Raw genomic sequence first — 144179 nt, forward strand, 5'->3', positions numbered from 1 at the left:
ACTAAAGGAGGCAGAGAAGAAGAAGCCCGCCGTGATCCAGGTTTGCGTGCATGACTTATGCTTGGTCTACCACATATGCAATGCCGACATTGAGTGCGAGGAATTTAAGAAGTTCCTCAAGGACGACCGAGTCAAATTCGTTACTGTAGACTTTAGGAATGACAAGGAAATCCTGGGTCGGATAGGCCTCGTTGTAGGCGACCCCTTCAACCTCCAGAAGGAAGGGCTGGTGCCCTCCCTTAATCAGCCTTCAATGCTGACCCTGGCAGGAGCCATGGTTCATCCTTCGTACGGTGAACTGAAGAAACCTCCGCACACGTTTCATCGTGCATGGCAGTGGACTGTACTAGATATAGACCACATCCACTACGCTGCAATGGATGGCTACCTTTGTTTCAATATCTACAAGGGTTGGATGAAGAGCAAGAGCCAAGTGTGCAGTTCAAGCAAAGAAGTATCGCCCAAGAGGAAGAGGGACAAGGATGAAGTCGAGGACGTGGATGAGGACTTCGAGTAAGGTGGCAATGTCGTTGCTCATGGTGGTGCTAATGCAGTGTCTACCGGATTAGTTGCTTAGTTTAATTTTTGGTGTGCTTAGTTTAATTTGAGGGGTGTGTTGTGATGAGCCCCCAACAGAACTATGTTATGTTTCTTCTCGTTATATTTCGTACATTTCATCTTTTAGTTGGTATAGTACTACCACTCGTTTCTTGACATTATATACGTACAATATATATGGCCAACATCATATAGCCAGCAGTTTAGTTGTCAAAGAATTTCAGGGTGCTTAGTTTTGTCAAAGAATTCCAGGGTGCTTAGTTTTATTTGAGGGGTGTGTTGTGATGGACACCATTAACTTATCATTGTGAGAATCGGCTTATTTTTGTCATGTAACATGGTCAACGGGTTTGACGTGAAAATAACAATGTCTAATGGCATTTCTGAGCAAACATCTAACTTAACGATGGCATTTTTTAGATATCTAATTGCATTTTTGAGCAGGCATCTCACGATCGATGGCATTTTTTGAGTAGTTGTAACTTCTAATGGCAAAACTGAGTAGTGATACACAACTAGTGGAATAAATAGGTATGCTAATTTCTTTATTTCTTTATACCTTTGTGTGCGAAACAATATACGCTGCCTCCCCCAGATTTTGTTTACAGAGGCAACATAGAACTGTATGAGTGCCCTGTTAAATCTTGGAATTATTCCGGGTTCGTTTGGCCTTTTTTATACATTAATTGAGTTTCTGGTCATTTAATGTGCATAATTCAAATTTGAACTACAAGCACATGCTCCCGTGCACCAAAGTTGATTGAAAATCACATGTGTGTCCTCGGGTGAACTTCTAGGTCCCATGCAAGAAATGGGAATGAAATTCAAACATCTGGGCATCGTGGTTCGGCCGAGAACATTGAGAAGCTTGGTTTTAAAATTCTTGTAAATCCAAAACACGCCTGAAAATCATGAAACTTGGCATCGTGTCATGTCATGGTACTACCATGATGTGGTAAAAAAAATGCAGAATAGGAACAAGTTTTGGTATAAGTTTCTTGCAAACCGGAGCTTCTCTCAAGAAGGCTCGTGGTTCTGAGAGGGAACTTGTCACCTTTGTGTGCATAATTCAAATTTTAAATACAAGCACATGCTCCAGTGCACCAAAGCTGGTTGAAAAATCACATGTGTGTCCTCGGGTAAATTTCTAGGTCCCATGCCATAAATGGGAATGAAATTCAAACATATGGGCGTCATGGCTCGGCTGGAAACATTGAGAAACTTGGTTTCTTAATTCCTGTAAATCCGAAACACGCATGAAAATCATGAAACTTGGCTTGGTGTCATGACATGGCACTAACATGCTGTGGTAATTTTGCTGTCCGATTTGCGAAGGCACACACATTAACAATCAACAAAGTCATTTTGGAACAAGTGTTGTCACGTTACAATCGGGAACACAAGTATTATTGAAATCGTGGGCGTTCTATTTACCATTTACATGCCGCCACACGTCCCCTTTTTTTATTAGCTAGGAGGCGTCGTGCAGGGTAGCTATTTGAGTACGGGAGGCGTGCGATCAGACCCCTGCGCGTGCTTATCGGGAGGAGAGCCCTTTGACCTCCATCTGCCGTCCACCTCTCTCCCAAGGTCTCCATTAATGGCGCCCGAGCCTCTGTTTAATGGCGTGTCAATGTCTCCCTCGACTGAGATTTAAGAGAGAAAAAAGAAAATCTGAAAAGAAAATTTTGCATGGATCTTGATGTAACATCCGACGGACCTATATAGCATCTACTGCGACTTATAGCAAGACTGATGAATATATATATAAGGACGGAGAGAGTGGATAATAATTGTCTTACATAATTAGGAAGATAATTAAAAAAGCCACATGCGGCTACGCCTGAAATACACAAGGGCAAAAGAAGAAGGAAGACGCATACAACTGTCGGCGTTCTGGGAACGGGGCTCCCCAGACATGCCTGCCTGCGGCCCACGGCGTGGCTGCGTTTGCAGGCCTGTACGGCCCATGTTCACCAACAAGGCATTCAAGACCCTCGCGAGGGGCCAAGCCTCGCGAGGCGGACGATGCAGGACCTCCTCAGAAGCGGCCTCACCAGGCTGCCTCGCGAGGAGTGGAGATATCAAGGCGGGGCAAACCTCGCGAGGCTCTCGTGATGTGAGCCATGACGATCGACACCAGGCGGGCGCCAGCGCGTGCAGCGTCCTTGTTTCCTCTTTGGTGCTAAGGAAGCAAGCGCAGGTGCGGAATACGGAGGCATCAGGCAAAGGTTTCCATATTAGTGCAACGAGACCAAGACCAGCAGGATGACAAGACAGAGGTCACCATGGAGCCCAAGACGGCGTCATCGCCAGAGCCTTTTGCAGGCGAAGACCACTTTTGTCAGGATAGCTTGTACTAGTTCTCCCCTTTCAAATTGGCCGCCGTTGTTGGCTCCCTTCCCGCTCAATATTTGGGGAGAGGACCAGGGCCTATAAAAGTAGAGCTAGCCACCACAGTAGGGGGCATCTGATAAAGCATCGAGCCCTCACCCTCACAAGTTGGACAAGCACAAGAACACCTCAACCCCAGGAGGCTGTTCTTCCCCTTGTACTGTTCTTCATCAGCCCAAGAGGCAATCCACCACCACCACACTGGAGTAGGGTATTCACCACAACGGTGGCCCGAACCAGTATACATCTCGTGTCTTTTTGTGTTACGAGTTCGTCGAGTTCATCCGCGAGATCTTAGCGAGCTAGGGCGTAGATCGGTAGGAGGGAAAGAACTTTGCACGCACCCTAGAGTTCGAACCTAAGGGTTTTGCCAGAACCCCACATCCGACATTTGGCGTGCCAGGTAGGGGTGCGTCGTAGCTTCCCTTCCGTCGATCGGCGCTCTGTCGCTCCGTCGCTCCATCGTCTCCATGGCGGACGCACGCCGCGCTCGAGCTGAGCGCCGGGCTGCCCTCACCGCCCGCGTTGCTCAGACGGCTCCCGTCGGCGGGCCACCTCGTCGTTCTCCGTCTCCAGCCGCCAACGCCGCCACCGGCCCGGCGGGGAACGAATAGCAAGTGTCCTCGCTGCACCCATCGGTGCGGCAGGACGGCCGCACTGCCACTCCATCGCTGACCCCGGCCGGTTCCTCGTCCCACGCACGTCGCGCTCCCATGGACGCGCAGGCCGTGCTCCTCATGGCGAACGAACTCCTGCGCTACCGCCCGGTCGACGACCTCTACGAGGATTGGCTCGACCGCATCGCCGAGCTTGTCCGCGCCGCAGGGGGCTCCCCGGCGCCGTCCCTTTCTCTGCCTCGCCCTCCGCCAGCCACGGGCGACGAGGCTCATGGAGCGCCTCCACCACCTCTGCCCCAAGACGGTGCCTTGGCGCCAAGGCGGCGTGGCCCCACGGCGCGATCCACCACGCCCGGTGCCCGCGTGCGAAGAAAGAAGCTGCCAAGAAATTCCTCGGCCGCGAGAAGATGCACCTGCGCTCCCCGCGCCACCTCGCCAAGACCGCGCGCCACCCGCTCTGGCGGCACGCGGGCCTCGTCAAGGCCAAGCTCCACCTCCGAGACGGCCCCCGGCAACCACGGCGGGCTGCCGCGCCTTCACCCCCGAGCTGCGTAGCGTCGCCTGGCCGGGCAAGTTCAAGCCGGATCTGCCTCCTCGCTAAGACGGCACCCTCGACCCCTTGGAGTTCCTGCAGCTCTACGAGCTGAGCATCGAAGCGGCCAACGGCGACGAGAAAGTCATGGTTAACTGGTTCCCTATGGCTCTCAAGGATGGTGCCCGCTCCTGGCTCCTGAACTTACTGCATGGCTCGATCTCCTCCTGGGACGAGATGCGCTACCGCTTCGTCGCCAACTTCCAGGGCACTCGCGACCGCCCGCCGGCCGCGGGTGACCTGCGCCGCATCAAGAAACAACCAGGAGAGACCCTCCAGAAGTACATCCAACGCTTCAACAACACCCGCCTCAAGATCCCCAAGGTGACGGATGAGGTCATCATCTCTGCGTTCTCCAACGGCGTCCGCGACGTCAAGATAAAGGAAGAGCTCGCTATCCACTAGGAGCTGTGCACATCTCAGGAACTGTTCAACCTGGCAACCAAGTGCGCAAGAGCTGAGGAGGGGTGCCTTTCCCTCCTCGAGCTGCCAGCTGCGGGTGCAGAGGAGAAGAAGGCCAAGGCCAAGGACGTGAAGCGCAAGGAAGCAGCAGGGCTCGCAGTGGAGCCGGACACCAAGCGAGGCAGGGACTAGCCCGAGTCATCCAAGAACAGCTGACCGTTCTATGCCTTCCACAACCTGAACACCCACAACACCAGCGACTGTCAAGAGCTCATAGCCATTCGCGAAGGACGCTTCGGTCGACACCCTGAGCGCAGCGACCGGGGCTACGGCCGAGGAGGAGGACGTGGCAGCGGACGCTGGGACGACCGTAGCTCATGCCAGGAGTGGCGCGACCGGCCTCGTGAGGACCGATGTTAGTATCATCCTCGCGAGGGCGCCTGGAGAGACCAGCCTCGCGAGGAACGTCCTCAGGGCAACGCCAGTCTTCCCCCACTGCCGCCACCGCCAAGAAGGAACGACGACCACCATGAGGACGAGGGGGCTGGGGGCTTCCAGGAGCCACGTGCTATCGCCTGCATCTTGGGCGGAGCCCAGGCCCCAGCCTCGCAGCGCATCTTCAAACAGTTTGCTCGTGAAGTGAATGCAGTCCTCCCCAAGCTCGAGGCCACGCGCCCGCTCAGGTGGTCCCAGTGCGCCATCACCTTCAACTCGGCAGACCAGCTCAAGTGCGCAGCCACCGCTGGCGCCCTCCCGATGCTTTGCTCACCAGTCATCAGCAATGTACAAGTCACCAAGACCCTCATCGATGGTGGCGCAGGGCTCAACGTCCTGTTCGTCGACATGTTCGACAACCTTCAAGTGCCCTATGACCAGCTTCAGCCTACCAAGCCTTTCTCAGGAGTGACCGATGGTTCTACCACGCCGATAGGGCAGGTCCGCCTCCCTGTCACCTTCGGGGAACGCAAGAACTACCGCACCGAGCTCATCGACTTCGACGTCGCGCACATCCGCCTGCCATACAACGCCATCCTCGGGTATCCGGCCCTTGCCAAGTTCATGGCGGTGACCCACCACGGCTACAACGTCCTCAAGATGTCGGGAAGCGGCGGAATCATCATGGTCCCATGCGAAGAGAGGGATGCGGTGTGCTCTCTCGAGCGCGCCTTCCAAGCTGCAGCAATCAACGACCCCAACAGCAAAAGTGAGGGCCCTCCCGAGGCCCACCCCAAGAAGAAGAAGCAGCTACACCGTGCCGGACCTCAGGAGGGTGGCGACACAGCTGGAGCCTCGTCAGGATCAGCGCCCGCTCCAGGAGCGCCTCCCTCCATCGCATAGGAAAGCGCGCCCGGCGCCCTCCTCGGGCAGGGCTCGGGGGCTCTCTTCTGGAGGGACTCAGACCTTGCCAACATCACAAGGGAGGCGCTTGGGCACCACTTGGAGGCGTGCTTCGCGGCACGCTTCCCTCAGGAGAACACAGGGCGAGGAGCGCCCACCACTCAGGAGTTCATCGCCAAGACCACTCAGGAACTGCAAGACGCAAGGGCCATGCGCGGCGACAGCCGCTCACGAGGCGCAGCTCCCCATCCAGGCGAGGATGCCGGGCTGCGCGTCTGCATCGACGTCCCAGGGCTCAATAGGGCCGCGTCTCAGGAGCTTTTCTGGCCTTCGCGCGTGGGCCGTTGCGAGGGTCCACCACACAGCTACCTTCGCATGCCCTTCGGCTTGCCGAGCGTGTCATCAGCCTATCAGCGCAACATGCGGCGTGTCCTGGTGGCTCAGGAGGCCAGGCACCACGCCGTCCTGGCAGAGATGGAGACGGTCCTCAGGGAACGACCTGAGCCCCCAGAGCCTCCCGAGGCTCAGGGCCCCGGTGGCTCGTGAGGAGCCATTCCTTCGCCGCGTACCTTCAGCTGCCCCAACTCTCCTTCGTCAACAGAACCAGGTGACATTTTCCAAGTTCGTTTAGCTGGGAGCGCCCCTCGGGCTGCATTATTCCCAGGCCGCGTGGGTCCGTCCCTGTGGCGTGTATCCTTTTCTTATGTCTTTAGCTTACCTTGCTAGGGGCGCCCCTCGGGCTGCATCATCCCCAAGCCACTTGGGCCCGACCCAGTGACATGTATCTTTCTGCATTTACCTAAGCTGATTTGCCTTCCATGCTTAATCTGCCCATGATTAACACATGCTCGATTGCCACCCGCCACGGGTACATCCCTTCATCATGCAATTCGCTAGCGCGTTAAAAGGGGGCCTCCTGAGCATCGCGACTCAGGAGCTCTTACTGGCTCTCCAGCCCTCACCCCTGGCCTTGACTACGGCATCGCGACCTGGCATACCTGAAGGAAATATGCCCTAGAGGCAATAATAAAGTTATTATTTATTTCCTTATATCATGATAAATGTTTATTATTCATGCTAGAATTGTATTAACCGGAAACATGATACATGTGTGAATACATAGACAAACAGAGTGTCACTAGTATGCCTCTACTTGAGTAGCTCGTTGGTCAAAGATGGTTATGTTTCCTAGCCATAGACATGAGTTGTCATTTGATTAACGGGATCACATCATTAGGAGAATGATGTGATTGACTTGACCCATTCCGTTAGCTTAGCACTCGATCGTTTAGTATGTTGCTATTGCTTTCTTCATGACTTATACATGTTCCTATGACTATGAGATTATGCAACTCCCGTTTACCAGAGGAACACTTTGTGTGCTACCAAATGTCACAACGTAACTGGGTGATTATAAAGGTGCTCTACAGGTGTCTCCAAAGGTACTTGTTGGGTTGGCGTATTTCGAGATTAGGATTTGTCACTCCGATTGTCGGAGAGGTATCTCTGGGCCCACTCAGTAATACACATCACTATAAGCCTTGCAAGCATTGTGACTAATGAGTTAGTTGCGGGATGATGTATTATGGAACGAGTAAAGAGACTTGCCGGTAACGAGATTGAACTAGGTATCGAGATACCGACGATCGAATCTCGGGCAAGTAACATACCGATGACAAAGGGAACAACGTATGTTGTTATGCGGTCTGACCGATAAAGATCTTCGTAGAATATGTGGGAACCAATATGAGCATCCAGGTTCCGCTATTGGTTATTGACCAGAAAGGTTATTCGGAGTCCCGGATGTGATCACGGACATGACGAGGAGTCTCGAAATGGTCGAGACATAAAGATTGATATATTGGAAGCCTATGTTTGGACATCGGAAGTGTTCCGGGTGAAATCGGGATTTTTCCGGAGTACCGGGAGGTTACCGGAACCCCCCGGTAACTTAATGGGCCTTAGTGGTCCTAGGTGGAAGAGAGGAGAGGAGGCCAGGCCAGGGCCGCGCGCCCCTTCCCCCCCAGTCCGAATAGGACAAGGAGAGGGGGGCGGCGCCCCCCTTCCTTCCTCCCCTCCACCTCTTCCCCCTCTCTCCTAGTCCAACATGGAAAAGAGGGGGGAGTCCTACTACCGGTAGGAGTAGGACTCCTCCTAGGCGCGCCTCTCCTCCTTGGCCAGCGGCCTCCCCCTTGCTCCTTTATATACGACGGCAGGGGGCACCTCTATACACACTATTGATCTACGATCTTTTCGCCGTGTGCGGTGCCCCCCTCCACCATATTACACCTCGATAATATCGTAGCGGTGCTTAGGCGAAGCCCTGCGTCGGTAGAACATCATCATCGTCACCACGCCGTCGTGCTGACGAAACTCTCCCTCAACACTCGGCTGGATCGGAGTTCGAGGGACGTCATCGAGCTGAACGTGTGCTGAACTCGGAGGTGCCGTACGTTCGGTACTTGATCGGTCGGATCGTGAAGACGTACGACTACATCAACCGCGTTGTGTTAACGCTTCCACTATCGGTCTACGAGGGTACGTGGACAACACTCTCCCCTCTCGTTGCTATGCATCACCATGATCTTGCGTGTGCGTAGGAAATTTTTTGAAATTACTACGTTCCCCAACAGTGGTATCAGAGCCTGGTTTTATGCGTTGATGTTATGCAGGAGTAGAACACAAGTGAGTTGTGGCGGGCGATATAAGTCATACTGCTTACCAGCAGGTCATACTTTGGTTCAACGGTATTGTGAGATGAAGCGGCCTGGACCGACATTACGCGTACGCTTACGCGAGACTGGTTTCACCGTTGCGAGCACTCGTTGCTTAAAGGTGACTGGCGGGTGTCTGTCTCTCTCACTTTAGTTGAACCGAGTGTGGCTACGCCCGGTCCTTGCGAAGGTTAAAACAGCACCAACTTGACAAACTATCGTTGTGGTTTTGATGCGTAGGTAAGAACGGTTCTTGCTAATCCCGTAGCAGCCACGTAAAACTTGCAACAACAAAGTAGAGGACGTCTAACTTGTTTTTGCAGGGCATGTTGTGATGTGATATGGTCAAGACATGATGCTATTTTTTATTGTATGAGATGATCATGTTTTGTAACTGAGTTATCGGCAACTGGCAGGAGCCATATGGTTGTCGCTTTATTGTATGCAATGCAATCGCCATGTAATTGTTTTACTTTATCACTAAGCGGTAGCGATAGTCGTAAAAGCAATAGTTGGCGAGACGACAACGACGCTACGGTGGAGATCAAGGTGTCACGCCGGTGACGATGGTGATCATGACGATGCTTCGGAGATGGAGATCACAAGCACAAGATGATGATGGCCATATCATATCACTTATATTGATTGCATGTGATGTTTATCTTTTATGCATCTTATCTTGCTTTGATTGACGGTAGCATTATAAGATGATCTCTCACTAAAATTTCAAGATAAAAGTGTTCTCCCTGAGTATGCACCGTTGCGAAAGTTCTTCGTGCTGAGACACCACGTGATGATCGGGTGTGATAGGCTCTACGTTCAAATACAACGGGTGCAAAACAGTTGCACACGCGGAATACTCAGGTTAAACTTGACGAGCCTAGCATATGCAGATATGGCCTCGGAACACGGAGACCGAAAGGTCGAGTGTGAATCATATAGTAGATATGATCAACATAGTGATGTTCACCATTGAAACTACTCCATCTCACGTGATGATCGGACATGGTTTAGTTGATATGGATCACGTGATCACTTAGAGGATTAGAGGGATGTCTATCTAAGTGGGAGTTCTTAAGTAATATGATTAATTGAACTTAAATTTATCATGAACTTAGTCCTGATAGTATTTTGCGAATTATGTTGTAGATCAATAGCTCGCGTTGTTGCTTCCCTATGTTTATTTTGATATGTTCCTAGAGAAAAATTATGTTGAAAGATGTTAGTAGCAAAGATGCGGATTGGATCCGTGATCTGAGGATTATCCTCATTGCTGCACAGAAGAATTATGTCCTTGATGCACCGCTAGGTGACAGACCTATTGCAGGAGCAGATGCAGACGTTATGAACGTTTGGCTAGCTCAATATGATGACTACTTGATAGTTTAGTGCACCATGCTTAACGGCTTAGAATCGGGACTTCAAAGACGTTTTGAACGTCATGGACCATATGAGATGTTCCAGGAGTTGAAGTTAATATTTCAAGCAAATACCCGAGTTGAGAAATATGAAGTCTCCAACAAGTTCTATAGCTAAAAGATGGAGGAGAATAGCTCAAGAAGTGAGCATGTGCTCAGATTGTCTGGGTACTACAATCGCTTGAATCAAGTGGGAGTTAATCTTCCAGATAAAATAGTGATTGACAGAATTCTCTAGTCACCATCACCAAGTTAGTAGAACTTCGTGATGAACTATAGTATGCAAGGGATGACGAAAGTAATTCCCGATCTCTTCGTGATGCTGAAATCGACGAAGGTAGAAATCAAGAAAAATATCAAGTGTTGATGGTTGACGAGACCACTAGTTTCAAGAAAAGGGCAAAGGGATAGAAGGGGAACTTCAAAAAGAACGGCAAGCAAGTTGCTACTCAAGTGAAGAAGCCCAAGTCTGTACCTAAGCCTGAGACTAAGTGCTTCTATTGCAAAGGGACTAGTCACTGGAAGCGGAACTACCCCAAGTATTTGGTGGATAAGAAGGATGGCAAAGTGAACAAAGGTATATTGGATATACATGTTATTGATGTGTGCTTTACTAGTGTTTATAGCAACCCCTCGGCATTTGATACTGGTTCAGTTGCTAAGAGTAGTAACTCGAAACGGGAGTTGCAGAATAAACAGAGACTAGTAAAAGGTGAGGTGACGATGTGTGTTGGAAGTAGTTCCAAGATTGATATGATCATCATCGCACACTCCCTATACTTTCGGGATTAGTGTTGAAACTAAATAAGTGTTATTTGGTGTTTGCGTTGAGCATGAATATGATTTGATCATGTTTGTTGCAACACGGTTATTCATTTAAATTAGAGAATAATTGTTGTTCTGTTCACATGAATAAAACCTTCTATGGTCATACACCCAATAAAATGGTTTGTTGGATCTCGATCGTAGTGATACACATATTCATAATAATGAAGCCAAAAGATGCAAAGTTAATAATGATAGTGCAACTTATTTGTGGCACTGCCGTTTAGGTCATATTTGTGTAAAGCGCATGAAGAAACTCCATACTGATGGGATTTTCGAATCACTTGATTATGAATCAATTGATGCTTGCGAACCATGCCTCATGGGCAAGATGACTAAAACGCCGTTCTCCGGAACTATGGAGAGAGCAGCAGATTTGTTGGAAGTCATACATACAGATGTATGTGGTCCAATGAATGTTGAGGCTCGCGGCGGGTATCGTTATTTTCTGACCTTCACAGATGATTTGAGCAGATATGGGTATATCTACTTGATGAAACATAAGTCTGAAGCATTTGAAAAGTTCAAAGAATTTCAGAGTGAAGTGGAAAATCATCGTGACAAGAAAATAAGGTTTCTATGATCTGATCGCGGAGACAAATATTTGAGTTACGAGTTTGGTCTTCAATTAAAACAATGTGGAATAGTTTCACAAATTCGTGCCACCTGGAACACCACAGCATAATGGTGTGTCCGAACATCATAACCGTACTTTATTGGATATAGTGCAATCTATGATGTTTCTTACCGATTTACCATTATAGTTTTGGGGTTATGCATTAGAGACAGCTGCATTCACATAAAAAAAAGGGCACCATCTAAATCCGTTTGAGACGACACCGTATGAACTATGGTTTGGCAAGAAACCAAAGTTGTCGTTTCTTAAAGTTTGGGGTTGCGATGCTTATGTGTAGAAACTTCAACCTGATAAGCTCGAACCTAAATCGGAGAAATGTGTCTTCATAGGATACCCAAAGGAGACAGTTGGGTACACCTTCTATCACAGATCCGAAGGCAAGACATTCGTTGCTAAGAATGGATCCTTTCTAGAGAAGGAGTTTCTCTCGAAAGAAGTGAGTGGGAGGAAAGTAGAACTTGATGAGGTAACTGTACCTGCTCCCTTATTGGAAAGTAGTTCATCACAGAAATCTGTTCCTGTGACTCCTACACCAATCAGTGAGGAAGTTAATGATGATGATCATGTAACTTCAGATCAAGTTACTACCAAACCTTGTAGGTAAACCAGAGTGAGATCCACACCAGAGTGGTATGGTAATCCTGTTCTGGAGGTCATGTTATTTGACCATGACGAACCTGCGAACTATAAGGAAGTGATGATGAGCCCAGATTCTGCAAAATGGCTTGAGGCCATGAAATCCGAGATGGGATCCATGTATGAGAACAAAGTATGGACTTTGATTGACTTGCCCAATGATCGGCGAGCCATTGAGATTAAATGGATCTTCAAGAGGAAGACGGACGCTGATAGTAATGTTACTATCTACAAAGCTAGAATTGTCGCAAAAGGTTTTCGACAAGTTCAAGGTGTTGACTACGATGAGAGTTTCTCACTCGTATCTATGCTTAAGTCTGTCCGAATCATGTTAGCAATTGCCGCATTTTATGAAATCTGGCAAATGGATAAACAAAACTGCATTCCTTAATGGATTTATTAAAGAAGAGTTGTATATGATGCAACCAGAAGGTTTTGTCAATCCTAAAGGTGCTAACAAAATATGCAAGCTCCAGCGATCCATCTATGGACTGGTGCAAGTATCCCGGAGTTGGAATATACGCTCTGATAAGTTGATCAAAGGATATAGTTTTATACAGACTTGCGGTGAAGCCTGTATTTACAAGAAAGTGAGTGGGAGCACTACAACATTTCTGATAAGTATATGTGAATGACATATTGTTGATCGGAAATAATGTAGAATTATTCTGCAAAGCATAAAGGAGTGTTTGAAAGGAGTTTTTCAAAGAAAGACCTCGGTGAAGCTGCTTACATATTGAGCATCAAGATCTATAGAGATAGATCAAGACGCTTGATAAGTTTTTTCAATGAGTACGTACCTTAACAAGATTTTGAAGTGGTTCAAAATGGAACAGTCAAAGAAAGAGTTTCTTGCCTGTGTTACAAGGTGTGAAATTGAGTAAGACTCAAAGCCCGACCACGGCAGAAGATAGAAAAAGAATGAAAGTCATTCCCTATGCCTCCGCCATAAGTTCTATAAAGTATGCCATGCTGTGTACCAGATCTATTGTATACCCTACACTGTTGGCAAGGGAGTACAATAGTGATCTAGGAGTAGATCACTGGACAGCGGTCAAAATTATCCTTACGAGAATAAGGATATGTTTCTCGATTATGGAAGTGACAAAAGGTTCGTCGTAGAGGGTTATGTCGATGCAAGTTTTGACACTAATCTAGATGACTCTAAGTCTCGGTCTAGATACATATTGAAAGAGGGAGCAATTAGCTAGAGTAGCTCCGGGCAGAGCATTGTAGACATAGAAATTTGCAAAATACTTACGGATCTGAATGTGACAGACCCGTTGACTAAAATTATCTCACAAGCAAAACATGATTACACCTTAGTACTCTTTGGGTGTTAATCACATAAGCGATGTGAACTAGATTACTGACTCTAGTGAACCCTTTGGGTGTTGGTCACATGACGATGTGAACTATGGGTGTTAATCACATGGTGATGTGAACTATTGCTGTTAAAACACATGGCGATGTGAACTAGATTATTGACTCTAGTGCAAGTGGGAGACTGAAGGAAATATGCCCTAGAGGCAATAATAAAGTTATTATTTATTTCCTTATGTCATGATAAATGTTTATTATTCATGCTAGAATTGTATTAACCGGAACATGATACATGTGTGAATACATAGACAAACAGAGTGTCACTAGTATGCCTCTACTTGAGTAGCTCGTTGATCAAAGATGGTTATGTTTCCTAGCCATAGACATGAGTTGTCATTTGATTAACGGGATCACATCATTAGGAGAATGATGTGATTGACTTGACCCATTCTGTTAGCTTAGCACTCGATCGTTTAGTATGTTGCTATTGCTTTCTTCATGACTTATACATGTTCCTATGACTATGAGATTATGCAACTCCCGTTTACCGGAGGAACACTTTGTGTGCTACCAAACGTCACAACGTAAATGGGTGATTATAAAGGTGCTCTACAGGTGTCTCCAAAGGTACTTGTTGGGTTGGCGTATTTCGAGATTAGGATTTGTCACTCCGATTGTCGGAGAGGTATCTCTGGGCCCACTCGGTAATGCACATCACTATAAGCCTTGCAAGCATTGTAACTAATGAGTTAGTTGTGGGATGATGTATTACAGAACGAGTAAAGAGACTTGCCGGTAACGAGATTGAACTAGGTATCGAGATACCGACGATCGAATCTCGGGCAAGTAACATACCGATGACAAAGGGAACAACGTATGTTGTTATGCGGTCTGACCGATAAAGATCTTCGTAGAATATGTGGGAACCAATATGAGCATCCAGGTTCCGCTATTGGTTATTGACCGGAGAGGTGTCTCGGTCATGTCTACATAGTTCTCGAACCCGTTGGGTCCGCACGCTTAACGTTACGATGACAGTTATATTATGAGTTTATATGTTTTGATGTACTGAAGGTTGTTCGGAGTCCCGGATGTGGTCACGGACATGACGAGGAGTCTCGAAATGGTCGAGACATAAAGATTGATATATTGGAAGCCTATATTTGGACATCGGAAGTGTTCCCGGTGAAATCGGGATTTTTCCGGAGTACCGGGAGGTTACCGGAATCCCCCGGTAACTTAATGGGCCTTAGTGGGCCTAGGTGGAAGAGAGGAGAGGAGGCCAGGGTGCCCCCCCTTCCTTCCTCCCCTCCACCTCTTCCCCCTCTCTCCTAGTCCAACATGGAAAAGAGGGGGGAGTCCTACTCCCGGTAGGAGTAGGACTCCTCCTAGGCGCGCCTCTCCTCCTTGGCCGGCGGCCTCCCCCTTGCTCCTTTATATACGGGGGCAGGGGGCACCTCTATACACACAATTGATCTACGATCTTTTAGCCGTGTGCGGTGCCCCCCTCCACCATATTACACCTTGATAATATCGTAGCGGTGCTTAGGCGAACCCTGCGTCGGTAGAACATCATCATCGTCACCACGCCGTCGTGCTGACGAAACTCTCCCTCAACACTCGGCTGGATTGGAGTTCAAGGGACATCATCGAGCTGAACGTGTGCTGAACTCGGAGGTGCCGTACGTTCGGTACTTGATCCGTCGGATCGTGAAGACGTACGACGACATCAACCGCGTTGTGTTAACGCTTCCGCTATCGGTCTACGAGGGTACGTGGACAACACTCTCCCCTCTCGTTGCTATGCATCACCATAATCTTGCGTGTGCATAGGAATTTTTTTGAAATTACTACGTTCCCCAACAATACCAGCGGCGGCTGAGCTTGCTCGAGGGCCGGGACCTGAGGACGTAGAGCGCTTGCACCTAACCGTCTCGCAGGAACGCACAGCTATCAAAGACTCAAGACCAGGCGCAACCCGCCTTGAGGTAGGACCTCGTGAGTCCCGCTCTGGCTCACGAGTGCCCAGATACACCTCGCAGCCCTGCCGTGCAAGCCACGTGTCAGGGCGGGGCTGTACACGCCCCGGGGGCTCCTCCCGGAGGGGCCCCCTCCCACGCACAAGTGGAAGCACCATGCTCCGCGCTGGCCGTCGACACTGCCGAGGAGCGGCTATGCCCGTGCACAAGCGGAAGCACTATGCTCTGCGCTGGTGATAAACAACTGAGGGCAGCCCCACGATCGTACCAACCTCAGAGAGCCCCAGAGCTCAGCGTCCGGCCTCACCGCAAACGCCTCCCCTCGGGAGAGCCGCGCGAGGGGGCTGGACACGGGGGCTGCGCTTGGGTCACACCCAAGCGTACGCCACCCAGCCAGGTCTCCCGGGCCTGGGGGCTGCGCTCGGGTCACGCCCAAGCGCACGCCGCTCAAACAGGTCTCCTGGACCTGGTCGTCGCACGCCCCTCCCGAGGCCTCAGCGAGGGCAGGTACGGAAATTGTTTGTGCGTCAAGGGGGACTCCTGAGCATCGCGACTCAGGAGCCTAACTGGGCACGTAGCCCCTCACTCCTTGGTCCGTCCTGGTCTCCGGTCGGCCCAACGGCGGTTGAGGTATGCGCGGGGCCGGGCTCTGCCGACATAGAACATCATTCTATCCTCGCACACTCTTCCTATAAGCTGTTTGCACGTCAAGGGGGACTCCTGAGCATCGCGACTCAGGAGCCTAACTGGTCACGTAGCCCCTCACTCCTTGGTCCGTCCTGGTCACCGGTCGGCCCAACGGCGGTTGAGGTATGCGCAGGGCCGGGCTCTGCCGACGCAGAACACAAAGTGGATAGGAAGAAAATCACAAAATCTGAAAGCAAATATTACAAAACTTATTGTCCTCACAATATTGAATGAAAGTTTAACACCTCCACGAGGCCTGATGCATATTACAGGAACGAAACAGGAAAGTCGCCGCAGGTCACCCCTGGACACCGCCATCGCCTACAGAAGGTGCTCCTCCTTGGGTAACGACGTCTTCACCTGCAGCACCAGCCGCAGGATCGGCGGCATCACCGGACAAGGGTGCGGAGGCAAAGCCGCGGAACTTCTTCAACAGGGCCTCCACCTGACCTTGCACGGCTGCGGAGGCGGCTACGTAGTGATCATCAGCCACAGGCTCCAGCAGCTCGTCAAGACAAGCGCTGGGGTCGCGAAGGTGCAGATGGCTGAAGACACGAGTCAATGCAGCTGAAGACAGGACGCGAGCTTCTGCCTCTGCCATGTGACCGATACCATCCACGACTTCCTCAAGCGCCTTCACCAAGAGAGGAAGCAGCAGGGCGGGGCCGTCCTCATCGGTGGTCAGCGGCATCTCCAAGCCGTGCTCGTAGAGCGTCTTTAGTGCTGCGCAAGACCTCTTCTCGAGATCGGCAAAGGCCACGCGGTCTTCGGCCAGGACCCGCGCCTTGGCGTCAAGATCGGCCTCCCTCGCCTTCACCTTCCACTCCAGTTCTTCCAACCGGCTGCGCTCGGCAGCTTGAGTCTTCCCCAACTCCTCCAGCTCAGCATCACGGTTCTTGACGGCATCCTCCCGGGCCTTCATCTCCTCCTCCTTCACCAGGAGGCCGCGTGCCTCTTCGGCGTGCTTGTCGCGCAGGCTCTTCAGCTCGTCCTCCAGCTCTTGGCAGCGGTCGCGGGCGGCCTTGGCGTCTTTCAGTGTCGTCTCGCGATCGGCTGCAGCATTGGCGGTGCTCTGCTTCTCCTTCTCGAAAGACGCTGCGGCCTAGCTCAGCGACGCGCGAACCGCCAAGTCGGAGTGAAGCCAGTCGGAGGCCAACTCCAGGCGCCCAGCCACCAGACGCGGGTCCGCGCTCAGGAGATCTGCCTGCAGCTGGGTCATCTCCAAAAGAGCACGTTCCAGAACGGCAGCAGATGTAGAAGAACCTGGGAGTGGAGGTGCAGCAGTGGGAGGAGGTGACGCCGTCACCAGGGCCTGGAAGACTGCGGGTTCCGGAGCAGTCGGGACCTCTTCAGCCGAGCTAGGCGCCGGCACTTCAGGAGCCAGAGGGGCCATGGGGGCTCACTCCTCCCGGCGATGCTCCCCTTGGCCTCGCGAAGGCGACCGGGCTGGGGAGGTGCGAGTGCTGCTGCCTCCTTTCTCTGCGGAGGGAGGCGCGGCCGCCGTATCCCCCTTTCTTTTCTTCGCCGAAGGCGTCGGCCTGATCAATCAAGGGTGAACGTCAGGAAATAACAAGTACAGGCAGGGACAAGACGAAGCTCAAGGCACTTACCGATCCACGGCGATGTATTCCACCGTCCGCCTGGGGAGCTTGAAGCCCGAAAGTTTCGGAACCTGGGGAGTAGGCGCGTGGGTTCCGGGGGCAGAAGACGGTGCAGCAGGAGAGCTGGAGACAGCCCCAGGCGGCGTCAAGGCGGAGGCAGTATCTCGAGGGATCAGTGACGACCTACTCCTCGTCGGGACGACGGGCAGTTCTCCCTCCTCTTGGCGGGCCTCGACTTCGGCGTCGTCAGGAAGGGCGCGGAGGATTTCAGGTTTGCTCAAGGGGGAGTTTCCCCCATCTCTTCGAGGGTCGCCTCCGAGTCTCCCTCCTCTTCTTTCCCCCTGTGGGACTCGTCAGAAGATAGCTCCACCGGCTTCGGCGCCGCCGGGGCTCCGGAGAGCGCAGGCGGCACCAGCCCGCGTGCGTTGAAGGTCGGCCTGGAAAGCACAAGTGGCTCCCAGTCCTTGCGGAGGAACAAAGGAGTGAAGGTGCTCGGCGGGTACTCCTGGTTATCCCCAACCAAGAGGCGCATGACAGTAGCCAGTTCGTCGTCAGGCAGGGCCCCCGGCCTCAGGCGGATCTTGTCTTCTCCATCTCCAAGCTTCCATAAGGGGCGCGATCGCGCCTGGAGCGGGGCGACGCGCAGCATCAAGGATTCCCTCAGGTCGGTCTACATCTGCCCCAACACAGACGACGCCTGCTCGTCAGCGAGCTTCGCGCAGGGCCACCCTTTGTTGAACTGGGGCGCCTCCATTTGGCAAGGCGAAACGCGGATGGCCGCGCTTGGCGTCCATCATGACTCATTTGGCTCGGATATTGTCGGCCCTCTTCCCGGTGCTCGAGATTGAGTTGGCCTTGCCAGATGCGATGAACTTGGCGCACCCGGAGATGTGTCCATCGCTGATGCGAAGGAAGAAGAAGTGGCGTAGAAGCGCCACGGATGGCATCACACCCAGGTACGCCTCACAGTAGTAGGCGAAGATGGACAGGAGGAGGATAGAGTTGGGGTGGAGGTGCAATGCCTGCAGCCCGTAGTGGTCGAGGACCGCATAAAAGAAATCGGAGAAGGGGGGAACCAACCCGATGGTGATGCTGCTCGAGAAGAAGGGGAAGAAGGTGCTTCCCTCAGGCTCCGGCACGTCGGAGGCAAGCCGGAGCTTCGTCTTGCCCCTTCATTGCTCTCCCCCGCCGTCAGCGGGTGCGCGGAGGCAAGGCTCTTTTCTATGACGGTGGGTGCTTCTAGAGCTGGCTCCTACCAAGCCGGCGCCGAGGAGGGCTTGACCTTGAGCGGCGCCATAGGTCGCAGATGCGGAGCAAGGTTGGAGTGGATCTGGAGATTTTGGCGGCAAGGAGCGAGAAAGGGGATCTGGAGCAAGGCGAGGAAGAAGCAATGAAGGCAAGCACTGTCTGCGTCGGCCTTTTGTCAAGTCGAGCAGTTGCCGAGGCAGCGTGGGGAAGTGGGGGCGCCCACGTCCAATCAACCCACGCGTCGACCAAGGCTGCAGGCTTTTGGGGCCCGCGGCGCACCATACTTGACCCTTGGCTTCACTGCAAAGCCAAGCCCTAGCGCACCTTGGGCCCGGGGGCTACTGTCGGCGTTCTGGGAACGGGGGTCCCCAAACTTGCCTGCCTGCAGCCCACGGCGTGGCTGCGTTTGCAGGCCTGTACGACCGATCTTCACAAACAAGGCATTCAAGACCCTCGCGAGGGGCCAAGCCTCGCGAGGCGGATGGCGCAGGACCTCCTCACAAGCGGCCTCACCAGGCTGCCTCGCGAGGAGCGGAGATATCAAGGCGGGGCAAACCTCGCGAGGCTCTCGTGACGTGAGCCATGACGATCGACACTAGGCGGGCGCCAGGGCGCGCAGCGTCCTTGTTTCCTCTTTGGTGCTAAGGAAGCAAGCGTAGGCGCGGAATACCGAGGCATTAGGCAAAGGTTTCCATATTAGTGCAACAAGACCAAGACCAGCATGACGGCAAGACGGAGGTCACCATGGAGCCCAAGATGGCGTCACCGCCAGAGCCTTTTGCAGGCGAAGACCACTTTTGTCAGGATAGCTTGTACTAGCTGTCCCCTTTCAAATTGGCCGCCGTTGTTGGCTCCCTTCCCGCTAAATATTTGGGGAGAGGACCAGCGCCTATAAAAGTAGAGCTAGCCACCACAGTAGGGGGCATCTGATAACGCATCGAGCCCTCACCCTCACAAGTTGGACAAGCACAAGAACACCTCAACCTCAGGAGGTTGTTCTTCCCCTTGTACTGTTCTTCATCAGCCCAAGAGGCAATCCACCACCACCACACTGGAGTAGGGTATTACACCACAACGGTGGCCCGAACCAGTATAAATCTCGTGTATTTCTGTGTTGCGAGTTCCTCGAGTTCATCCGCGAGATCTTAGCGAGCTAGGGCGTAGATCGGTAGGAGGGAAAGAACTTCGCGCGCACCCCAGAGTTCGAACCTAAGGGTTTTGCCGGAACCCCACATCCGACAACAACGATCTGGCTCGCTGATCTCTACTTCTTTATGCACTGCAGGTCGCGGAGACTAGTTCTCGCGGCGGTCGATGATCTCTTTCATCAGTTTCATGTCCTTAATACGTTGCTTGGCAGCATCCACGGATTCCCCCACCAGCATGTTGCGCTCGATGCGGAGCATGTCTCGTCCATAAGTTTCTTGATGATGACGCCCGTCCTCTGCAACAAGGCAGCGGTCTCCTCCTCCTGCTTCGCCCTTCTGGCGATCTTCGCCCTCAGCAGGTCGCGCTCGCCCCGGAGCTTCGCAATGCCCTCCCCTAGTTGCCGGAAGATGCCGGTAGCCTCGTCCTGCAGCCTCGCCCAGCCAGAGATCTGATCCATCTGGCTATGGACTATCGCATGCATGCGTTTGTAAGAATCCTCGCCTGCCCACGAGAAATTTTCCCAAGCCACCGCGGTGCGGCGGGACCTCCCTGCTGCTTCGGCGGCATGGCGGGACATCTCTGCTGCTTCCGCAGCGTGACCGGACCAGTCTGCTACATTGACGGCACGGCGGGACCTCTGTGATGCTACTGCTGCGCGGCTGGACATGTCGGCTGCTTTCGCGGCGAGGCGGGACATCTCTTGTGCTTCCTCTTCCATGCTCACCTCTCCCTGGTGGAAATCTCTCGACCCAGAACTCACGCTGGCTATGCCTTGATTGACTTGATTGTCTTTTGCGGATGAGGAGTTGAGGAGGAATGTGCAGTCATCTTAGCATAGTAGTATTTATAACCGAGTACTACTAATACGCTCCTAAGTGGGAAACCGTTTAGGTTGTGATCGGTGTGAACAGGTTTGCAATTAAATATAGCGTGGTAGTAGTAGTAATTTGGAATGTAACAAGACACGCTCAAAATTTATTGACGGTTCTAGTTTCGAAGTGCGGCACTATTCCTGGGTGGCGTAACGTCGGCATGTTTTCTCGGACGTGGTGTAGCATATGCCATGGTACTAGTTCTTTTTCTATTGCTGTGTACGTGCAAAAGCTGGCAGCGTCGGATACTTACGCTTGGCGTTCGACAGGAATAGCCTCGTGGCGAGCTATAGACTAGTCTTTTTTTCAGACGCATTACACCTATCTCTTGGGACTTCTCGCACGCACCATCACTGCTCCCTAGGTCGATTCCACCCACATACAGTTGTACTCTGAGAAGAGGTGCACCCACGCACTCGTCCTCTCTCACACACGCATCTGTAGCTACGAATTGTAGTGTTCTCAACCATCCGATTGGCTCTATCATAGGTTTCACGTTGCTCCTTGGCCTTGAGATTGAGAAGTTTAAAACGCGGAGGCTAAGATGGAGGCGCGAGGTTTTGGTTAATGTGCGGGCCGCACACGGCACCAACACGACATGAGCTTCGTCTGCCTGGTGCGCATGCAGTCGGGTGAGTTGTCCAAGTATAGACACAACCAGTCCCTCATTGGTATCCGCGCCTCGACTTTGGCTGGTCATAGTGGAGAGTAACATAGACTAGTTACTAGTCTATGTTACTAGTACCTTCATAGTGGGTAGTGTCATATAGTATATGCATAATTTGGCGACGAGCGCTCTCTATATGTACCACCTTTTTTCTTTAATTACATCTTGTTAGTTTTGCTCCATGGTGCAATCCATCGATACTACTACTGTACAAATGTATACATTTTTTAAAAGGCTAGAGGGCGGGGCAGTCTAGCTTGGTCCTTTTCATGAGAGGCCAGGGTCTTTCTGATTTGATGGCTCATTACTGTTGGAAGGCGGGGCCTTGTGATTTGACTGCTCGTATAAATGTGCCGACGACCTGAGGAGGAGCAAAGAACCGTGCGGTATACTCAAGTTTTCCACTAGAGTACGACGGAGGAGCATGAAACACGGCAGCCCATTGCCATATCCTCTACTCTCTACTCTTATTATATATTACTAGCAAGAGGCATTGTTCTATTCGCGATAAAGAATGATCTAATTTGCTAGTCATCTCATTTTTAGCAATGTTCTATTAATGCCTCGCAAAGAAGGTGACACGTGCGGCGAAACACCCGAAGCAAAATAATAAACACAGGAGCAAAAGAAGAAGGAGGTATCACCCCCAAAAAAGAAGGAAGACGCACACACAAGTCTGGGGTGCTGCTCTCACTACATGAAGGGTTGCTGGCCGCGGAGTCGTAACTGCTTCTTCTTTGCCTCCACGACCTCCATCTCCTTGCGCGTCTCCTCCGCCATCTTCTTCAGTGTGTCCATGACGCGGGATATCTCGACGCGAGCCTTCATCATCTGTTCCATGGCCGCATTACGTACCTTGACAGCAGTCGGGTGCTCGATGCGGAGCTTCGCCAACTCCTCCTTCTGTTCCATGACAAGGGCCTGCAACATCTTCATCGAGGAACTACTATTCTCATGCAGCTTCTTCCAGCCGGTGTTCTCCTCCTTCAGCAGGTCGAGCTCATGGCAGAGCTTCACCTTGTCCTCCTGAAGTTGCAAGGTTTCGCCGGTCGCCTTCTTCTCCGAGGCAATGCTCTTCTTCAGCAGCACCACCAAGCCGGCGGTCAACTCCCTCTGCTCATTGAGCTCAGCGGGCATGTCGTCGAGGCTCTCCTTCAGCAGCTCTACCAAGCCGTGGATGAACTCCTTCTGTTTATTGAGGTGCTTATTGAGCTGAACGGGCATGCCGTCGAGGGAAAACGACTCCAGCGCCGCCAGCTCGGCATGTTCGCCTCCGCGTCTAGGGCGCTCATGGGAGCCATCGCCTGCCCATGAGAGATCTTTCAAGGTCTCTGCGTGGCGGCGAGCCCTCTTTTTTCCGCAGCCTTGGTTGCCGCTTCGTTTTTACGAGTAGTTCTCGACCTAGAGCTCTGCACACCAGCCATGGCAAGGACGAACGAAGAAGGAGGACTTATGAGGAGGAAGGTAGAGTAATTTTCGGTTAGGTAGTTCCCCTTTTTATAACCTAAGTACTAGCACTAGTACTAAAACCTGCATAGTGGGAACATGTTCAGGTTTGGTACGTACTGGTAGATGTGAGCAGGCTTGCACTTAATTGTAGCACTAGTAGTTTCGAATGTGATGGGAACAAGGTAAAGATTAATCGATGGTTTTTGGTTTCGAGGCCCGAAACGGCTCCCGATGAGTTTAGTGGAACATAAATTTCAAGTAGACTACACTGCTCAGATGCGTAAATATTATGTTACTGTCAAAAATTGGCACAAAATACGAAGGAGACCAATGGAAGTACTACTAGCAACCCATGATTTAACTACTCGCATGCCCGCAGTGGAGTAGTAATGTCTTTCTTTCGCTCTCACGTCCACTCAATTTGCATGCGCTGTATTAATTGACCATCAATGAAGTGAAGGACTTTACACACGTCAAATTATCACATGGGATGGATCTTGGTACAAAATTGCGTCCGCCCGTGTACCCGCTTGTGCGTGCGAGGGAATGAGTGCGTGCGTGCACATCTTTGCTTCGTGCATGTACCGCCAATGCGGCTCAGGGAGGACGAGTACATTCTTCTAGAACCAGCAGCACGTCACTGTGATCAATCCACACAAGGATGTCGCGACAACGCCTCCACATGTGCCACGTGGCTTCATGAACTGTAAGAGAGACACTGTGTAGCGTGCCATTGTGTTTTGCACATACTCGAAGTACCAGTAAGGTACACGTGCATTGCACGCGTCAGATTTTGCAACCAAATTATGAATAAATACCACACTGTAGCATGTAAGCTCTGAGTCATATATGCCTGATGTAGACCTTCGTTTAATTCTTATAGTTCATCTCATTCAAAATCAATTAGTTTTTATAAAAAACCTAGGGCCTCTTTGATTCCTAAGATTTCCAAAACGCGGGAATAGGAAGAACATGGGATTAGAGTGGAATGTCGTCTTGAATCCTACAGGATGGTACGAGTGTCTGATTGTGCATAGAAAAAACGCAAAATTCTTTCAAAGAGGTTTGAGTGGATGGGATGTTTCCTATGAAATCTAGTGCAAATGAATCATATGGAAAAATTCTTATGGTTTACAATCCTACGAATCAAACAACCAAGATAGGAAAAATTCCTAAGGATTAGAATCCTCCAAAATTCCTTCGAGAATCCTTTGAATCAAAGAAGCCCTTAATCTATTTTATGATTCATGGAATTGTGCGTTGTAAAGCATAAAGTAAAAACAAATAATGGCAATTCAACTAGAAAAAAAGTTTGGGCAGTTATGATACAGAAGATTCTAGAACAAAGGAGAACCACTGTTGTTTTGAGATTTGTGCATTATGCTTAAGTTCAACCATGGAGTCTGCTAGATTGTACATGTGGCAAAATCCCGGTGGGGGCTAGAAGATGGTGTGAGGGGCCGAGTGGAGGGAGACAATGAAGGAGTGCACAACTGCGAGATCGATATTTAGAGAGAGGGGGCGAGAACGTGCGCTGTTGCGCGCAGTGGCGGAGCCATGAAAAATGTCCCATGAGCTAGGGGGCCAAGCATTGCTAGTCCTTTATGAGGAGGGCCAATTCATCAACTTAAACCATTTTTACCAGCAATTGTCTAATGATCACATTCATCTTAGCCTCGATATATAGTGATGTTAGGGGGGCAGGGCCCTTGCCGCCCCCTGTCTTCGCCATTGTGCGCGCGTCTGAGAGATGAAGCGGAAGGCATGGATGATGAGAGGGGGGCGTTGGATATATAATTAATGTGGGTGTATTAGCTATATATGTAATACTATATAGAGAGGTATAGATTGATCGATGTGGACGTGGGAAAGAGGGTGAGACCTCACTAGATATATAGATTGATCGGTTTATGTGGAAAACTATGAAAGACCTAGCTATATACACACACACACATAGAGGAACATCGACCGTTGTGCATGCACGTGAGAGATAAAGAATAACCGATATGATGGAGAGGGGTGTGTGTGTGCGCGCGCCTTCATGGGAGACCAACCTCAAGAAAAAGATTGCATGTGTGCGATCGATAATGCCGACTGGTAGTGTGTGTGCATGCATGCACGAGAGAAAGTTAGTGGTACAATTATAAAGAGAAGACTAATGTGTGGGTGTAAAAGACTAGGTGAGATCATAATCAATGTAAAGTTGAATTCAAATATTTGAGTAAGAGATCATGATGTTTGAAACCCATGCATGCATGAATATAACGGAGATCTGCACGATGTGGTTTGGAAACGAGCATGTTGTAATGTATACGCATTGAACAAGGTCAGACTAGTTTGAATTTGAGATACCGATGGCAGACATCGTTTGGCCACATTGCATCCGTGCATGGACACACTATTCTAATTGGAGATGATGGGTGGCTTTCGCATCACATATCTATATCTATACCCCTATATATATATATATATATTTTTTATTTTTTTATATAGTGTGCGGATAACTTTAACTTTGAAAGATGGTCGTTGGATGAGGACAATCCGATGGTGCAGAGCCGGCAAATTTGAGCACTACTGGCCGTTGGATATCATCTAGATTCCACCAGATTTTGCCACATGTACAATCTAGAAGACTCTATGGTTGAACTTAAGCATAATGCACAAACCTCAAAACACAAGCACTTCTTCTTTGTTCTAGAATCTTCCATATCAGAATTGCCCAAATGTTTTTCCACATGATTTGTTTTTCCTTTATGCCTTACAACACACAATTCCATGAATCTTAAAATAGATTAGCTTTCTTATAAAAACTAGATGATTTTGAATGAAATGAACTATAAGAATTAAACAAACATCTACATCATGCATATATGACTCAAAGCTTACATGCTATAATGTGGTATTTATTCATAATTTGGTTGCCAAATCTCATGCGTGCAATGCACGTGTACCTTACTAGTCTAAATGGTGTTTGTGTGTGTGTTGTGCGTGTTAAACACATTGTACGTAGTATATCATACTAGTCTAAATTGTCTTTTTTTGGGTACACGTTAAGCTTGTTCTCCTGAAATTTCAAGCCGCGCCTTGTTATGCCGAAATTTCAAGCTAGCATCTCTGTCTATCGTGCTGCGAAACTCCCGCCTCTTCAACCCGCGCCTTGTTACCCAGAAATATTTAAGATAAATCTTTCTCTCGTTGTGCTCCGACAACTCCCTCTATCTCAACCTGCGCCTTGCTATTCCAAAATTACAACGCGCACGAAAACTCCCACCTCCTGTGAAATCCCGACACACAAAATGCCTGTGATACCCCTGAACCGAAAGAACCGCCTCAGATCGGTGGGGGTACTTTCGTAACTCACCCCACATTTCGGAGAAGCGTGTCCCTAAGCCATGGTTCCCCACTCCCATCCCATCCGCCCACCCATTCCTACACCGAGGCCGTGAAAACCCGCGAAGCCCCACACCCTCCTCCGTCCGCCACCCAGCCGGAGCTTCTTCCCCGACGACGTCGTCCACAGCAACACCTCGACGTCCCTCATCCACCGTACCGGATGAGGATCCGTCGTCGATCTGGTCATCCCACCGGTTCAGCCACCCCGTCCTCCACCTCCAAGGAGCTGCCCCGACATTCCCCTCGTCTTTCGCGCCACCTCCATTCCCACACCGCCGTCTTCACCTGCACCACTGGAAGAGCATCATCATCACCGTTTCCTCGGATAAAGCTGCGGCCTAATCGGCGCCACCAAAGAGGTTGTACACTAATCGCTGCATTTTCTTCTTGATTCGATCTCACGGTGCTGCCGGCGCTCGGTCCCGAGCCGACACGGCACGGCTCCATCCACGGTGGCATCGCCGACCACTTCCTCCACGGCATCGCTCCCTCGGCGGCGACGTCCACATCAGTAGGAGCTGCTGCTGCTTTAGCTCTCGCTCGCGCTGCTGCTCTGCTCTTGCTCTCGGTTCCCTGCCTGGTCTGCTCTTGCTCTTGCTCTTGCTCGCGCTGCTGCTCTCGCTCTTGCTCTTGCTTGCGATGCTGCTCTGATTTAGCTACACTTCAGTTGACTGAATCGACTTTTGGGGCAGTCAATTTTCAGGGGGTGCGGGGGGGGGGGGGGGGGGCTCGCCGGAGTTAAGGAAGAACCAGCCGCAGCGGGGAGGGGGGCTCGACGGAGAGGTACCCCACTATCTATCTTAGGGTTCAGGGTGAAGGCGGTGGTTGCCGGTGGTGGTGGGGCGGTGGCGTGGGGATCGCTGGAGATAAAGCTCGGCACAGGGGGGGCTAGAGGGATGGCCGGGGCGGCGGCCGACCAGCGGTGGGGAGTGCTTTTGGGGCGGGTGGGGTGGCGCACCGCCGGCCGCGGGCGGCGGGGGCGGCTGTTTGGCCGGTGGTGGCTGGCGGCTCAGGGGGGTGGAGGTTGAAGATGAACTGCAGGCCCTTGATTTCGTATCCGACGGCTGCAAAATCGGCTGAACAAAGATGAAAAAGTTAGTCGACTGACGTGTAGCCTCACCTCTAGCGCGTTCAGTTTCGACAGCAAAATTCAGTTTCGACAGTTAAGTTCAGTTTCGAAAGTTAAATTCTGTTTCGACAGTTAAGTTCAGAGATGAGCGGCTGATGTATTTTACATCTAGCACTTTGTGGTTATGTATTTTACATCATCTATTGGAGATGCTATTAGAATTCCACTCAGGTTAACGTTGTCTCTCTTGTCCTGCTTCAGCCTCGGCGTCGTACAACTCACCGGAGCTGCTCCAACAACAAAACCCTCCATCACAGCGGAGCAGTACCCCGGGCTCCATCTCCAGATGCCTAATATCTTCTTCCCATCCTCCGACAGCCAAGTCAGCCGGAGCATCCTCACCGGCCAACCCAATCATGCTGAGATCGACATGGCTTCGCCAAAGAGGTTGTACACTTCTTGTGGTTTGACTTAATCTCACCATGCTTCTTTGCATCCTGTGATCTTCCAATTTTTGTGAACCAAACACCCAGATTGGCAGAAATCATGTGTTTTTAAATTCTCTGTTTTGCACGTGCATTCCTATCCTATTCCTGTCTATTTCCTATCCCTGCATTGTTAGAATCCTCAAATTCAAACAAGCCCTTACACAATTACTTCTGTTACAGATATGTGTCAAAGAAAACCTTGTGTGGTTTGTCCTGCACCTGCGGTGCTGTGTTCCACCCCAGCTCAGCTGCTCCAACAACAGAAGGGTTCACCACAGCAGGGATCCGCTCTCCAGACTGTCTTTCGCCGCCTCAGATCTTCTTCCCCGCCGCCGGCAGCCACGACAACTACATTACCATCATCAACTGAGCAGATGACCTTGAGGACTACACGGGTCCGCAAGAGAGGTCGCACTCTTCCGTGTCTGCTTACGTTATGCATCGCTTAATATGATGACATGCTACTTTATCATCGTGTTCACCTATTATACTCCGAGTCAGGTCCAAACTTATGCTGAAACTTGAGTTTTTAAATGGTTGTGGGGTACATATTGGGGCAGCAATCAGTACTATCTGTCTACTATCTGGTTAATCTCGGGTGTCTACTATGAGTTTCATGTTGGGTGCAAACAAACATTAAAGGAGCCATTATCCATATTTTTTAACTAAAGCTATTATCTGCATGCTATCATTTGTTTTGGGTCTATCCACAGTTTGCTACCATCACTCTGGATTTGTGCATGCACTCCTTACATAATCTCACTATGTTTTATTCCTATGCATGTCAGTTATTGTACACAATGGAACTGAACATGTAGAGCAAAAGAGACGAGCCTTGCGTGGCCATAAAATTTCATGCAGACATCGCTCCATGGTGGGCGCAAAGGCAGCCCCCCTCGACCCATTTCGGATCGTAATCCAGAGGAAGATAACTGTTCTGAGGGGGATTCAGAAGCAGAAGACCACTCCTTTTTACCCCATGAGGTCTTCGCTCTAACTTGGCATGCTCATGTTGGTAATATCATGCATATGGTGCCTTGCATTGCTTACTGTATACATCAAAGATGTCATCTGCTTAGTTTAGACATGCTTTGTGTCAATGCCATCTGTTTAGTTTCTTTATCGTATATGTGAATCATGCAATGCCATCTTGTTTAGCGAGGCATCATATATGTGAATTTTGCAATGCCACCCTGGTTAGCCAGTCATCTTATATGTGAATTATATCATGACATCATTTTTTATTACGTGTAAAATTTGTCAACAATTTTAGTACATTCAATTACTCTTCCTGTGCATCAGCCATTCGGCACGGTCATGGAAAAATCTGGAGTGGAAACAAGGTCTTCAGAGCAGACAATGCTATCTGACGAAGCGGATGTCTTGCTGGTTACAGATAGCTCTTCAGAGGAGGATTCAGAGACAGATGACCAGTCCTATTTCCCCCCCGAGGTGCATGCTCTAACTTGGCAGGGTTATGTTGCTCATATCATGTGTATGGTATCTTGCATTGCTATGTCATTTGCTTAATTTAGACATGCTTTGTGTGAATGCCACCTGTTTAGTGTCTAATTACCATATATGTGAAGTATGCAATGCCATCTTGTTGCAAGACATTATATATGTGAATTATGCAATGTTATCTTGTTGCAAGGCATTATATATGTGAATTATGCAATGCCATGTTGTTTAGCCAAGCGTCATATATGTGAATTATATCATGTCATCCTTTTTTTGTATTTCTCATTGCTTTTGTCGACTATGTTTGTATATTCAACTGCTCTTCCTGTGCATCAGCCATTTGAATTGGTGATGGAGAAATCTGGAGTGAAAACAAGGTCTTCAGATCAGACAATGCTACCTGGTGAAGCAGATATCTTGCTGGTTACAGATAGCTCTTCAGAGGAGGATTCAGAGGCAGATGACCAGTCCTATTATCCCCCTAAGGTGTATGCTCAAACTTGCAGGGCTATATTACTCATATCATGCATATGTTGTATTGAAATGCTTAGTTTTTACATCATATAGATGATATTGAATGCCATCTCCTTAGTTGACACATCATATATGTGATTGCCCTCTGCTCACTTCCTTAGTATATAAATCATATATTTGAATTATATCATGCCATGATGTTTACATAGACAACATGTATCTAAATTATGGCATGCCAACCCATTTTCTAAAGACATAATATAGTTATATCATCTCATCTTGTTCACATAGTCATCATATTTTGAATTATGTCATTCTATCTGTGAATTATATCATGCCATCATGTTTCCATCGACGGCATGTTTGTGATTTATTGCATGCTAACCACTTTAATAGACACATCGTATAGTTATATCATGTCATCCTGTTTACATAGTCATCATATTTTGAAGTATGTCATTCTATCCTGTTTAGTTAGCCATCATACATGTGAAATTGTGTCATGCTATCCTGTTTAATTAGCCATCATATATGTGAAATTATGTCCTGCTATTCTGTTTGGTTAGACAACATAAATGTGAATTATTTCATGCCCTGTTTTCTTCCCTACTATCCATTGCACATGTCTATCTTACAATGTCTGTACATTCAATTACTTTTCTTGTTTATCAGCCATTTCAATTGGAGGGGGTGATGGCGGTATCTGTGGGAGTAAAAACACGGTCTTCAGAAAAGATCGTGCTACCTATCGATGGATATAGAACCACGGTTGTACTTGGCCAAGAACCAGCCCCACCACACATAACCCAGACTCACGCAGATTGTACCCCTACCCAGTTGGACAAAGAACCAGCTACACCCCTTCTAACCCCAACCCCGGCAGATAGTAACCCAGTTCCCATTGACACAGCACCGTCTCCACCATAGAGCACCCAAACACGAGCAGTTAGTAAGGCAACTGCAGTACCCAAAGCACGAGGACCACCACTCTGAACCCCAAGTGAACGCTTAAAGCAGAAGAAGAATTGTTCTCAGGTCAGGTTCCGTAGCTATGGTTCATACTACTTTGCTCTTGCATCACTATATTTACTCATACCAACTAATTTCAAATTTGAAGGATGCAATTGAAACTCCAATGGCGCAATAGGTATGTTTTAAACTTGTTTCTTTAACGTGTTTGCCGTTGTAACTTGCTCTATGTTGATTTCAGTTTCAATGTAATAAACAGTTATATTCTCATGCCATGCACCTTACAAGTGTTGTTATTGCTGTGTAGTGTCCCACACTTATATTCTGTCTAAGCTGCTTTGTCTTAAATAGATATGATTCAAACTATATCTATCTTGATTTGGCAACATAAACTAGAATGATATAGACCATACAGTGACCATACTACATAGATATATGTTTGTTTCATGCTGTTATCATGTCCACCTTACTACTGAACTGGTTTACCAAAATGAGTTTCATATACTACATTGTAAACATGTGATGTGTTTGTTTGTTTCTCTTTTAGAATGCGGATAAAATATTGGAGAAGAGTACCCCATTATGCAATGGTACAGGAAGTAATGCAGATAAGGTACAAGATAGTGAGATATCCCTGTTGGTCTCCAAGAAAGCTGATAAAAACTATATTGAAGACACTCAGACAACCCCAAATTCCTTTCTTGATGTAGTGTTCGAGTTACTGGCTACTACTGCTGGCACCAGCTCTTCGAACTCGCTGCCTGAATCAGTTCAGCTTCTTGATTCTCAACTTCAAGTTGAAAGACATCGATCAGATGTTATGCGACAGGAAGCCGAAGGACTGAGGAAGTCCCTGCATAATTCGGATGCATACTTTCTGGTGCAACAGCAAGTGCTGGAGGATTTATGCGCCAAACAAGAGAAAGTTAATAAGCTTGCTAAGCATCTTGCCAGCATTATGGGTACCCAGGATATTGTTTCTTGAGCTCTTCTGAAGTGGTTTCAGTTCTGGACTTGTTTTGCTGCGGCGTTTATATGCTGCTTTGTTCCCTATATTTGCACTGGTGGCGAACTTTGATGCCCAGTGGATGTAATATATGTAATAGCCGTGATAGCCTAGCGTAAGTTGCTTGCCTATTTATTTCCTTATTGTCTTGTTTATTTGTTTTCTTGTAGTCAGTGCAGTTCTTTTTCCGCGGTTTGCTAGTAGCCGCAATAACCTATTTTTTAAAACTAGGCCACATTAACCATGGGCTACATATTTACTGTAGTTAACATGGGCCTCCTACGGGCCGTAGAAACAATGGGCCTTCTAAGGGCCGTAGAAACAATGGGCCTTCTACGGGGTGTAGAAACAATGGGCCTTATACGGGCCGTAGACACAATGGGCCTTCTACGGGTCGTATCATCAATGGGCCTTCTACGGGCCCTATGATCGGTTGGCCAAACATGGGCCAATAACATACCACATTATGGTCGTAACTGGGCTAGAGTTGAAATCGTCCATTCATGGGCCGACCATAACGGGCCATCGTTAATCGACCGCATTTGATGACGCTATGAAAACGGCCCAACGTATTAACGGGCCACAAACTGGCCGACTGTAACCACGGGCTGAATTTGGCCCACAAGCGGAAAATGACAGTAACGGGCCGAAAGTAAATGAATGCTGGAAATGAGCCCAAGAATAAATGGGCCCTGAGAAGGTCGAAAGATAACATGGGCTGGAAATGGCCCAACGGAATAATGGGCCATTAATGGGTATAAAGTGATACACTGTTCATTACGGGCCAGTTTTACCACGGGCCGTTAATGGGCCGAGGGTTACTAAGGGCCTCATATGGGCCGAAAGACGTCATGGGCCATACATGGGCCAGAAGTTAAAACAGGCTGGAATTATATTGGACGACCCAGATGACGCTACTGGGCCTAATTCGTATTGGCCGTAAATGGGCCCTGGGTTAGCGGGCTGTAAATGGGCTATATGCGAACAAGCCGTTAACAGGCTTGCCGTGGGCCGGCCCGCCACCTTTTGACCAAGTCAAACATGCCGGCCTTTTCACAGGAATGGGCCTCTGTTGGGCCGTGCCACGTGTCGACGTATCATAGGCGCTTTGGGTCCAACACTACTAGAATCAGCTACTTTGCCATCTGCCAGCTCTTTGCCGTCAGCTAGCAGACGACAAAGAAGCTCTTTGCCATCAGCTACCCAAAAGCTGACGGCAAAGAACTGGCTGATGGCAAAGACTTTCTTTGCCATCAGCCAGTTCTTTGCCGTCCGCTAGCTGACGGCAAAGATTCTTTGCCGTCGGCTAGCTAACGGCAAAGAGGGAGGGGGCCCCACTGACGAGCTGCTTAAAAAAACTTAACGGCCCCCTCTTTGCGGCCGCGCCCCACCCCGCCCTGTTTCTCTCCCTGCTCTTCACACGCGCGCCGCCGCCCCCACCACTCGTCGCCGCCCGGTCGCCCCACCACCCCGCCGCCCCACCGGCCCCCCGCCCCGTCGCCACTACCGCCCGGCGCCGTCGCCCCACCACCCGGCGCCCCACCGCCCCCCCGCCCCGTCGCCCCCGCCGCCCTACCGTCTCGGCGCCGCCGCGCCCCGGCCCCCCCGCGCCCCACCGCCCCGGGCCCGGCCCGCCGCCCCAGGCCGCCCCGCCCCCTCCTCCACCGGCCACCTCCCCCACCGGCCCTCCGCCCCGTCGCCCCCGCCGCCCTACCGTCTCGGCGCCGCCGCGCCCCGGCCCCCCCGCGCCCCACCGCCCCGGGCCCGGCGCCGCCGCCCCAGGCCGCCCCGCCCCCCTCCTCCACCGGCCCTGCCCCAGGTGAGCTCTACCTCCTCTTTTTTTCCTTTTTTCTGTTTTTTTAGTTTTAGATTTATGTTTAGTTTAGATTTAGTTTTAGTTTTAGTTTTAGGTTTAGTTTTAGTTTAGTTTTAGATTTAGTTTTTTCCTTTTTTCTGTTTTTTTAGTTTTAGGTTTATGTTTAGTTTAGATTTAGTTTTAGTTTTAGTTTTAGTTTTAGATTTAGGTTTAGTTTTAGGTTTACTTTTAGGTTTAGTTTAGTTTGAGGAAAGAAGAAGAAGAAAAAAAAAGAGGAGAGGAGGAGAAGAAGAAGAGGAAAAAGGAAAGGAAGAAGAAGAAGAGGGGGAGGAGAAGAAAAAAGAAGAAGAGGAAGAAGAAGAAGAAAAAGGAGGAGAGGAGGAGAAGAAGCAGAGGAAAAAGGAAAGGAGGAAGAAGAAGAAGAAGAAGAAGAAGAAGAAGGAAAAAAGGAAGAAAAGTAAGAAAAGGAAGAAGAGGAAGAAGAAGAAAAGGAAAAAAGAGGGAAAAAAACCCGACCCGACACGGCACCCCGACCCCGACCCGGCACCCCGACACGACACCCCGACCCCTAGACCCCGACCCCGACACCCCGACCCTGACCCCGACCCCGACCCCGACACCCCGACCCCGAGCCTGACCCGACACCCCGACCCCGACACCGACACGGCACCCCGACCCCGACCCGGCACCCCGACCCCGAGACCCCAACCCCGACCCCGACACGGCACCCCGACACCGACACAACACCCCGACCCCCGACACCTCCCGAAAAGGTGTTCTTTGGCCTTCCAGAGGCCGACGGGGTCATATATTTGTGAATTATTAGTTAGGTCATATATTTTTCGATTTTTTTATGAAAAACATCATATATAATTGTGTTGATCGGGTAGTTTTAAATGTGCAGTTGTTTCATCGCTGCGAGGTTTGGTGTTCGACGACCTCGCCGTGCGTTTGACGAGCTCTGCCCCTTCGTTCGTGGGTGAGCACAAATGACATGTCCTCTTCCCCCATTAATTATTTGATCTATTCCGATGAAACTTGATAGCTAGCTATATATGTGTCTTGAATCATCAGTATGCGTAACCAATGTGTCTCCCGTTTGAAAGCGTCATAGTTATAAATATGCATGCATTTGCATATTTATAACCTTGATTCTTTTGAATTGTCCAACGCTATCCATGGACAGCCCGAGTATGTTTAGATTGGGTTCATTTTCCCATATGCTTTGCTCCGGATCCGACGCATAAATTTCGTCAGTGCCTCCCCTGTTGTTCTTCGGGTACACATCCTCTCTGTTTATTGCAGAGACGTGTATCAGGAGAACAGCGGGGAGGTGCTGCCGAAATTTTGCGTAGGATCCGGAGCATAGCATGGGAAAATGAACCCAATCTAAACATACTCGGGTGGGATTAGGACCTATCATTACCTATTAGAGTGTAGGTTGCATGGACGTAATAAAATTGACAAAGTAGATCAACTGATGAATATATACATGGTGAATTATATATATATATATATATATATTTGTTGTGTGTCTAGTAGCTCTGAAAGTCAAGATGAGTGATCGTGCGTGGATGTACACCGGTCACACTGGTCAGAACAAATGGAGCACTGAATGGTTCACAAAAACCAAGGGGTTTGTGCGAGCCGCATTTGCAAATGGCCAGAGGAAAACCTGGTGCCCCTGTTTACGGTGCGGCAATTGGGAAAAGAGGACAGAGGCTGAAATGGGCAAACACCTGCAGAAGAGTGGTTTTACGCCCGATTATACGGTGTGGACATTTCATGGTGAGTCTGCCCAACGTGACCGAGCTGAGGTGGATCGTCGTCGCACCGACGAGCATGGTACCGGGATGGAAAACATGGTGCAAGACTTTGATGATGCTCGGGATTCGGACGAGGAGATGGAGGAATCTACAAAGGCCTTTAATGAAATGTTGGAGTCTTCAAAACGTCCGCTCCATGAGCACGCTGAGCTTTGTCAGTTGGATGCCATCTCACAAGTAATGGCTCTGAAGGCTCAGTTCAACTTGGGCAGAGAATGCTACGATGCAATGATGACAGTATTTGGACGCTTTCTACCCAAAGGCCATGTAATGCCTGCAAACCTGTACCAGTCGGACAAAATCCTCCGTGCACTGAAGATGCCCTATGATAAGATACATGCCTGTGAGAAAGGATGTGTCTTGTTTAGGCTTGACTATGCGGACTTGAACTATTGTCCCATTTGCAAGTCTTCCAGGTATGTTGTGGTAGACAACGATATGGGTGAGAAGACACAGACCAAAATCCCCGTTAGTGTTCTTCGGTATATGCCAATCGTACCAAGACTTCAACGTCTTTTCATGGTCGAAGAGACGGCCAGACAGATGACATGGCACAAAACGGGCAAAAGAACCGAACTAGATGCAGATGGGAATCTGATGATTGTACACACATCGGATGGTGTTGCGTGGAAAAAGTTTGATGAATTACATGGTGACAAAGCGGCAGATCCGAGGCATCCTCGAGTCGGCATCAGCACGGATGGGTTCAGTGTGTTTGGTATGACGGTAGCCCAATACAGTTGTTGGCCCGTATTTGTCTTTCCACTCAATCTCCCCCCCCGGACAGATTATGCAAAGAAAGAACATTTTCCTGACGTTGATAATTCCAGGGCCCAACTATCCGGGGAAAAATATGAATGTGTACATGCAGCCGCTTAAGGACGAATTGCAAGAAGCCTGGGATAATGGGTTCAAGACATACGACGCCTATAGCAAACGGAACTTCATAATGCGTGTCTGGTACATGTACTCGACGCATGACTTGCCGGCGTATGCGCTATTCGTTGGCTGGTGTGTGCATGGAAGGTTCCCGTGCCCCACATGCAAGGGAGCTCTTGAGTTTCGTTGGCTTCAGGCCGGTCGCAAGTTTTCTTGCTTCGACATGCATAGACAGTTCCTGAATCCTCGCCATAAGTTCAGGAAAGACAAGAAGAACTTCATCAGAGGTAGAGTTGTCAAAAACTCTGCACCACCTGCATTGACAAGCCAACAGACCCTGGATCAGTTAAACGCTCTCGAGCCAGATCCAGAGCGTCCAGGGTACTTCAAGGGGTATAATTCTAAGCACGCCTGGACTCACAAAACATGCTTATGGGATCTGCCTTACTTCAAAGACCTCCTTTGCCCACACAACATCGACGTGATGCACACTGAGAAGAATATCGCCGAGGCACTTTTTGGTACATTGTTCAGCATAGATGGGAAGTCAAAGGATAATACTAAGGCTAGAGTCGATTTGGAGGCGCTATGTGATAGGCCGTTACAAAACATGAAAGAACCGAAAGGAAAGCAGAACTGGACGAAGCCAAAGGCATGGTTCAATCTTGGAAGGCCAGCTATGAGGGAAATTATCTTGTGGGTGAAAATGCAGTTGATGTTCCCCGATGGGTATGCAGTGAATCTAAAGAGGGGAGCTAGTCTTGATAAATTGAAGATATTTGGTCTCAAGAGTCATGATTGGCACATATGGATTGAGCGGGTAATGCCGGTGATGTTGCGTGGCTTCATCCCTGAGGATGAATGGCTAGTACTGGCAGAACTCAGCTATTTCTTCCGTTTTCTTTGTGCGAAAGAACTATCGCCTGGCGTGCTAGAAGAAATGGAAGAGTTGGCGCCGGAGTTGATCTGCAAGTTAGAGAAGATCTTTCCACCGGGCTTCTTTAATCCAATGCAACATTTGATTTTGCATCTCCCGACCGAGGCAAGATTGGGGGGGCCCGTGCAAAATCGTTGGTGCTTCCCAACTGAGAGGATGCAGAAGACGCTTCGACAAAAATGTAAAAATAAACGTAGAATTGAAGCATCGATGGCTGAGGCATTCATCACTGAGGAGGCGGCAAACTTCGTGACAGCACACTACGAAGCCAAAAATTGTCATTTGCATAATCCGAAGCCTTGGTACAATGCTGACGACCCTAAAAAGGGTGGATCCAACCTCAGCCTATTCAAAGGGAATCTCGCACCAGCCAGTGTTTCAAATCCAGTTTCTTTGGATAACGAACAATGGCGGACCATTTCGTTGTATATCTTCAACAACCTGATAGAAGTGCGGCCGTACATCGAGTAAGTTCTCGGTACATAGTTTCGCAACTTCTATTTCCTTTGAACTGCTCTTATTCCTGGATATTTCATACAGTCGATACGTCGCCTTATTCTCGTATGGAGCGGTGATCCAAAAGGATTCTGTCGAAGAGTATGAGCTTCTCGCAAAGCAAGGAGGCGGCTATCCTGGTTTCATCTCTTGGTTCAAACAAACGGTAATTTCTATTAGACAATTTCATTTCATTCGCTAATTTGTGCGTAATGCAACAATCCTTTCATATTAAACTTGTAGGCTAATTCAGAGTCTATGGACGCCGAATTGAGACAAGTCGCTAATGGTTTTGACTATAAGGTCCGTTCATTTGACAAATACGACATCAACGGGTATCGCTTCGTACCTATGGCAAAGAGCTATCTATGGCCGACCGAAAGTCTACAAATTGTTGTGTATCTGCTATCGGCGAAGGAGGTACCGAGTATTATGGGAGAGTTGAAGCAATTTATGAACTTCTATTCTATGGTGAAAACCCACCGAATGTCGTAGTCTTCAAATGTTATTGGTTTCAGCCGAAGGAGACTAGAAGGACTCATGAACATATAGGGCTAGTTGAAATCAACCAAAGCACCCATTTAGATGTTCCTGATGTCTATATTACGGCTCAACAGGCGACCCAAGTATTCTATCTACCGTGGGCCTGCCAAACTAATCCAAATCTGAAAGGTTGGGATGTCGTTTATGAAGTGCCGCCACGTGCTAGACTATCTGCCCCAAAGGAAGAGGATTATGAACCTCACATTAACCCAGACACATATGAAGGAGAATTCTTCCAAGAGACACGTCTTTCCAAAAAGCGTTTCAAGAACCACTATACTTCACCCCAAAACATTGAAGTAGACAGCGACAGTGAATCTGACGTCACCCCAGAGGAGGAACAAGAAGAGCCGGAACAAGAAGAGGTTACTGCTGCGAATGACCTGTCATTGCTTGACCGATTACGTCAAGGTGGACTTCCACATGTTGATGCCACTGAACCCTATGAGCCCGTCATTGATTATAGTGATGATGATGATTATGCATTTATTGATGATACTGATCGAGATTATTAGTAGTGTCAGGTATTAAATTTTTCTATGTTGTACTTGATGATGATACACTTAAGTGATACACATATTATTATTCATGTCGGTCTTTTTTTATGTTGTACTAATTTTGTTTACTGTTTGTCATGGCAGGTGTTGAAAGATGGTGGGCGCTGGTCGGGAGCGCGCCAAGGCCCCTTCTTCGTCGGCACGTGGTCTGAGGTCTTCCATTCCAGACGCACCTCTCCGCCGAGCATTGCTGGACAGTATGGCGACACCGCCAGGCCCTTCTTCGTCGACCGCGGTGCCCAGCAGGGGACGAGGTAGGAAGAGAGGAGGTGGGGAACGTGGTCGCGGGAGAGGAGGTAGGGTGACTGCTACGGTGCCTTCCTCGCCGCCACCCCCAGCTGTTTCACCCGAGCACGTGACTGCTAGGGTGGACTCGTCCAAGGAGGAGGCTACATGGACTCCGGTCCACGAGCCTCCGATCCATGGGTCTTGGGCCCACGAGCCTCGGGTCGACTGGCCTTCGGCCCACGAGAGTTCGACCCACGAGACCCTGAAGGAGCACACGTCCGGATGGGGTACCTGGCTGGATCAGCCCGAGGAGCCGAGTGGCCATGCTGATGATGGCGGGGAGCCGACTGATATTGAGGAGGAGGGGGCCACCGTCTACCAGCGTGGTGCTACACGGCTCCCGTCCGTGCCGGCGACCCGCGAGCAGAGGTGGTTGATTTTCCCTGATGGGGAGAGGTACATAAGTGCATTTAATATTTTTGTACCTTCTGCATTCACGTTTCTTCAAATAACTAATGCGTTGGCCTTGTCATGCTGCAGGGGTTGGGACCACCATCATAGTGTCCGCCGGCCCAACTCCGTCCTTGGAGTTCTTTGCCGGCAAAACTTCCCGGGGTTTGTCACGTTGCCTAGTGAGGGTCGGCTTCCAGAGCTTGGATTGAGCTGGGAGCACTACTTGGCTGCCCCGGCCCCGCCGGATGAGATTATCGACGGTGTCTTGTGCGACACGAGGGCAGACATGGTGATCAGAAAGTTCTGGGTAATTTCTCCTTTACACATTTAAAAATCTTCAACTAGCTAGTTATTAATTGTACTAATCAATATTGTCTCATTTGATTGCAGACATTCTACAGGTGTGAGGAGCGATACGAGGAGGACGCGGCACATGTTATCGAGAACGTCTGCAAGCGCCTACTACAGGACTTACGGCACGAGGCTCGGGTGCAGGCTGTTCGAGACTACTACGCCTTGCGTGGTATCAAGAAGACCAAGCCGGCGTGCCGCGATAAGTTCCTGAGTAAGGAGCAGTACATGAAGGTAATTCTTAAGGCCTTCTACTTAAGTTCCTTCATTTAGTAATTCTTAGCCGTAGCGCTCAAGTTTCTATTTGCTAACTTAGGCGCCTCCGAGATGGTGTGCGGATCGGATGGATTGTTGGGAGGTGTTGGTCAATGAGTGGTGCTCAAAAGAATGGCTAGCCCTCCACAACGAGGCCAAGGACAAACGTGTCCAAATGGAAGGTGTGCCACACCATCAAGGCAGCTCCAACTTATATCAGTTCGGGCGGAACTGGGTATGTGGTTTGCTTCATGATTCATGCAATTCATTCATCATGCTAGCTTGAGCCCTTTAATTACTAATTTACATTGTTTCTCTCTTTCAGGCATGCCACAATAAGGTGGATAAGGTGCCAGAGGTGTACGACCTGTATGCCATGGCCCACACTGCCTCTTTCAAGAAAGTCAAGGCTTTCTCTCAGTCTGACCTAGATGATGCAAACAACTTCACCAACATCTCCTCCCACAACAAGCTCGTGAGATATAGAGATGAGGGGAAGGCGAGGAAAGGGGAGGACTTTAACCCGAGCCAGGGTCCCATTGATCCAGAGCTGATGATGATATCTGGTGGCGGGAGGTCCCATGGCTCCATAGCCATTGGAGATGGACTTATCCGTTGTCCTAGCACTCTCCCGGAGATCAAGGCGCGCCAGTCGAGCTCCGCTCCTGAGATAAGGCCTCGTGAACGGCCAGTGCAACTCGCCATCAAGGTTAGTGATACGTACTCAGCTATCTTTCTCCATTACATTGTGTGCGCTTCCATCAATGATTACAAATGGTCATGTGAGTGGTGTTGCAGGCTGCTATACAGAGTGAGAGAGATAGAACGGAGAAACTTCTGGCGGAGGCGGCGGAGAGGCAGCGGGAGTTGGAGGAGAGGACGACAAAGATGATGGAGGAGGAGAGGGCACGGAATGACATGCAGGCAAGGGCCATGTACGAGCTCCTTGTGGTAAGTTTCTTCTGCAGATTAGCCAAAACATTCATGTAGTGTTTGTCTCATTACTAACTACTATGACTGAGTCGTCAAAACCAAATGTGCAGTCTGTGTGCGAGAAGACCGGTCAGACCGCTCCGCCGATGCCAGTGATTGCTCCTGGGACCACGGTGAGTTTAATTTGAATGGACATTACTTGCTAGTCTTAACATTTGAGTGTCATATGCTAACAAGACATTGGAAATGATCTTTGGTGCAGCGTAACTCCAGACAAGCATCGCACGATCCTTCTCCAGCTACCGACACGAGCCAGCCCGCTCCTACACCTCCTGGATCATGGTAAGTTTATCTAGTGTTTTGCTTAACACATGCATAAAGACCTAGACTTAGCTTTATTTCCTCCAATGCTTACCATAATGACCTAGACTTAGCTTCTTCTCCTCCAAAATGACTTAATAAGCTTACTGACCTCCAAAACCATCCATTTTACCTAAGTTAGCTCTAAAACGATCTATACTTAGCTTACTTATGTCAAAAATTGCATAATTAGCTTAGTTATCTCATAAACGATCCATTTTACCTAAGTTAGCTCTAAAATGACCCATTTTACCTTGGTTAGCTTATAAATGATCCAGTTCATCCAAGTTAGCTAAAAAATGACCCATTTTACCTAGATTAGCTCCTAAATGATCCATTTTACCTACGTTAGCTTTAAAATGACCCATTTCACCTAGGTTAACTCCAAAATGACCCATCTTACCTAGGTTATCTCATAAACGATCCATTTCAACTAATTTAGCTCATAAACGATCCATTTCACCAAGTTAGCTAAAAAAGATCCATTTCACCTAAATTAGCTCTTAAATGATCCATTTCACCTAAGTTAGCTCAAAAAGATCCATTTCAACTAAATTAGCTCATAAATGATCCATTTCACCTAAGTTAGCTAAAAAACGATCCATTTCAACTAAGTTAGCTCATAAATGATCCATTTCACCTAAGTTAGCTAAAAAACGATCCATTTCACCTTAGTTACCTCAAAAACGATCCATTTGACCTTAGTTAGCTCATAAACGACCCATTTCAACTAAGTTAGCTCATAAATGATCCATTTCACCTTAGCTAGCTCATAAACGACCCATTTCAACTTAGTTAGCTCATATATGATCCATTTCACGTAAGTTAGCTCATAAATGACATACTCTTCTTGTTCTAGTCTTCTTCTTGTTCTACTCTTCTTGTTCTAGTCTTCTTATTCTAGTCACCTATTTCTAACTTTCTTATTTTGCCATTTTGCAGATTTCATTAACTTCATGGAAGCTACTCTTCTTGTTCTAGTCTTCTTGTTTATGTATGGATGGAACTTGTTTATGTATGAATTGATGGATGGAACTTGCTTATGTAATATGTATGGATGGAAGTTGCTTATGTATGAATGGATTGAACTTGCTTATGTATGAATGTATGGAACTTATGTGCTGGATATATGTGATATGATGCTTGTGAAATATATCTATATATGTCATATATATTTGCTGTGAAAATTGTTGGATTTAATAAAAAACAGAAAAAAGAGCCAATATGCAGGCTCTTTGCCGTCTGCCACTGACGGCAACGGGCTCTTTGCCGTCTGCCGCGGACGGCAAAGAAGCCACGTGGCAGCCAACTGTGCTTCCTGGGAGCTGACCCATTTGGTCAGTTTGCCTACAGTGGCAGACGGCAAAGAGTAAACAATTTTGCCATCAGCGGCGGACGGCAAAGGCCTGCCATGTAGTGACGTGTAGATGACATCATAAGGCGGACGGCAAAGACACTAGAAAGTTTGCCGTCTGCCGCGGACGGCAAAGGCCTGCCGTTAGCCACTTAACGGACTGACAGCGCAATTATTGCCGTCCGCTCTCTTTGCCATCCGCGGCAGACGGCAAAGGGCCTTTGCCGTCAGCCGCCCGGAAGCAGACGGCAAAGTAGCTGTTTACCGTAGCCTACTTTGCCGGAGCCTTTTGTCGTCTGCGGCTGACGGCAAAGGCCTTTGCCGTCCGCCGTTCATGCCTTTGCCGTCCGCCATGGCAGACGGCAAAATAGCTGATTCCTGTAGTGCAATGAGTGGATGACATCTGTCCCAACGGCGAGCCGACATGTGTTCCCTCCAGCCAATGATGATTTTACACGTGGAAAATCCCCATTGGTCGGGGCTGTTAACGGGTTATCGGATCCAAAACCGAACCCGATAGCTTAATGGTGTTCCGTTACGGTGGATGCCACGTGTCGGTCACCCTTGACGAAAGCACTTCTGTGACGCGCGATTTATCGTCATGGAAGTGGACACTTTTGTGATGATAATTTTGGTAATGTCATGGAACACTTCTACGACAGCACAGGTATGACTATCTTGATTCTGTCATAAAATTGTCATGGATGTACATGCATGACAGAAAACGTGACCTACTGTGACAAACACGTATCATCACGGAAGTGTATTTTTTGTAGTGTATATTCTAACTTTATGATAACAGCACCTACTTTTATATTTTAGCTCTCCGATACCATGCAAAGTTATCCTCTTCATACCCACAACGTAGTTTTATTTCTCGTTTCTAGTTGGAAGCAAACGTTCAGTGTACGTAGAGTCGTATCAGTGGCAGATAGGACTTGAGAGAATATTGATCTTACCTTTAGCTCCTTGTGGGTTCTACACTCCATACTTATCACTTCCACCTTTGGGAATTGCTACGATGATTCCCTGCACTTGGGGATTATCAAGCTCTTTTCTGGCGCCGTTGCCGGGGAGCAATAGCGTGGGGTTGATATTTCGTGTATGCTTGTTTGCTTTCTTCACTAAGTAGTTTTTGTTGTCCCTTTTTAGTTGCTTAGTTGTGGGTGAAACATACAAAAAAACTAAAAGAATGAAAATACAAAAAAAATTACTTGCCACTCATGCCTAAAAAGTTTTTCAATAAGAGAAGTGATTGGAAGGTTATGCATTGGAGAAGTGAGGGTCGACCTTGAACACTTGTGTTCATGCTCATGGAAACAATGTAAAAAAATTCATGGAAGTTTCTCTGAAAATAATTATCCCCTTGTATATATCCATTGTATTATAAAAATAACGTGTCAAGCTTTGGTTTTAGGATGATTAGATTGCTTGTTTACTATGTGCAGTAAAAAAACATAAACTTCGGCTGTAGCGCGTGAATACATTTTTTACTGGAAAGTCAAATGGGTCTGAAACATTTAGCACATTACTTCTGTACAATTTTTTTAAATTTTCATATTTTATTTAGAATTTTTGGAGTCACCGAAGTATACTAAACTTCCAGATTACTACAGACTGTCCTGTTTTTGACTGATTCTGTTTTCTATGTGTTGTTCACTTATTTTGATGAATATATGGGTAGTATCGGGGGGGTATGAACCATGGTGAAGTTGGAATACAGTAGATATAGTTCTAATATGAAATTGGAATAAGTTTGCAATAGTACCTAAAGGTAGTGATTTGCTTTATTATACTAACGGATCTCACAAAGTTTTTGTTAAAGTTTTGTGTGGATGAAGTGTTCGAAGATCGAGGAGCTATCATTATGAGAAGAATAAAGAGAGGCAAGAGTTCAAGCATGGGGATGCCCAAGGCACCCCAAGTAAATATTTCAAGGATACTCAAGCATCTAAGCTTGGGGATGCCCCGGTTGGCATCCCATCTTTCTTCTTCAACAATTATCGGTATACCTCGGTTTTTATTTTGTTCACATGAATTGTGTCCTTTGTGTTTTGTTTTTCCTTTAAGAACCATGCTAGTATGAGATAGCCCTTCATTGATTTATAGAATACTTCATGTGCTTCGCTTATAACTTTTAAGTATGATTTTATAGAATTGCTCTTTGTGCTTCACTTAAATCTTTTGAGTATGGTTTTATAGAATGCTTCATGTGCTTCACTTATATATTTTGAGCTTGGATATTGGTTAGTCTATATTAATTGTAGAATGCTCTGTGAACTTCACTTATATCTTTTGGAGTATGAATAATACTATAATCTAAAGTGGGGTTGGAAGAGTGTCAACTTTAGGAATTAGTGAACCCACTATTTTGGAGGGTGTTGAATCTTAGTGTGATATTTATGAAAGTGGATTTGGAAGAGTGTCAACTTTAGTTAGTAATGATTCCACTATTTCGGAAGAGGTTCCAATTGATTATGAGAATAAAGCTGCTATCTATGATGATTATTGTGATGACATGTATGCTATAAAGAATAATGTTAACCAGGTAACTTGTCATCATGATTTTAATTTTCAATTGGATTATGCCTCACATGACCATTATTCTGTTGAGTTTGCTCCCATTATTTCGAATGAGAAGAATTTTTCTTATGTGGAGAGTAGAAAAAATTCTATGCTTGTAGATCATGAAAAGAATGCTTTATGTGATGGTTATATTGTTGAATTCATTCATGATGCTACTGAAAATTATTATGAGGAAGGAATATATGCTTGTAGAAGTTGCAATAATATCAACTTTCCTCTCTATGTGCTTAAAGTTTTGAAGTTATACTTGTTTTGCCTTCCTATGCTAGTTGATCCTTGTTCCTATAAATTATGTGCTCACAAAATCCCTAGGCATAGGAAGTGGGCTAGATTTAAATTTGCTATTCATATTCTTCATGATGCTCTCTTTATGTTTCAATTCTTATCTTTTATGTGAGCATCATTGAAATCATCAAGCCTAGCTAAAAGGCATTAAAGAAAAGCGCTTGTTGGGAGACAACCCAATATTTACCCTTAATGTTTTTGTGTGTTTACATGATTAAGCTACTGTATTAATCATGTTTTATAGCTTTTGTTCAATAAAGTGCCAAGTAAGACCTTTGGGAAGACTTGGGTGAAAGTTAATGTGATCTTGCTGTAAAAAGCAGAAACTTTGCGCTCACGAGATTAGCTGTCATGTTTTACAGAAGAGTGATTTTGAGTTGATTCTTTTTGCAGAAGATTAATAGACAAATCCCCCACGTCCACCAATTTATTTCATAATTTTTGGAGTAGCAGAAGTATGGTTTCTGTTCAGATCATTACAGACTGTTCTGTTTCTAATAGATTCTGTTTACATTGCATAGTTTGCTTGTTTTCTAGTTTGTATGGCTTATATTTCTCAATATAAATTGTAGAAATGATATGGTATAGTAGGCATTGTGTGAGAACAATTATTAACCTTGTCTTTGACAGTACCAAAGTGAATGGTTTACTCTTTATCATACTAACCTATCTCACGAAGTTCCGTTAAGTTTTGTGTGACTGAAGTTTTCAAGCTTTGGGTTAGATACCGATATGAGGAGAATAAGGAGTGGAAATACCCTAATCTTGGGGATGCCCAAGGCACCCCAAGGTAATATTCAAAGAAGACTCAAGTGCCTAAGCTTGGGGATGCCCCGGAAGGCATCCCCTCTTTCGTCTTCAAAACCATCGGTATACCTTACTCGGAGCTATATTTTTATTCATCGCATGATATGTGTTTTGCTTGGAGCGTGTTTTCAATTTTAATTGCTGTTTGAATAGAATCATTGGATCTGAAATCTTGAATGGAAAAGAATCCTCCCATGTCTAGTTAATACTCAGTGTTCTTCACTTATATCTTTTTGAAGTAGTTTGTTGTTTACTCACGTGCTTCACATATATCCTATGAGTAGATGGTTGAATGAATTGAATATCACAAATCTGAATTTATATATGTTTCATATGCTTATACCATGGGGATTAATGACTTCACACATAATAAGTATAGGTGGTAAATTTATTGAAAGTTAGCAAACATAGAATTGGTCACTTGAACAATTCATGAAAGAATATTAAAGGAAGAGAGATTTCACATATAAATACACTATCTTGGACATCTTTTGTAATTGTGAGCACTCATTAAAATATGACATGCTAAAAGGTTGATGTTGGACAAGGAAGACCACTTAATGGGTTATGTTTTCCTATATCTAAAACGTTATATTGTCTTGGATCATCCAACATGTTGAGCTTGCCTTTCCCTCTCATGCTAGCCAAATTCTTTGCACCAAGTAGAAATACTACTTGTGCTTCCAAACATCCCTTAAACCAGTTTTGCCATGAGAGTCCACCATACCTACCTGTGGATTGAATAAGATCCTTCAAGTAAGTTGTCATCGGTGCATGCAATAAAAATTGCTCTCTAAATATGTATGATCTATTAGCGCGAAGAAAATAAGCTTTATACGAACTTGTGATAGGGAAGAAATAAAAGCGACGGACTGCATAATAAAGGTCTTTATCATAAGTGGCAATATAAAGTGACGTTCTTTTGCATTAAGATTTTGTGCATCCAACCATAAAAGCGCATGACAACCTTTGCTTCCCTCTGCGAAGGGCCTATCTTTTACTTTTATCTTCTACCCTTATACAAGAGTCATGGTGATCATCACCTTTCCTTTTTACACTTTTTCCTTTGGCAAGCACTTTGTGTTGGAGCGATCCGGATATATATATCCACTTGGATGTAGGTTTTCATAAATTATTATTGTTGACATTACCCTTGAGGTAAAAGGTTGGGAGGCGAAACTATAAGCCCCTATCTTTCTCTGTGTCTGATTAAAACTTTGAACCCATAAATATCACATGAGTGTTAGCAATTGTGAAAGATTAAATGATAGTTGATTATGTGGAGTTTGCTGAACCAAAGCTCTTACATAGACCCTTCCCGAAAATAAGATGAATTGCAATTATTTGATGACTAAGAGCACGGTTTGTTAGTTTTCAAGAAAGTTTATGATCTATACTTTAACATGTGAATAGCTTGTTACTTGATCATGAGAAGTTTCATGAGTTGAGCTACTGTTACGATATATAATGATGCTAGAAAGGTGATTGGAACTATCATTGATCAAACTTAAGCACTTGCTAGCATTCACACTTCATAAATTATTTCTTTTATCATTTACCTACTCGAGGACGAGCAGGAATTAAGATTGGGGATGATGATACGTCTCCAATGTATCTATAATTTATGAAGTATTCATGCCATGTTTACAATTGTTTTATATGATTTTGGTATGATTTGATTAGAACTAACTCGGACTGACGTTGTTTTCAGCAGAACTACCGTGGTTTTGTTTTTGTGCAGAAATAAAAGTTCTCGGAATGCGCTGAAAATCAACGGAGAATTTTTCTGGAAAATATAAAAAATAATGGAACAAAGAGTTACTAGAGGGGAGTCCCGTGGGCCCCGCGAGGGTGGAGGGCGTGCTCCTGTGCCTCATGGATTCCCGTGGGGCCCCCTGACTTGTTCTCGACGCCAACCTCTCCTATAAATGCCCAAACCTCCAGAAAATAACCTAGATCGGAAGTTCCACCGCCGCAAGCCTCTGTAGCCATGAGAAATCAATCTAGGCCCTCTCTGGCACCCTGCCGGAGCGGGCCATCATCACCGGAGGCCATGGAGGAGGATCTCGGAGGGGCCATCATCGCCATGAAGGCCAAGATCCAGAGGGAGAACCTCTCCCCGTCCAGTGGGGAGGCCATGGAGGAGGAAGCACAAGGGGGAGAATCTCTCCTCCTCTCTCTCGGTGGCGCCGGAGTGCCATCGGGAGGGGAATCATCCCCGCGGTGATCGTCTTCATCAACATCACCATCATCATCACCATCCTCACCTATTTTACGTGGTCCACTCTCCCGCACCCCGCTGTAATGCCTACTTGAACATGGTGCTTTATGCCACATATTATGATACAATGAGTGTTGCCATCCTATGATGTTTTGAGTAGATATCCTTTGTCTTTGGGTTGATTGATGATCTATATTAGTATGAGTTGTATGTTTTATTTTAGTGCTATCCTATTGTGCCCTCTGTGTCGCGCAAGCGTGAGGGATTCCCGCTGTAGGGTGTTGCAATACGTTCATGATTCGCTTATAGTGGGTTGCTTGAGTGACAGAAGCATAAACCCGAGTAAGGGGGTTGTTGCGTATGGGATAAGGGGGACTTGATATGTTAATGCTATGGGTTTTACCTTAATGATCTTTAGTAGTTGCGGATGCTTGCTAGAGTGCCAATCATAAGTGCATATGATCCAAGAAGAGAAAGTATGTTAGCTTATGCCTCTCCCTCATATGAAATTGCAATGACGACTACCGGTCTTGTTAACAATTTCCTAGGATAATTCCGCACACCGACCCATCATTATTCCACACTCGCTATTTATAATATTTAGTAATATATTCTAACTTTATGATAATAGCACCTACTTTTATATTTTAGCTCTCCGATACCATCCAAAGTTGTCCTCTTCATACCCACAATGTAGTTTTATTTCTCGTTTCTAGTTGGAAGCAAACGTTCAGTGTACGTAGAGTCATATCAGTGACAGATAGGACTTGAGAGAATATTGATCTTGCCTTTAGCTCCTTGTGGGTTCGGCACTCCATACTTATCACTTCCACCTTTGGGAATTGCTACGATGATTCCCTGCACTTGGGGATTATCACTACTTCATGGACTCGATCTTCTTCCTAGCGGGATTTCAGGCAAGATGACCGTCACCTTGGATCTCACTACTATCTTCGCTATGCTAGTTGTCTTGATGCTATCGCTATGTCGCGCTACCCACCACTTGTTTATCAAGCCTCCCATTATGCCATGAAACAACCTCTAACCTTTAAACCATCGCAGCAAACCATTGTTTGGCTATGTTACCGCTTTGCTCAGCCCCTCTTATAGTGTTGCTAGTTGCAGGTGCAGTTGCAGGTTGTTCCATGTTGGGACATGGATATCATGGATATCATGGGATATCACAATATCTCTTATTTAATTAATGCACATATATACTTGGTAAAGGGTGGAAGGCTCGGCCTTTTGCCTGGTGTTTTGTTCCACTCTTGCCGCCTTAGTTTCTGTCATGCCGGTGTTATGTTCCTTGATTTTGCGTCCCTAACAAGATGAGGGTTTATGGGCCCCTCTTGACAGTTCACTTTGAATAAAACTCTTCCAGCAAGGCCAAACTTTGGTTTTACCATTTGCCTAATAACAACTAAAACTTGCATAGGGACCGGCTAGCACCCAAGGTTTCTTAATCAACAACCCGGGCCAGTGCTCCTCATGAGTGCTGGTCCAAAATAGAGCATCTTGCGGCACCCCCTTGGCAACTTGGGTCTCAGCCAACCGTAAGCTTCACTCATCCGTCGTGGCCTAAGGCGAGATACGCGCGACTACTATCAGGGTGTCGGCACGTCGGGAGGTCTTGCTGGTTTTGTTTTACCATTGTCGAAATGTCTTGTGCACCGGGATCCCGAGTTCGATCGGGTAGTTCCGCGATGGAGAATTGTCTCCGCGGATCGTGAGCTTGTCATGGGCTAAGTTGGGACACCGCTGTAGGGTTTAAACTTTCGAAAGCCGTGCCCGTGGTTATGTGGCAGATGGGAATTTTTAATGTCCGGTTGTAGAGAACTTGACACCAGACTCGAAATAAAATACACCAACCGCGTGCGTAACCGTGACCGTCTCTTTTCGAGTGAGTTCGAGAAGATAAGATGGTGGGGTTATGTTTGAACGTAGGTAGTTCAGGATCACTTATTGATCACTACTAGTTCACGACCGTTTGCGTAGTTTCTCATCTTATTCTTGTATTCATAAGTTAGCCACCATACAATGCTTAGTGATTGCTGCAACCTGACCACTTATCCATTCCATACCCATTAAGCTTTGCTAGTCTTGATACCCATGGTAATGGGATTGTTGAGTCCTCTTGGCTCATAGATAACTACAACCATAGTTGCAGGTACAGGTAATGCGATGATCATGACGTGAGAGCGATGATTACTTGTTTTGGAGTTCTTCTTCTGCTTCTTCTTCGTTCAGGGGATAGGTTCCTGGTCGGCAGCCTGGGCTAGCAGGGTGGATATCGTTTGAATTTCTGTTTGTGTTTCATCCATAGTCGGATGTTGTTCTCATGTATGATGTTTGATGTATTCATGTGGCATTTGTATGCCTTTGTATGTATCCCCGGCTATTATGTAATGGTACGATATAATGATATCCACCTTGCAAAAGCGTTTCAATATGCGGCTCTATCTTTGGTGGGACCTTTGAGTTCCTCTCGGATAGGATCGCATATTGGGCGTGACAGGCATCCCCAAGCTTAGGCTCTTTCCACTCCCTATCCCTGAGTCCATCCAATCTTTACCCAAAACTTGAAAACTTCACAACACAAAACTCAACAGAAAACTCATGAGATCCGTTAGTATAAGAAAAATAAATCACCACTTTTTGGTACTGTTGTGAACTCACTCTTTATTTATATTGGTGTAATATCTACTGTATTCCAACTTCTCCATGGTTCATACCCCCCCCCATACTACCCGTAGATTCATAAAAATAAGCAAACAACACATAGAAAACAGAATCTGTCAAAAACAGAACAGTCTGTAGAAATCTGTAAACTTCGTATACTTATGTAACTCCAAAAATTCTGAAAAATTAGGAAAACAGAGGCAATTAATATATCAATCTTTTTGTAAAAAACTTCAGGATTTTATCACGCTTATGTGATTTTTAACAATTCTGACAATGGGCGCAAAAGTTTCTGTTTTTCAGCAAGATCAAATCAACGATATACCAAAGTATCCCAAAGGCTTTACTTGGCTCAAACACTAACTAAAAACACCAAAACACAATTACTACAGAGGTAATAATGTGTATTCTCATAAAAACATAAAATAAAAATATTGGGTTGTCTCCCAACAAGCGCTTTTCTTTAAAGCCTTTTAGCTAGGCATTGATAATTTTAATGACGCTCACATGAAAGATAGCACTTGAAACACGAAGAGAGCAGCATGTAACATGTGATAAACATATTTAAGTCTATCATACTTCCTATTCATAGGCATTTTGTAAGAAAACAAATTATCAAGTAAAGCAAAAACTAGCATATGCAAGGATGAAGAAAGAAACAATAGCAATCTCAACATAACGAGAGGTAATTTAGTAACACGAAAATTTCTACAACCATATTTTCCTCTCTCATAATAATTACATGTAGGATCATAATCAAATTCAACAATATAGCTATGACATAAAATTTTCTCTAGATGATCCACATGCATGCAAAGTTGATACTCTTCCAAAATAGTGGGATTATCATAAAATAAAGTCATGACCTCTCCAAGCCCCTTTTTATCAAAAGTTTCATAAGATTGATCATTCTCCAAAGTAGTGGCATAATTATCAAACCCAATTTCAATATTATTTCAAACATATTCATCATGAGGCTTAAATAAATTTTCAAGATCATAAGAAGCATTATCACCCCAATCATGATCATTGCAATAAGTAGCGGACATAGCAAAACTAGCATCCCCAAGCTTGGGGTTTGCATATCATTAGCACAAGTGACATTAATATAATTTATAATAACATCATTGCAATCATGCTTTTGATTCAAGGAACTATCAAGTATGGGTGCAATAGCAATAATCTCATGTTTAACATATGGAACTATAGCAAATTCATCTCCATAAACATTATTAATATTGTCATCATGGCCACATGAACAGCAAGCATCACATTCATCAAGGGGGGATATTTCAATCAAATCAACGGAATCATAATTATCTATAGATTCATGCATATCATTATTTTCTTCCAAAGCAACGGACATTCTCTCAATAAATTCTTTAACATAGGCATTAGAAGCATTGTTTTCATAGCAATATTTAAGTATGTCAAAATTTTCAGATTTGTAGAGAGTAATATCATACTTTTCAATCAAAGAAGCAACTTCATAAGCACCCTTAAAAGCAACAAATTCTTCAATTTGTTCCATATCATAGTAACTATAAACACCCTTGGCATAAGAAGATAGGATTTCATTATCATTAAACTCACATAGGTAGGGAAGGTGTTTTTTAGGGTTCTTTGAGCAACAAGTAAAATCATAAATTTCACATAGATTCCAAGCATAGCATAGCAAACAATTTATTTGATTCCATAAGAGTCCCCCCTTTTGAGACAAACAGTGACACACAAAATGAGCATGCTCATCTAATGATTTTCCCTCAACTAAACTAATTGGGCTTTCGGCACGAGCACATATGGATCGAAGATGATCCAAGTAGAAAACTTTAAGTGGATCCATAAACCTTTTGCTTTCTGATTTTGAATGAACACACAATTATACCAAGCAAACGAGCAAATAAACCAAGTAAGACATAAGGGCAAACGAAAAGATGAACGATAAAATGGGCGAATAAAAAGGAAAATCTTTTTGTATTTTTCTGAAATCGTTTTAGTAGTTGGGGAGAATAAAATGAGAGGCAAATGGCAAATAATGTAATGCAAGAGATGAGAGTTTATGATGGGTACTTGGTAGGCTTGATGTAGAACCTCCCCGGCAACGGTGCCAGAAATTCTTCCTACTACTTCTTGAGCTTGCGTTGGTTTTTCCCTTGAAGAGGAAAGGGTGATGCAGCAAAGTGGAGATAAGTATTTCACTCAGTTTTGTGAACCAAGGTATCAATCCAGTAGGAGGTACAGGCAAGTCTCCAATCTATGCACCTGCACAAACAATCAAACACTTGCACCCAACGCGATAAAGGGGTTGTCAATCCTTTCGCTGTCACTTGCAAGGATGAGATCTGATAGAGTTAGATATAAAAGATTACTAAAACGTAAAACAAAGTAAAAACAAATAAATCACAACAAGGTATTTTTGGGTTTTTTGTTTATAGATCTAAAAATAAATGATGGAAAATAGACCCGGGGGCCATAGGTTTCACTAGAGGCTTATCTCTTGAAAGAAAATAATACGGTGGGTGAAAAAATTACTGTCGAGCAATTGATAGAAAAGCGCAAAGTTATGATGATATCCAAGGCAGTGATTATGAATATAGGCATCACCTCCGTGCCAAGTAGACCAAGACGATTCTGCATCTACCACTATCACTCCACGCATCGACCACTATCCAGCTTGCATCTAGAGTATTAAGTTCACAAGAACGGAGTAACGCCTTAAGTAAGATGACATGAGGTAGAGGGATAAACTCAAGCAGTATGATGAAAACCCCATCTTTTTACCCTTGATGGTAACAATACAAATACGTGCCTCGCTACCCCTACTTTTTCACTGGGTGAGGACACCGCAAGATTGAACCCAAAACTAAGCACCTCTCCCATTGCAAGAAGAACCAATCTAGTTGGCCAAACCAAACCGATAATTTGAAGAGAAATACAAAGATATCAAATCATGCATATAAGAATTCTGAGAAGATTCAAATAATATTCATAGATAAACTGATCATAAATCCACAATTCATCGGTCTTGACAAATACACCGCAAAGGAATATTACATCGGATAGATCTCCAAGAACATCGAGGAGGACATGGTATTGAGAATCATAGATAGAGAGAAGAAGCCATCTAGCTACTAGCTATGGACCCTTAGGTCAGTGGTAAACTACTCATGCTTCATCTGAAGGGCAATAGATTTGATGTAGAAGCCCTCGCTGATCGAATCCCCCTCTGGCAGGGTGCCGGAAAAGGCCCCAAGATGGGGATCTCACGGGAACAGAAGGTTGCGGTAGTGGAAAAGTATTTTTTTATGCTTCTGATGTTGGGGGAATATTTGGGAATTTATAGGCTAAAGATTAAGGTTAGAGGACCTCCGAGGGGCCCATAGGCCTAGGGGCGCCCCCCCCCTAGGGTGCGCCCCTAGGGCTTGTGGCCTCCTCCGGACTCCTCTGACTTCATCTCCAAGTCCTACGTGTGTCTTCTGGTCCAAGAAAAATCATCGTGAAATTTTTATTACGTTTGGACTCCGTTTGATATTCCTTTTCTGTAGAACTCAAAAACGAGGAAAAAAACATAAACTGGCACTGGGCTCTAGGTTAATAGGTTAGTCCCAAAAATAATACTTCCTCCGTTCCAAAATAAGTGACTCAACTTTGTACTAACTTGTACTAAAGCAAGTACAAAGTTGAGTCACTTATTTTGGGACGGAGGGAGTATAAAATAGCATATTAATGCATATAAAACATCCAAAACAGATAATATAATAGCATGGAACAATCAAAAATTATAGATACGTTGGAGACGTATCAGGTGTCCTCCGTAGGCTTCGGAGTGACACTTGCGTAGGATCTATTCATGTTCATGCTCAGGTACACAACATTTAATAACACCCTCTACTCCTTTATAAAGGTGTGGGTCATCCCAGAAGTAATGTCTTAAATCATAGAAAAACTTTTTCTTCTGTTGGTATGTGAAACTAGGTGGTATAAATTTAGCAACAATGTAATTGGCATAATCAGAGTACCATGGGGCACTACGAGAAGCATTTATGACAGCTAATTGTTCATCAAGAAAGCTATCATCAATAGGTAGTGGGTCATCAAGAACATTTTCTAACCTAGACAAGTTGTCTGCTACGGGGTTCTCAGCTCCCTTTCTGTCAATAATATGTAATTCAAATTCTTGTAGCAACAGAACCCATCTAATAAGTCTAGGTTTAGCATCTTTATTTTCCATAAGATATATTTAATATCAGCATGATCAGTGTGAACAGTTACTTTGGAATCAACAATATAGGATCTGAACTTATCACAAGCAAACACAACTGCTAAAAATTCTTTTTCAGTAGTAGCATAATTTCTATGAGCATTGTCTAGAGTTTTACTAACATAACATGTCGTGGAATCATCACGACAGATGTCCTAGTGTGAGGACTTAGTCATGAGGCCAACGCATCTATGTGGTAGCTTGAGAGGGGTTGTGTGGAATCGAGAGACGCAACACAAGACAAGGGTTTAGACAGCTTCGGGCCCCGGGAAACATCATCCGGTAACAACCCTACATGCTGTTTGTGGCTAGGTCTCATTATGCTCATGAGGGAGTCACCGTAAATCGGCTCTCCTAGTTATGTCTAGCCCTAAGCTTATTTTTCTCTCCCTCTTGGGGTGCCCTGCCCCTCCTTATATAAGTTGAAGGGGCGGGTTACATGTAGAGTCCATCTCAGACTAAGACTTAAACTATTCTAACTTCCCTTCATGGGCTTCTTAACATCTTGGGCTTCTTAACGTCTCGGGCTTATTAACCCTAGGCGACTCTATCTACCGGGTTATGATCTGACTTAACATCTGCCGGGTTATGATCTGACTTAACATCTGCCGGGTTATGATCTGCCGGTTTACCATCTGGTTTAACTGTCTGCCGGCTTACCACCTGCCGGTTTACCATCTGTCGGAACCATCTGTCTTAACCATCTGTATTAACTCTCTGTCGATTTACCAAGTCCCAGACGGGTTATAATTCTGGCCGGGTTATACCGCGGGGTATATCCCCGACATTAGCCCCCAGTTTAATTTGGATTTATCCATGTTAAACTGATCCTACAAAATAACTCAAGAACAAATTTGACAGGTTGTGCTCCGGGTTAAATATTCTTGTAAGCCGACACCTGATCATCCTAAATTCCTTATCATTTCCTTCTTCTAGAAAATCCGGGTTAACAGGCCAGCTTCATAATCAATTTGCTGACGTTGGTTTCTCACAGAGAAAAATTGTGAAGAATAATTCATTTGACTCAACTTCCAATGCTTAAAAAATATTGGTCCTTGAAATATTCATCTGATTCTTCAGCCGGCTTGAAGATGTAAAACTTGTCGGTTTATCATTGCCAAAATTGCCGGGTTATAAACAGATGATGCCGAGTCATAATTGTTGCCGACACCGGGTTAAAACTGAGAATTTTGAAGATTTCTCTCCCTCGTATCCATATTACCTGTAGCCCCCAAGTCTTGAGTAGAGCAAAGTGATGACTTAAGACTTGCTTCAATATAAATATTACCACTTTGAAGAAATCCATGTTGTTCATCTCAATCACTAGTCAGAACTGAGTATTCCACATATGTAGCCCCCAAGTGTCGGGTTGTCATGCTTGCAGCAACCTGGGACTTGTAATTGCCTTATGCTCATAAAAACTTCAACCAGTGTAGCCCCCAAGGGTCGGGTCATTATGCAATAATGAGCAGGGACTTTATAGATATGATCATGTAGATTTGAACAGCAACGTGTAGCCCCCAAGGGCCGGCTCAGTAAGATAATATTGAGCCGGGACTTTATATATACTTCATTGAAAATAACATCATTTTATGTAACCCCCATCATGGGGCTTGAACCCACGTCCATAAGGTTGAGAGCTTTGTGCTTTACCAACTGAATAGTGGATCCTTCAATATAATGAATTAAGACTTGTGTACCTTAAATTTTTGACAGGAGCAATTAGTAGCCCCCAAGGGCCGGCTTATTATGATCTGATGAGTCGGGTCTTCAATAATGCCAGTAAAAATGACTTTGCATTAGCCCTCAAGTGTCATGGTGCATGCTTGCAGCGACATGAGACTTGCATATTTGATGTAATCTCAACTTGAATAATGTAACCCCCATGTACCGGGTCGTAAGCCTGCAGCGACTCGGGACTATTCCTTCCATTGTAGAATAAATCATATCCATTGATAAAGTAATAGCCATTGCGCTAAAGCGACTTTGAAAACCTCAATCATAATACCGGTTATTGATAACCATAATAAAAATTCAGCCATGTTGGCTATTAAAGATTTGAATAATATAACCCGGTTTGAAAACCAGTTCCTGTGATATTTGATCACACTGTTAGTTTACCAAGCCAGTGTAGTAAGGGTGATAACCCAAAATTTGAGCACTGATAATTATCATATATTGCCGGCTTGAGAACAAAGCCAGGCCGGGTTAATAAACACCGGATATTATCTTATCTCACACTGGCGACTTATAGTCGAAAGCCAGGCCGAGTTAATAAACACCGGTGAATTGTAATCATAAAGCATTATAAGCCTCATCAAATAATCCTCAAAAGATCAAGAGGGTTTAAGCTATGGTTCGGATATGACCAGAGCCCCCAAGTAGTCATAATTGTGGCATTGCACCGATCAAGAGGGTTTAAGCTATGGTTCGGATATGACCAGAGCCCCCAAGTGATCATCCTGGTGGCCTTACGCCGATCAAGAGGGTATAAGCTTTGGTTCGGATACGACCAAAGCCCCCAAGTGATCATCCTGGTGGCCTTACGCCAATCAAGAGGGTATAAGCTATGATTCGGATACGACCAGAGCCCCCAAGTGATTATCCTGGTGGCCTTACGCCAATCAAGAGGGTATAAGCTATGGTTCGGATACGACCAGAGCCCCCAAGTGATCATCCTGGTGGCCTTACACCAATCAAGAGGGTATAACCTATGGTTCGGATACGACCAGAGCCCCAAAGTGATTATCCTAGTGGCCTTACGCCGATCAAGAGGGTACCGACAGCTATGTTCTCTTTGGTGAATACACCTATGTTTGAACAGGAAGCCCCCAAGTGACCATAGAAGCAGGGTACCTATGTTTAAGTTGTGCTTTGCAACAGACTCTCTTTGGTCCCTTTAATTTTTTCTGAGAACTCGAACTTTGCGAGAGATAAATTCTTCTTGAGCCGGATATTGAGAGCATCAAAGCTTTTGCGAGAAAACAGATTTCCCTTGAACTAGATTTTAAACCGAAATTGCTTCATTTTGAGCAGGAAATTTTCTAACGGCCTTTAAATTTTCATCAATATAACAGTAGCCTATGGGACCGGGTTATCTTTCCCTTTAACGTCCTGGGGCACTTGAATTTGCTGAAACTGACAAGACTTGCTGAGTCATATCATTATAGCCCCCGAGTCTTAAGACGACTCGAGGAGTTGGCTCGAGATTCTCCATATTTGACCGTGATGTATACCGGCATATAGTTGAACAGCGAAACGCTGTAATATGTTAAAGCTGGAGGCAAGGTAGTGAGTTGATGATCTTCGCAGAACTCATTGTATACCTTTAGCGTTAATAACGCGATATGAATCCACGGAAACTTGAGGTCAACTGTGGCAGGTTGTAAATAACCCCGTATGATTTGCGTCAATAATTCAGCCAGTGGTTCATCCCACCTGGTTGTTGAAGATAAACCGCAGTGGCGGCGATTTGTGTGCCCTATCCATTGAATCATCCGGTGCAGGCAGAGGCTAAATTGTCATGCCTTGCTTCAGAGTTGTTGGAATAACCCGGACCGCGGTGCGGCGGCTTGTACATATCCATTGGGCAACGACATAGGCGCGCTCCAGGTGAATCGATGTAGACCGGACCACTGCATAACTAGTGGCGTGTTTGCCTGCGATGTAGGTCAGCCCCCGGCATGTTGATAGTTGAATACCCATCTGTTAAGAACCGCAGTGCAGATGTATGAAGGAAATATGCCCTAGAGGCAATAATAAAGTATTATATATTTCCTTATATCATGATAAATGTTTATTATTCATGCTAGAATTGTATTAACCGGAAAAATAATACATGTGTGAATACATAGACAAACAGAGTGTCACTAGTATGCCTCTACTTGACTAGCTCGTTAATCAAAGATGGTTATGTTTCCTAGCCATAGACATGAGTTGTCATTTGATTAACGGGATCACCTCATTAGGAGAATGACGTGATTGACATGACCCATTACGTTAGCTTAGCACCCGATCGTTTAGTATGTTGCTATTGCTTTCTTCATGACTTATACATGTTCCTATGACTATGAGATTATGCAACTCCCGTTTACCGGAGGAACACTTTGTGTGCTACCAAACGTCACAACGTAACTGGGTGATTATAAAGGTGCTCTACAGGTGTCTCCAAAGGTACTTGTTGGGTTGGCGTATTTCGAGATTAGGATTTGTCACTCCGATTGTCGGAGAGGTATCTCTGGGCCCACTCGGTAATGCACATCACTATAAGCCTTGCAAGCATTGTGACTAATGAGTTAGTTACGGGATGATGTATTACGGAACGAGTAAAGAGACTTGCCGGTAACGAGATTGAACTAGGTATCGAGATACCGACGATCGAATCTCGGGCAAGTAACATACCGATGACAAAGGGAACAACGTATGTTGTTATGCGGTTTGACCGATAAAGATCTTCGTAGAATATGTGGGAGCCAATATGGGCATCCAGGTCCCGCTATTGGTTATTGACCGGAGAGGTGTCTCGGTCATGTCTACATAGTTCTCGAACCCGAAGGGTCCGCACGCTTAAAGTTACGATGACAGTTTTATTATGAGTTTATGTATGTTGATGTACCGAAGGAGTTCGGAGTCCCGGATGAGATCGGGGACATGACGAGGAGTCTCGAAATGGTCGAGACGTAAAGATCGATATATTGGATGACTATATTCGGACTTCGGAAAGGTTCCGAGTGATTCGGGTATTTTTCGGAGTACCGGAGAGTTACGGGAATTCGTATTGGGCCTTAATGGGCCATACGGGAAATGAGAGAAAGACCCCAAAGGGTGGCCGCACCCCTCCCCATGGGCTAGTCCGAATTGGACTAGGGAGGGGGGGCGCCCCCTTCCTTCTTTCTCCTTCCCCCTTCCCTTCTCCTACTCCCACAAGGAAAGGAGGAGTCCTACTCCCGGTGGGAGTAGGACTCCCCCCTTTGGCGCGCCTCTCCCTTGGCCGGCTGCCTCCTCCTTGCTCCTTTATATACGGGGGCAGGGGGCACCCCATAGACACAACAATTGATCCTTGAGATCTCTTAGCCGTGTGCGGTGCCCCCCTCCACCAAATTACACCTTGATAATACCGTTGCGGAGCTTAGGCGAAGCCCTGCGTCGGTGGAACATCATCATCGTCACCACGCCGTCGTGCTGACGAAACTCTCCCTCAACACTCGGCTGGATCGGAGTTCGAGGGACGTCATCGAGCTGAACGTGTGTAGAACTCGGAGGTGCCGTACGTTCGGTACTTGATCGGTCGGATCGTGAAGACGTACGACTACATCAACCGCGTTGTGATAACGCTTCCGCTGTCAGTCTACGAGGGTACGTGGACAACACTCTCCCCTCTCGTTGCTATGCATCACCATGATCTTGCGTGTGCGTAGGAAATTGTTTGAAATTACTACGTTCCCCAGCAATGTATGCCAGTACGGCCTCCATATATCATTGTATACTGAACCACTGGATGATGCACACGGGATCTCTATACCCATAGCTTAATGGTCTCTTCTATATTGAAGAATTTTTCTGCATAAAAGACATGGCAGTGCGAGAGTAATTGTCTTCAAAGAATAAAAAATATACACTGGAAAGTAGATAAGGCAGATAGCACATGATATTTTTATCATATGAACAGAGACGCCGGTGCTGGATAATGCACCATAGTGCTTTTGGCTTTTTCACAAAAGAATTGATCTGATGTGTACTTGTTGAGAATGAGTAGTAGTACTAGCTCTCTTGTCTTTGAGCGCCCAGCATGATTGAGGTCTTCACGTGGGGAGACAATCCCTTTTTTGGGTCGGGTACTAAGGCCTTTTGACTTTTCCTTCTTACCACGATCCGCTCCCACTTTTCCAATGCAGCGGCCAGCTCAAAGTGCGGCGGTGGCGGCTCAGAATGAGGCCAAGGCAGGGACGCACCGGCGACTTCGAGGTAATGGGGGCGGCTTTTCCGGCCGGCTCAAGGCACAGCGGCAGTATCCGCAGGGCGGCTCAAGGTCGTAGTATCTCAGCGGCTCATCGCAAGGATGAGACAATGACGACTCGGTGCCCGGCGGGTTAAAGGTCGGGTCGGTGAAGCAGCTGAGATGGGTCAACGGCGATGGCAGGTCAGCCAAGACAATGATAGCTCAAATGCAGCCCGCGGTGAACATAAACCGGAAGTGGAGCGAGGCGGCTCGGTCTCGGCAGCCAGTTGAAGCGGACCGGGGCATGGCGACGGGTTGACGGGGCGCGTCCGCGGCAGTGGCAGGTTGGAGAGGCGCGGCCATGGCCGGTCAGCACGAGCACGCAGAGCAGGAGGGTTGTGAGGGCGGTTTAAGGCGGAGGCGGTTCCACAGCGAGGGGAGGAGCAGCACGGCGCGACCGAGCAAAACCAGTGAGCGGGCGGCTCTAGTAGTAGATGCAGCAACCGGTGGCGGATCAGAATCCCACAGGGCGGTACGGGAAACCAGGCACGAGCTCGCGAGGCGGGTTGACAAAGAACGGCGACCCGGGGTAAAGGACGCGGAAGTGTAACTCGGCGGTGGTTCAACAGAAATAAGCCGGAGGCGCAGAGGTCATCCAGACTGTATGCGTGGATCTTCGAGAGAGCTTGATTCATAGCAGAGGGGAGCTGAGTTTTCATAGCCACAACAGAGGCGAGACCTCCTTTGGACAAGGGGCGGCTCTGCAATGGCGCGGGATGGCCGGTTCGGCAACTGACGGCCGCTTTAGCGGGTTAGAGCCAGCCCGGAACCTGACCGTGGCGGATTGAGTGAAGGGGGTCGGCGACTCAAGGAGCGAGGCCAATCTTGGCCGTAACCGCGGCTCGGCGCGCCAGCCAGGGCATCGCCGGTTTTGACGAAGCCAAGTAGCATGGTGACCCAGCGATGCGGTAGCACTACAAAAAAAGACACATCCGTGACATTTTGGGCCGAACGAAAAAAAAATTGTCATACTTATGACACTTCTATGACAATAATTGTGACAAAACACGGTATCATCATAAATGTGGTGGGGTCCTACTTCTATGACAAAAAATCATGACAGAAAATGGGCTTTTCGTCCTGGGCGGGCCGGAGACACAGCTGCATGACATTCTTTGGGCCGTCCATGACGGAAAAAACCGTGGTAGAAGCGAGGGCGAGGAAAATATTGGGGTGTTCCCGGTTATGGTGGGTGGTCGAGGCCGAGCGATGCGCGTTTCTCTCTTACACGCACGTGCGTGGGTGCGAGGCGTTGGGCTCTAACTGAACCCGACCGAGGCGTTGGGCTCTAACTAAACCCGAGCGATTGCACTGCAGGCTACGCGTTACTGAACCCGAGCGATCGATCGCTGTTAACTGAACCCGATCGAGCAATTCCTTCGCTACTGCTGCTAACTGAAGCCGATCGATGCTGCCTCTGGATGAACACTGAGCGTTGTTGGGGGGTTTGGATGAACAGTTCCCGGTGGGGGTGGATGAACAGGACCCCGTGGTGTTGCCTCTGGATGAACAGGACCCCGATCGATCGAGCCGGTTGGGGCTGGATGAACTGGACCCCGTGGAGGGCAGGATGAACAGGACCACCCCGTGGAGGGCAGGATGAACAGTAGACGGTGGAGGGCTAGATGAACAGTAACCCGTGGAGGGGTGGTTGAACAGGAGCCCGTGGAGAGGGCTGGTTGAACAGTAGCCGGTGGAGTACCGCGTGGTGGAGGCTGGATGAACAGGAGCCCGTGGATGAACAGTCGCAGGTGGAGCCTGCAGGAGGTCGACGGTGGATGAACAGTAGCCCGTGGAGGCTAGAGGGGGTCGACGGTGGAGATGAACAGTATCCCATGGAGTCCCTTTTGCGGTACTGTAAGTGCATCTAGTGCCACCCCTAGTTGGTTTTGGAGTATTGGCGACAAACCTGGTTGAGGGACTAATGTGTTTCTGAGAATTGCAGGATAACACAGGTAGTAGTCCCTCATTGATTCGGTTTACCTACCGGAGATGACCCCTAAAAATGTATGAAGACATTGAAGACAATGGTGGTATGTGAAGATATTCACATTGAAGACTATGACAAGAGAAGACAACTTGTGAAGACTATGGAGCGCGAAGACTTAGTTGTTTCGTTTTTTCCTTTTCTTCTTTGTTGAGTCATAGGAACCACCGTACTATTAATTGGGGTCCCAGTGAACAAAGTCAGAGTGACTGAACTGATGCTCAACCAAATCCTATGTCTTCGAGCGAAGACAATGAGAGCAAATCTTATCCAGAGTTGGATGAGTCAGCTTTACTTGTAGCCCAAGTCAAGCTGTCGCGTGTGTTTGAAATCTGACCATTGGAACACGTGTCAGTTCCTTAGTGACCCAGGGTCATTTCGGACAAATCAGGTCAGGTTGCCTAGTGGCTATAAATATCCCACCCCCAACACCATAAATTGGTGGCTGCTCAGAGTTAGTGCACGGCTTTTGTCGTTTGAGAGCAACCCACCTCCGAAGCTTTTGAAAGAGAGAAATCCTTGCGAGGACAAAGCCCAAACACCCAGAGCCAAAGAGTGTTAGGCATGACTGAAGTCTTTCTGTCCGCGTGACCTGAAGACTTGTTACACTTGAGGACTGTGAATCCTCCAGCCGGTTAGGCGTCGCGTTCTGAGCATCCAAGAGTCATTGTGGATCACCGGTGAACGAAGTCTGTGAAGGTTTGGAAGTCTACCTTGAAGACTTACCCGAGTGGTTGGGCGAGGACTGGGTGTCCTTAGCTCAAGGGGAATAAGGTGAAGACACGGTCTTCTGACTTGAATCTCAGCGTCCCTAACCAAACGTACAGTTGTCAAAGCAACTGGAACTGGTCCAACAAATCCTTGTCTTCGCCAAGCGACTGGTTCTATCGTCTCCCTCTCTTTATTTACAGTTTGTCTTAGTGAAGTCATTGCCTGCTTGTGTTACCTATTTGACTTCACTGTGTGACTTCCATTGTTGTTTGGCTTCATACTATCTTCCATCCTGATCTCTACTACCTAGCTGCTATTAATCTTCGTGCTTTCACTTCATTGAATACTTGACTATGGCTTGTCTGGTGTAGTCTACCTTCCGCTGCATGTCAATAGGTTCATTTCTATTGTTTGTCTTTGAAACTCCCATCTTTTGAAGACTTCCATAAAAATCGCCTATTCGCCCCCCCTCTAGTCGATAACTAGCACTTTCAATTGGTATCAGAGCAAGGTACTCCCTTGTTCTGTGTGATGCGGTTTAACCACCTCGAGTTTTACCTATGTCGACTACAAGGATAATCAAAGTCTCTGCTGCGTGCCCCGTCTTTGATGGAACTGAATATCCCTACTAGAAGAATAAGATGTGCATGCATCTTGAAGCCATTGATGTCGACCTCTGGTATGTCATCAAGAATGGTGTTCCCAAGACCGGTGAAGGTGTCACCCCTGCTGATGTCAAGAAGTTCGTTCAACTGGATTCCACTACCAAGAACATCATCTGTGGTCATCTGACCAAAGGACAGTATGGCCGTGTGAGTGCTCTGGAAACGTCGAAGCTAGTCTGGGACTGGCTCTCCAAGGTCAACGAAGGCGTCTCAACCCAGAGAGATCAAAGGAACAGTGTTCTTCGCAACCTCTTCAACCGCTTCAAGAGAAACGACAATGAGAATGTCCAGCTCACGTTTGATCACCTCACTGACATCACAAATGAGCTTCGTACTCTCGGCGCCACTGAGATCACCAAGCATGAAATCGTCAAGACACTCCTGAGATCACTTGACAGCTCGTTCGACACCCTTGCCCTGATGACACAAGAACGCCCTGACTTCAAGACACTTGATCCGTCTGACATACTTGAGAGGCTCAACACACATGAGTTCCAGCTATCTAAGAAAAGAGATATCTATGGTCCAAACTATGGCCGAACTCGCGCTTTGAAGGCAATAGCTGTTTCCTCATCTGAAGAAGAATCTGACTGCAGTTCTGGTGATCCTGAAGACATTGGAAAGGAGCTTGCTATGCTTGTGAAGAAGTTCCAGAAGTTCACTAAGAAGAAGGGCTTCAGAAAGTCTTCACGATCCAGCTCAAGAAATGATGAAGCTTCCACTCATGACTACAAGAAGAGAACATGTCACAAGTGCAAGAAACCTGGACACTACATCTCTGAGTGTCCACAGTGGGACAATGAGAACAAGAAGAAGAAGAAGAAGAGCAAGGAATATGATTCTGATGACAACAAGAAGAAGAGATCCTCAAAGTCTTCTTCCAAGTCTTCGTCCAAGTCTTCATCACATAAGAAGAGCTCATCTGGCAAGGCTCGTGCTTTTGTTGGCAAGGAGATGGATTCAGAGGAGGAGTCTGCTTCCGAGGAGGCGGAGGTGGAGTCTGAGGAGGAGTCCGACCCTGGCGTTGCAAGTCTGGCTCTAGCTACAGCCTACGTTGCCAAGTCCATCTTCAACACTGAAGACAATAGCCCCATCACCAACGCCAATGCTAATGACAAGGACGACTCTGCTCCCACCTACTGCTTCATGGCACGTGGTGCCAAGGTAAAATCACGCGATGCTTACTTTCAAACATCAAGTGAAGATGACTCTGATTGTGAATCCAAACCCAGCTACAAAACACTTGCTAAAATTGCAACTGAACAACAGAAAGCTATGGAACATACTCAAAAACTGTTAGACAAAAGCGATGACCTGTTGGACGCGGAAATGACCCGATCTCAGTCCTTAATTGAAGACATAAAAAATCTTCATGTTAAGTACCAGGAACTTGAAAGTCGTCATGAAACGCTCTCAACCACTCATGAAAAGCTTTCCTATGATTATCTTCAAAGGAAGCAAGAGCTTGAGAAATTGAGAGCGGCTCATGAAGATCTTCAAAAAGAGAATGAGTCACTTCGCGCTCAACAGATCAGTCCCACTCAGGAAGGATTTGAACCACCATGTCTAAAATGCCTTGAGCATGATAACGCTACTTCTATTGCTGAATGTTCTACTGCTGCTACTGTTGCAATATCTTCAACTGTTGATGTGGTAACTAACCCCTTTGCTGAGGATGCCACTACTATGGCTGATGAAAATGCTAGGTTGAAGACATTGCTTGAAACAGGGATGTACAAAAGTCTCAAAGGGCATTAGACACTATGCGATGTCCTCAAAAAGCAGATTCTGAACCGAAACCCTAGGAAAGAGGGTGTTGGGTTCGAGAGGAAAATGAATGTTGTTGGCTCCTACTGGAAGCCTGAGCAGTACCCCAAAACCACATGGGTTGCTACAAAGGGACCTTCAGTGGATCCATCCGCCTTATCTGGCTTCACTTGTGCTAACCCTATTATCATTGATGAATCCTTTGATGCAAACTATAAACTATTTAAGAATTAGAATGGTGAAGTGTTTGCCAGGTACATTGGTACTAACTGCAAGAATGGACCACCTATGAAGAAGATCTGGGTTCCCAAAAGTTTTCTTGAGAATCTTCCAGTGAATGTAATCATGACACCACCTGGGAAGAAGACAAACCCCGGACCAAAGGCTTCATATGGTCCAAAGGCTTCATACAGACAGAGGACTCACCTGAGTCACCCCAACGCCAATGTTTTGCAGGGAAATCATACTCAAACTTATGAATATGAGCGTGTTTCTTCAAACCGCTATGTTCATAAAACTAAGAACTTTTCTGCTTATTGAGTATCATCCATCTCCTGCAAGGCTATTTCTAGGGCTCCAAAGCCGAAGTTCTCAGATGCTGCACTTAGACTCATTGCTTCTAAGCCACCCCTGAAGATGTGGGTGGTTAAGAAGAATTAACTTTCTTTTGTCGGGAAAGGTCTCCAGCCGGAAATCAAAGGCGTCTGATGCTAATGCTGGGGACCTAAAACATCTTGTAGGGTGCAAGATCAAATGCCAAAATGGTCTCACTATGTATTTTGTCCCTGAATCGCTTGCCAATCATCCTATCTGTCCTAATCTTGATCTGAGCTTTGATAATCCTCTTGTGCATCAAATGTTTATGCTTCACAATACTCTTGGTGAAGCCTATCCCCCTAACTGTACTGTAGGGTATGACACCTCATGCTTCAGAATGGATTATGGACAGCGGATGCACTAATCATATGACTAGTGATCGAAGTCTTCTCATGGACTCAACCTTACGTCCATCTGACAAGAGTCACATCACATTTGCTGACACTGGTGAAAGCAAGGTATTGGGTCTAGGTAGAGTTGCAATCTCAAAGGATCAGCACATGGATAAAGTGATGCTTGTTGAATCCATTGGTTTCAACTTAATGTCTGTCTCAGTGCTTTGTGACTTGAACATGATTGTGGTATTTGGAAAATATCGTTGCCTTGTACTAATGGAATCTGACAAGTCTCTAGTCTTTGAAGGGTACCGAAAAGATGATCTGTGCATGGTAGATTTCTCAGCAGGACCACAGCTTGCTGTATGTCTTCTAGCAAAAGCTTCAGAGTGCTGGCTCTGGCATCAAAGGCTAGGGCATGCCGGCATGAGGAACTTGCACACTCTCACAAAGAAGAAGCACGTCATAGGCATCGAGGGCCTCAAGTTCAAGAAAGATCATCTGTGCGGTGCCTGCGAAGCTGGAAAGATGACAAGGGCCAAGCATCCCTCAAAGACAATCATGACTACATCTCAACCCTTCAAGCTACTACACATGGACTTAGTTGGCCCTACTCACTACTCTACTCTCACTACTACTGCTTGTCTCTATGGTTCGTCATTGTTGATGATTATTCAAGATATACATGGGTGCATATAATTCTCTACAAGACTGAAGTGCAGGATGTCTTCAGACGCTTAGCCAACCGTGCCATGAACAACTATGGTGTCAAGATCAAGCATATCAGAAGTGACAACGGCACAGAGTTCAAGAACACCGGCCTCGACCTTTACCTGGATACATTGGGCATCACTCATGAGTTCTCAGCTCCGTATACACCTCAGCAGAATGGCATCATGGAGCGCAAGAACAGAACACTCATTGAGATGGCACGAACGATGCTCGATGAATGCAAGACTCCAAGAAAGTTCGGGCCTAAAGCTATTGATACTGCATGCCATGTCATCAACCGTGTTTATCTTCACAAGCTTCTGAAGAAGACATCCTATGAACTCCTCACTGGTAAGAAGCCAAATGTCAGTTACTTCAGAGTATTTGGTGCTAGGTGCTGGATCAAGGATCCACATCACACTTCAAAATTTGCACCGAAAGCACATGAAGGTTTTATGCTTGGTTACGGAAAGGATTCGCACTCCTACAAAGTCTTCAACCTCTTTCACTATAAAGTGGTTGAAACTGTGGATGTGCGGTTCGATGAGACTAGCGGCTCGCAAAGAGAGCACTTGCCAAATGTGCTAGATGAAGTTCCACCTAGTGAATCCATCAAGCTTATGGGAACTGGAGAAATCATACCGTCTGAAGCACAGCCTGAAGAGGAACTTATCATTTCTGCACCTAACCAACCTGAAGACAATGCTCAGCCTGAAGACAATCCTCCTAACGATAACAATGATCAGCATGAACAAAATTTTCATCCGGTTCATCCAGGTGTTGCAAATGAAGTACAGATTGAGAAGATAATTGATAGCATCAATGCGCCTGGTCCACTCACTCGTTCAAGAGCAACACAGCTAGCAAATTTCTGTGGTCACTTTGCATTTGTCTCAATATCTGAACCCAAGAAAGTTGCTGAAGCCTTCATGGAACCTGAATGGATTCAAGCTATGTAAGAAGAGCTTCAACAGTTCAAGCTGAACAATGTGTAGGAATTAGTCAAGCGACCTGATCCTGGCAAGCACAACATAATAGGCACAAAATGGATATATCACAACAAGCAAGATGAGCATGGTCAAGTCGTCGGAAACAAGGCTCGTCTCGTTGCTCAAGGATACACTCAAGTTGAAGGGATCGACTTCGATGAAACATTTGCTCCCGTGGCTAGGCTAGAAGCCATTCGCATACTGCAAGCCTATCCAAATCATCATAACATCCTTCTGTATCAAATGGATGTGAAGAGTGCCTTTCTCAATGGCAAGATTGAAGAAGAAGTGTATGTTGCACAACCTCCTGGCTTTGAAGATCCAAAACATCATGACATGCTATACAAGCTTAACAAGGCACTGTATGGCCTCAAACAAGCCCCTCGCGCTTGGTATGACACACTCAAAGACTTCCTGAAGAGCAAAGGCTTCAAACCTGGTTCCCTAGATCCTAGACTCTTCACGAAGACATATGATGGCGAACTATTTGTGTGCCAAATATATGTGGATGACATTATCTTCGGCTGCACTAACCAGAAATACAGTGATGAGTTTGGACAAATGATGCAAGAGCAATATCAGATGTCCATGATGGGTGAGCTAAAGTTCTTCCTTGGTCTTCAAATACGTCAGCAAAGCAATGGCATCTTCATATCTCAAGAGAAATATCTCAAAGATTGCCTGAAGAAGTTTGGAATGCAAGACTGCAAAGGTTACACGACGCCAATGCCAACCAAGAGTCATCTGGGTCCTGACGCCAATGGTAAAGAGTTTGATCAAAAGGTATACCGCTCCATGATTGGTTCTTTACTTTATTTATGTGCATCTAGGCTAGATATCATGCTTAGTGTTTGCATGTGTGCTCGATTCCAAGCGGCACCAAAGGAATCACATCACTTAGCTGTGAAGCGAATTCTTCGATATTTGGCTTACACTCCAACATTAGGATTATGGTATCCAAAGGGCTCAGAGTTTGATCTAGTTGGATACTCGGATGCTGATTATGCTGGTGACAAGGTGGATCGCAAGTCTACATCAGACACATGTCACTTTTTGGGATGATCACTTGTCTGTTGGTCTTCAAAGAAGCAGAACTGTGTATCACTCTCCACTGCTGAATCTGAATACATTGCTGTTGGATCTTGCTGCGCTCAGCTTCTATGGATGAAGCAAACACTCAAGGACTATGGCATCCATCTGAAACAAGTACCACTCTATTGTGACAATGAAAGCGCCATCAAGATTGCCAACAACCCAGTTCAACACTCGAAGACAAAGCACATTGAAATTCGTCATCACTTTCTCAGAGATCATGTCATGAAGGAAGATATTGATATCATACACGTCAACAGTGAAGAGCAATTGGCAGATATCTTCACAAAGCCCTTGGATGAGAAAAGGTTCTGCAAGTTGCGGTGTGAGCTAAATATCTTGGAATCCTCGAATGTCCTGTGATCAGGCACACATCCTAACATTTATGCATGTTGATGACTTAGATGTGCAACACACGAAGTAATGTATGTCTTCAATCAATGAAGACTTACACTCTGAGTGTGAATACATTAATGCGGAATTTGACTTCGGAGCGCCACGATAATTGTGCACCGTGTCTGGGTCTAATACTTCCTATACGGTGGGTAACGCCACCACCAAACCTTTATTTGAAGTGTTTCTCCTGGAATTACATTTGCTAAGTCTTCGCTTTTGGTTTATCTTCAATATTAACATGACTTCATGTTTATCTTCACAACGTTGATTTGATATTATTCTAATATATACATATATTAGTGTTTTGTCCTCTACAGCATTCACTTATTGCTATGTCTTCTCGTTTGAATCTTTTGGACTAAGTGAATGTGATCGGACCCTAACCTCTTTATGCTTTCTTCTCAAATCTATCTATCCAAATCATATGCATTCTATTGGAACCGTCGAATATCTTCTCTGCGTCCTTGTCAGCAGAAGATACAGAGACAAGCATTAAATCTATTTTAAATGCTCAATTCTTAGCCTGAAACCCGGCGAAGCCGGAACGACCACCCGACAGTCCAGGCGTGCGTGGGAACATTGAACAACTTCCAAGGTGTTGCATGTTCGCCACGTGTCCCTCAGATGTGAACCGCCAGGGGCACCTGCGTAATTACGCTGTGCCGTCCCTCTCCTTATAAATGCACATCACATCACGGTCAAAAATCCTTCTTCCACCTCTCCACCTCGACAAACCCTAGCGCCACCGCTAGCTCTCGACGACGCCGGCGACAAAGCGCTTAGCTGCCGCGACGTCACCGACGCCGTCCTCACGCCGGCCGCGGACATCGTGTTCTCCGCCGCCGCCGTAGGTGTCCTCCGTCGCCAAGTTAGGGCACGGAAGATCAAACTGCTCGGCCTCATCTTCTACTCCGTCTAGCAGTTCATCGTGTGGTAAATTAAAACTCTCTTTTTACTGTCTTTTTGATCCGATAGATTCATCCTTCCTACCAAAAGTGGTTTCTGCCTCCACAAATTTGGATCTATCCTGTTCTGCATCTCATAATTTGCCTAGTATATTCACTTATGCTTCACACGTAGTTAGATTCCTCACTTGTACCTATTCTTGGATTCGTACAAATCTGGAACCAACTCTCAACATATAAGTGAATGTCTTCGCGCTATCAGGTCAATGTCTTCTAAACTGATTTATCTTCAAAATCTTCTGAGAATGCATATGACCTCTTCCCCTTCCCTCGCATTTCTAATGATGTCAGAGGTACATGTCCGTGGGAGAATCCCTTGGTTCTCATAGTCTGCATTCATTTGCAGAATTCTTGCAGCATCATATCAACTCTCCCAAAGCCAGTTCCTGTCTGACCAGCAGACGGAAGCCTTTGACAGTGTTGAAGCCATTCAGTCTGAACTACATGGCCACAGATAAGTCAGCAAGGAAGGGAGGCAGACAGCACCGTGGGGGAACATCAAGAGATTTGCCACCTGATCTCTATGAGCTATACAAGACAGATCCAGAGGAGGATTACAATCAGCGCAAAACTCGAATCCAATGGATTCGAAGATATTGGGCAGAACAATGGTACAAGTATAGGTTCGTGACCCAGGAATATGCTGAAAAGAATGCCATCAAGCGACCCTGGGGAGACATCTTGTACAAAAATCTTCCACCCAGGTCCAGAGCTGAAGCCATTGATCAAGGCTTCTACCCTTGCATGGTCCGTGGACCACAGCCTGCTGATGCCGACCCATCTTCGTTGCTCTGGTGTCGTGACGACAATCTGTTCAAGCGCAACTTTCAGTTCGCCAAGAACTCGGCCAAAGAGAACAAGAAGTCGCGGGGATTAGACTTCAACCCAGGTCCCTCTGCTCCTCGTGTCGATGGCACACGCGAAGCTGAACCCAATCTTGTTGGGCCCTTCTACAACCTAGAAGGCCTCATCACTCACATTATGGTTCAAGGGACAGTCGTGGATCACTCCGCAGATGACGCTGATTCTGACAAAGCGCCTGCACCACCGAAGCCCAAGAAACTGAAGAAACCCAAGGCTTCGAAGCCTTCCACTGCACCAAGTGCTTCGCAAGCGAAGCCTCTGGCCACTGCTCCTCCTGCACCAAGTGTGCATTCTGAAGATCTCTCACGCATCTCCAAGTCTAAGAAGAAGAAGCCCATGCAATCTGCTGGTCAAGCACTGACCCCTGCTGCTGTTCTCGGGAATGAGAACGAAGCCGTTGATCTATCGAGTGACGATGATCTTGCCGATGATGCTCTTGAGCTGCTGATAAAGAGCAAGCAAGAGGCGGAAATCTTCAATGATCTTCCCCTCTTTGATGTAGACATTCTGAACAAGTTCATTGACGAGTGGTTTGATAGCCCAATCTCAGCTTTGATGATCTTCAACTTCCGATTGGCCTCAGCGTCTCCTTCCATGGAGCCATTGCTCCTGAGCTGGCACTTGCTTAGAAAATCGTTGAACTGAAGCACAAGATTGACTATGAAAAGGCTTCGTTCAAGAAGCATGTGGCCAAGCTCAGTGTGACAGACGTCCAAAACTTCAAGACCATGATGCATGAGCTCAAGGAGGCGTTTCATAAGAAACGTGATGAAGCCAAAGGTTCTCGAGAGCGCATGAAGCTCTTGGCTGCCAAATGTGTTCAAGCCTACAATGAAGCTGAGAAGCGCAAGGCACTTGGGCGTCCTGGCATCGACCCCAAGATGGCTGCCAAAAAGAAGCCTACTGTGGCCCCAGCTGAAACATCCAGGCGGGAAGAACCTCGCATTGTCTTCCCTGCCAGTATGACAGGCGTGAAGCCTAAGGTCCCCACCGTGGCTTCAGAGCTTCAGAAAACAAGGGCAGCTGAAGCCAAAGCCAGAAAGCGCAAGACCAAGAACAACACTGACGAGGCTCCACCTGCCAAGAAGCGAAAAACCAAGAAGAAAGATCAAGCTGCTCGCACAGAGCCCCTTGTCGTCGAGCCAATTTCTGTTGCTCGTCCTGCATTTGCACAACAAGAGCGTCATTTGATAGTTCATGAGCCTGCTTCCACAGAGGCTCCTGAAGCTGAAGATATACCAGCTGTTGACCCCACCGCAGCTGAAGACATTGGTCACCATGACAATGTAGAAGATGAGGAAGTCCTTCCTCAGATCGAGCACAATGTGGTATCATCACCTGTTCTCCCGAACAGCGAACTCATCAGCATTGGTCGTCCTTTAACGCCAATCGCTCAGGATGATTCATGGGCTGATCACCCTCAAGACTCCCCCCGTCAAGAAGAAAACACACAACTACTCCCCCAACTCAAGTCACTCAGGTGCTTGAAGATGATGACTTTGAGGCCCAACCTACTCCATCTCCACAAGCGTCGCCAGTGTTCCGCAGGCTTCGCAAAGGACCAAGGCCACAAGTTACTCTGTCGAGTGTTCCAGAAGGAGAAGAGCACCAATCAGTATCACGCCAAGTATTTCCTGAAGCCTCTCCTACTACGAACATCCCCGAGTCTGAAGCCAAAGCGGCTGAAGATATTCCGCTGCATCAGCCGATGAACAAGAAGAGCCAAGAAATGAAGAAGAACGTGTTGCTACACCCCCAACCAACCCTGAAGTTGTTCTCAAGGAGAACGTGTCCGACCCTCCAGCTACTCGAGTGGAGGTTAATAACATTGAGGCGACCACCAACACCCATACTGAAGCCAATGACGTTGTCATGGCTGAAGCTACTATGGCGCCTGAAGTTAATGTGGTGCCAGAAGTGATTGCACCTGAAGCCAATGCTGCTCCTGACGCAAATCTGCAGCCAGAAGTCAATACCACTGCCACTGCCACTGCTCCTGTACCGCCTCCACGGCCACACACCATCGAGCAAGCATATGATCATGGTCAGCTGGTCACTGTCAGATGGCCCATTCTGGTTCCTCCACCTGCTGCTGGTCCGCAATTTGACTATCATATCGAGCACAGGCCTCAGGTCCAGAAGCCGAAGCCAAGGTTGCCCAGGTTTCCAGGTACAGCAACTTCACCAGGGTCGTTCAATGCAAATGGCTTCATTGTGCACAACACTTTCTTTGATAGTGCCAAGAACCCCTATTCCAAGCCAAGGATTTCTTCTGATCGGTTCTGGAGCTATCAGCAGCGCAGCTACTATTTATGTGTTCTCTATGACCAAGGGCGCATCTTCCCACATATGCGTCTAGACTGTGAAGCCATTGCTGGACTGCCCTGCCTTGAAGAAGCCCTTGACTGCTTCCGTGATGCTGGACTTCAGAACTTTGTGACTGATAAGGAGCATTGGAATGAAGAGCTTCTGCTACAATTTTATGCTACCCTCCACATTCGCGGCTACAACAGGGATCCGAAGACTTGGGTCCTTGAGTGGATGACAGGCAATGTCCATCATGAAGCCAAAGCTCTTGATATCATTGAGCTAACTGGCCTACCCACTCCAGGTGAATTCTTCGAGCCTGGTTGTCAGCTTCACCGCAATGCATTGGAGAGCATCTTTCAGAAGCCAGAGCCCAACATGAGCCAAATGCTAAGCATGATGAAGCCTCTGCCACGCGATGCTGAATACCCAAGAGAGTTCTTTGTTGAAGACCTAGAGTATCTGCCCCACACGATCTATCATATCATAAGGCGAACTCTATGGCCCATCAAGGGACATTCTTCTGCAGCGAAGCTTGAAGGAGCAATGAAGACATTGGTCTTTTATATCTTCAATGGCATCAGCTTCAATGCTCAAGACTTTTTCATCAGGCAATTGGCTGCATCTGGCTCTGATCTCTTTGGTCTGAAGTTCTACGCTCCATGGGTTATGCGCCTTATCAAGCTTCATTCAGCTGTCAACTATCAGCCTTCTGCTCGCAACCATCTGATCTTTTTGCCAGAGGTTGATATGTCAATTGAAGCCATATACCCAGAGTCTACCAAGGAGCCCATTTATCTTCACAATGCTGATCACCAAAGCTTCACCCAGCCCATTGAAGGAGTTTAGGCCGTCACTCATGTTTATCCTTTGGCTGGCAATACTCATGGTCCTCACCGTGCCCATACTGAAGCCACTGAAAGCACTATTTCTCAAAGGCCTCGGAAGCGATCTCGTGTTCTCAATGACCGAGAGCTTCTTGTTGCCCTACATAGAAACAGGATAAGCATCACTACTGGCTGAAGCGGCAGATGCAAAGCCTCTTGGTGGACGTCAATCGCATTCGCAATCTTGCCACCAAGAATGTATTTTGTCACTCATGAAACCTGTCGGAGGTCATGGAAGAGTTTGACATTGTTGAGTGCTGAAGCAGATCTTCAAGACGATGGCTTCACTGAACGATTCAAGTTTGACTCCACTCCTCCAAGGAATGTTGTCTTGCGTCAGACTCCCTCTCTTGAAGACTCTGACTATTCCTCCTCAGCTGCAACGGTGAATGCCAGAGTCATAGATGACCAAGATGATGCTACTTCACCACCTCCAACTTCAGCGCGTGTCGACACTGCACCAAGTTCTTCTGCACCGCCAAACCCCGACGCTGACCTGGCAGCTTCACCTACTCCTTCTGGGAATGAGTAGAGGCTCTATGTCTTCAAACCTTTTTGGTCCTTACTGGCAAAAGGGGTAGAAGCATATGAGTTGATAGTCTTCAAGCGGGTCCATATGGGCGGTTGCTTTATATTTTGCCTAGTGTTTACAACTCTCGCTTTTGAAACATTTGGTTCTTTGAGTTGTAACACTAAAACATGATGGTCGTCTGCTACTTGTTTGCTATTCTGTGATGCGATGATAAATTCCGCATGTGCGATGATAAATCCCGCACGAAGTCATATTGCAGACGACCATTTTTCATTATGCATTTCATTATCTTTGTTATATCAAATCATGCATGATGAATTGTCTTCATAAGTTGAAGAGGATCTCCACAGGTACAACCTGCCATGTGCATTTGCATTCCAAAAGCAAATTACTTATATGCACATCTCCAGGGGGAGCCTGTTGCTACGTATGAAGACAATACCTTAATCCTTTACAATTTCACATACTTTTATCCCCATTGAAAACTTCAACCAGTTTGTCATCAATCACCAAAAGGGGGAGATTGTAAGTGCATCTAGTGCCACCCCTAGTTGGTTTTGGAGTATTGACGACAAACCTGGTTGAGGGACTAATGTGTTTGTGAGAATTGCAGGATAACACAGGTAGTAGTCCCTCATTGATTCGGTTTACCTACCGGAGATGACCCCTAAAAATGTATGAAGACATTGAAGACAATGGTGGTATGTGAAGATATTCACATTGAAGACAATGACAAGAGAAGACAACTTGTGAAGACTATGGAGCGCGAAGACTTAGTTGTTTCGTTGTTTCCTTTTCTTCTTTGTTGAGTCATAGGAACCACCGTACTGTTAAGTGGGGTCCCAGTGAACAAAGTCAGAGTGACTGAAGTGATGCTCAACCAAATCCTATGTCTTCGAGCGAAGACAATGAGAGCAAATCTTATCCAGAGTTGGATGAGTCAGCTTTACTTGTAGCCCAAGTCAAGCTGCCGTGTGTGTTTGAAATCTGACCATTGGAACACGTGTCAGTTCCTTAGTGACCCAGGGTCATTTCGGACAAATCAGGTCGGGTTGCCTAGTGGCTATAAATAGCCCACCCCCTACACCATAAATTGGTGGCTGCTCAGAGTTAGTGCACGGCTTTTGTCGGTTGAGAGCAACCCACCTCCGAAGCTTCTGAAAGAGAGAAATCCTTTCAAGGACAAAGCCCAAACACCCAGAGCCAAAGAGTGTTAGGCATCACTGAAGTCTTTCTGTCCGCGTGACCTGAAGACTTGTTACACTTGAGGACTGTGAATCCGCCAGCCGGTTAGGCGTCATGTTCTAAGCATCCAAGAGTCATTGTGGATCGCCGGTGAACGAAGTCTGTGAAGGTTTGGAAGTTTACCTTGAAGACTTACCTGAGTGATTGGCCGAGGACTGGGTGTCCTTAGATCAAGGGGAATAAGGTGAAGACACGGTCTTCCAAGTTGAATCTCAGCCTCCCTAACCAAACGTATAGTTGTCACAGCAACTGGAACTGGTCCATCAAATCCTTGTCTTCGCCAAGCGACTGGTTCTATTATCTCCCTCTCTTTATTTACAGTTAGTCTTGGTGAAGTCATTGCCTGCTTGTGTTACCTGTTTGACTTCACTGTGTGACTTCCATTGTTGTTTGGCTTCATACTATCTTCCATCCTTATCCCTACTACCTAGCTACCATTAGTCTTTATGCTTTCACTTCATTGAATACTTGACTATGGCTTGTCTAGTGTAGTCTACCTTCCGCTGCATGTCAATAGGTTCATTTCTATTGTTTGTCTTCGAAACTCCCATGTTTTGAAGACTTTCATAAAAATCACCTATTCACCCCCCTCTAGTCGATAACTAGCACTTTCAGGTACGCCACACCCCTCCCGATGAACAGGACCCCCCTTTCCACCGTAGCGCTCCAACACAAGTCCGTTTCCTCCGTTTTGCGGTACGCCACACCCCTCCCGATCAACAGGACCCCCGTTTCCACCGTAGGAGGTCTGTTTCCTCCGTTTTGCGGTACACCAGACCCCTCCTGATGAACAGGATCCCGTTTCGAACGTGGCCGGTCGAACACAAGGCCGTTTCCCCCGTTTTGCAATACGCCAGGCCTCGTTTCCATCGGCTGTTCCATCCAAGCCCTCCCGATGAACACGACGACACATTCCGTTCCGACCCAGCCGGTTGGCTCCCCATGAACACGACGACGACGTTGTTTCTCCGTTCTGTCCCAGCCATGTACACGAGCCCTGGCCGTACGTATGCGCGAGTAGGCATTCGAGACCTTGCCCGTATGTACGTACGTGGCCGTATTTTCTTTCTTGCACACTGGCCGCTGTACGTACGTGTACATGCTACGTGCGCGCCTCTACTACGACACGTGCGCGCCTCTACATCAACCAGTATGTACGTACACGTTCGCGACCAGAATGACAACGCTATGTACGCTTCGACCAGGTGGGTCCCGACTGTCAGGCACTTCCTTGCCTGCGAAGATGTAGCTGGTGGGTCCCAGCAGTCAGGGGGGCAAATCGTTTTTTGTTTGCCCGGACGCACTTCCTTGCGTGTGAAGATGTAGCTGGTGGGTCCTAGCAGTCAGGGCGAAATGTTTTTTCACGAAATACGGTGGCCCGTCCGGTGGGTCCCCACTGTCAGGTGGAGGAATAATTATTTTGCGCATAATAAGGAGGCACTTCCTTGCTGCGGCCGTGGACCCAGCTGTCAGCCGCTCCACGTACAGTCCACGTCCGATGGAAGTCGTTCCTTGACCACGTTGACCACGCCGCGCCGAGAGCACCAGGGCGGTGGACGACGGCGAGGCCTAGGAAGGGGACGACGCGGAGCCGGGGAAGACGTGGCAGCGGATGCCCACGTGTAGAGGAGTATGAGGGTTCACTGGTTCGCTACGGTGTGAGGGATGGCCTGGCCAGCGGTGGGGGTAGTAGGGGGCGGTGAGGCCTCCACCGCATCGCAGCCGGCCACGGGAGGCAGGAGCACGAGGCATGACCGGCGCTGGTTTGTGCGGCTGGAGCAAGAAGACCAGAGGTTGAAGAAGCACTACGGCCGTTGGATGGACATCGTACGGTCACTGGAGCTAGAATCGTGCATATTGACTAAGTTGACAAAGCCCTCCGTCCCCGTCAACTTAGTAGGTCCACAAGTCAGCCTGCCACTATACTGGGTCCTAGCTAGCAGGGGGAGCATTCATTTTTTTGTGCGTAATAAGGAGGCACTTCCTTGCGTGCGAAGATATAGCTGGTGGGTCCAAGCTGTCAGCGGCGGTAACGTTTTTTCACGAAATACAGAGGCCCTTTCGGTGGGTCCCAGATGTCAGGTGGAGGAATCATTATTTTGCGTGTAATAAGGAGGCATTTCCTTGCGTGCGGCCGTGGACCCAGCTGTCAGCCTCTCCACGTACAGTCCACTTCATATGCATGTCGGTCGTTGACCATGTTGACCAGGCCGCGTCGAGAGCACCAGGGCGGTGGACGACGGCGAGGCCTAGGAAGGGAACTACACGGAGGCAGGGAAGACTCGGCAGTTGTTTCCCACGTGGAGGGGAGTATGACTGTACGAGGGTTTACTGGTTCGTCTGCCGTCGCCGGAGAATAACAGCAGGTGTGGGTGAGTAGAGGAATGGCTAGGCCAGCGATGGGAGTACGGTGGGGCGGTGAGGCATGCGCGGCAGCACAGCCCGCCGCGGGGAGGAGGGAGCAGGCAGTCCTGCCGGCGCTTGTTTGAGCGGCTGGAGCAGGAAGAGCAGAGATTGAAGAAGCACGATGGCCGTTGGATGGAAATCCAACAGTCACTGCTTGTGCGTCAACCTTTTTTTAGGAAAGCCTCAAATCTGTGGAAAACAGCATACAACCCATCTGTCATTATTTCTAATAATTTACAGCCCATTTGCTAATTCTTAAGGTTTTTTGGAGCCCATATTCTTTTTGTTAGCATTACAGCCCATATTGTGGCCACGGTTAAAAAATTATATGAAATTTTGCATATTTCGGAGCGGTCCGAACTGTTTTTAATCCCGAAATTTCGAGTCACATTCAAACTGATTTTAAAAATAAATGTATATCAATATAAAATTCAACAAATTTTCCACGCATAAAAATCAATGCAATTTAAAATCTCAAAATGAAAAAAAAGAAATTTGAAACTAATTGCCGGTATGATGTGTTTTAAAAATGTACAGCCCATTTCTCATTACTGATAGGCCATTTTCTCGGCCAGCCGAATGAAGCTCTCCTCGTCTTGAAAGATTTACAGCCCAACAGGCCTGACAAAGCGACTTACTTGGCAAATCACAAAAAAACTGGGCTGTGGCCATGGACCCAGCTGTGGCCGTGGACCCAGCTGTCAGCCTCTCCACATATAGTACTCTTCCGATGGAAGTCGGTCGTTGATCACATTGACCACGCCGCGCCGAGAGCACCAAGGCGGTGGACGACGGCGAGGCCTAGGAAGGGGACGACGCGGAGCCGGGGAAGACACGGCAGTGGATGCCCGCGCAGAGAGGAGTGCGAGGGTTCACTGGTTCGGCTGCAGCGTGAGGCTGCCGTCGCCGCAGAATAACAGGGGGTGTGGGTGAGTAGAGGGATGCCGTGGTCAGCGGTGGGAGTAGTACGGGGCGGTGAGGCCTCTGCGGCATCACAACCGGCCATGGGTGGCAGGAGCACGCGGCACGACCGGCGCTGCTTTGGGAGGCTGGAGCAAGAAGACCAGAGGTTGAAGAAGCACTATGGCCATTGGATGGACATCGTACGGTCACTGGAGCTAGAATCGTTCATATTGACTAAGTTGACAAAGCCCTCCGTCCCCGTCAACTTAGTATATGGTCACTGGCTCCGTATTTGTCTGGTTGACCAGTCAAACAGTCAGCATGTGCCTCATCAGCTCGTGTTCTTTATCTATCTATCTATGTGGGCCTACCTGTCAGTGGAGAAATAAATAAAAACCAAAATTATGCATATGTGATATTACTGTTTAGACGTTTGCTGGAGGCCTCCGCGAACACCGAGCATGTATTCACCTGGCTCAACACCAACGGTCATACTCGTGACTCGGCGCCTTGCTCATGTATATCGTCCATCACAACGACAATCTATAAAACAGCCTAGGTAGAGAGGGTACTATGGTGCGGAGTATGTACTATCGTGAGCAACCGATCATAGTGCCACTGCACACTAGTGTGTGTCTGATCGATTCGTCCATTATTCATAAGTTATGTATGGTTGTGTGGTGTCTAATGGTGGTCGTCGAATGCTAGCTGGCGACAAGAGCGGTTGCATGGACGCCTGGTTGTCAATACATGCCGCATATGCTTCAAAGGCTCGTCATCCATGAGTTCACATTTTACCACCACGCCAGCGTCTGACGCCCTGGCCTACCAAAACCCCTTCCATCGCTAGCGCGCGCTTCCCGCCTGAAACGATCACCGTCTCTCCATAACGTCAATGTCGCATTCACCGGCCTTAACTGCAGGTGCAGTTGGTGTGTCACTGACATGCGGGCCTGATGCCCGTTGGGCCCACATGTCAGTGAGACAAAGCACCTGCGGTTAAGTCACTGAAGCAGCGTCCGCATTCATGCCCGACGCAACCTCTCACTGGCGCCGGCATTGCAGCAGCGCGACGGCCGAGAGAGCGCCACCCGCACGGCATCCAGGTGCAAGCGACTGCTCCGCATTAATGACACCACGGCTACCGATGAACCTACTCCGGTGCCTGCCGTCCATCCGTCTGCCAGGGCTCATTGCCATTCGCCCGCTATATTAACTTGAGCCCCAGCTCCCAGCCATAGCCAAAGACCCACACTCATTCTCCTCCGGTCCTTTCCTTTTGTTGGCACCACTCCAACCATGGCCTCCGGGCACTCCAAAGCTCTCTTGGACGTACTGTCGCAGGAGCATACAAAGGACATCGGTTGCTCCGCTCCGGGCGCGCTCCAAAGCTCTCTTGGACGTACTCTCGCAGGAGCAGACAAAGGAGATCGCCGGCTCCCCCCCCCCCCCGGTCCGCCCTCCGCCGCCACGACCACGAAGCCGGCGCGCGTGCGCGGGCGCAGCCGGCAGTGAGGCAGAGTATTACACGGTAGGTCGCCACCGCTCTAGTCCCAGGAAGGCCACCGCTCCTCCACTCAGTCGACGCCAAGCTTGGTGGGATAAAAATCGGCGGCCGATTAGCCGCTACGGCGACGTGGAGACGGAAATCTACATAACCTTGTGGTCCGGAGGAGGAGGTTATCGAGGCGGATAAGGAGGAGGCAAAGGCAATGGACGGCTTTCTCGGGTTCATGGCCGGACATGGTGGTCGGGGCCCGGCGATCGTTTAGATTAGGTTTACAGTAGGTTTTAGTACGGTTTGTGCAAAATATGTAATGAATTTCGTCCAGTTTGTAGGAAAAGTTCTCGAAATGTAATGAATTTCATCCGGTCAATTTGAAATTTGCTTTGTTTGCACGAATTTTGTCTGGTTAGTTCATATAGTTGTCGAAAGGTATGCGGGCAGCATTGGATGGCATCCACCAGTGTCCTCGGACAGATGCCGGTGTAAATTTGAGGGCCAGAGCTGGAGATGCCCTAACTATCATTCTATAATCGCTAAGAGTGCTCCATTATTTCGCAGGGAACAATTATCCCTCAATCAAAATCAGATCCGCCGTGTTTCGCACTCCTCCCACGTAAGAGTGTAGACTCTTGCTTACATAAAAATGGTTCAAGTGGACGGCATTGTAGCACGTTATATCACTCAAACTAGCCCGCCTAACGCGCGGGAAAGCATCGCCCTCGTCATTTTGTTCTGGATTTCTATCAATCGATCGCACGAAAATGTTACGCTTTGCAAGTTCAAAAGGAAAAGGCGGCACACTTACAACTCGTACGCGTCGCGTTCACGTCGCACCCCCGACAGTCCGGCTCGCACGCTGCTCACCAGAGGGGACACGCGTTGTCTTGCATTTTCACTGACATGTGGGACTGCAATTGAATAAACCGTCGATAGCCGAAATCTAATCGCTCGGCGAGCGTCGGCTGAGAGGAGAGAGACGGGGGAGGGAGAAGAGATCGCCCGCCCGCCGTGCACGGACTCCAAGAAATATGTGGTGATAATGTGAGGTGGGCCATGCGGGAGTCCGCACCGCTTCCAAGCCCGCTTCTTACCGCCCTGGCCCACCAGAACCCCTCCCCCACCCCACCACCTCCCCGCGCGTGTTCCCCCCCTCAGAGCCAGTTGCCCGCATTCATAGCAAGTACTACCAGTAAAATTCTGGGCTATAAAGGGCATGTAAAATGGTTGATAAGGTAGTCTTATCATAAGTCTTGCATGTAATTTAGAGATAACAAAAAACATGTGTACAATGGATCATCTCTTAGCCTTATCTTCAATAACTAGTTATTCCTAAAAACATGGTGAAACATATTGTGCTAAGAGATCATCTCTTTTCTTCTCGACAAGCCCGCTTATGTGGAGGAGTGAGAGGCATTGACAAAGTCAAGGAGTGGGATCTGCAGGAGCTCGTCTCTACACGTGCTCCTAGGTATAAAAAAACTAATGCTAAAAAAAGAGGCATAAAAAACAATTATGTCTAAAAAAAGAAAGGTAAAAAACATTTGAGAGGAAATAGATAGAGAGAAAGTGAGAAAAAGTTGTAACCTTATAGTCAACACTATGGTAGTATTACATGAGGAAGGAGGGAGTGGTGCACATGCCAAGTTCATTGGGCTGCCGTGTTTCACACTCCTCCGTCGTAATAGTTGAGACAATAGGTTTCATCAAAAATAAACAATGAATAATCGTTGCTCGTCCACTATATCGGAAAGAATACTTTCATTCACCGACATGTGGGACGTCGACCATCCTGGTCCACCTGCCATGCACAAAATTATCCTGGTCCACCCTGGTCGTAGCGCAGGCTCAATCTTTCCCACTGTAAGTTAGTCGGATGAAGGAACCATCATGACTTCATTGAATTCCTCTTCTTCAAGAAAACTTACTCTACCCGCAGTACTGCTACCACACGCGAAGACTGGATGGCACTGTACCACGTCATATCACTAAAACCCTCTAGGCCAAACTAGCCCGCCTAGGATCTGTATTCCCTCCATTTCAAAGTTAGTAGTACAAAGTTGACTCATCTATTTTGAAACGGAGGGACGTCTCTGTACTGCTATGATTTTGTGTTGTACGCCTCTGTACTTTTGCTACGATTTTCCTAACCTATGAACCAAATGAGGCCTGAATGTATCTGTGTCGACTATTGTTTGATCGATCGCTAAGCCTACAATTTTAGGAGCTTGGGCTATTGGTCGATCGACGACGGATCAGTGTAAGCGTACCACGAGCTCATCAGCCCCAACATTTCTCTTTGGTGAGTGTTTTGCAAGTACTATAGCTCGCACAGTAGCTAGCCTACTAACACCAAGAATCATCAAATAAGCCCTGCTGATATGATAAACAGTTCAAACTTACATCTAAGCATGCCATATATTACATCAAAAGCTGGTGAGGATACATCTGTTTCCATAACTCGGAGAGGGTTCGCATGATTCACTATCAAACAAAAGTAGCAAGTACCGCCCACACAAGACAGTGCACTGGCCCTAAGATGGTTTGATAACACGCATGGTTCTGGTAATTAAACACAAGGCAATGCAAACTACCCTTGAGGATTAGCGCGACCAACTATTTCTTGTCATCGATCTCTCGGGCAATGACCACAGCACGGACAGCGGCATGGGAATCGATCTCTGGGGCGATGTCCACAGGACTGACCGCGACATCGGAATCGATCTCTGGGGCGATGTCCATAGGATGGATAGCGGCATCGGAATCGATCTCCGGGGCGATGCCAACAGGACGGACCGCGACATCAAAAACGATCTCTAGGGCGTTGTCCACAGGACGGGCCGCGACATCGGAATCATCAAGGACGTCCACCGGCACCTGCACAACCCTAACATATTAGCAAGCACATTGCAAATAATCAAAAACCACAACTTTCTGTAATAAGCCATTATTTTTTACCTTGTGCAGCTCACCCGGTGGATCCCATCCCTCCGGGGGCCATCTCCTCGTCCTCGATGGGGGCCATCACCTTGTCAGGGGAATACTGCTTCTCAACGGCGACTATCTCCTCAAACTCGGCCTTGAGCCGCGCAAAGGTAGCCATCAGAGTTTCTGGGGTAGGCACGGTGGGGCCCTTGCTGTTCTTCCAACTTTCTTTGAGGAGTTCGTCGGCCAACGTCGTCAACTCTTTGGCCAGTGCTTGTTTCTTGGAGTTCTTCGTCTCCATGGGTTGGCCCGCCAACATGGTCAACTCGTTGGTCGGTGCTCGCTTCCTGGAGATCGCTATCTCCAGTGGGTTGTCCGCCGGCAACTCTTTGCCTAGTGCTCCAGGATCCATCAATGAACTGACAAACAAAAAGCAATCGAAAGGAAACCACAATCACAATGAAAACGGGAAAAGAATAGGCTATGAGAATCGGTCGGTTCTTCGCAAAAAGAATATTCTTGGAATGAAAATATAGCAGCATCACTGATTCGCCCACCTTTCCTTTGTCGGTACAAAAGAAAAATGGCAGAAGTGAGTAGCCTGGAGTGAGGTTTTCTTCAAGAAAGGGGAGAAAGGGCTTCAACGAGCGTCCCGGTGAAATGATGGTTGCTTCGTCTAGTCCAACTTCGAGGCCACTTTACCACTGCTGGTAAAGGTGTGGGTTTTGTGATATGACGGGTCATGACGGCCACACCGGGGTGACCGGTGAGTTTCGACTGTAGCACCTCGTTGTGATTTGGTGGATGGCACGCGGGCCCGGATGCTTTGATGTCCCGCATGTAGATAGAGCGGCTAGTCATATAGGAGTGGTCAATATTGTGCACCGCGACCAAGGCAGAGAGGAAAACGAGAGAACTACGTAATTAATGCATGAGTTTAATTAGGGTAGTTTTGTAAAGTACGAGATACATTCCTCCAATCGCAAAATGCCTTGGTTGATGAGATTTGAGATTTGAGCCCTATAAACCGGAAGGGAGATTTGAGATTTGAGATACTGCACGCGGTGTAGTCTAGTCACTTGTTGGAATCTCTAGAAAGACTTATACCGCATGATTCTTTGCTTCTTCTTACTACTACGTACTACTTCGCTGACATGTGGAGCCAGCAGCATCCGGGTCGACGTAATATGTGTCATGCACCAGATTAGAGTGCAGAACGGAAGGGGGGCATCACCCCGGTCGATGGCCAGCCTCGACGCGGAGCAGTCGGTGCACCGGGAAGCGGCGCTCTCTCGGCCGTCGTGCCGCTTCAAAGTCGGCGCCAGTGAGAGGTCACCTCCGCTCTGGCCGGGCATTAATGCGGCACTGATGCTCCAGGGCGACGCTGACCGTTTCATGCGGGAAGCGCGCGCTGGCACGGAAGTATAGGTTTTGAACCGTTTCATGTGTAGTACTGGTAGTTTGCAAAACTACTCAATTATTGCACTAAGTTTCCTAAGAAATTGTGGTAAAAACGTTACTCCACAGCCCGCTTCCCTTCTCCTTCCTGTTCCACCGCCCGCGCACGTCCGCGGGAAGCGACCGGTCAACCCTTATATAGGAGTGCTAGCACAAAAAGATGCATGCATGACCACTAAAATTTCCAGATTAAACAGCCGCTCCGGCAGGAGTATGTCGTATGTTGTTACCTTCGGCCGGGCCATGGCTACCGGGCGACGGCGACCAGAGAAGAGGCGGCGGGAGGGGAATGAATGCAGCTACTGTTTGGGTTCGCCATCTGGCTTAAATAAATGCGCAGCATCACGTGTACCCGCGGGTGCACAAATTGTAACATACGTGTCTGCTTAAGTGGGCATCACGTAACTGGTGTGTGTGTGAGAGATTCTGAGAGACAGAGTGCGTGTGTGCGAATCTACTCTTCGGACATGTACTCAACCTTTTGCATCGGGATATAAGTATAATGGTATTTACTTTAGCTAGTGATTTACGTGGCCATGTTAACGTGGTTGTGTAAAAAAATGTCACTTCCTGCTCGTGATTTGCTTTATATAATATAATTACAAGCAAGATGCTCATGCATTGCACGGAACAACAATTTGCATTTTTTTACAAAACACATGTTGATTTACCCATGCAGGAGTAATCCCATGTGTAAAAACTAATGATATTTCGAGAATTTTATCGGAAAACTGGTATCTCGAGAATGTCATCGAAAAAATGAAAGATGAGAGATAAGGTGAGGAGGAGTGGAGCGTGGTGGTGACTGGTGGTCGGAATGGGCGGAGGCATGGGGATGGATGGCGCCGGCAGGCGGCAGCGGCTACCATGCTTGATTGTTCTGGAGACTTTCTTTTTTAATTGCTCGGCAATGAGGTGTGAGAGATAAGGATGTGGAGAGAGGTGCGGCTATCTTTTGTAAAATTATCATAGTTTGCTTTCTATCCGTCAGATATAGATCAGACGGTCTATATTACAAGATGGCAGGCACACCATCATCGCCAACTCAGTTTTTTATAAGGGTACAAATGATAAGTTTGCTAACTACTAAAGTAAAGTGGAATTTGTCCATGTTATACAAGTAAATTAAGGTGATTGTTTATCATACGGGTAAGGGTGGATGGAGGGTGGTAGGAACAAACGCTCTGCCTAGAGCATGTGTGTGTGAGATGGAGTCTCAGTGTGTGTGTGGGGGAGAGAGAGAGAGAGATGGAGTCTTAGTGTGTGTGTGTGATGGAGTCTTACTGTGTGTGTGTGTGTGGGTGGGTGGGTGGGTGGGTGCGTGCGTGCTGATACGTCTCCAATGTATCTACTTTTCCAAACACTTTTGCCCTTGTTTTGGACTCTAACTTGCATGATTTGAATGGAACTAACCCGGACTGACGCTGTTTTCAGCAGAATTGCCATGGTGTTATTTATGTGCAGAAACAAAAGTTCTCGGAATGACCTGAAACTTCACGGAGATTATTTTTGGAAATAAAAAATACTGGCAAAAGAATCAAGGCCAGGGGCACACCCTTTCCATGAGGGTGGGGGGCGCGCCTGCCCCCCCCTTAGCGCGCCCCCTGCCTCGTGGGCCCCCTGGTGCTCCACCGACCTCAACTCCAACTCTATATATTCACGTTCGGGGAGAAAAAAATCAGAGAGAAAGATTCATCGCGTTTTACGATACGGAGCTGCCGCCAAGCCCTAATCTCTCTCGGGAGGGCTGATATAGTGTCCGTTCGGGGCTCCGGAGAGGGGAATCCGTCGCTATCGTCATCATCAACCATCCTCCATCACCAATTTCATGATGCTCACCGCCGAGCGTGAGTAATTCCATCGTAGGCTTGCTGGACGGTAATGGGTTGGATGAGATTTATCATGTAATCAAGTTAGATTTGTTAGGGTTTGATCCCTAGTATCCACTAAGTTCTGAGATTGATGTTGCTATGACTTTGCTATGCTTAATGCTTGTCACTAGGGCCCGAGTGCCATGATTTCAGATCTGAACCTATTATGTTTTCATGAATATATGTGAGTTCTTGATCCTATCTTGCAATTCTATAGTCACCTACTATGTGTTATGATCCGGCAACCCCGAAGTGACAATAATTGGGACCACTCCCAGTGATGACCGTAGTTTGAGGAGTTCATGTATTCACTATGTGTTAATGCTTTGGTCCGATACTCTATTCAAAGGAGGCCTTAATATCCCTTAGTTTCCGCTAGGACCCCACTGCCACGGGAGGGTAGGACAAAAGATGTCATGCAAGTTCTTTTCCATAAGCACGTATGACTATATTCAGAATACATGCCTACATTACATTGATGAATTGGAGCTAGTTCTATATCACCCTATGTTATAACTGTTACATGATGAACCGCATCCGGCATAATTCTCCATCACCGATCCAATGCCTACGAGCTTTTCACATATTGTTCTTCGCTTATTTACTTTCCCATTGCTACTGTTACAATCACTACAAAACCCAAAAATATTACTTTTGCTACAGTTACCGTTACTTCCATACTACTTTGCTACTAAATACTTTGCTGCAGATACTAAGTTATACAGGTGTGGTTGAATTGACAACTCAACTGCTAATACTTGAGAATATTCTTTGGCTCCCCTTGTGTCGAATCAATAAATTTGGGTTGAATACTCTACCCTCGAAAACTGTTGCGATCCCCTATACTTGTGGGTTATCACGTGTGTGCGTGCGTGTGTGTGTGTGTGTGTGTGTTTGTTTGTGTGTGTGTGTGTGTGTGGGTGTGTGTGTGTGTTTGTGTGTGTGTGTGTCGCGGGGTCTTCGGTGGCGGGTGTAATTTAAGTGTGCATGGCTTCATCAAAGAGAGGTGATATGTATGGCAGAGGCCACCAACGATGGGGTGCGAGAGAGAAAATGCCCGTAGAGAGGGAAGAGAAGGTGTGTGCGCGTGAGAGTAGTCGACATCGAGAGAACGTGTTTGTTCGACAGACACCAAGGAAGACTACTATATATCTATGGTGCATGTAGGCAGGAATTAAATGAAGGGATGGTCTTATTGGCTTCGGGGATATAGGGGAAGAGTGAGAGGGGGGTAGCTACAAGGAGATTGTTAAGTGTGAGTGTGTGTTTTACCCATCCAGGCGGAAGTTATGTGCACACAAGAAGAGAACGATTCGATGTGGTGTTAGGGTTGAGGGTAATTAACTACGTATGGAGACATAGAGACCTTCAACGTGCATGTGTGAGAGTATGCATGTATACGTGGGATGTGTGTGTGTGTGCGCGCGCGCATGATCGAGATAAAAGAAAGAAGACATAAGTCATGGGAGAGACGGATCGGTATGACAATATGCATGCATGCGAGAATGCAGGGAAGAAGGCCCGACAATTGAGCATGTGTTTTTGTCTTTAAGAGATAGTGGCGTGGGCTGGAGCATGCATCTATGGCGAGTAGAGGGAGTGAGGCACAACGATTGTGCAAAAGAGATCAACCTATAAATGAAAGAAGGTTGATGGAGAAACAGATAAATAGAAAGATAAAGATGCTAGCTAGTGTGCATTAGAGATAGGAGTCGAGTGGATCAGAAGGCTGAGTTATGGGTGTGGGTGTGAGAGAGATGAAGAAAGGGTGCATGTGACTCACATACAGACAAATATCGGAGAGAAATGAGATCCCGAGAGACGGAGTTTTGTGTCTGCGAGAGAGAAAGATATTTCAAAACGAGAGTGATAGCTAGAGAAACATATGAGGGAACGCAAGATATCTCTAGGGAGAGACAGTGTGTGTGAGCGACATGCAAGAGAATAGTGGAGAAATATGAGACCCTGGGAGAAAGAGTTTGTGTTTGTGTGTGAGAAAGAGATATTTAAGAGGAAGAGTCATAGGTTCTCATACCTAAGGAGCGAAAGACATCTTTGTATTAGGGGTGTGCGAGTGGCACACAGGGGAATAGTAGAGAGAAATGAGACCCCGGAAGACAAAGTTTTGTGTTTGTGTGAGAGAAAGAGATTACACATGGAGAATCATAGTTAGAGACACATAGCAGGGAGCGAGATATACTTAGAGAGAGATAGAGTGATGAAGGTCGAGGGAGAGAGTACCGTCAGTGTGTTACGAAGATAAAAGATCAGTGTCGATATACAGGTAGCACGAGAGATACCCGAGAGACGATGAACGCGTATAGGTCTAGAGAGATAGTCCTATATAAGCATGAGTGATAGTTATATGAGACGAATATCTGGATTAAATGGGATTCAAATATTTAAACTGGAGATCACGACATCGATAATATCATAACGCAAATTGGTGTATCAAACATGCACATTCATTTGAATTTGGGGACACGTGTAATGTTATATAGTTTATCAATATTGGTGATCCATAGATTCTTTAATTAGAAACAATGCATGGTTTATATGCAATTAATGTCTAAACGGGATGCACTATATGTTGCATGTGTGAAACACATTATACATGTTTGAGAAGTAAAAAAACCCGCATGAAACACACATTAATTGGAGACAGTTAGCGAGGAATGCATACATTGGATTTCAACATAAAGTGGTTTCAAATATTTGAAAATCCAAATTGATGGATACAACCTTATGAATCTGAGATCATGCCATTTGTAAACCATATTTATGTATAAAGGGTGTTGTGCTTTTGAAAGTATATATAAAAAAAGATGTATATAGAATTTTATTCCAATCAAAATGGATCCCAACCGAAAAAAATAGAATACAAACGGGATTCAAATTGAGTTGGCACGGTAAACGTGCACTCTGCAAAATTTGAACGAAGCGGGGAAAGTCGCAGTAACCGCCCGAAACCAAAATCTACGAGATGGAAATTACTACTGCCTATCCCTGCCACGCAAAGCCTATCTGCTCGGTTTCTATAGGTTTCGATAGGGGTAGGTTTGTAATTTCACTCGAACGTGACATAACCGCCTCTCACCCGGATTCATACACGGTGGGCGCCAAAACACAGTGTGTCCTCGGCCGAAATTGATTCCCTCCCCGATTCATACACGGTGGGCGCCAAAAACAAACTCTCGTCGGCAAATATTCGGTGTATGCGAGATTACCGTCCTATCCCCAACCAACTAATATTGCTGTGATGTAGGAAATTTGAAACGGGGGCTAAGTTTGTAAATTTCCTCGCATTTGAGACAAGCGCGCCCTGAAGACATGGTCCCCCCCTTCCTCTCCACCTCCATTTCCCCATTCGTACTCCGTGGGTGCCAAAACACCCTCTCCACCCTAGCCTCCTCCATCTGCCACCCCATCCACCGCCGTCCTCCTCCACCATGTCGGAGCTAATACCCGGGACGCCGTCGTCCATTACAAAAGATCGACCTCTCTCATCCACGGCTTCGAACCAGGATCCTTGCATCCCGTCCTCTCGCTTCATCCCCGCCGTCGTCCACCTTGCCGGCGCTGCTCCTACGACCGTCTCGTCCACCGTGCCCTGCCGCCACCGTCGACCCTCCTAGATCTGCTTCCACGCCGCCGACAGCCATCGCTACCGCAGCACCATCAAATTCTCAGCAGATGCATACACGGTGTCGCACCAGAGCCGGTACTCTTTCGTATCTGCTCAACTTATTTATCGCGGCAAGAAAATAGATCGCCACTGCTTTACTCTGATTTCTTGTCCATCACTTACTTGCTAGTTGAGAGCAAACATTGGTTGCGAAGTTGCCTTTGTCCGGTTTGCACCTTCAGATCCGCCATGGCACGCTCAACACTATACTCCCAATGCTTATGGTTTTCCCCTTTTATATTCCACACTAGTTAAATCACAGTAGACTAAATTTCAAAATTGGGTCAGTCGATTTTTCAGAGCTCGCCGAAGTTCGCCAGTGCGAACGAAGGGGCTCGGGTGGGGACTTTGGTTGTTGGGGGAGGTGGTGGGGCCTCGCCGAACAAAGAAAACTCAAAGCGGGTGGGGGCGGGGGTGGGGGTGGCGGAGGAACACAGGCGGTGGGGGCCGATGGTCCGGCCGGCGGCCCGTGCGGTGTTCTGTATGGGAAGAATCAGAGACGAGGAAGAAGAAGGGTTAGGAGACGTAGGATCTTCATCCAGCCGCCTGAAATGGTCGACTGACCCAAATGCAGACATGCCTTTTATATTCAGTACCATCATCGTACCTGCTTAGCACTGCTCCTGAATCCATCAAGCTAAACAACGTGCCACTCATAATTCCAAACTTGTTGCTCAAGTACGAATCTGATATGATGCTGATATTACTAAAACAAATAACATTTAATTGGTCAGCTAATGTTCCTACTTTACTTTCGAAAAAGCACGTGCACCACATATAGAGAGACAGCAGGGAGTTGCTTTCTTAATGCGCTCTAGTTCATCATGTGTGGGCACTGCGCAACGAACATTTTATTATCCAAAATCTGCTTGCTCTTCTTTACCATGTTCCTCTTCCGTTCTTCTATAATAAGTACTCTCTCCATTCCTAAATACAAGTCTTTGTATAGATTCCACCATGGACTACATATGGAGCAAAATGAGTGAATCTACACTCTAAAATGTATCTGGATACATCTGTATGTGATCCATAGTGGAAATCTCTACCAAGACTTATATTTTGGAATGGAGGGAGTATGATAGTAGTACAGTATGTTCCTTGTAGTGAAGATGAGCAGGGGCATTTGCAGTGTAGAGGTCTATACGGTCGGTTGGTATGGACACTTTGAACTCGTCAGGCCTCCTTGATTCGTAGGATTTTGTAAACATGGGAATAGGATTTGTAGTGGCCTGCCCACTTGAATCCTATAAGAATAGCAATAAAATGCGCGGAGATGTGTCGCCTTTGAGAGTTACACTGATATTAACAGTACCGCACCTTCAGTTGAAGAGAGCTGCTATCCGAAGCCTTTTTAGCCGTACCGGCAATACTAGCACATATATTCCAGCAAGTTCCACTTTGCTGATTTTACTCTGATGCTTATGGTTTTCCCGTTATATCTACACTATGATCTGTATAGCTACTTTTGTGTCGCACTAGCAGCAGTCCACTCTTGAAGCTAAACACCGCAATGACTTACAAAATTGGCACCAAGGCATTGAGTGCCATTCTGGATGCAATGAAACTCATAGGCTCCCACCTGTTGACTCTTGTTCGGAATATGATCCTAATGACTCTTGTTCAAAATTGCCACATATAGAGAGACAGCATGGAATTGCATTTCTTTGGGCGCTGTGATTCATCATGAGTGGGCAACCAACATTGTATGCAATTAAGCGGAACCTCAAGAATATGCTTCCTCTTCTGTTCTTTAACATGTTCCTCTTTTGTTATTCTGTATTTAGTACATACAGTATGTTCCTTGTCAGGAAGGGGAGCAGGGACATCTGCAGTCAATAGTTGATAGAGCTGGCATGTACTTGATCGATAGGCATTCAATTACTAGCGGCAATACAACACCGTATTTTCAAGCCAGTTCCACTTTCCCGATTTATATATCATGGTTATGGTGTACCCCTTTTATGTACACTATGATGTGCCTAGTTGCTGTGTGCTCTTGTTATCACGGTTTGGCAATAAACTCTCTATACAGTATATTTTGAACCTATCATCTGCCAACTATCCTTACTTCTGGAGCCTATTTTTTGTGTACTTGTGCCAGATTATATAAATGCACGCACCATATTACAGCACACATGAGCTCTCTCATCAGAATCCAGTGATAGCACACAAGTGTTTACAGGGGCGCGCCTATATTAGAAGATCCTCTGCATTACAAAGATAATCTCACAACTATTTATGTTTTCATGGTTCTCAGATATTATACGTAATTACAGTGAATATCAGAATCCGTGCATCGGAAGAATATTGTGGAACACTGCAATGACTTACAAAATTGGCACCAAGGCATTGAGTGCCATTCTGGATGCAATGAAACTCATACTCTCCCCGCCTGTAGATTCTTGTTCAGAATATGATCCTAATGACTATTCTAACCTCGAGGAGTCAAAGGCAGATGGCCTGTCATGTTCACCCATCAAGGTGCCTGCTCTAATTTGGCAAGGTTTTATTGATTGCGCGTATCTTGCATATGTTGTCTTGCATTTCTTCTACTTTGTTGCACCGCCATCTGCTTAGTTTACTCATCATATATGTCGAGATGCCATGCCCATCCATTATCAATACGTATTCCATCTGTCATCATACCATGTTTTCCCACTCAAATGTTGTTCTTGTGCATCAGACATCAAAAAGGAAGAGGGTGATTGCCGAACCTGAAGGAGCACCAGCAAAGTCCTTGAAAAATGTGGTTGTGCCGGAGAAATCAGACAACACGCCACTTATATTGGTTGTACAACCAGTGACACAAAACGTAGGACCGACTCCAGCAGACTGAACACATACTTCACTGGCCACACCACTAGCCCCACACACAGGACCTGCACTCCAGCAAAAGGTATGCCGATTTCAGTTGCCATAGCACCAGCCGTACCACAGAAAAATCCCACTCCAGCAAAATGTAACATCCCAAATTTTCAATTTGGAATGTTATACATTAGATCATCATTGCATATCTTATTTTTATTGCATTTTGGTTGATCCTATAAATTCTACGCAACTCAAGGACCCACGGAGAGAGTTGGGGATTTCGTTATTTTCATATTCGAGTTTTTCTCGAATTTTGAAAAGAGGATCGTTTGGTTTTAATTATTTTTCTCTGAAATATTTCTTTTATTAAAATAAAAGAGAGAGGATAAAATGACTTCCTCAGAATAAAGAAATATCAGAGATTTTATATTAAAATCAAATAAGATTTTTATTTGGAGTTTTGTCGCTATTTTATTTGAATTAGGAAAAATATGCGTTTTTCAAATTTGCATTTTAGGCCCAAATAAATGTTCACCTTGTCCGGCCTATTTTTAGAGGACGGGGAAAATTTATTTCGGGATTTTTGGAGTCTGTTTAGTATTTCTTTTCTTTTTTTTCTACATGCGGAATTATTTTAAAAAAAAGTTAAACCGACTTCGGGCCGTACCCGGCCAGGACTCCTCGGGTCAGCCCCTTTATAAGCCGCCGCCCCGCAGCCCACCAGCCCCGCCACCCAAACCCTAACCCTAAGCCGCCGCCGCCGCCGCCCGCGCCGCCACCCCGCGCCGCCCCGCCGCCCGTCGCCGCCAACCACCGCCGCCGGAGCCGCCGCGCCGGCGCCGCCAGAGTTCGAGGTAGCCGCCGGTTTTTTTATAAAACCGATCGGTTTTATTTTGTAAACCCTAGTTTCGTGTTTTTTTAGATCGGTTCGGTTTATTTTTATTGGTTTAGTTATTTAGAGGACGTGCGTCCGTACGTTCGTTTTAACGAACGGTTTTCACCGTTTAGCCGCAGACAGCGAACGTTCGTTCGTTAGTCTGTTCGTCAGTTTTTCTTTTTCTCGGATTTTCCGCGATTATTTTCGATCGCAATTTCTCATACGATTTTATCGTTCTAGTATAACTTTTCGCTCATTTATCGGAATCAGGCGATTCAAGCGCCTAGAGTTTCGTCTCGAAACCCTCTTTCTGTTTAACCAACTTAAACAAGTTTTTGGTACTGTAAAATTTGACTTAAATCCAGATTAGTAAACGAAGCCTGTTTCTTTCATCGTTTGAGTTTTGTTGCTTCGTTTGATTAGATTCTTTTTGCAAACCGGAGTTCTTAAGTTGAACTTTCTGGTTAGATCTCTTATTTGAGTTTTACCCGTGCCCTTGCTTGATTGCTTATTGTTTGTTTGTTTGTTGCGATAGAGTACCCGGATTGTGAAGCATGCTACTACGAGTCTCTAGGTTTCGCGGATCATCAGCAAGGCAAGTAACACTTTAATCATACCTATTTACTACCCAGTTTTATTGCATTAGATCAATCCTCAAACAATTGCATGGTTAGGATCTGAATCAAATTGTGGGTTGGGAAGTAGCTGAGGTAGTACCTATTCACCTCTTTATTATCAAACCTTGGGAGTTACCTCTACGTTATGCTTATATTGCCATGCTATGCTCGTAGACGTGGATTGGGTTTCAGAGTATTTCATGATAGATGTGAGATTGTTAATTAATGGTTCATCTTAAGGTGGCAACTTAAATTCACATCTGGGTGGATTGAGGCACCTGGGTATTCCAGTGATTGCCTGGTTTTTTTTTGGAAATCCCGGGGTACCGTGTGATTCTCCTATGGACCGCCACCCAGGCTCAAAGGGATCATGAGATTATTCGTACTAGAAACTTCTGTGTGCAGCCACAAGCTATTACGGGCTCTAGCATAGTTGATTAAGTTGTGTGAGCTCTTACAGTGGTAGACTAGCAGAGGTAGGTTATCTAGGTGTACCGGTCTACCCATCGTAAGGTGCTAACGCTTCTGAACGACTGTGTCTCGGTCATCCGTTTCTCAAACACCATGTAGTGCGAGAAATCCAACGGAGGAGGTCGAGTCTTGTGGGGAAAAGTGCACAAACCTCTGCAGAGTGTACAAACTAATCATGGTTAGCCGTGTCCCCGGTTATGGACATCTTGAGTATCTGGTTCTTGGATTATCATGTTGATCTCATCACTCTTAATATTAATTTGTTGGGTTGTTAATGACTAATTTTAATTGGGATTGAGAGGGGGTTTACCTTCTCAATATTTATCAACAAACTTTGTAGTTAAATAAAACTTATTCCTCTGCAGTAGGGAAAAATTGGCTTTTCGCAAAACATATAACCATACAGCCTCCACTAGCCATATATGCATGTAGTGATAGCATTATTCTGTTCATTACTCTTTTGTGTTACTTTGCCAGCATATTCCATGTGCTGGCCCGTTTTCGGGCTGCAACGTATCATGTTGCAAACTTTTCAGATGACGAGTAAGGAGCCTTAGGTCGTGGTCTTTCACTCAGTGATGCCGTTGGAGTTGATGGACTCACTTTATCTTCCAAGCATTCCGCTGTTATCGTATTAGATGGCCTTAAGCCATATTTATTGCAATAAGTTCTCTTTTGAGACATTCGATGTAATAAGTGTGTGATTGCTACTATGTTATAAATCCTTCAAGTACTGTGTGTGTCAGCATTACCGATCCAGGGTTGACACTTATGCACAGAGATCAGACTGTTTGAGGTCTGGTCACTACAAAGATGGTATCAGAGCACACGCTGATTGTAGGACACGACCACTAAGCTAAAAGCCCTAGAATCACTACTCTCTTCTCATTTCTAACTCCTCTCCATTTTCTACTCTTTAGGATGGCAGATGCAAGGATCAAGTTCATGCAACCGGATGAAGACACCCCTTTTGGACGCCACTTGAAGGAAGTCACTAAGTACCTGAACATTGGAATACCAAGCTTCACCGGGACTTACAATGCCACTTTACCAGAAGAGGAGCGCTGGATGATTCAAGTTCAAGTTCCAGGAAGGATGTTCACGCCAGTCACTGAGCCCATAGAGTTTTCCTTCGATGCACCAACCTGGAGTCTAGGAAAGAGTATGGCAGCCCACATCACCATGGGACGCATTGGAGAAGTTTACCACAATGATCTCAAGGATACAATCTACCAGATTTGTGGGCGCCGAGATGAGCAATGGGAGATGATCAGCACCAGGAAGGATAGATCGATGGCCTCTTTCATCCAGGAGTTAAACCAGCACATACGACGCCAGGAGAACCAGATGTGCGCAGGCATGGCGGATTTGAAGAAAGCAATGACAAGGATCACGGAACTGGAGGAAGAACTCAAGGCTACACGCGAAGATTATATGGAAGAAATCATCGTACTAGTGGAGAAGAATGACGACCTGACCAGGAAGCTAGGAGTTTTCATGGGAGACCCTGCGCCAGGAGGAGAAGATGACAGTTCCACTTGCCCGGAGAACTACATCATCATCGATGACCATGACTAGGACCCTGACGATAGCGATGATGACTATGTTGATGAAGCTGGAGCAGATATCATGGAGTCTTCGACCGAGAAATTTTTCTAGTAGACCACCAAATCAGTAGTAGTATTCCACCATGTATATAGCATAGTCCAAGCAGTTTTGTAACGATAGTTCTAGACCGATTGTATGCCCTTTGTTTGATTGATTGAGTGATATGTTTGTGTTTGTCTCATGTGCATATGGGTAGTGTTTTCCCTCTAGACCTCATTCTATTCTGTTTCCTCATCTTTTCTAAACCCAGCAGATGCCTCCGAGACGCGACAATGGATTTGCTTTCCCACCGGAGCTCACTCAGCTGATCCAGCAGCAGAATGCATTGATGCAGATACTAGTCCAGAATCAGAATCAGGGGAACAACAACAACAACAACCCACCACCACCACCAGTTGACCACTTATCCCGTTTTCTTAGGCTGAATCCGCCGGTGTTCTCCAGTAGCACCGAGCCGATTGTTGCAGATGATTGGCTCCGCAAGATTGAAAGGGAGTTGACCACTGCAGGATGCACAGATGCGGAGAGAGTGCATTTTGCCGCACATCAGCTTGATGGACCCGCAACATCTTGGTGGGAGAATTTCATAGTCACTTACCCTATTGACACTGTGACATGGGACCAGCTCCAGCAGGCTTTTCGCACTGCCCATGTATCAGCAGGAGCTATGGCCATGAAGAAGCGTGAGTTTCGCAACTTACGCCAAGGAGGGCGCACTGTTGGCCAATATGTAGATGAGTTTAGTAAGTTAGCACGTTATGCCCCAGATGACGTTGCTACTGATGCAGCTAAGGAGGAGAAGTTTCTGGAAGGATTGAATGATGAGCTGAGCATGCAGCTGATGGTGGCAAATTTCAATAACTATCAGGAGTTGGTGGATAGAGCTATCATGCTCGAAGGGAAGCAGCAGCAGATTGACAGCTGCAAAAGGAAGTATGGACAAGGGAAGTACAATTCTGGAGCCCAGCAGAGACCCCGTTAGACCCCGAACTCGGGAGGACTCGTTCATAACCATGGAGGGCACACTCATAATGGAGGAGGTTCGCACAATCATAATGGCCCCAAGAATGGTAATGGTAATGGAGGAAGTAGCGGACAAAACCGTTCCAACCCGACAACACCCGCCAAGAAGGATCTAAGCCACATGACTTGCTACAAATGCCAGAAGACCGGACATTACGCCAATGAATGTCCTGAAGCCAAGAATGGAAATGGCAATGGAAGCTCTGGGAAGAAGCCCAACCCTTTCAACAGGGGACAAGTGAACCACGTTAACGTGGAGGAGGTTGAAGCCCAGCCAGATGTAGTAATAGGTAAGTTTCTGGTTAAGTCATTTACCGCAGTCGTACTTTTTGATACTGGTGCATCGCATTCATACATATCAAGGGGATTCGTGGATAAGTATAAGTTGCCCACTAGAGTTTTTAAGACACCCATGCTAGTAACCTCACCCGAAGCAGAGTATATGGCAAGCCATGGATGTTTTCAGATGCCATTGACCATAGGTAGGCATGTTTTTCCTCAGACCTGATAATATTGGAGTCGCAAGGTTTGGATGTGATATTGGGTATGGATTGGCTATCGATGTATGGAGGGAACACTGATTGCGCCAGTAAGACGATTTTGCTTACCACCCCAGAAGGAAGAAGGATCAAGTATGTATCTCGGCATGTGCCGAATATGACTCAAGTAAATTCCTTATCAGGAGTTGTATAGGAGGAAGTACCAGTGGTGAAGGATTTTCCGGATGTATTTCCAGAAGAGTTGCCAGGCATGCCACCGGATAGAGACATTGAGTTTTTGATTGAGCTTTTGCCAGGCACAGGGCCAATATCTAAGAGACCGTACAGAATGCCCGCAAAGGATTTGGAGGAAATTAAGAAGCAGATTAAGGAGTTACTGGATAAAGGTTATATACGCCCAAGTTCGTCACCTTGGGGATCACCAGTACTTCTAGTGGAGAAAAAGGATGGATCATTAAGGATGGTTGTTGATTATCAAGGACTGAATGAGGTGACGATCAAGAACAAGTACCCACTGCCGATGATCAATGATTTGTTTGACCAGCTGCAAAGAGCTAAGGTGTTTTCCAAGATCGATTTGCGATCAGGGTATCACCAGCTAAAGATTCGAGAGTAGGACATACCTAAGACAGCTTTTACAATGAGGTACGGGCTGTATGAGTATACCGTTATGTCATTTGGTCTGACTAACGCACCTGCCTATTTTATGAACATGATGAACAAAGTGTTTATGGAGTTTTTGGATAAGTTCATCGTGGTGTTCATTGATGATATTCTGGTCTACTCGAAGAATGAAGAAGAACATAAAGAGCATTTGCGTTTGGTACTTGGTAAGCTCAGGGAACATCAGCTATACGCCAAGTTCAGCAAGTGTGAGTTTTGGTTGAAGGAAGTTGGATTCCTTGGACATGTTATATCCGGGGAAGGAATAGCAGTAGACCCCACCAAGGTTGTCACTGTGACAAACTGGGAATCACCCACGACAGTTGGAGAGATCCGGAGTTTTCTTGGACTCGCAGGATACTACCGGAGGTTCATTGAGAATTTCTCAAAGATTGCAAAACCTATGACAGAGTTGTTGAAGAAGGACACCAAATTCAATTGGACTGAGGAATGTGAGGCCAGTTTTCAGGAGTTGAAGAAATGCTTGGTTACATCACCAGTGTTGATTCTGCCAGATCAACGCAAAGATTATGAAGTGTATTGCGACGCTTCACGACGAGGACTTGGAGCCGTACTTATGCAGGAGGGAAGAGTTGTTTCATATGCCTCACGATAGCTTAAACCCATGAGTTAAACTATGCTACGCATGATTTGGAGTTAGCAGCCGTAGTGCATGCGTTGAAGACATGGAGACATTTTCTCATCGGAAACCATTGTGAGGTATACATAGATCACAAGAGTTTGAAGTATATCTTCACGCAAAAGGAGCTAAATCTCAGGCAAAGGAGATGGTTAGAGCTCATTAAGGATTACGATATGAGATTGCATTATCATCCAGGAAAGGCTAACATAGTAGCTGATGCGTTGAGCCGCAAGAATCATGTAAATACCCTCATGACCGGAGAGTTACCCAAGGAGTTAGCAGAAGACCTTCGCGAGCTATGTTTGGAGATAGTTCCAAGAGGTTATGTAGCAGCCTTGGAAATTCAGTCTACCTTGATGGATAAGATCAGAGAAGCTTAGAAGACAGACAAGGAGATTGCCGAGATAAAGGAAAGGATGAGTAAAGGAAAGGCCAAAGGATTTCGTGAGGATGAGCATGATACCTTATGGTTTGAGGACCGCGTATATGTGCCCAATGATCAGGAGATCAGGAAGTTGATTCTGCAAGAGGCCCATGATTCGCCATATTCAATTCACCCAGGAAATACTAAGATGTATCTGGATTTGAAGGATAGTTTCTGGTGGACCGGAATGAAGAAGGATATTGCGGAGTATGTAGCAGTTTGTGATGTATGTCAGAGAGTGAAGGCGGAACATCAGAAGCCAGCAGGATTGCTACAACCATTGCCTATACCCGAATGGAAGTGGGATAAACTAGGCATGGATTTTATCACGGGATTACCCAGGACTCATTCTGGCTATGACTCGATATGGGTTGTAGTCGATGGCTTGACAAAAGTAGCTCACTTCATCCTAGTGAAGACCACTTACACCGGTGCTAAGTTGGCAAAGATATACATGACCAGGATCGTATGTCTGCATGGAGTTCCGAGGACCATTGTATCAGATAGAGGAACCCAGTTTACCTCAAAGTTTTGGAATCAGTTGCATGAAACTTTGGGAACCAGGCTAGAGTTCAGTACAGCTTTTCACCCGCAGACGGATGGACAGACTGAAAGAGTCAATCAGATTCTGGAGGATATGTTGAGAGCTTGTGCGCTAGACTATGGATCTAGTTGGGACGATAATCTGCCTTATGCAGAGTTCTCTTATAACAATAGTTATCAAGCCAGTTTGAAGATGGCTCCTTTCGAAGCACTGTACGGAAGGAGGTGCAGAACACCATTGTTGTGGGACGAAGTTGGAGACCGACAGTTGTTTGGACCAGATTTGATTAAAGAGTCTGAAGAGAAGGTTAAGCTGATTCACGATAGACTCAAGGTAGCCCAGTCCAGGCAGAAGAGCTATGCGGATTCAAAACGCAAGGAAACAGTTTACGAAGTCGGAGACAGAGTGTATCTTCGAGTATCACCACTTCGAGGAGTAAAGCGCTTTGGTGTTAAGGGAAAGTTAGCACCACGTTTTGTGGGACCCTACAGAGTTTTGGAACGTATGGGAGAAGTTGCTTACAAGTTGGAATTGCCTGAAGGATTGTCAGGAGTTCACGATGTGTTCCACGTTTCTCAGTTGAAGAAGTGCCACGCGGAGATGGCTGATATTCCTCTAAGAGATACAGTGCCGCTAGAAGCGATACAGTTGGATAGTGATTTGACATATGAGGAGAAACCAGTCAAGATACTCGAGTTTGCCAGCCGAGTTACACGCAACAAAGTAATCAAGTTCTGCAAAGTTCAGTGGAGTCACCATACCGAAGATGAAGCCACCTGGGAACGAGGAAGACCTACGGAAGGATCACTCTCACCTATTTTCTAGCCAACCCGAATCTCGAGGGCGAGATTCATCTTAAGGGGATAGGTTTGTAACATCCCAAATTTTCAATTTGGAATGTTATACATTAGATCATCATTGCATATCATATTTTTATTGCATTTTGGTTGATCCTGGAAATTCTACGCAACTCAAGGACCCACGGAGAGAGTTGGGGATTTCATTATTTTCATATTCGAGTTTTTCTCGAATTTTGAAAAGAGGATCGTTTGGTTTTAATTATTTTTCTCTGAAATATTTCTTTTATTAAAATAAAAGAGAGAGGATAAAATGACTTCCTCAAAATAAAGAAATATCAGAGATTTAATATTAAAATCAAATAAGATTTTTATTTGGAGTTTTGTCGCTATTTTATTTGAATTAGGAAAAATATGCGTTTTTCAAAATTGGATTTTAGGCCCAACTAAATGTTCACCTTGTCCGGCCTATTTTTAGAGGACGGGAAAAATTTATTGCGGGATTTTTGGAGTCTGTTTATTATTTATTTTCTTTGTTTTTCTACACGTCGGAATTATTTAAAAAAAAGTTAAACTGACTTCGGGCCGTACCCGGCCAGGACTCCTCCGACCGGCCCCTTTATAAGCCGCCGCCCCTGTGACACCCAAGTTTTTATTTGGATTTTTTTCAAAAGATTTCTATTTGACTTGAGGGGAGTGATTTAAATTTTTCCTTTAAGAGAACTCTCACTCTCAAATATTTTCCCTTATGACAAAAGTTTTATTTGGATTCACCCAAGATCTGCCTTTGGTCTTGGAAGTTCTAGCCTTTCATTTGGACTCAAGATAAATGTTTTTCTTTTGGGGAAAATAACTTTTGAAAACCTTTTTGAATTTGCACTATGGCTTTTGGAAAATCCTTTGCCACTTTCAACAATTCCTTCTTGCCATGGCATTAGTGCAAATCCTCTCTCCTAACCACTCCCTCACCTCTGGATCATGATTTGCATCAAATCCAGCAAGTTGAACCTCCCCATGTGATTATTTCCATTCAAATTATATTCAAACAAATTTCTGTCTTCTATTCTACCACTTGGAGATTTACAAAGGAACTCCACTTTCTGTCTTGATTTTTGGCACCAAACCTTTTTCCCCTCCTAGTCCTTTGAACCCTCAACCTAGAACCATGAAGATCCACTGGTCTTCAGTTCAAAATTTTCAAACTACACTTGCTGCAAGTTTGGACCAGATTTGTCAAATTTGGTGAAATTCATTCCAAACTTTCTCCAAAAATTCCAAGTAAAATCAGGCAGCCCCTGGGTGCTCTGAGTGGTCATCTCACCAAGTTACAGCTCCAGAAAAATTTATCTTATGGCCAAAACCTTCTGTCGAACACCTGCAATGCACTGTCTTTGTCAAAGTTCAGAAAGTTCAGAGATTCAGTCAGTGGCTGCTGTCGTTTTCTTCAGAGGAGGACGTCGATCTCGCCAGTGCCACCGCGTCGCCTTGCTCCTCGTCCCCGCCCCCTTGTTCCTGCACCGCACGAACGCCTGGCGCCTTGCGGGCGTCGGCGACGAGCAGCAGAAGGTGCGCCGCCACGTGACCGACGCCGGCGGCGGCTTTGCGGACGCCAGCGGGAGACACGGCGCCGACGACGCCACCCAGCGCCGCCCAAACCACCGGAGCTCGCCGCGTGGCCTTCCACTCCCCCGAACGCGCTGCCGCTCTCGTCGTGAACCGCAGGGCGTGGAGCACGCTCTCTACCGCCGTTGAGCCCGTGCGGTCACCTCACCGTGGACCGACGCCATTACGCCAAGCCCGACCCCGTTTAGCTGCAAAACGAATCCAGTAACCTCCACTGATGCTGCCCGGCCGCTCAAACCCCCTGTCAATCCACTGCTCCGCCGTAATCGCTCGCCGGAGATTCTCCGTTCACGGCCACCCCGTCGATCTGCCTATAAATAGAGGCCCCGAGCTTCAACTCGAGCACCCACCAGCACTGCACTCCCCCTAGAGCACGCCTAGCCACTAGAAGAGCCCCGAGGAGGTCTCCTTCCTCGACTCCGGCCACCGCGACCCGCCACGGGATCCAGCCCGATTCGCCCCCGTGTGTGCTCCCCGCCTCCATTCTCTTGCCAATAGCTTCACCATGCATCCCTATTTCTGACCCGCACTTCAATTTGAAGCTTGCAGCCCTCCACCGGAGTTCCCCATCCTCACCCGAGCCGCCGTCCGCCGGAGAAAGTGTCGCCGTCGACGTGGTGCTCCCCGTTGGACGAGTCCACCACCCACCGACGCGGAAGAGGACGCTGAAGCTCTTGGTACCCTCTGTTCCTCCTAACTCGCCGTGGTTCGACGCCGGCGTCCACCGCAGTCTTCGGGCGCCGGCGAGCTTTTCAAACCTGACATGTGGACCCCACGTGTCAGCCTCTGTTCTTTTATTCGCGAACCGTTTTCAGTTGGTGCCTTCGGGCAGAATACGTTTTCTCCTTTGCGCTTGCGCATTCCCAACCGAAGCGTTTTCTGTTTTCTCAGTTAAAACCCTGGAACTTTTCTGTTTCATTACAGATAAGTCCCTGGACAGAAACCTTTATAACTTTTTAATAAAAAGGTATTTTTGAGTGATTCTTTTTCTGACAATCTTCAAATTTTGTCTAGTTTTTTATGGGATTTATTTGAAAAATATTTGGAAAAGTTTCTGTGCATGTGTTGGTTTTCACGTTAGTACCCGTTTCGTGATTGCCGTAGGTTCCGGGAGAGGTGACGGAGCCGCGAACTTCGCCGAGCTAGACTCCGACTTCTCCGAACCAGGCAAGCATGTTTTGAACATTTGATATGACAGGTGTTTTCATGTTCACGTGAGAGTTTGTGCGTGGCAAATGAATGCTGGTAAATACCTCGTTGCTTGTAAGGCAACAACCCTGTTGTTCCAAAGTTGCGATGACCTCTGATGAGAGGTGGCCTAATCATGTGGTGACATGAAGGGCAGCAAGGTGGTACTGTTGTAGCATACCAGCCTTGCGTCATCCGACTTTCTCCGACGTTAACGTGGTTGGAGCCGCGTTACCGTTCTTTCCCCTTTCCGTGCTACCACATGTCTCATTGCCAGGATGCGGTTTAGTAAGTTGGTAACCTCTTTCCGTGTACACACCAAACAGAGAGGCCGGGATGATGGTACCTTGGCCCAGGATTAAAGCCAGTCATTCGGTCAGGGGGCATGGGTGTTTCCGGTTGGGACCGAGAGGGGGGCACCCCCTTAAAGCGCGCGTATAGAAATTTGATCCCATGCTACGCGAGGTTGTAGCCTCCCCGTCTCAAGGTTTTTCTTGAATGTTGCCGAGGGTGATCCCTGGCTTCGGATGGTTGAATTGGGTGTGTACTGGTTAGACGTGTTTCTTCCAAAACACCGTAGACGGAACTAGTCCCCGTGACTACTGAAATCCGTTAGCTGTGGTTAAGTACAAACTCTGCAGAGTCAATTCTTTCCAAATCATCGTATCCATGATCAAGCAGTGTAAGTATTACATCCATATCTATCTGTGTGAAAAACTTGCCCCCGGTGAACAAGCTCAAGTGGTAAATTCAGATTTATTGTTATTCCTGTGGATGGACTAACTTTATATTTGTCTCATGCTTGTGATAATTTATGTTCCCGAACTATTGTATTAATGAGTTGTGATATAAGCCCTTTATGAGACGTCGCGCAGACGTCCGACTGTGGCGTGTACCCGTTTCTTCCTTTAAATATAAGCCCTTTATGTGATGTCGCTCAGACGTCCGACTGCGGCATGAACTGTCTATTATTTTCTGTTATAAGCCCTTTATGTGGTGTCGCCCCGACGCCCGACTGTGGCATTATTATTCCGCATTTTCCGCTCGAGGAGTCTTTCAGACACTCGTTTGGTACCCGCATTAATATTCCGCATTTTCCGCTCGAGGAGTCTTTCAGACACTCGTTTGGCACCAGTATTACTATTCTGCAGTTTCCGCTCGAGGCGTCATTCAGACCCTCGCTTGGCACCCAGTATTTATTACCGCTATGTCTAATCACACCGATTGACTCGTTCATATGCTTCATGTTTACAATTGTTATATCTTATGTCCGAACTGTCTTGCGAGTACTTTCATAGTACTCACCTGGCTTGTTGATTTGGCCAGATGTTGACGAAGGCGATCTCTTGGATGAAGAGTTTGATAGCGCGTCCGATGCCTAGAGGAGTCCCAGTCAGTCCTGCGCGATCCCGGACATTGGTCACTTGTATTGTATACGCTTCCGCCACCCGCAATAAGTCTCCTCGAGCCTCACTCCGACGCTCGAAGAGCTGTAGTCTTCTGGAATCATATCACTCGCTTCGCAGTGATATCTCCACCACCGTTATTATCGTAAGTTAGTAGTTTGCCACCCTATCCGCCGCCTTGTTTTAGCGGCGTGCATGTAATAAATTGTTGGGCTGTCTCTGCTCAACCTTGTATTATATTTAGTACTCCTGGTATTTTTCTTCTGTGACCAAGATATTGTCTACCAGTGAGAAGGAATTCTTCCTCGCTGGTCCGTAAAAGGGATTGGTCTCTCAATAAATATTTTATTCAAAAACCGGTCGTGACAGCCCCGCAGCCCACCAACCCTGCCACCCAAACCCTAACCCTAACCCTAAGCCGCCGCCGCCGCCCGCGCCGCCTTGCGCCGCCAGCGCCGCCCGCACCGCACACCGCCGCCCCACCGCCCGTCGCCGCCAACCACCGCCGCCAGCGCCGCCGCGCCGCCGCCGCCGGAGTTCGAGGTAGCCGCCGGTTTTTTTATAAAACCGATCCGTTTTATTTCGTAAACCCTAGTTTCGTGTTTTTTAGATCGGTTCGGTTTTATTTTTATTGGTTTAGTTATTTAGCGGATGTTCGTCCGTACGTTCGTTTTAACGAACAGTTTTCACCGTTTAGCCACAGACAGCGAACGTTCGTTCGTTAGCCTGTTCGTCAGTTTTTCTTTTTCTCGGATTTTCCACGATTATTTTAGATCGCGATTTCTGATCTGATTTTCGTTCTAGTATAACTTTTCGCTCGTTTATCGGAATCAGGCGATTCAAGCGCCTAGAGTTTCGTCTCGAAACCCTCTTTCTGTTTAACCAACTTAAACAAGTTTTTGCTACTGTAAAATTTGACTTAAGTCCATATTAGTAAATGAAGCCTGTTTCTTTCGCCGTTTGAGTTTTGTTGCTTCGTTTGATTTGATTCTTATTGCAAACCGAAGTTCTTAAGTTGAACTTTCTGGTTAGATCTCTTATTTGAGTTTTACCCGTGCCCTTGCTTGATTGCTTATTGTGTGTTTGTTTGTTGCGATAGAGTACCCGGAGTGTGAAGCGTGCTACTACGAGTCTCTAGGTTTCGCGGATCATCAGCAAGGCAAGTAACACCTTGATCATACCTATTTACTACCCAGTTTTATTGCATTAGATCAATCCTCAAACAATTGCATGGTTAGTATCTGAATATAATTGTGGGTTGGGAAGTAGCTGAGGTAGTACCTATTCACCTGTTTATTATCAAACCTTGGGAGTTACCTCTACGTTATGCTTATATTGCCATGCTATGCTCGTAGACGTGGATTGGGTTTGAGAGTATTTCATGACAGATGTGAGATTGTTAATTAATGGTTCAACTTAAGGTGGCAACTTAAATTCACATCTGGGTGGATTGAGGCACCTGGGTATTCCAGTGATTGCCTGTTTTTTTTTTTGGAAATCCCGAGGTACCGTGTGATTCTCCTATGGACCGCCACCCAGGCTCAAAGGGATCATGAGATTATTCATACTAGAAACTTCCGTGTGCAGCCAAAAGCTATTATGGGCTCTAGCATAGTTGATTAAGTTGTGTGAACTCTTACAGTGGTAGACTAGCAGATGTAGGGGATGTAGGTGTACCGGTCTACCCGTCGTAAGGTGCTAACGCTTCTGAAAGACTGTGTCTCGGTCATCCGTTTCTCAAACACCAAGTAGTGCGAGAAATCCAACGAAGGAGATCGAGCCTTATGGGGAAAAGTGCACAAACCTCTGCAGAGTGTACAAACTAATCATGGTTAGCCGTGTCCCCAGTTATGGACATCTTGAGTATCTGTTTCTTGGATTATCATGTTGATCTCATCACTCTTAATATTAATTTGTTGGGTTGTTAATGACTACTTTTAATTGGGATTGAGAGGGGGTTTACCTTCTCAATATTTATCAACAAACTTTGTAGTTAAATAAAACTTATTCCTTTGCAGTAGGGAAAAATTGGCTTTTCGCAAAACATATAACCATACAGCCTCCACCATCCATATATGCATGTAGTGATTGCATTATTCTGTTCATTACTCTTTTGTGTTACTTTGCCAGCATATTCCATGTGCTGACCCGTTTTCAGGCTGCAACGTATCATGTTGCAGACTTTTCAGACGACGAGTAAGGAGCCTTAGGTCGTGGTCTTTCACTCAGTGATGCCGTTGGAGTTGATGGACTCACTTTATCTTCCAAGCCTTCCGCTGTTATCGTATTAGATGGCCTCAAGCCATATTTATTGCAATAAGTTCTCTTTTGAGACATTCGATGTAATAAGTGTGTGATTGCTACTCTGTTATAAATCCTTCAAGTACTATGTGTGTCAGCATTACCGATCCAGGGATGACACTTATGCACAGAGATTAGACTGTTTGAGGTCTGGTCGCTACACAAAAAGTACAGCAAGTCCACCGGCCGAAGACCTATCCCAACAGCAGAGACGGCCAATTCCTGCAGATTGGAACCCCATTCCAGTTATTCCCAGTTTAAAAGACAATGCTTTCAATGTTGTTAGGGACTACGTGCATATATTCCCATCATTGGAAGATTATAGTGAAGACAAACACCATTTTCACATCTTCCTGTCCCACTTACATGTAAGTGCTATTATTCATGGTGATTATTTTCCTGTTTTCTGCTGATTGAACACATCAATGATTTACATTACATTGTTGTAAGTAGGCGAGGGTCAATCTGGATAGTCATGACGAGCAAAGCTTGCTTGCGCTTTTCGAGGAAGCATTGTAGCAGTATTGGTGTTACCTGAGGAAATCACACTTTGATGGCAAGTCTATAAACGAATTTCTGGTGAAGTCTCCTGTGCTAAATTTAGAAGACATTGAATGGAAAAAACCTTGTTATGCACTGGTCTCGTTCCGAGGATGAGGTACTGTCTATGATATCGCATGACAATTTGAACTTCTACTTTTCCGCATGTGCCTTACGGATCTTTTTTGCAGGAAATCTGCTCGAAAAAGAATTCCAGTTTTAAAAGAACGACAGCATATCGCAAATATGCTGCCCGCTGCTTTGCTCTTGTTTGTACATGTTGTCCTGTATCACTGTACTTGCATACATACCTGGTTCATTATGTGACAGTAGTATGCATGATAGCTTGCTTATCAATTGTTCGCTCAAAATTATCTGATATGTATGAATGGTTACATTAGTGTAGAATATATCCAATGCCAATGAAATTTTTTAGCTCTGCATTGTTCTTGTAAGTACATGCTGTCCTTTATCAGTGTACTTATATTGACAGGTAGTTGTTCATGTACCATCACTCTGCAGCTTATTTTCCTTTGCCCTCCATTTTCTACACATAAGATCTATATTTACTCTTACCATAAGGTTGGATAACACCGATGGTACTGAAGAAGTTTAGCTCTGCATTGCTCTTGGCTGTACCTTTTGCCTGTATTGTTGTACTTACATTTATAGCTAGTTGGTTATGTAGCATCACTCTTCATCTTATCTTAAATATTCTCCATTTTTTCTTATATTGTCACATCTATATTTACTCTTAAAAAAATGTACAATAAAGGCAATGCTTATGAAGAAGATTCTGTGGTAAACTTCTTGAATTGCCCCCCCCATCAGCATGGACAAGGGCTTCATAGAGCCTGCCTTCACCAATAATGTAAGTTTGTCCTTCTCAAGCCTTCAAACTTTGTTGTGTATATTTGGTTAGGCATGACTGCAACAGTTATTTATTTTTGGTGTTTGCATCAAATTGCATGTTTAAAGTTTATTATGTACTCAAGTTCATAAACAAAAGTTTGTACTTCTCAATTTAAGTTTTCAGTTGTACAACCAAGTTCCTTCTTCATACCATGTAAATTAAACTATACAGAGCAAGTTATCTTATTTTGCCAATCTGAAATGGGATAAATTGACAGCACACTAACCATTGATACTTATGAGTTCTTAATCTGTAATCCAGTGGTGTCGTGAAGCTGCCAACTCCTTCACAATGTCATTTCCTGCCATGTCTTAACCTGAACAATACCATATTGTGTTAATGCTATTTTAAATTGTGTCACTTTATTCATCAGTAAGAAATGTGATGAATTGTCAGCACTGATACTTGTATGTGCAAAACATGTCATCTGTCTACTTGTTTATCTTTCATAGTGAGGAGGATATAAGTGACAAACAAGTGCAGTCTCACCAGCTTGCTCAGCTGGTTGCGCTGCAGCTCCCGAGCAGGGCTAACCTTTCTTGAACTCTATTGAAGTGTTGTCGGTTTTTTATATTAATTTGTCGGCGTGTTTAGTTGCACTGGTGGCGATCTTTGATGCCCAGTGTATGTATCTACTGTCTGCTTTTGCTTTATTATCATAGTGGCAAAATTTGATGCCCAGTGGATGTAATATGCCGTAATTTCTTTATGGTATAGTATAGGTTTTTTTCTAATTCACGATGCTGCAGTTATTTTACCGTATATATATCCTGTCTTCGCAGTAAACCGGCCAAACCGTAAAATTACGGTACATAATCGGGCCATCATGCAAATCACCATGTATGATCCGCATCATGGGCCCCGTCATCTTGGTCCGTTAAGAGGCCTAAATGTAAACTGACCCACTAGTAGATTCGGGCCTTTAATAGGCCGAGTAAACCGCCGGCCCTATTTTCCCAAGAAAACTCAATGGGCCTTTAGGAGGCTGAAAAGTAGGTTGGGCCTGAAACGTGTCGAACAGCTCACGGGCCGGCAGCTGGCCGAAATAGACCCCGGCCCATGAATGTGTCAATCAAATCATGGGCTTATAACAGGCCAAAATTGTCTCGGTCCTTGTTTGGCCCAATCAGATTATCGACTGCGAACAGGCCGGGTGCAAACCGGGCCGTAGTTAGGCCCAACTATATGACGGGCTTTTAACAGGCCGAAATTAACATAGGGCTGAAATGTTAAACGGGCCCTTAACAGGCCGAAACTAATATCAGGCCGAATTACTAAATGGGCCTTTAGCAAATGGGCCCAAAAGCGTAGCGTCCAGTTGACGGGCCGAATCTGATATGGGCCATAATTTAGCCAAAGCCTCTTAAAGGCTCCAGAACGTGGTAGGCTTTTAACGGGCCGGATCTCATATGGGCCATTATTAGGCCCGGAACATGGCAGGCCATTAATGGACCGGATCAAATATGGGCCGGCATTTGGCCCAAAACATGGCAGCCAGTTAATGGGCCGGCCTACTAGGGTCCTCAAAATCTTGTGGGCCTACAGCTAGGCCGGCCCATTAATGTCGGCGAAATCTTGTGGGCCTTTAGCTGGGCCGTCCCATTATGGTCCACAAAAATCTTGTGGGCCTTCACCTGGGCCGGCCCATTATGGCCCGCAAAAATCGTGTGGGCCTTTACCTGGGCTGGCCCATTATGGCCCGCAAAATCTTGTGGGCCTTTAGCTGGGCCGGCTCATTATGGTCCGCAAAATCTTGTGGGCCTTTAGCTGGGCCGGCCCATTATGGCCCGCAAAATCTTGTGGGCCACTTTTGGGCCGGTCCACGTGTTGACATATCATAGGCGCATCTCGCCCATTGGATGAGTGACACATGTGCCAACACGGAGCTGACATGTGTTTCCTCCAGCCAATGATGATTTTACACGTGGAAAATCCCCATTGGTCGGGGCTGTTAATGGGTTATCGGATCCAAAACCAGACGCAATAGCTTAACGGCGTTCCGCTATGGTGGATGCCACGTGTCGGTCACCCTTGACGAAAGCACCTCTGTGACGCGCGATTTATCGTCATGGAAGTGGACACTTCCGTGATGATAATTTGGACACTTCTACGACAGCACAGGTATGACTATCTTGATTCTGTCATAAATTTGTCATGGATGTACATGCATGACAGAAAATGTGACCTACTGTGACAAACACGTATCATCACGGAAGTGTCTTCTTTTGTAGTGTAGGAACGAATCCATTGTCTTTGAAGTGATTCCGGTGGTGACTCGGGGTCAGGCCAGCGGCAACGGAGAGGCAAAGGTAAGGCGGGGTGAGACCACCGGGCCGGGGCAGCTCGAGAACGCCTGCTTGAGGTCAGAAATAGCGGGGATGAACAGCAGAGGTGGAGCACCGACCACGGCGTCTTGTCCGCAGATGTGGTGGTTTAAGCAAGCGACGGCCTGCATAGAAACAGCACCGGCCGGACGGCTCAATGCGCCAGCAGCGAGGGGGAGCGGTGGCTCGCGGCAGCTCCGATGGAGGTGGTGCTCGATGACGGCTCTTTGGCAGAAGCAGGCAGGTCGCGGCACTCGGCTACTTGAGGTGAATCCGGGGCCACAGCGGCAGAGTTGGAGGCGGGACCGGACTGAGGCTGGGGTGACTTAGCGTGGTGGACGGCTGGCTTGGGGCAGCATTGAAACGGTTGTAGCTCGCGGAGGCCCATGGCAGTGGCTCGCGGAGTTGGATGGCGGCGGCTCGGCCACAACGGCGCCGGTTTGAAGGCAACCGCAGCAGCTTACGGCGACTCACGGCGGCTCGGCAAGGGCGAGGCTCTCCGGTAACTCGCCGGTCAGCTTCTAGCGGAGGCGAGCGGCGGGTCAGGCCGCAGAAGCAGCAGAGGCGATTTGATGCATTTAATCTGGGTCGGGGTCATTATCCGTTTCCGGGTCGTGACCTCAACTCAATTTTTTTAACTTAATCTCTCACGTGACGCCAAGCTTTCATCAGATCTCGAAATCTGAATCGGTGCTTTGGCTCACATCTGGCTATCCACGTGGAAACCATGCCACGGCTTAATGCCTTTTTCCTTGCACATCAACTGATTATGGTGGCATCCGACACAACAATAACGTACGCGCGCTCGGTTGAATCCAACCAGTGCCGCCCTGGGTTTTGTGTGTAGACGGTTTTGTTGCTAAAGTAGATCGGATCCTCATGACTCGCCGACAAAACTTTATTGTTCTGACCTTCATTGCGAGATCCAAGACGAAGTAGACCAGAATATCCCATATGAAGATTGCTTCAGTGAGTACAACGGGAAAAACTTCAGCCTCGGCGACTTGCAAAATAGCGGCCGAGCAGAGTTGATCGCAACCTTAATTCTTGCTGAATTTTTTAATTCACTGATTGTAAATCTGATGACGTAGATCCTTCTGAGAGCTGAGTCTTTCTTATCCAGAAAATTGCGAATTTCTTGATCCCTGGCAGAGATCCCTCCAAGAACTCAACACCACCGTGCACGAGCCCCACGGTGGGCGCCAACTTTCGTGGAATCGTCACGGCAGATGTCCTAGTGTGAGGACTTAGTCGTGAGGCCAACGCATCTATGTGGTAGCTTGAGAGGGGTTGAGCGGAATCGAGAGACGCAACACAAAACAAGGGTTTAGACAGCTTCGGCCCCGGGAAAGATCATCCGGTAACAACCCTACATGCTGTTTGTGGTTAGGTCTCATTATGCTCATGAGGGAGTCACCGTAAACCAGCTCTCCTAGTTATGTCTAGCCCTAAGCTTATTTTTCTCTCCCTCTTGGGGTGCCCTGCCCCTCCTTATATAAGTTGAAGGGGCGGGTTACATGTAGAGTCCATCTCGGACTAAGACTTAAACTATTCTAACTTCTCTTCATGGGCTTCTTGACATCTTGGGCTTCTTAACGTCTCGGGCTTATTAACCCCAGGCGACTCTGTCTGCCGGGTTATGATCTGACTTAACATCTGCCGGGTTATGATCTGACTTAACATCTGCCGGGTTATGATCTGCCGATTTACCATCTGGTTTAACTGTCTGCCGGTTTACCATCTGTCTTAACCATATGTCTTAACTCTCTGCCGGTTTACCAAGTCCCAGCCGGGTTATACGGTGGGGTATATCCCCGACATAACGGATAACATTTAATTTCTTATCAACTCTTTGTCCTAGAACAGCACCGACAGCATAATCACTAGCATCACACATAATTTTAAAGGGTAGGTTCCAATCAGGTGGTTGAACAATAGGTGCAGAAATTAAGGCTTTCTTAAGTATTTCAAAGGCTACTACAAAATCATCAGTAAAAACAAATGGAACAGCTTTTTGCAAGAGATTAGTGAGAGGCCTAGAAATTTTAGAGAAGTCTTTAATAAATCTCCGATAGAAACCAGCATGACCAAGGAAACTTCTTATACCTTTAATATCTTGAGGACATGGCACTTTTTTCAATAGCATCAACTTTAGCTTTATCAACTTCAATACCTCTTTCGAATATTTTATGCCCCAAGACAATACCTTCATTAACCATAAAGTGGCACTTCTCCCAATTCAAGACAAGATTAGTTTCTTCACATCTCTGCAAAACTCGATCAAGGTTGCTTAAGCAATCATCAAAAGAAGTTCCATAAACGGAGGAATCATCCATGAAAACCTCAACAATATTTTCACAGAAGTCAGAGAATATAGCAGTCATACATCTTTCAAAGGTAGCACATGCATTGCATAAACCAAAAGGCATACATCTATAAGCAAAGGTACCGAAAGGGCAAGTAAAAGTAGTTTTTTCTTGATCCTCTTGTGACACAGGTATTTGAGAAAAACCAGAATAACCATCTAGAAAGCAAAAGTGTGTATGTTTTGATAGTCTTTCTAGCATTTGATCAATACTAGAAAGGTACACGTGCATTGCACGCATGAGATTTGGCAACGAATAAATATCACACTATGGCATGTAAGCTTTGAGTCATATATGCATGATGTAGACGTTCGTTTAATTCTTATAGTCATCTCATTCAAATCAATTAATTTTTATAAAAAAGTTAATCTATTTTATGATTCATGGAATTGTGCATTGTAAAGCATAAAGTAAAAATAAACAATGGCAATTCAACTAGAAAAAAAGTTTGGGCAGTTATGATACGGAAGATTCTAGAACAAAGGAGAAGTACTTGTGTTTTGAGGTTTGTGCATTATGCTTAAGTTCAACCATGGAGGCTTCTAGATTGTACATGTGGCAGAATCTGGTGGAATGTAGATGATATCCAATGGCCAGTAGTCCTTGGATTTGCCATCTCTGCACCGTCGGATTGGCTTCATCCAACGACCATCTTTCAAATTTATTCGCACTCTATATAGGGGTATAGAAAAGGTAGAGGGTAATGATCTTTCCTAGTAGCTTTGTTTAATTTTCTTAAATCAATTACCATTCTAAACCTGTGACAATTCTTTGTGGAATCAATTCATTTTTATCTTTAGGAACAACAGTGATACCTCCCTTCTTAGGGACACAATGAACAGGACTTACCCATCTACTATCAGCAACAGGATAAATTATACCTGCTTCCAGAAGCTTTAATATTTCATTTCTTACCACTTCTTTCATCTTTGGATTTAACCGTCGCTGATGATCAACTACTGGTTTAGCATCAGGCTCCATATTAATTTTGTGCTGACATAGAGTGGGACTAATGCCCTTAAGATCATACAGAGTATATTCAATAGCTGCATGGTGCTTCTTCAGAGTTTTCAATAATTTCTTTTCTTCATGCTCTGAAAGGTCAGCACTAATAATAACAGGATATATTTTCTTCTCATCAAGATAAACATATTTCAAAGTATCAGGTAATTGTTTAAGATCAAACACAGGATCACTCTTGGGTGGTAGAGGATCTCCAAGAGTCTCAACAGGCAAATTGTGTTTCAAGACAGGCATATGTTTAAAGAATATTTTATCTAATTCCTTTCTTTCATTCATAAACATATCATCTTCATGGTCTAGCAAATTTTGTTCTAAAGGATCAGTAGGAGGCACGGCAATAGAAGCAAGACCAATAATTTCATCTTTACTAGGCAATTCTTTATCATGGGGTCATCTACGAAATTTGGAGAAATTAAACTCATGAGACATGATAACCCACAAGTATAGGGGATCGCAACAGTTTTCAAGGGTAGAGTATTCAACCCAAATTTATTGATTCGACACAAGGGGAGCCAAAGAATATTACTTAATATCTGCAGCAAAATATTTAGTGGCAAAGTAGTATGGAAGTAACGGTAACGATGATAAAAGTGACAGTAGTTGTTTTGTAGCAATTCTAACAGTGGCAATGCGAAAGTGACTTAGCAAAGATCAATATGTGAAAAGCTCGTAGGCAATGGATCAGTGATGGATAATTATGTCGGATGGCATTCATCATGCAATAGTTATAACCTAGGGTGACACAGAACTAGCTCCAATTCATCAATATAATGCAGGCATGTATTTCGTATATAGTCATCTGTGCTTATGGAAAAGTGTTGGGAATCGTTGCGTGCAAAACAAAAAAATTCTACGCACACACAGTGATCTATCCATGGACATGCATAGCAACGAGGGGGAGAGAGTGTGTCTACGTACCCTCAGAGACCGTAAGCGGAAGAGTTTCACAACGCGGTTGATGTAGTGGAACTTCTTCGCGCTTCAACCGATCAACTACCGAACGCACGACACCTCCGCGTTCTGCACATGTTCAGCTCGGTGACGTCCCTCGCCTTCTTGATCCATCAAGACGTCGAAATAGTAGATGAGTTCCGTTAGCACGACGGCGTGGTGATGATGATGGTGAAATTATTCTCGTAGGGCTTCGCCTAAGCACCGCAAAACTATGACCGGGGGTGTAAACTGTGGAGGGGGGCGCCGCACACGGCTAATGATTGTTGTTGTGTCTTCTAGGCGCCCCCTTCCCCACATAAATATAGGTGGGAGGGGAGGAGAGGCAGCCATGGTTCGCCCCAAGTAGGATCCGAATCCTACTAGGGGTTTCTCAAGTGGTGGCCCCCCTTCCATATTTTATCGGAGAGGAAAAGGGAAGAGGGAAGGGAGGAAGGAAAGGGGGGCTGAACCCCCTCTTCCTTCTCCCAATCGGCCTCCTGCCATAGGGGGGCGCCACCCCATGTGGGCTGGTGTGCTCCCCTCTCATGGAAAATGTGGCCCATTATTCCCCCGGGAGTTCCGGTAACCCCCCCCCCCCCCCGGTACTCCGATAAATACCTGATACTATCTGGAACACTTCTGATGTCCGAATACTAGCATCCTATATATTAATCTTTACCTCTCAACCATTTCAAGACTCCTTGTCATGTCCGTGACCTCATCCGGGACTCCGAACAACATTCGGTCACCAAATCATATAACTCATATAATACTAAATCGTCATCGAACGTTAAGCGCGCGGACCCTACGGGTTCGAGAACTATGTAGACATGACCGAGGCACCTCTCCGGTCAATAACCAATAGCGGAACCTGGATGCTCATATTGGCTCCTACATATTCTACAAAGATCTTTATCGGTCGAACCATTATGAAAACATACTTTATTCCCTTTGTCCATGGGTATGTTACTTGCCCGAGATTCGATCATCGGTATCCACATACCTAGTTCAATCTCGTTACTGGCAAGTCTCTTTACTCGTTCCGTAATACATAATCGTGTAAGTAACTCATTAGTCACTTTGCTTGCAAGGCTTCTTATGATGTGCATTACCGAGAGGGCCCAGAGATACCTCTCCAATACTCGGAGTGACAAATCCTAATCTCGATCTATGCCAACCCAACAAACACCTTCGGTGATACCTGTAGAGCATCTTTATAATCACCCAGTTATGTTGTGACGTTTGATAGCACACAAGCTATTCCTCCGGTACCCGGGAGTTGCATAATCTCATAGTCGAAGGAATATGTATTTGACATGAAGAAAACAATAGCAATAAAACTGAACGATCAATATGCTAAGCTAACGGATGGGTCTTGTCCATCACATCATTCTCCTAATGATGTGATCCCATTCATCAAATGACAACACATGTCTATGGTTAGGAAACTTAACCATCTTTGATTAACGAGTTAGTCTAGTAGAGGCTTACTAGGGACACGGTGTTTTATCTATGTATCGACACATGTATCAAGTTTCTGGTTAATACAATTCTAGCATGAATAATAACATTTATCATGATATAAGGAAATATAAAATATCAACTTTATTATTGCCTCTAGGGCTGATGTCTACTACGCAACTTTATTCTTGTAGACACGTGTTGGGCCTCCAAGCGCAGAGTTTTGTAGGACAGTAGCAATTTTCCCTCAAGTGGATCAATCTGTGAGAGGTGTAGGATGAAGATGGTCTTGCTACCTCTTGAGCACTGCGTTGGTTTTCCCTTGAAGAGGAAAGGGTGATGCATTAAAGTAGCGTAAGTATTTCCCTCAGTTTTTGAGAACCAAGGTATCAATCCAGTAGGAGGCCACGCTCAAGTCCCTCGCACCTACACAAACAAATAAAAACCTCGCAACCAACGCAATAAAGGGGTTGTCAATCCCTTCACGATCACTTACGAAAGTGAGATCTGATAGATATGATAAGATAATGTTTTTGGTATTTTTATAATAAAGATGCAAAGTAAAATAAAAGGCAATAAAAATAGCTAAGTGTTGGAAGATTAATATGATGGAAAATAGACCCGGGGGCCATAGGTTTCACTAGTGGCTTCTCTCAAGAGCATAAGTATTACGGTGGGTGAACAAATTACTGTTGAGCAATTGATAGAATTGAGCATAGTTATGAGAATATCTAGGTATGATCATGTATATAGGCATCACGTCCGTGAAAACTAGACCGACTCCTGCCTGCATCTACTACTATTACTCCACACATCGACCGCTATCCAGCATGCATCTAGAGTATTAAGTTCAAAAAAACAGAGTAATGCTTTAAGTAAGGTGACATGATGTAGAGGGATAAACTCATGCAATATGATATAAACCCCATCTTGTTATCCTCGATGGCAACAATACAATACGTGCCTTGCTGCCCCTGCTTTCACTGGGAAAGGACACCACAAGATTGAACCCAAAGCTAAGCACTTCTCCCATTGCAAGAAAGATCAATCTAGTAGGCCAAACCAAACTGATAATTCGAAGAGACTTGCAAAGATAACCAATCATACATAAAAATTCAGAGAAGATTCAAATATTGTTCATAGATAAACTTGATCATAAGCCCACAATTCATCGGTCTCAACAAACACACCGCAAAAAAAGATTACATCGAATAGATCTCCATGAGAATCGTGGAGAACTTTGTATTGAGATCCAAAGAGAGAGAAGAAGCCATCTAGCTAATAAATGTGGACCTGAAGGACTGAGGTAAACTACTCACACATCGTCGGACAGGCTATGGTGTTGATGTAGAAGCCCTCTGTGATCAATGCCCCCTTCGGTAGGACGCCGGAAAAGGCCCCAAGATGGGATCTCACGGGTACAGAAGGTTGCGGGGGTGGAATTAGGTTTTCGTGGATGCTTCTGTTGGTTTGGGGGGTACGTAGGTATATATAGGAGGAAGAAGTACGTCGGTGGAGCAACGTGGGCCCCATGAGGGTGGAGGGCGCGCCCAGGGGGTAGGCGCGCCCCCTGCCTCATGCTCTCCTGGTTAATTTCTTGATGTAGACTCAAAGTCCTCTGGATCACGTTTGTTCCGAAAATCACGTTCCCGAAGGTTTCATTCTGTTTGGACTCCGTTTGATATTCTTTGTCTGCGAAACTCTGAAATAGGCAAAAAACAGCAATTTGGGCTGGGCCTCCGGTTAATAGGTTAGTCCCAGAAATAATATAAAAGTGTATAACAGAGCCCATTAATCATCCAAAACAGAATATAATATAGGATGAAGCAATCAAAAATTATAGATACGTTGGAGACGTATCAGGTCTCTCTCAAACGACCCTGCAACCAAATACAAGAAATCTCTTGTGTCCCCAACACACCCAATACAATGGCAAATTGTATAGGTGCACTACACTACAAAAAAAAAGACACATCCGTGACATTTTGGGCCGAACGAAAAAAAATTCTGTCATACATATGACACTTCTATGACGATAATTGTGACAAAACCCGGTATCATCATAGATGTGGTGGGCTCCTACTTCTATGACAGAAAATGGGCTTTTCGTCCTGGGCGGGCCGGAGACGCAGCTGCATGACATTCTTTGGGCCATCCATGACGGAAAAAACCATGGTAGAAGCGAGGACGAGGAAAATTTCGGGGAGTTCCCGGTTACGGTGGGAGGTCGGGGGCCGAGTGATGCGCGTTTCTCTCGTACACATACGCGCGTGTGTGCGAGGCGTTGGCTCTAACTGAACTCGAGCGAGGCATTGGGCTCTATTTGAACCCGAGCGATTGCACTGCAGGCTACGCGTTACTGAACCCGAGCGATCAATCGATGGCTGTTAACTGAACCCGATCGAGCGATTCCTTCGCTACTGCTGCTAACTGAAGCCGATCGATGCTGCCTCTGGGATGAACAGTGAGCATTGCGGGGGGGTTTGGATGAACAGTGAGCGGTGGCGTTGCCTCTGGATGAACAGGACCCCATGGTGTGGTGGAGGGCTGGATGAACAGTAGACGGTGGTGGGGTGCCCGTGGGGGGGTGGTTGAACAGGACCCCGTGGTGTGGAGGGCTGGATGAACAGTAGACGGTGGAGGGGTGCCCGTGGAGGGGTGGTTGAACAGTAACCGGTGGAGTAGCGCGCGGTGGAGGCTGGATGAACAGGAGCCCGTGGAGGCTGGAGGAGGTCGACGGTAGCCCGTGGAGGCTGGAGGAGGTCGACGGTGGAGATGAACAGTATCTCGTGGAGTCCCGTTTTGCGGTACGCCACACCCCTACCGATGAACAGGACCCCGTTTCGACCGTAGGAGGTCCGTTTCGTCCGTTTTGCGGTACGCCACACCCCTCCCGATCAACAGGACCCCCGTTTCGACCGTAGGAGGTCTGTTTCGTCCGTTTTGCGGTACGCCACACCCCTCCCAATCAACAGGACCCCCGTTTCGACCGTAGGAGGTCCGTTTCCTCCGTTTTGCGGTACGCCACACCCCTCCCGATCAACAGGACCCCGTTCCGAACGTAGGAGGTCTGTTTCCTCCGTTGTGCCGTACGCCAGGCCTCATTTCCATCGCCTGTTCCGTCCAAGCCCTCCCGATGAACACGACCACGCATTCCTTTCCGACCCAGCCGGTTGGCTCCCATGCGTTCCGTTGCCTCCCGATGAACACGACGCATTCCGTTGCCTCCCGATGAACACGACGCATTCCGTTGCCTCCCCATGAACACGACGACGACGATGTTTCTCCGTTCCGACCCATCCATGTACACGAGCCCTGGCCGTACGTATGCGCGAGTAGGCGTTCGAGACCCCGCCCGTATGTACACATACGTGGCCGTATTTTCTTTCTTGCACCCTGGCCGCTGTACGTACGTGTACATGCTACGTGCGCGCCTCTACTACGACACGTACGCGCCTCTACTACGACACGTGCGCGCCTCTACATCCACCAGTATATATGTACTTACACGTTCGCGACCAGAATGACAACGCTACGTACGCTTCGACCAGGTGGGTCCCGACTGTCAGCCACTTCCTTGCCTGCGAAGATGTAGCTGGTGGGTCCCAGCAGTCAGAGGGGCGAATCATTTTTTTTGCCCGGACGCACTTCCTTGCGTGCGAAGATGTAGCTGGTGGGTCCCAGCAGTTAGGGGGAAACGTTTTTTTTGCGAAATACAGTGGCCCGTCCGGTGGGTCCGACCTGTCAGGTGGAGGAATCATTATTTTCCGCGTAATAAGGAGGCACTTCCTTGCTGCGGCCGTGGAACCAGCTGTCAGCCTCTCCATGTACAGTCCGCATCCGATGGAAGTCGTTCCTTGACCACGTTGACCACGCCGCGCCGAGAGCACCAGGGTGGTGGACGACGGCGAGGCCTAGGAAGGGGACGACGGGGAGCCGAGGAAGACGCGGCAGAGGAAGCCCGCGCGGAGAGGAGTACGAGGGTTCACTGGTTCGGCTGCGGTGTGAGGCTGCCGTCGCCGCAGGGCTTGGCCAGTAGTGGGAATAGTAGGGGGCTGTGAGGCCTCCGCGGCAGCACAGCCGGCCACGGGAGGCAGGAGCATGCGGCACGACCGGCGCTGCTTTGGGCGGCTGGAGCAAGAAGACCAGAGGTTGAAGAAGCACTACGGCCGTTGGATGGACATCGTACGGTCACTGGAGCTAGAATCGTTCATATAGACTAAAGTTGACAAAGGACCCCGTCCCAGTCAACTTAGTAGGCCCACAAGTCAGCCTCCCACCATGGTGGGTCCCAGCTAGCAGGGGGAGTATTCATTTTTTTGTGCGTAATAAGGAGGCACTTCCTTGCGTGCGAAGATATAGCTGGTGGGTCCGAGCTGTCAGCGGCGGTAATGTTTTTTTCGCGAAATACAGAGGCCCTTTCGGTGGGTCCCTGATGTCAGGTGGAGGAATCATTATTTTGCGCATAATAAGGAGGCATTTCCTTGCGTGCGGCCGTGGACCCAGCTGTCGGCCTCTCCACGTACAGTCCACTTCAGATGCATGTCGGTCGTTGACCACGTTGACCAGGCCGCGCCGAGAGCACCAGGGCGGTGGACGACGGCGAGGCCTAGGAAGGGAACGACACGAAGGCAGGGAAGACCCGGCAGTTGTTTCCCATGCGGAGGGGAGTACGACTGTACGAGGGTTTACTGGTTCGTCTGCCGTCGCCGGAGAATAACAGCAGGTGTGGGTGAGTAGAGGGATGGCTAGGCCAGCGATGGGAGTACGGTGGGGCGGTGAGGCCTGCGCGGCAGCAGAGCCGACCGCGGGGAGGAGGGAGCAGGCAGTCCCGCCAGCGCTTGTTTGGGCGGCTGGAGCAGGAAGAGCAGAGATTGAAGAAGCATGACGGTCGTTGGATGGCCATCCAACAGTCACTGCTTGTGTGTCAACCTTTTTTTAGGAAAGCCTCAAATCTATGGAAAACAGCAGACAGCCCATCTGCCATTATTTCAAATAACTTACAGCCCATTTGCTAATTATTAAGGGTTTTTTTGGAGCCCATATTCTTTTTGTTAGCATTACAGCCCATATTGTGGCCACGGTTAAAAAATTATACGAAATTTTGCATATTTCAGTGCGATCCAAACTGTTTTTAATCCCGAAAATTCGACTCACATTCAAACTGATTTTAAAAATAAATGTATATCAATATAAAATCCAACAAATTCTCCACGCATAAAAATTAATGTAATTTAAAATCTCGAAATGAAAAAAAAAGATATTTGAAACTAATTGCCGGTTTGATGTGTTTCAAAAATGTACAGCCCCTTTCTCATTACTAATGGGCCATTTTCTCGGCCAGCCGAATGAAAGCTCTCCTCGTCTTGAAAGATTTGCAGCCCAACAGGCCTGACAAAGTGACTTACTTGGCAAATCACAAAAAAACTGGGTTGTGGCCGTGGACCCAGCTGTCAGCCTCTCCACGTACAGTACTCTTCCGATGGAAGTCGTTCCTTGACCACGTTGACCACGCCGCGCGGAGAGCACCACGGCGGTAGATGACGGCGAGGCCTAGGAAGGGGACGACGCGGAGCCGGGGAAGACGCGGCAGTGGAAGCCCGCACAGAGAGGAGTACGAGGGTTCACTGGTTCGGCTGTGTTGTGAGGCTGCCGTCGCCGCAGGGCCTGGCCAGCGGTGGGAATAGTAGGGGGCGGTGAGGCCTCCGCGGTAGCACAGCCGGCCACGGGAGGCAGGAGCATGCGGCACGACCGGCGCTGCTTTGGGCGGCTGGAGCAAGAAGACCAGAGGTTGAAGAAGCACTACGGCCGTTGGATGGACATCGTACGGTTACTAGAGCTAGAATCGTTCATATTGACTAAAGTTGACAAAGGCCCCCGTCCCAGTCAACTTAGTAGGCCCACAAGTCATCCTCCCACCATGGTGGGTCCCAGCTAGCAGGGGGAGTATTCATTTTTTTTGTGCGTATTAAGGAGGCACTTCCTTGTGTGCAAAGATATAGCTGGTGGGTCCGAGCTGTCAGCGGCGGTACCGTTTTTTCGCAAAATACAGAGGCCCTTTCGGTGGGTCCCTGATGTCAGGTGGAGGAATCATTATTTTGCGCATAATAAGGAGGCATTTCCTTGCGTGCGGCCGTGGACCCAGCTGTCGGCCTCTCCACGTACAGTCCACTTCAGATGCATGTCGGTCGTTGACCACGTTGACCAGGCCGCGCCGAGAGCACCAGGGCGGTGGACGACGGCGAGGCCTAGGAAGGGAACGACACGGAGGCAGGGAAGACTCGGCAGTTGTTTCCCACGCGGAGGGGAGTACGACTGTACGAGGGTTTACTGGTTCGTCTGCCGTCGCCGGATAATAACAGCATGTGTGGGTGAGTAGAGGGATGGCTAGGCCAGCGATGGGAGTACCGTGGGCGGTGAGGCCTGCGCGACAGCAGAGCCGGCCGCGGGGAGGAGGGAGCAGGCAGTCCCGCCGGCGCTTGTTTGAGCGGCTGGAGCAGGAAGAGGAGATTGAAGAAGCACGACGGCGGTTGGATGGCCATCCAACAGTCGCTGCTTGTGCGTCAACCTTTTTTTTAGGAAAGCCTCAAATCTGTGGAAAACAGCATACAGCCCATCTACCATTATTTCTAATAATTTACAGCCCATTTGCTAATTATTAAGGTTTTTTTTGGAGCCCATATTCTTTTTGTTAGCATTACAGCCCATATTGTGGCCACGGTTAAAACATTATACGAATTTTTGCATATTTCGGTGCGGTCCGAACTATTTTTAATTCCGAAATTTTGACTCACATTCAAACTGATTTTAAAAATAAATGTATATCAATATAAAATCCAACAAATTCTCCACGCATAAAAATTAATGTAATTTAAAATCTCAAAATGAAAAAAAGATATTTGAAACTAATTGCCGGTTTGATGTGTTTTAAAAATGTACAGCCCATTTCTCATTACTGATGGGCCATTTTCTTGGCCAGCCGAATGAAAGCTCTCCTCGTCTTGAAAGATTTGCAGCCCAACAGGCCTGACAAAGCGACTTACTTGGCAAATCACAAAAAAACTGGGTTGTGGCCGTGGACCCAGCTGTCAGCCTCTCCACGTACAGTACTCTTCCGATGGAAGTTCTTCCTTGACCACGTTGACCACGCCGCACGAAGAGCACAATGGCGGTGGACGACGGTGAGGCCTAGGAAGGGGACGACGCGGAGCCGGGGAAGACGCGGCAGTGGAAGCCCGCGCGGAGAGGAGTACGAGGGTTCACTGTTTCAGATGTGGTGTGAGGCTGCCGTCGCCGCAGGGCCTGGCCAGCGATGGGAATAGTAGGGGTAGTGAGGCCTCCACGGCAGCACAGCCGGCCACGGGAGGCAGGAGCATGCGGCACGACCGGCACTGCTTTGGGCGGCTGGAGCAAGAAGACCAGAGGTTGAAGAAGCACTACGGCCGTTGGATGGCCATCCAACAGTCACTGCTTGTGCGTCAACCTTTTTTTAGGAAAGCCTCAAATCTGTGGAAAATAGCATACAGCCCATCTGCCATTATTTCTAATAATTTACAGCCCATTTGCTAATTATTAAGGTTTTTTTTGGAGCCCATATTCTTTTTGTTAGCATTACAGCCCATATTGTGGCCACGGTTAAAAAATTATACGAAATTTTGCATATTTCGGTGCGGTCCGAAAATTTGCATATTTCGGTGCGGTCCGAACTGTTTTTAATCCCGAAATTTCGACTCACATTCAAACTAATTTTAAAAATAAATGTATATCAATATAAAATCCAACAAATTCTCCACGCATAAAAATTAATGTAATTTAAAATCTCAAAATGAGAAAAAAGATATTCGAAACTAATTACCGGTTTGATGTGTTTTAAAAATGTACAGCCCATTTCTCATTACAAACGGGCCATTTTCTCGGCCAGCCGAATGAAAGCTCTCCTCGTCTTGAAAGATTTGCAGCCGAACATGCCTGACAAAGCAACTTACTTGGCAAATCACAAAAAAACTGGGCTGTGGCCGTGGACCCAGCTGTCAGCCTCTCCACGTACAGTACTCTTCCGATGGAAGTCGTTCCTTGACCATGTTGACCACGCCGCGCGGAGAGCACCACGACGGTGGACGACGGCGAGGCCTAGGAAGGGGACGCCGCGGAGCCGGGGGAGACGCGGCAGTGGAAGCCCGCACGGAGAGGAGTACGAGGGTTCACTGGTTCGGCTGCGGTGTGAGGCTGCCATTGCCGGAGGGCCTGGCCAGCGGTGGGAATAGTAGGGGCGATGAGGCCTCCGCGGCAGCATAGCCGGCCACGGGAGGCAGGAGCATGCGGCACGACCGGCGCTGCTTTGGGCGGCTGGAGCAAGAAGACCAGAGGTTGAAGAAGCACTACGGCCGTTGGATGGACATCGTACAGTCACTGGAGCTAGAATCGTTCATATTGACTAAAGTTGACAAAGGCCCCCGTCCCAGTCAACTTAGTAGGCCCATAAGTCAGCCTCCCACCATGGTAGGTCCCAGCTAGCAGGGGGAGTATTCATTTTTTTGTGCGTAATAAGGAGGCACTTCCTTGCGTGCGAAGATATAGCTGGTGGGTCCGAGCTGTCAGCGGTGGTAACATTTTTTTCACGAAATACAGAGGCCCTTTCGGTGGGTCCCTGATGTCAGGTGGAGGAATCATTATTTTGCGCGTAATAAGGAGGCATTTCCTTGCGTGCGGCCGTGGACCCAGCTGTTGGCCTCTCCACGTACAGTCCACTTCAGATGCATGTCGGTCGTTGACCATGTTGACCAGGCCGCGCTGAGAGCACCAGGGCGATGGACGACGGGGAGGCCTAGGAAGGGAACGACACGGAGGCAGGGAAGACTCGGCAGTTGTTTCCCACGCGGAGGGGAGTACGATTGTACGAGGGTTTACTGGTTCGTCTGCCGTCGCCGGAGAATAGCAGCAGATGTGGGTGAGTAGAGGGATGGCTAGGCCAGCGATGGGAGTACGGTGGGGCGGTGAGGCCTGCGCGGTAGCAGAGCCGGCCGCGGGGAGGAGGGAGCAGGCAGTCCCGCCGGCGCTTGTTTGAGTGGCTGGAGCAGGAAGAGCAGAGATTGAAGAAGCATGACGGTCGTTGGATGGCCATCCAACAGTCACTGCTTGTGCATCAACCTTTTTTTAGGAAAGCCTCAAATCTGTGGAAAACATCATACAGCCCATCTGCCATTATTTCTAATAATTTACTACCCATTTTCTAATTATTAAGGTTTTTTTGGATCCCATATTATTTTTGTTAGCATTACAGCCCATATTGTGGCCACGGTTAAAAAATTATATGAAATTTTGCATATTTCGGTGCGGTCCGAACTGTTTTTAATCCCGAAATTTCGACTCACATTCAAACTGATTTCAAAAATAAATGTATATCAATATAAAATCCAACAAATTCTCCACGCATAAAAATTAATGTAATTTAAAATCTTGAAATGAAAAAAAAGATATTTGAAACTAATTGCCGGTTTGATGTGTTTTAAAAATGTACAGCCCATTTCTCATTACTATGGGCCATTTTCTCGGCCAGACGAATGAAAGCTCTCCTCGTCTTGAAAGATTTGCAGCCCAACAGGCCTGACAAAGCGACTTACTTGGCAAATCATAAAAAAACTGGGCTATGGCCGTGGACCCAGCTGTCAGCCTCTCCACGTACAGTACTCTTTCGATGGAAGTCGTTCCTTGACCACGTTGACTATGCCGCGCGAAGAGCACCACGGCGGTGGACGACGGCGAGGCCAAGGAAGGGGATGACGCGGAGCCGGGGAAGACACGGCAGTGGAAGCCTGCGCGGAGAGGAGTACGAGGGTTCACTGGTTCGGCTGCGGTGTGAGGCTGCCGTCGCCGCAGGGCCTGGCCAGCGGTGGGAATAGTAGGGGCGGTGAGGCCTCCGCGGCAGCACAGCCGGCCACAGGAGGCAGGAGCATGCGGCACGACCGGCGCTGCTTTGGGCGGCTGGAGCAAGAAGACCAGAGGTTGAAGAAGCACTACGGCCGTTGGATGGACATCGTACGGTCACTGGAGCTAGAATCGTTCATATTGACTAAAGTTGACAAAGGCCCCCGTCCCAGTCAACTTAGTAGGCCCACAAGTCAGCCTCCCACCATGGTGGGTCCCAGCTAGCAGGGGGAGTATTCTTTTTTTGTGCGTAATAAGGAGGCACTTCCTTGCGTGCGAAGATATAGCTGGTGGGTCCGAGCTATCAGCGGCGGTAACGTTTTTTTCGCGAAATACAGAGGCCCTTTCCGTGGGTCCCTTATGTCAGGTGGAGGAATCATTATTTTGCGCGTAATAAGGAGGCATTTCCTTGCATGCGGCCGTGGACCCAGCTGTCGGCCTCTCCACGTACAGTCCACTTCAGATGCATGTCGGTCGTTGACCACGTTGACCAGGCCGCGCCGAGAGCACCAGGGCGGTGGACGACGGCGAGGCCTAGGAAGGGAACGACACGGAGGCAGGGAAGACTCGGCAGTTGTTTCCCACGCGGAGGGGAGTACGACTGTACGAGGGTTTACTGGTTCGTCTTGTCGTCGCCGGAGAATAACAGCAGGTGTGGGTGAGTAGAGGGATGGCTAGGCCAGCGATGGGAGTACGGTGGGGCGGTGAGGCCTGCGCGGCAGCAGAGCCGGCCGCGGGGAGGAGGGAGCAGGCCTAGACGGGGCAGCCCAAAACCACGTCCAACACTTGCCAAAACTCCGTCCCTCGTTTTCTCTGTGTTTCGCACACTCGGCATTGTGTGGGCATTTTGACTGTGCATCATATGAAGATGTGCTATGCATGAATGTTGATCAGCATGATGTTAACTGGCTGGTAGTTCCATTTTCGACCATGAATAAAACTTCCAACATGATGTTAACCCTGTTTGAAAAGGCCGTGTTAATATAAATGCTCTGCCTCTGAAAGTTGCAGTTTCTTATCTTAAACTGAACTTGCAGTTTCTTATCTGAAACTGAAACTTGCAGTTTCTTCTCTGAGAATCACATTGTCTGCACTTTTATACTCCTATGAAACTACATTTTTTTAAGTGCTAAAAATAGATCTCTAGAATTCATAAAATACTTCATATGCTCAATACTGCAAATCTGAAATTCAAAAGACATTCATATCTGAAAGTACTCTCAAAATACACAACACAAAACACAATTCACAACCTGCAAATACTGACAACCCTAAGCTCCTCTTGACAATTCACAACCTACCCGACTATTGGGCTGGGGGGCAGCCCCCTCCTATTCCTCGGTGGCAGACAGCCGCCCCGTGAGACAATGTGAACGGCGAGGGAGACGATGGCGGGGAAGCGTTGTCGGGCCAACTGCTTTTCTCCTCTTGCAGTTGGGTTCGGTCGACGAAGACTCCACCGGCTCGCTCTGGCAGGACACCCTCACAAACGGCACCCTGTAGATGCTCCATCTGGGATCGATACTCCAACCACCGCTCCCTCACGATCGGATTTGGTGAATCTGTTTGCTCCATGGCCCAGAGGAGCAGCTCTATGTACTCCGGCGCGACTCCCTCCAGGAGTATCGCCGCCTTTTCACTCTGTTGCAGATATTTGGCCATGGATGTCGCCGTCGCCGCTAGTTGGTCCTTGTTGTCAAACCAAGACTGTATCTCCAACATCCTAGCTAGCTTCACAGGGTCGCCGTCTGCGATCCTCACGTATCGGTTGTACTCCTCCATCGATCTACTTCTCCACAGCACCTTCACCCACCGGCGGTGGTTTTTGAATGGAAGAGGAGAGGAGCAGCGCTGGTTTTGGATTAGAACAGGAGAGGAGCGACGCTGGTTTTGGACTGGAACAGGAGAGGAGGGGCAGTGGTTTTGAAATGGAAGAGGAGACGAGCGGCGGTGCATTTAGATTGGAACAGGAGAGGAGCGGCGGTGGTTTAAGAGGAGAAGAGCAGAAGAGCGGCGCTGGTCTTGGAAGTATTTTTTTGTTGTTTTGCGTATTTTGGGTCAAAGTTTGACCACATACTGTATACTATTTAAAAGTCGAGGGCGGGGCTTTTCCTGCGCGGTAGGCGGGGCAGTTCCGCCTAGTCGGTTCGACACAGACGCGAGAAGACGAGGGAGTAGGCTGCTGCAAACGTAGGGTTGTGTGATTTCACAACGAGTTACTGCTGGACAGGTGGGGCCCCGTGATTTGACTTGCCATTATCATTTTAACTGCGGCGCTACGACCGGCGTGAGTCTCCCGATTCCTGACCACCTCCATACAGGTGCCTCTCCCAATGCTCCACCATGTAGTAGAGGCTGGCTCTTGCATGAGAGCCCACTTCTCCACTTTTTCCTTGCCTCTCTTTCCTCCACATATGCAAAAATGCCATGTAAAGCGCACTATTGTACTTACTCTTACTTGCTCCTACAGGTGCTTAAGCTTGCCACATAGGCATAAAGTCTGATGTGGCAAGTTAATCAAGAAGAGAGAGACTAGTTTGGTGACCCAAGGAAGAAACGGTGCTAAGCGCGTGTACCTAGGTGAAAAGACAATTTTGAGTCTATAGCTAATTAAATGAAGCAAACTTAGCAACACCATTTCATTGGAAGAGGTTACTCCTTGGCAAATGCAATAAATACTAGTACTCCCTGTGTCCCATAATATAAGAAGTGTCAAAAACGTTCTTATATTATGGGACGGAGGGAGTACGAAGAAAGAGATAGAGAGGAGTAAAAAAATTACACTTATAGCCAACCTTGTTGTAGTATGAGTGACTAAGTGATGACTATTTATGACATGCCAGCATCAGATAGCCTAACGCACTGTGTTAAATCTCCAAGGGCGCGACCGCGCGAGCGACGCGACGGTCGTGGTAGGCGCAACCATGATACGGGCTGCTGGCAGCCCTTGGATCTGAGATCAAACGATCGCATGCTAAGTTGCTGAAAATTTGCAGAATAACCCTCCAGGATAGGATATTCACCCATAGGTCTAGAATCACGCCATGCAACCGTTCGATCTCAGATCCAAGGGCTCTCGGAAGCCCGTATCATGGGAGAATGGAAAGCCACTACCCTGTCGTTCGCACGCTGGTAGTTCGCTCCTACTCGTCCCCGCACGTCCTTCAATACTACGGCGGTTCGCTCCTAGTCGTCCCATCCATTCACATTACGGCAGTTCCACTAATCCTAACCCTCCTCCCAAATCCATGGCGTCCCAAATCTCCACGATCGGTGGTGAGTACAAGGTTAGAACCATCACCGGCGATGAGTTCGACGTCATCTACACCCGTTCTTCCGCGACGGTGAAAGGATGCCTTTCTCACTTCAGACGCATGTTCGAAGACTCAGATGATGAGTGGGTCGCTGGGCTAGATGTTGAGTACACCACAGTCCTGGGACGAGAGAAGGATCTAAAGGACGAAGAGAGGAAGAAGCCCGCCGTGATCCAGGTTTGCGTGCATGACTTATGCTTGGTCTACCACATATGCCATGCCGACGTTGAGTGCCAGGATTTTAAGGACTTCCTCGAGAGCAACCTAGTAAAATTCGTTACTGTAGACTTTGGTAACGACAAAGAAGTCATGCGTCGGATAGGCCTCGTTGTAGGCAACACCTTCGACCTCCAGAAGAATCGGCTGGTGTCCTCTCGTCAGCCTTCAATGCTGACCCTGGCAGGAGCCATGGTTCATCCTTCGTACGGTAAACTGGAGAAACCTCCATACACGTTTCATCGTCATGCATGGCAGCGGAATGTACTAGATATAGACCACATCCACTATGCTGCAATGGATGGCTACCTTTGCTTCAATATCTACAAGGGTTGGATGAAGAGCAATAGCCAAGTGTGCGGTTCAAGCAAAGAGGTATCGGCCAAGAGGAAGAGGGACAAGGACGAAGTCGAGGACGTGGACGAGGACTCCGAGTAAGGTAGTAGTGCCGTTGCTCATGGTGGTTCTAATGCAGTGTCTACCGGAATAGTTGCAAGGTTTAATTTCAGGTGCGCTTAATTTAATTTGAGGGGTGTGTTGTGTTGAGCCCCCAGCAGAACTATGTTATGTTTCTTGTCATTACTTTAACTCTTCAGTACGTACATACTAGTATTTCTTACATTTCATCTTTTAGTTGGTATAGTACTACCACTCGTTTCTTCACATTATATACGTACAATATATATGGCCAACATCATATAGCCAGCAGTTTAGTTGTCAAAGAATTTCAGGGTGCTTAGTTTTGTCAAAGAATTCCAGGATGCTTAGAGGGTGCTTGGATCCAAGGGACTTATTTTAGTCTAACTAAAAATAGTCTCTTTAAGAGGCTAAAGTTCCAAGCACCCCTGACTAAAGAGGGGCTAAAACTAGTCTTGAGACTAAAAAAATTTAGTCAGGGGTACCCCTACTAAAATGTGGATTAGTCCTCTCTCTACTCATTTAACTCCTCTCCTTTAACACAGGCGAGTTCTGGATTGGAGGGCTTGGAGGATAATAAATGCTCATTAACTTGATTTTAGCCTTTTTAGTATTTGGATCCAAGCATGGGTGCGGCTAGCATGTTTTAGTCCCACTACTTTTAGTCATGGGACTAAAACGTATCCAAGCACCCTCTTAGTTTTATTTGAGGGGTGGGTTGTGCTGGACACCATTATTGTGACTAGCCTTTTTAATAGTACTATATGCATAATTTGGCGACGAGCGCTCTCTATATGTACCACCTTTTTTTTAATTTCAAGTTTTGCTCCATGGCGCAATCCATCGATACTACTGTCGTACAAAAGTATACATTTTTTAAAAGGCTAGAGGGCGGGGCAGTCTAGCTTGGTCGGTTTCACGAGAGGCGAGGGCCTTTGTGATTTGATGGCTCATTACTGCAGGAAGGTAGGGCCTTGTGATTTGACTGCTCGTATATATACGCCGACGACCTGATTGAGGAGGAGCAAAGAACCATGCGGTATACTCAAGTTTTCCACTGGAGTAGTACTGCTACGGAGGAGCACGAAACACGGCAGCCCAGTGCCATATGGCGATAAAAAATGATCTAATTTGCTAGTCATCTCATTGCTAGCATTGTTCTATTCATTCCCTCAAAAAAACATTGTTCTATTCATGCCTCACAGAGAACGTGACACGTGCGGCGAAACACCCGAAGCAAAAGATGAAACACAGGAGCAAAAGAAGAAGGAAGATTATCACCCCAAATGATCTAATTCGCCGCGGAGTCGTAACTGCTTCTTCATCGCCTCCACGACCTCCATCTCCTTGCGCGTCTCCTTCGCCATCTTCTTCATTCTGTCCATGACGCGGGATTTCTCGACGCGAGCCTTCATCATCTGTTCCACGGCCGCATTATATACCTTGACAGCAGCCGGGTGCTCGATGCGGAGCTTCGCCAACTCCTCCTTCTGTTCCATGACGAGGGCCTGCAGCATCTTCATCGAGGAACTACTATTCTCATGCAGCTTCTTCCAGCCGGCGTTCTTCTCCTTCAACAGGTCGATCTCGTGGCAGAGCTTCGCCTTGTCCTCCTGAAGTCGCAGGATTTCGCCGGTCGCCTTCTTCTCCGAGGCAATGCTCTTCTTCAGCAGCATCACCAAGCCGGCGGTCAACTCCCCCTGCTGATTGAGCTCAGCGGGCATGTCGTCGAGGCTCTCCTTCAGCAACTCCATCAAGCCTTGGATGAACTCCTTCTGCTTATTGAGCTGATCGGGCATGCCGTCGAGGGATAACGACTCCAGCTCCGCCGGCTCGGCATGTTCGCCTCCGCGGCTAGGGCGCTCCTGGGAGCCATCGCCTGCCCGTGAGAGATCTTTCGAGGTCTCTGCGTGGCGGCGAGCCCTCTCTTTTTTTCCGCAGCCTTGGTTGCCGCTCCCTTGTTACGAGTAGTTCTCGACCTAGAGCTCTGCTCACCGGCCATGGCAACGACGGACGAAGAAGAAGCACTTATGAGGAGGAAAGGTAGAGTAATTTTCGGTTAGGTAGTTCCCCTTTTTATAACCTAAGTACTAGCACTAGTACTAATACCTGCATAGTGGGAACACGTTCAGGTTTGGTACGTACTAGTAGGTGTGAGCAGGCTTTCGAATGTGATGGGAACAAGGTAAAGATTAATTGATGGTTTTGGTTTCGAGGCCCGAAACGGCTCCTGATGAGTTTAGCGGAACATAAATTTCAATTACTACACTGCTCAAATGCGTAAATATTATGTTACTGCCAAAAATTGGCACAAAATACGAAGGAGACCAATGGAAGTACTACTAGCAACCCACAATTTAACTACTCGCATGCGCGCAGTGGAGTAATAATGTCTTTCTTCCGCCCTCACGTCCACTCAATTTGCATGCGCTGTATTAATTGACCATCAATGAAGTGAACGACTTTACACACGTCAAATTATCACATGGGGTGGATCTTGGTACAAAATTGCATCCGCCCGTGTACCCGCGTGTGCGTGCGTGGCGTGCGTGCACATCTTCGCTTTGTGCATGTACCGCCGGTATGGCTCAGGGAGGACGAGTACATTCTTCTGGAACCAGCAGCATGTCACTGTGATCAATCCACGCAAGGAGGTCGCGACAATGCCTCCACATGTGCCACGTGGCTTCATGAACTGTAAGAGAGACATTGTGTAGCGTGCCATTGGTATTCTAATTTACGTGTTTTGCACATACTCGAAGTACTAGTAAGGTACACGTGCATTGCACGCATCAGATTTTGCAACCAAATTATGAATAAATACCACACTATAGCATGTAAGCTTTGAGTCATATATGCCTGATGTAGCCCTTCGTTTAATTCTTATAGTTCATCTCATTCAAAATCAATTAGTTTTTATAAAAAAAGCTAAGAACGCGGGAATAGGAAAAACATGGGATTATAGTGGAATGTCGTCTTGAATCCTACAGGGTTGTACGAGTGTTTGATTGCGCATAGAAAAAACGCAGAATTCTTTCAAAGAGATTTGAGTGGATGGGATGTTTCCTATGAAATCTAGTGCAAATGAATCATATGGAAAAATTCCTATGGTTTACAATCCTACGAATCAAACAACCAAGATAGGAAAAATTCCTAATGATTAGAATCCTCCAAAATTCCTTTGAGAATCCTTTGAATCAAAGAAGCCCTTAATCTATTTTATGATTCATGGAATTGTGCGTTGTAAAGCATAAAGTAAAAACAAATAATGGCAATTCAACTAAAAAAAAGTTTGGGCAGTTATGATACGGAAGATTCTAGAACAAAAGAGAACCACTGTTGTTTTGAGGTTTGTGCATTATGCTTAAGTTCAACCATGGAGTCTGCTAGATTGTACATGTGGCAAAATCCGGTGGGGGGCTAGAAGATGGTGCGAGGGGCCGAGTGGAGGGAGACTATGAAGGAATGCACAAGTGCGAGATCGATATTTAGAGAGAGGGGGCGAACACGTGCGCTGTTGCGCGCAGTGGCGGAGCCATGAAAAATAAATGAGCTAGGGGGCAAGCATTGCTAATCCTTTATGAGGAGGGCCAATTCATCAACTTAAACCATTTTTAGCAGCAATTGTCTAATGATCACATTCATATTAGCCTCGATATATAGTGATGTTAGGGGGGAGGGGGCAGGGCCCTTACTGCCACCTGTCTTCGCCATTGTGCACGCGTCTGAGAGATGAAGCGGAAGGCATGGATGATGAGAGGGGGACGTTGGATATATAATTAATGTGGGTGTATTAGCTATATATGTTAATCCTATATAGAGAGGTATAGATTGATCGATGTGGACGTGGGAAAGAGGGTGAGACCTCACTGGATATATCGATTGATCGGTTTGTGTGGAAAACTATGAAAGACCTAGCTATATACACACATACATAGAGGAACATCGATCGTTGCGCATGCACGCGTGAGAGATAAAGAATGCCCGATATGATGGAGAGGGGGATGTGTGTGGGTGTGTGCCTTCATGGGAGACCGACCTGAAGAAAAAGATTGTATGCGTGCGATGGATAATGCCGACTGGTAGTGTGTGTGCATGCATGCACGAGAGAAAGTTAGTGGTACAATTATAAAGAGAAGACTACTGTGTGGGTGTAAAAGAATAGGTGAGGTCATAATCAATGTAAAGTTGAATTCAAATATTTGAATAAGAGATCCTGATGTTTGAAACCCATGCATGCATGAATATAACGGAGATCTGCGCGGTGTGGTTTGGAAACGAGCATGTTGTAATGTATACACATTGAACAAGGTCAGACTGATTTGAATTTGAGATACCGATGGCAGACATCATTTGGCCACGTCGCATCCGTGCATGGACACACTATTCTAATTGGAGATGATGGGCGGCTTTCTCATCACATATCTATATCTATACCCCTATATATATATATATATTATATTTTATATTTTTTTATATTGTGTGCGGGTAAATTTAACTTTGAAAGATGGTCGTTGGATGAGGCAAATCCGATGGTCCAAAGATGGCAAATTTGAGCACTACTGGCTGTTGGATATCATCTAGATTCCACCAGATTTCGCCACATGTATAATCTAGAAGACTCCATGGTTGAACTTAAGCATAATGCACAAACATCAAAACACAAGCACTTCTTATTTGTTCTAGAATCTTCCGTATCAGAATTGCCCAAATGTTTTTCTACATGATTTGCCATTATTTGTTTTTTCTTTATGTCTTACGACGCACAATTCCATGAATCTTAAAATAGATTAGCTTTCTTATAAAAACTAGATGATTTTGAATGAAATGAACTATAAGAATTAAACGACATCTACATCATGCATATATGACTCAAAGCTTGCATGCTATAATGTGGTATTTATTCATAATTTGGTTGCCAAATCTCATGCGTGCAATGCACGTGTACCTTACTCTAGCCTAAATGGGTTTGTGTGTGTGTTGTGCGTGTTGAGGTGCAAATTGTCTTTTTTTGGGTACACGTTAAGCTTGTTCTTCCGAAATTTCAAGCCGCGCCTTGTTATGCCGAAAATTCAAGCTAGCGTCTCTGTCTATCGTGCTGTGAAACTCCCGCCTCTTCAACCCGTGCCTTGTTAGCCCGAAATATTTAAGATATATCTTTGTCTCGTTGTGCTCCGACAACTCCCTCCATCTCAACCCGCGCCTTGCTATTCCGAAATTACAACGTGCGTGAAAACTCCCACCTCCTGTGAAATCCCGACACGCGAAATGCCCGTGGTACCCCTGAACCGAAAGAACCGCCTCAAATCGGTGGGGGTACTTTCGTAACTTACCCCACATTTCGGACAAGCGCGTCTCTAAGCCATGGTTCCCCACTGCCATCCCATCCACCCACCCATTCGTACACCGAGGCCGCGAAAACCCGCGACGAAACCCCACACCCTGCTTCGTCCGCCACCCAGCTGGAGCCTCTTCCCCGACGACGTCGTCCACAGCAACACCTCGACGTCCCTCATCCACCGTACCGGATGAGGATCCGTCATCGATCTCATCGTCCCGCCGGTTCAGCCACCCCGTCCTCCACCTCCAAGGAGCTGCCCCGACGTTCCCCTCGTCTTTCGCGCCACCTCCATTCCCACACCGCCATCTTCACCTGCACCACCGGAAGAGCATCATCATCACCGTTTCCTCGGATGAAGCTGCGGCCTAATCGGCACCACCAAAGAGGTTGTACACTAATCACCGCATTTTCTTCTTGATACGATCTCACGGTGCTGCCGGCGCTCGGTCCCGAGCCGACACGGCGCGGCTCCATCCATGGCTGCGTCGCCGGCCACTTCCTCCACGGCGTCGCTCCCTTGGCGGCGACGTCCACATCAGTAGGAGCTGCTGCTGCTTTAGCTCTCGCTCGCGCTGCCGCTCTGCTCTTGCTCTCGATCCCCTGCCTGGTCTGCTCTTGCTATTGCTCTTGCTCGTCCTGCTGCTCTCGCTCTTGCTCTTGCTTGTGATGCTGCTCCGATTTAGCTACACTTCAGTCGACTGAATTGACTTTTGGGTCAGTCGATTTTCAGGGGGCAGGGGGGCTCGCCGGAGAGGTACCCCACTATCTATCTTAGGGTTCAGGATGGGGGCGGTGGTCGCCGGCGGTGGCGGGGCGTTGGCGGGGCGGTGGCGTGGGGATCGCTGGAGAAAAAGCTCGGCACGGGGGGGCCTAGAGGGATGGCCGGGGCAGCGGCGGACCGGCGGTGGGGAGTGTTTTCGGGGCGGGCGGGGCGGCGCACCGCCGGCCGCGGGCGGCGGGGGCTGCTGTTTGGCCGGTGGTGGTTGACGGCTCAGGGGGGTGGAGGTTGAAGATGAACCGCAGGCCCTTGATTTCGTATCCAACGGCTGCAAAATCGACTGACCAAAGATGAAAAAGTCAGTCGACCGACGTGTAGCCTCACCTTGCTAGTGCGTTCAGTTTCGACAGCAAAATTCAGTTTCGACAGCAAAATTCAGTTTCGACAGTTAAGTTCAGTTTCGACAGTTAAGTTCAATTTCGACAGTTAAGTTCAGTTTCGACAGTTAAGTTTAGAGATGAGCGGCTGATGTATTTTACATCTAGCACTTTGTGGTTATGTATTTTACGTCATGTATTGGAGATGCTATTAGAATTCCACTCAGGTTAACGTTGTTCGTTGTCTCTCTTGTCCTGCTTCAGCCTCGGCGTCGTACAACTCACCGGAGCTGCTCCAACGACGAAACCCTCCATCACAGCGGAGCAGTACCTCGGGCTCCATCTCCAGACGCCTAAGATCTTCTTCCCCTCCTCCGACAGCCAAGTCAGCCGGAGCATCCTCACCGGCCAACCCAATCACGCTGAGATCGACATGGCTTCGCCAAAGAGGTTGTACACTTGTTGCATCTCTTTTTTACTCTACATGTTATATATATTGTCCACTGAGCACTCGTAGTAACGGGAAATACGATTATTTTATCCTACTATATGACAAGCAGTGAGGTACCAGGCAACTTAGCTATCCGTGATGGACTCTCTTGAAAGCCATCATTATTTATCTCTGCGCGTTTGAGCTGTGCATTTGTCGATGGGCCTGGGAGTTGAGCTAGTATGGCAGTGGCCTGGGTCCAAAGTAATAGAAGTAGCACAAAAACATTTTTTTAGTGTAGGATTTTCCTTGCTCAAGCCTGCCTACTAGAATCGCCAGTGCTTGAAAGGAAAAGTGAATGAAAAACATCGGAATTGGAAAGTTTCCTATGGTACTACTTTTCATGAATTTGGTGCAAAGGAATGGAGCAAAGGAAAACTGTAAGATTTATTCCTTTAGTGTCTCCTTGAAAGAAAAACCATAGGAATTCTAATTTCCACTTCTCCTCCTTTTCATATTCCTATTCATCAAGCACAAGACTAAGAGATAGTAGCATAATAGCATTATAACCGTACATTTTCTTGTGGTTTGACTTAATCTCACCATGCTTTTTTGCATCCTGTGATCTTCCAATTGTTGTGAATCAAACACCTAGATTGGCAGAAATCCCGTGTTTTTAAATTCTCTGTTTTGCACGTGCATTCCTATCATATTCCTGTCTATTTCCTATCCCTACATTGTTAGAATCCTCAAATTCAAACAAGCCCTTACTCAATTACTTCTGTTACAGATATGTGTCAAAGAAAACCTTGTGTGGTTTGTCCTGCTCCTGCGGTGCTGTGTTCCACCCCAGCTCAGCTGCTCCAACGACGGAAGGGTTCACCACAGCAGGGATCCGCTCTTCAGACTGTCTTTCGCCGCCTCAGATCTTCTTCCCCGCCGCCGGCAGCCACGGCAACTGCATTACCATCATCAACTGAGCAGATGACCTTGAGGACTACACGGGTCCGCAAGAGAGGTCGCACTCTTCCGTGTCTGCTTACGTTATGCGTCGCTTAATATGATGACATGCTACATTATCGTCGTGTTCACCTATTAGACTCCGAGTCAGGTCCAAACTAATGCTGAAACTTGAGTTTTTAAATGGTTGTGGGGTACATATTGGGGCAGCAATCAGTACTATTTGTCTACTATCTGGTTAATCTCCGGTGTCTACTATGAGTTTCATGTTGGGTGCAAACAAACATTAAAGGAGCCATTATCTGTATTTTTTAACTAAAGCTATTATCCGCCTGCTATCATTGGTTTCGGGTCTATCCACAGTTTGCTACCATCACTTTGGATTTGTGCATGCACTCCTTACATAATCTCACTATGTTTTATTCCTATGCATGCCAGTTATTGTACACAATGGAACTGATCATGTAGAGCAAAAGAGACGAGCCTTGCGTGGAAATAAAATTTCATGCAGATGTCGTTCCATGGTGGGCGCAAAGGCAGCCCCCCCTCCACCCATTTCGGATCGTAATCGAGAGGAAGATAATTATTCTGAGGGGGATTTAGAAGGAGAAGACCACTCCTATTTACCCCATGAGGTCTTCGCTCTAACTTGGCATGCTGATGTTGGTAATATCATGCATATGGTGCCTTGCATTGCTTACTGTATACATTAAAGATGTCATCTGCTTAGTTTAGACATGCATTGTGTCAATGCCATCTGTTTAGTTTCTTTATCGTATATGTGAATCATGCAATGCCATCTTGTCTAGCCAGGCATCATATATGTGAATTTTGCAATGCCACCCTGGTTAGCCAGTCATCTTATATGTGAATTATATCATGCCATCATTTTTTTATTACGTGTTAAATTTGTCAACAATTTTAGTACATTCAATTACTCTTCCTGTGCATCAGCCATTCGGCACGGTCATGGAAAAATCTGGAGTGGAAACAAGGTCTTTAGAGCAGACAATGCTATTTGACGAAGCGCATGTCTTGCTGGTTACCGATAGCTCCTCAGAGGAGGATTCAAAGACAGATGACCAGTCATATCCCCCCCCCCCCCGAGGTGCATGCCCTAACTTGGCAGGGTTATGTTGCTCATATCGTGTGTATGGTATCTTGCATTGCTATGTCATTTGCTTAGTTTAGACATGCTTTGTGTGAATGCCACCTGTTTAGTGTCTAATTACCATATATGTGAATTATGCAATGCCATCTTGTTGCAAGACATTATATATGTGAATTATGCAATGTTATCTTGTTGCAAGGCATTATGTATGTGAATTATGCAATGCCATGCTGTTTAGGCAAGCGTCATATATGTGAATTATATCATGCCATCCTTTTTTTGTATTTCTCATTGCTTTTGTCAACAATGTTTGTATATTCAACTGCTCTTCCTGTGCATCAGCCATTTGAATTGGTGATGGAGAAATCTGGAGTGAAAACAAGGTCTTCAGAGCAGACAATGCTACCTACTGAAGCAGATATCTTGCTGGTTACAGATAGCTCTTCAGAGGAGGATTCAGAGGCAGATGACCAGTCCTATTATCCCCCTGAGGTGTATGCTCAAACTTGGCAGGGTTATATTACTCATATAATGCATATGTTGTATTGCAATGCTTAGTTTTTACATCATATACACAATATTGAATGCCATCTCCTTAGTTGACACATCATATATGTGATTGCCCTCTGCTCACTTCCTTAGTATATAAATCATATATTTGAATTATGTCATGCCATGATGTTTACATAGACAGCATGTATCTGAATTATGGCATGCCAACCCATTTTCTAAAGACATAATATAATTATATCATCTCATCCTGTTTACATAGTCATCATATTTTAAATTATGTCATTCTATCCCTGAATTATATCATGCCATCATGTTTCCATCGACGGCATGTTTGTGATTTATGGCATGCCAACCACTTTAATAGACACATCGTATAGTTATATCATGTCATCTTGTTTACATAGTCATCATATTTTGAAGTATGTCATTCTATCCTGTTTAGTTAGCCATCATACATGTGAAATTGTGTCATGCTATCCTGTTTAATTAGCCATCATATATGTGAAATTATGTCCTGGTATTCTGTTTGCTTAGACAACATAAATGTGAATTATTTCATGCCCTGTTTTCTTCCCTACTATCCATTGCACCTGTCTATCTTACAATGTCTGTACATTCAATTACTTTTCTTGTTTATCAGCCATTTCAATTGGAGGGAGTGATGGCAGTATCTGTGGGAGTAAAAACACGGTCTTCAGAAAAGATCGTGCTACCTGTTGATGCAGATAGAACCACGGTTGTACTTGACCAAGAACCAGCCCCACCACACATAACCCACACTCATGCAGATTGTACCCCTACCCAGTTGGACAGAGAACCAGCTACACCCCTTCTAACCCCAACCCCAGCAGATAGACACCTAGTTCCCGTTGACACAACACCGTCTCCACCACAGAGCACCCAAACACGAGCAGTTAGTAAGGCAACTACAGTGCCCAAATCACGAGGACCACCACTCCGAACCCGAAGTCAACGCTTAAAGCAGAAGAAGAATTGTTCTCAGGTCAGGTTCCGTAGCTATGGTTCATACTACTTTGCTCTTGCATCACTGTATTTACTGATACCAACTAATTTCAAATCTGAAGGATGCAATTGAAACTCCAATAGCGCAACAGGTATGTTTTAAACCTGCTTCTTCAACGTGTTTGGCTGTTTGCTGTTGTAACTTGCTCTATGTTGATTTCAGTTTCAATTGAATAAACAGTTATGTTCT

This window comes from Aegilops tauschii, chromosome 3, assembly GCF_002575655.3.
Source record: "Aegilops tauschii subsp. strangulata cultivar AL8/78 chromosome 3, Aet v6.0, whole genome shotgun sequence".
Lineage (NCBI taxonomy): Eukaryota > Viridiplantae > Streptophyta > Magnoliopsida > Poales > Poaceae > Aegilops > Aegilops tauschii.